The sequence below is a fragment of the Hyla sarda genome, chromosome 1 (genome assembly GCF_029499605.1).
Source record: "Hyla sarda isolate aHylSar1 chromosome 1, aHylSar1.hap1, whole genome shotgun sequence".
In the NCBI taxonomy this organism is placed as follows: Eukaryota; Metazoa; Chordata; class Amphibia; order Anura; family Hylidae; genus Hyla; species Hyla sarda.
Window position 1 is genome coordinate 110546559 of NC_079189.1, and position 121896 is coordinate 110668454.

The 121896-nt window shown below is 43.3% G+C and overlaps 2 protein-coding genes across 7 annotated transcripts; one reads left to right on the forward strand and one right to left on the reverse strand.

Annotated features, from left to right (window-relative positions):
- Positions 1-8006: 8006 nt before the first annotated feature.
- TRAPPC11 (trafficking protein particle complex subunit 11) lies at positions 8007-102282 on the reverse strand. Of its 2 annotated transcripts, none has more exons than XM_056560211.1 (30): positions 102209-102282; positions 87775-87986; positions 82068-82237; positions 72201-72271; positions 66459-66573; positions 64970-65069; positions 64418-64491; positions 62335-62431; positions 60624-60757; positions 60388-60535; positions 60038-60131; positions 48293-48372; positions 48136-48214; positions 40508-40562; positions 39416-39561; positions 31963-32024; positions 31740-31872; positions 31509-31639; positions 29123-29278; positions 26210-26397; positions 25979-26127; positions 22386-22507; positions 20556-20675; positions 20347-20412; positions 19574-19730; positions 18969-19080; positions 16117-16208; positions 14365-14498; positions 10169-10336; positions 8007-9271 (listed from the first exon to the last, which is right to left on the reverse strand). In XM_056560211.1, the coding sequence occupies exons 2-30, from the start codon at positions 87976-87978 to the stop codon at positions 9227-9229; spliced, it is 3402 nt and encodes a 1133-aa protein (XP_056416186.1). In that variant the 5' UTR covers positions 87979-87986; positions 102209-102282; the 3' UTR covers positions 8007-9226. The 2 variants fall into 2 exon arrangements, with proteins under 2 accessions (XP_056416186.1, XP_056416181.1); XM_056560206.1 differs by lacking the exon at positions 102209-102282 and adding an exon at positions 99757-99893.
- On the forward strand, positions 100136-112133 carry RWDD4 (RWD domain containing 4). Of its 5 annotated transcripts, none has more exons than XM_056560229.1 (7): positions 100136-100292; positions 103670-103750; positions 105952-106061; positions 106135-106285; positions 107137-107248; positions 109013-109062; positions 110973-112131. In XM_056560229.1, the coding sequence occupies exons 1-7, from the start codon at positions 100269-100271 to the stop codon at positions 111006-111008; spliced, it is 564 nt and encodes a 187-aa protein (XP_056416204.1). In that variant the 5' UTR covers positions 100136-100268; the 3' UTR covers positions 111009-112131. The 5 variants fall into 5 exon arrangements, with proteins under 5 accessions (XP_056416204.1, XP_056416233.1, XP_056416216.1 ...); XM_056560258.1 differs by lacking the exon at positions 110973-112131 and adding an exon at positions 110927-110947; XM_056560241.1 differs by lacking the exon at positions 100136-100292 and adding an exon at positions 101667-101847 and having other exon boundaries at positions 110973-112133.
- Positions 112134-121896: the final 9763 nt, after the last annotated feature.

Sequence of the window (121896 nt, forward strand, 5' to 3'; positions counted from 1 at the left end):
AGTACTATTCTTGCTGATATAAATACCATGGACCCTACTAGTGTCTGAGTTATAGCTACAAGTCTAAAGATAAATCCCCATGGTGCTGTTTATTTGGGGACACAAGACCAAGACTCACTGGCGGAGACTTATCAAAACCTGTGCAGAGGAAAGGCTGACCAGTTGCCCATAGCAACCAATCAGATTGCTTGTTTAACTTTGAAAAAGGCCTCTAAAAAATGAAAGAAGCGATCTGATTGGTTGCTATGGGCAACTGGTCAACTTTTCCTCTGCACAGATTTTGATAAATTTCCCCCATTATAATTATCTGAATGAGGCCTCAAGATGAAATTTGTTTTAGGCTAAGTTTCCACTTTTTTTTGTGTCCCCCCCCCCCCCTCCCAAAACCCCCCCACCAAAACAGCCCCCATGGCATTTTTTCATTGAAAAACGCTGTGGCCAGATGTTAGCTGTAAATCAATGATAAATCGCAAAATACTTTTTCCCTTTCTCCACTTTTCGTTTTTCAGTTTGGTATTTTTTTTAATCCTTTGACGTTTTTTCAATCAGTTTTTCGTGTTTTTCAGCTTCTTGGCGGTTTTGCAAAGTCACAGCATGTTGAGCCTATGGCGTCTTTTTCCCTGAAATCGTGGCATTTTTCTCCCATAGAAGTCACCAAGAAAAACAACATGTGGGTTTTAACTTTGGCGTTTTTGCAGGCGCTGTAGCGATCCAAAAAAAGTGACGGAGATAAGTTTTTTAATAAAATTTCGTAGGGTATCATTAAAAAATAAAAAAAGATACAGTAGTGATGAAAAAAATTGTATTTAACGGAATGTATCTTTTTTTTTATAACATTTTTTTTATTCATTTTTAAACAGGGATCAATTTATGAGTGCGGGCAGGGAACTAAAAATGTAGCCAACAAAAATAAAAATTTAGTGTGTGTTTTTCACTTTTTTTTTTTAAACATTTTTTAGGTAGTACTACTACTCCCAGCATGGAACAAATTGTACCATGATGGGAGTAGTTGTACCTGTACTAATTGACAGGTCGCCTCGGGTGTCACTTTTGACACCCGTTGCGGTCCTCCTGTATAATGTATAGATGCGGGCAGCCGCTCTTCTCTGGTCCCCTGCACCGACGTATTCATATTTCCCGCAGAGAGCTGTGATTGGCCAGATGGTTCCAGCCAATCACAACTCTCTACGGGAAATACAAATAGGTGTATATATACGTCAGTGCAGGGGACCAGAGAAGATCGGCCGGCCGCCCGCATCTATACATTATACAGGAGGATCAAAGCAGGTGTCAGAAGTGACACTCGCTGCGATCTGTCTGTTATTGCAGGTACTACAGCTCCCAGCAAGGAGCAGAGTGTGCTCCATGTTGGGAGCAGTAGTACCTGCAGTTAAGGACAGATCACAGCGGGTGTCACTCCTGACACCCGCTGCGATCATCCTTCATCCCTGAGATGTAGAGTGGCTTTCTCCTGCGCTCGCATCTCTGCTCTTTACTCCAGCTGGCCACTCACTTATTCATATTTATCCCTGAGAGCGGTGATTGGCTGCCACCATCCGGCCAATCCCCACTCTGGGTGGAAAATATGAATGGGTGATGTGAATTTCTATTCACATTACTGGCCGGCCCAGAGGATAGTGCAGAGATGCGAGCGCTGTATAGAGCAGCTCTGCATCTCTGCTATATTATGGATGATCGCATTGGATGTCAGGAGCGACTCCCAGGGCGATCTGTCTATTAGTACAGGAACTACTACTCCCATCACGGAACAGTGTGTTCCATGCTTGGAGTAGTAGTACTACCTTAAAAAAATATTTGAAAAAAAAAAAGTGAAACACACACACACACTATATTTTTATTATTGTCTGCTACATTTTAGCCGCACACAAATTGATTCCTGTTTTAAAATTAATAAAAATGTTGTTATAAATTTTTTTTTTTCTTCGTTAAATATATTTTTTTCCATCACTACTGCATCCTTTTTTTTTTTGGTATCCAACAAAGTTTGAAAAAAACGTCAAAGGGGCCAAAAATGCAATTTACACTCATAGGCAAAAAAAAACGCCAAAGACAGGAAAATGCTGTGGCGTTTTTTCTGGCGTTTTTTTTTATGCGTTTTCTTTTGGGCCAGAAAAAAACCAAGTGGAAACTTAACCTTAGGGTAGGGTCACAGGGAATGGATTTGCAATTTACTTTGTGCTGCAGATCCGCCAATGACAGACCTTACTGTGTCACTCCAGCTGTGCCTGCTCATAGCTGCAATCTGCTACTATAAGCAGGCACAGTGTTCTGCGAGTCGCCATGCGCATTTGCAGTGTGCTGGCACACATCTCGGCTGCTCTCGGTCTAGCTCAGGGAGTAGGGGGAGCGGCCATGACTTCTGTGAGTACACTGCGCTCTCGCGCGACGACTCACAGATCGCTGTGTGTCTGCTCGTAGCTGCAGATTGCAGCACGAGTAGGCAGGCACAGCTGGAGGCACACTGTAGGTCTGTTATTGGTAGATCCGCAGTGTAAAATATGCTGCAAATCCATTTCGTGACCCTACCCTTAGCATACATTCACATGTTTAGTATCCACTGCAGACTAGTGTTTAACTATTTACTTGTATGAATTTACCAGCATGAAATCCGCAGCAGATACGGTACGTTGACGTGTTGTATATCACATTTTAGGTTACATATTCAGTCTTTTCAAAAATATTATTTATCGTGTACAATAAGGAGATTTTTTTGTACTCACCATAAAATCTCTTTCATTGGGGGACACCGATACTATTGGGTATATGCTCTTGCCACTAGGAGTATATGCTCTTGCCACTAAGAGGCCCTGACACTAGGGGAAAAAAAGTTGGCTCCTCCCTGGCAGGATATACCCCCCCCTCCCCCACTGGAAGTGAGGTAATCAGTTGTGTCACAAAGCAGTAGGAGAAGCCAACAAAGAAGTATGTCCGAAGGACCCTAGAAAAGAATCCTGTAGAAAAAAAAAAACAAGAACCGGAAAAGAGGATCCGGACCAAAAGTGAAGAGATAGGTGGGTGCGGTGTCCCCCAATGAAGGCTAGGAGAAAGAGATTTTACGGTGAATACAAAAAATCTCCTTTTTTCTCGGTCGATCATCATTGGGGGACACCGATATTATTGGGACGTACAAAGGCAGTCCCCTAGGGTGGGAATAACAACCACCAGAGAAGGGGAGACAGTCCGGAAACTGACATGACCCTGGGCCAAGAGGCAACAGAGACCCAGTAACAGAGTCCGGAAGGTCCCACCGTCCATGGACTAGGATGCCAAAGAAGAGATCGTCCGTTGTAGAGACTCAAACATATGGTCCACATAGAGAGACAAGAAGGGCTGCCAGGAAGCCCAACGACCGTAACATCCTGGAAAGAGATAGAAAATCCGAATTCCAGAAGCACAGAATCGGACAGAGGGCCAGCCCAGCTGGAAAACAAAAATAGGAGGGGCCCGACAAGGGAACCCTAGCCTAGAGAACCAACCTGAGCAGAAGGCGAGCACAGTCAAGGTGGAGACCAGAACCTCTGAAAAAAAAAAAAAGGAAGAGAGACAGAAACCAGCTCTAGAAAGGCACGATGGAACAGCAGAGGAAGGCTATTGCCGAAACGCGTCCTGTTTCCTTGCGAACAATAAAATAATATTGGCTTGTAACCTGGTGAGTGCTGGGACTTCTTGTTCTACATGCTTCTGATCTTCTCCACGCGCACCACCAAAAAACACAGAAGTGCCGACTCTTTCTCCTACACCAGCTCTAGAAAGGCACGATGCATAAGATCAAAAATTTACCAAAATTGAAAAGCTGCAGGCTCCAAAACCAAAGTCCCAGGGGAAAGCCACGAGCACCCGGCTGGAAGCTGACAGAGTCTGACACAGTGCCAGAACAGCGGTAAAAAAAGTGACAAGGAATACATGGACCTCGGAGGAGGAGACGGAAGGTAACAAACGGCCAAAAAATAGATGCAAAAGCCAGCGTGGATGTAGTAAAGTGCCGTTTATTTCAGTAAGTCAGGAGACACAACAGTGAACAAGAAGTGACACGTTTGAAAAACGCGTCACTTCTTGTTCACTGTTGTGTCTCCTGACTTTTACTGAAATTAACGGGACTCTGCACTTTACTACATCCACGCTGGCTTTTGCTTCTATTTGCATTGGACTCTTGGTGCTGCCATACACCTGCCGTGCTGTGGATGGGACCTACCTGTGGTGAGCTGGCCTACCTATTCTATCTGTTCCAAATGGCCAAAAAACAAAACGGAACGCCCTGAGAAGGAGCATCCCAGAATACTGGCCGAAATGAGAACGGAGGTTCCAGAGTCTCCTAGAGGACTTACACCCGTAGGGTGAGCAAACCCAGACACCGCAAAGCGCTCCGGGAGACATACGTCTATGTCTGGACGAGAAAAAAGGTGTGGTACAGAAAGACCGCCCCACAAATGGGATCGCGGAGAAGTCTGAGCAGGAGCGTTACCATGCCCGAGACTGCAACCATCACTAAGGCCCTAAGAACCAGAAGGGCCAACCTAGACAATAAGGCCAGCCACAGCAGCCTAGGAGGTTGCCCAATACAAGGAGACTCCCCAGTACTCGCACAAGCCAGCGAAGAGGGAATGGGCACGGAAAACTAGCCTTGAACCACCAGTGGTCCGAGCCAACCAGAGTATTCCAAAGCAACATCCCGTCAGGATGGGAACAGAGAGGGAAACAAAGGGAACCCAGTTGGAACTCAGGATCTGGGTACATGAAGGTTACTCCAGAAGACTGTTGTGTCAGTGTAGAGCAACTGACACTGTCAAAGGGAAGGATGAACACACCCCTCCAGGGAGATTGCGGCAAGGAAGGAGAGCAATGGCAGGGCCCAAACAACAGATGGTGGCTAGACTTGCTGACGCTGAGCCCTTCATGATTGCATAAACTCCACCAACAGAGGAGAGTGCCATGGCTGCATGAGCAGCAGGAGAGAACCAAGAAATGGGGAGAGCCAGGCTGCAATAGTGGGCAGTAAGCACACAGGCATAGCTGGTACAAAGCTCTTCTAAGTGCTCTCAGCAAAAATAAGGGCCCAGTCAGGTACCCCACCTATCTAGGGGGAAAGAGAGAGATGACTCCATGTCGGCAGTAGAAGCGCTCAACAAAACAGTCCCCCAGTGGAGGGGAAAACAAGGGGTGGTGAGCGGAAACTCAGGTACTGACCATGCTGAGCTTCCCGATTGCCATACCTCCTGCAGAAGAAGATAGCTAAGTACAAAAGGTACTGTAGGAACAGGGCACGAACCCCTGCGGCAACGGGTCAATGTACTGGGAGAATGCGGGAACCCTGCGGCAATATAGCAAGGTATGGAGAAGCCATTTGTATCCCTGGAGGGATCTGAATCCTGGACACTGGTGATGGGTACGGAGAATGCAAGTAAGAAGCACACGCAATAACCTATAGCGTGTGGGAGAAACCCTTTGGGGTGAAACCCTGGTCCCTGTGAAAAAAGAGGAGGGGACCGACAGTGCGTCAACAGAGCCAATTTGATTGCTGACTAAGGCAGTTGAGCAGGCGACTGAGCCACCCTGCACTGGAATCCAGGAAAGATACCTGGAGGCGTAGGGGGGCGGTGGAACAGACTGTGTCGCCCTATCAGGCCCCATGCCAGAACAGATGTGTTCAACTGCAGCAGACTTGTTTAAGATAACAGAAAGACCCGAGTTACACCCCACCGAAAAGGAGGGGAGGTGGGCTCTATACGTGCAGATAGTCCGTAGCAAATGTAGGGACACAGACATGGTTACAGCATGATAGTAGTGGGGCACCAAGGCAGCAGCCACAAAGAAAACACAGACATCCAAAGTGCCAGCGGTATGGAAAACAAGCGCAGCACCTAACGGTGTGACATAACCATGCCCATAGCAGACCAACGTAGGGGAACAGAGAGTGCTGCTGTCGCTGCAAAGGTTCATGGAATCTGCAGGAAACGTCCACACCCCGTCTACTAATGTTGATACACACCAGGACTGCTTTCACAGACCTGGGGTGAAGGATGCATGTGGAGCAGGAAACTATGCAGAACCAGACCGAATTACAGTTATAAGGAAGAAAGAATATCCAATGAGTCACGTTTTCGGAAATTCACAAAGAAAGTGAGGCACCAGACTGCAGCTGCAGAAGGAAGGAGGGAGGTGACCTGGTGGATTAGAAATCCATGCAGGCAGTCTGGCTAATGGGCATAGGGACCATGGAACACACCAGGATACCGCATTCAGAACCACACACTGAAATTGGGTTATCAGCCATCAGCCGTGAGAGCGGCAGGCATGTGGAGAGGGACCTGGTAGAGTAGGGAACCTTGCGAACCATAATGTGGTGCATGGTATAGGGCCCATGGAACCACCTGGGTTCCACATCCAGAACCTCACCTTGGCAGTGGGTTACTGACCTTCTGCCATAGTGCGGGATGTATGGTAGGCGACCCGACGCAGTAGGAAACTATACAGACCACCATCTGGCTGACTGGCATAGGATCCTTGAATGTGCAGGATCACTGCTTCGAATCCCCCTACAGAAAGTAGGGTACTGGAGTGCGGCCGATCTGATGGGTGACCTGGTGGTGTAGGAGACTATGCAGACAAATGTCTGGCATCAGTCCCTAGCACCTGCAGGGACCCTGTCCCACACCAGCAGGGAGGTAGCGGAAACTCCAGCCCTGCACGGGGCAGACCTGTGATAGGAGACAGACAGCAGCAGAAACCGTGCAGACCACAGTCTAGCGCAACAAGGACACCTCCAGGCGCTGGCCGGTGATGATAATGGGACAACACCACTGATAGGGGAGCACTGTGCCCCTTTGTTGCATGCAGGAGGGCCGGGAGGCCTAGAAGCCATGGATAGTATTTCCACCATCCTGGAGATTGGGGGAGACGGAGGAGCCGTGGATTGTATCCCTGTTGCCCTGTATAGGGTCCATAGGACACGCCAGGTCACTTCTTCGGACATCTCACACTAGTAGTGGGGTACCGGATACATCACCATTTGATGAGGGCAGGCGGCGAAGAAACCATGCAGACCACTGTCTGGCTTACTGGTATAGGATCCACGCAGGGTTACTTCTTCGGACACCGCACACTAGTAGTGGGGCATGGGAACTCCAGCCGCAGATACATCACCATGTGATGAGTGACAGGTGGCGGAGGAGCCACGCGTAGACCGCTGTCTGGCTTACTGGCATAGGGTCCATAAAGTAGATACCGGGTCATTCCCAATAGTATCGGTGTCCCCCAATGAAGAGCAACTGAGAAATTTGTGTTAGCAGGTTGTTATTTGGCCATGACATACATTATGTTTATGCTTTGGAGTTGCTCGGTTATTTATTTGTTTTTGTCATGTTTATTGTATATTATATATAAATATAATTTATATAAGCATTGGAGATTATGAGCCATATTGATTTGTCCAGTGTGTAACGCATTTTGGAGGTCAGCAAAAAATGCACAATTTCTTTTTTCTGATCTCTATGCATTATCTATAATGCACTAGCATATCTCTATATCTTATGTACGCTCTAACACACATTATCACTAGTCACCTCAGGGCCCATACCAAGGCTCGGAGGTCCCTGCAGGAAAGGTTTAGGGAATTAAAGCTTAGCTTTATTTTAATAATGTGTTTTTAGAGTTGACAAAGAGGCCATATTTCCTGTAGGACACTTTTCATATATTAGAGTCAATGGTCATAAAATGAAAGTAAAGAACAAGCCCCACTCCAAATTATCTGCTGGTATCGCTAACAAAAACATTTAAAGGACAATTGAAAGAAAGGCTTTGTACCACAAGAAAACCCCTATTTTCTTTTCTGCAGACTGGCTGCAATGTAGCAAAGTATACAATACTGCCACCCATTGGTCACCGCAGGTAATCCTTGGTAATCCATAACATACAACTTGAACATTGAATTTAGTATCTACATGAAATGTGTGTTACTTATTTGATAGAGATACAAAAAATATAGGAAGTCAAATTTAGAGTTGGATGTTTATTAAGTCATATATGAAGATGCTAATTTGTGCAAAAATCTGCAACTTTTAAAAAAAGTGGCTGGGTCTTAGCTGGGATAGGTCAGGTCTCCTGCAGTCTGACATATGTAATATAATGTATGCCATAAAATGGTATATAATGTAGAGGAAACCTACATTAGCTTACAGCTGGCACAGATTGAGTTTGAGGTACAGGAAAAGATGCGTCAAATGTATTAGTACGTACAATCTTCTTACATTTTGTGCATGCTACTTTATAACCTTAATGTTTAGACTGCATATAAAAACACCATTCTTTAATGAATCATCACCATAATCTTTAATGTGATTCCAGTTAAAATGCTGATCACTAGTAGCTTATAGAGTTTAATATAACTTAATAGTAAATTAGACAATTGTCGAGGAAGCACACATGGTACTTTATTTACATACAATTTACAGTGGACAATGTGAACTAAACCAAGACTGAACCCCAGCTATAAATGAAAATGTTATCTGTAGAAAGGGTGAGGATGTTGACGTTGGTGAACCAGTACAACCACACATCTGCATAAGCCCTTACATGTAATGTGGTTGTCCTGAAATTCAATTTAGCCATTTCTTGATATAAACTCCCGAGTCACAGCATATACATTTTCTAACAATTTTTTAATGTATGACAGTATGTGTATAGGGTATCACTATAGTACATGTTATTTAATTTTATTTTATCTGATACAAGTAATGTACTGTAGATAATTAGCTAAATGTTTATATTTTTATTAGCAGAAGACTCTAGACGCATCAAGCAGGTAGGTAGCCACTATCACAGACTGACCAGCTGCCAAACATGGCATTAAAATAGTTGTTATCCGGGTCCAGAAAGTCCTCATATGAAATTTCAATGTATGTACATAATAATATAGAGGGCTACATTGGGTTTGTTTGTTACTTTAGTTAGGGCTGTTCCATATGAATACTCTATGCAGATATCCATAAGTCAATGCTGAACTACCTAGCAGTACTGACATACTGGAGTATTTAAGTCTGAACTGGAATGTACTGATAAGGCCTAAGCCTTCATTTGATGTCCTGGTATATCCTCCTGAGTATGTCAACACACTCAAAAAACACATTTTTTTTGTTTTAGGATAATACAAATACATTGAGGCAAGAATTTATATGTGGTTTGAGCAGATATAGATCGATCAATGGGATTCTCATGCAGCTTCAATAGAGTCATCATCCATGCGACGTCCTTGTGGCTGAAAAATAAAACAGTATAGCAAATGTATGAGTTTACCTGAAGCAGTTATAGGTTACATGAGCTGCTCACACAGTAAAAATGGATATTATGGAACTTAGCAATAATGAGGTAGGTTACCAGACATTCCAAAAGTAATGCAAAGAGATCCCTCTGTGTTAAAAGGAACCTATAGCCCTATCCAATCTACAGGCATCATGTTATTTTTGTCTAAGTAGTCAAGTGGGCGGTTCTACTTGGTGACTGATAGATCTCTTTGTATGCACACTTATATACAGATAGCTGTCAATCACTGTGTAGGATCCCCCCAGCACCACTTAGCTCAGAATGAGCAGAGATTTTCAAGAATTAAAGACAAGATATTCTGGAACTTTTCCCACAAAACCATATACATGTATCAGTCTGCTCATCTTCTCCTGCTCTATAGCATAATGCCTTTAGAATGGGCTGGATTTTAATGTGACAGTTTCCCTTTAAAAATTATACTGGCCATAGTGTAGCACGCAGAACAAACCAAGCTGCTGACTAAACTCTTGTACATTCATTGATGGCACAATTTATTGTTCTGCAGTAGATTATAAATACATTTACGTATCAAACACTAGAATGATAGTGTCTTAGATTTCTTGATAAAGCAATGTGGTCTTTCGTGGCACCTTCATTTGAGCTCACCAATTATACTACATGTGGGGGTTCAGATGGACCACAGATACTAGACACACTTCATTCAGTATTAAAAAATTATATTTTTATTGAAAGCTCACGCAGATTGCAAACTGACATAAGTAAAGGTGACTTGCGCCAGTGTAACAAATTAGAACACTATAGAAAGACTGATACAAGACAAGATATGGACTGAAGACTTGTGTAATACAGAACAGGAAATACAGGCACTCACCTTCACAAACACATGAGTAGGTAAGAAACGTTTCAGCATATGACTGGTGTAGTTTGGGAATCTAAGTACATTTATATTGAGAGATGGAAGCTGTTGGTATCCAGCCATCAATGGGTAAAAGTTATACAACATCTCTTGCTCAGTACCAGGTAGGATCTGCAATCGGATCTACAATATAAAAGAGTATGCATTTAGAGTAGTGCATGTATGTATGTATGTATGTATATATATATATGTATATATATATATATATATATATATATATATATATATATATATAAATGGATATAGGCAGCACACCAAAATAGGTGAAAAAAATCAAGTGCTTTATTGCAAGAAAAATTGACAACGTTTCAGCGATCTCTCACCACCATTTTCAAGTGATTTACAAGTGATACAAGCGGGTTTAAATACCTCCCGTAAGCCAGGAGGTGAGGTTTTACCAATCTGGTAGGGATAAGCGTACTTTGGGGCCCTATGGATTCCATAAGTCGCACCCAGATCCGTGCAGTACATAACAGAGGGCAAGTGTCCAGGTCCCTTGACTGTTCTCTAGCATGTGTGCGGGGTTACAATATTAGAATAAAATGATTCTTATTATACATTATATATTTAGTAATTGAGTGAAGTGCTTTGCCAGCAGTTCACTATATGACTTACTATTCATTTGCCCAGAAATAATATGGCGCTGGTGAACACTTATGTATACACTGAGCATGCGCTGAGAGCCACGGAGCTTGGCCGCGATGCGCATGTCAATGGTGTTCTGACAGGCCGGGACGTCTCTATGACTACTAGGGACGCCGTTACTATGATTGGTTGAACTCCGGTTACACCGGAAGTAGATCCCGGCGTCCCATGTGGGACTCGGGTTTGCGGATCATGGCGCGTTTGCTAAGAGGCCGGCTAAGCAAACGGGATTGCTTGATTGGGTAACGTTTTTTAACCCTTTATTCACTATTATGTTTACACGGTCACTGCTATAACTGTATGTACATATCACCATCCGATCCTACAAGTGATTGGCGATCGGAATACAGGGATGTATACACTTAACCCTACTGTATTGAATGCACTGAATTGATTATGTTTTCACTTATTGGTTTGTATATTTTATACTTTGTTTATAATATGTCAGATGTCACATGATATGCAAATGTTGATGATGTCACTTATCCGGGGAGGTATTTAACCCCGCTTGTATCACTTGTAAATCACTTGCAAATGGCGGTGAGAGATTGCTGAAACGTTGTCAATTTTCCTTGGAATAAAGCACTTGATTTTTTTCACATATTTTGGTGTGCTGCCTATATCCATTTATATTTAAAGAGGACCGGAGCACCGAGGTTCAAGGGCCTGCACCCAACCATCTGGATACAAGGAGGTGCTGCTTCATATGATAGTTGTTTATATATATATAAAATGCATAGGGTAGGGTAGATTCACACTACATTTGCAGTTTATGTTTGATGTATATATTGAAAATTTTTTCAGTTTTTATGTTTTATGCATCCGTAGACTCCAAAAAATGAGTATGTTGCATTTTTTCTTAAATGGGAGCCTATATGCGACAGATAATACTGTGCATCTATGATTTTACTCTCACATAACCCTAATTTGCTTCCTGCTTCCCTTCTCTTCAGCAATGTAGATGCATTTGTGGTCACAATGGGGGACATGTATCATTATGTGTCTATTGTAGACACAGTTCTACCCCTTTACACTCTTGTCTAATTTACATTCTTGCTCAGAATTTACTAAGGCTGTACACTCCTTTGATAAATCTTGTGCAAATATACAAACGCCCCCCCCCTCGCTCTACCTCACAGGAAAAGCGGACACAGGGATTTTGTCCTATTGCTGTGAGGTCAGGATTCCATTGAGGTTTTTTGTCCACCAGCAAAAATGCCAGAAAAACTGTCCCAGCTTTTTCCTGCGTTTTGTCAGTTTTTCTTGCATTTTTTTGCAGCGTTTTTGCTGGGGTTTGGAAACTTTTTGTTGTTTTATTTTTCTTCAAAATTTAGATACGTGAATGCGGAGGACTATGTCAGATTTGGTGGATTGCGACGATGAACAGCGTTTTTTTTTTATGTCAATAAAAGGGTTAACAAGGGCTGTGGGGGAGTGTTTTTTTAAATAACATTTTTTTTCAATGTGTTGTGGTTTTTATAATTGACTTTTTAGGCTTAGTAGTGGAAGCCATCTTGTAGACAGAATCCATTACTAAGCTGGGGCTTAGTGTTAGCACCCAAAATAGCTAGCGCTAACCCCCAATTATTACCCTGGTACCCACCGCCACAGGGGTTCCGGGAAGAGCTGGTACCAACAGGTCTGGAGCGTCAAAAATGGCGCTCCTGGGCCTGGGCTGTAACAGGCTGGCGTTATTTAGGCTGGGGAGGGCCAGTAGCAATGGTCCTTGCCCACCCTGGTAACATCAGGCTGTTGCTGCTTGGTTGGTATCTGGCTGATACTGAAAAAAGGTGGTACTGAATCTCACAGTGCTTCTCCAGCAACATGAGGGGTGGGGCGGCGGTGTTGTGGGATGGGGGTGCTGTCACAGACAATTTTTTCTTGCAGCTCCTCCAGCAAGACGAGGCTGAGGGGAGGGCGTGTATGTTGTCAGTGCAGCGCTGCATGCCGCCCCCCTCCAACATGGGGCGGGGGTGGTGCTATTAGGGATGCGGCTGAATAGCTAGGTGCGCCCCCTCAAGAGGCCGCTCTAGGCGATTGCCTAGTTTGCGTATAGACAGAGCTGGCCCTGGCTACCAGAAGCAGCAGTGAAGCGCTTCAATGCTGCCTCTGATGCAGACAGATCCTGCGCAATCCGCCGTCAACATATGCAATGCAGATCGCAGAAGATCTCCAGAATGATCTGCTGTGATTCGCCGGTGGTACATGCGTCTACATCGCGCTGCCACCGGCTTCTATATACACTGTAATAATTCATAATCCCGGGAGACGGGAGCTCTGATTGGTGGATAGCTATTGACCAATCAGAGCTCCCGTGTCCCGGCGGCGGGGATTATGAATTATGACAGTGTATATAGAAGCCGGTGACAGCGCAGTGTAGCGCTTGTACCGCCGGCTTTTACAGTTAATAAATGCAGATCGCAGTGGGCTCTGGAGAATGACCTGCTGCGATCTGCACCTCAGCCCCAAGACTACAACTCCCATCATGGGAAGAGTCTGTCCCATGATGGGAGTAGCAGTCCTTACTGTGCCAAATCCACTCTTTGGAAAATAGAATCGATGATTTAGAGCAGTGGTCTTCAACCTGCGGACCTCCAGATGATGCAAAACTACAACTCCCAGCATGCCCGCACAGCCATTGGCTGTCCGGGCATGCTGAGAGTTGTAGCTTTGCAACATCTGGAGGTCCGCAGGTTGAAGACCACTGATTTAGAGCATCTTGCTACGTTAAGTCCAAGATGGCTTATATTTGCGCAAAAAAAACCCAGCAATTGCGGCCAAATTTTTGGTGTAAAGGAAAAGTACGCAGTTAATAAATCCATGCGTACTAGATGTCACTCCAAGGTACCCCGATTCAGCCACATCTGGAGGACATGCTCTACCAAAATGTGCGCAGCAAAAAATGCGCAAAAAAAAAGGGCTTGCGCAAATTTTTGCCCCAAAAAATACACACAAAACAGGGGCTTCATTCACAGATGGCTAATTTGATATGCCTTAGGAGACTGAGCTGTATGTTTGTGACAGAAATCACAACATGGAGTGTCATACTAGCGACAGCGAGGAGACAAATGCGCAGGATGCAGCATTGAGAGAGGTAGGAAAGAGGGGGCAGGTATTAGAGGACATTTACACCATAGTTCATGTATACGCCAGCTGTATAAGGTTTTGTAGCATAAAACTGTGTAGAACTGTGAACAATACCTGTTGCCGTATGCATAGACCAGCATTGAGAAACTGTACTAAATAAAAATGTACAAAAACCAGTTCCTACCAACGTATACAATTTATTATAGTATTGTTGTCAATGATAACCATATAAAAATAACCTGTGTATATGGTTTCGTACGATTTTAACTCACAGTTTTTATATTCCTAAATCGTATGCACAAAGTGTTTGCAACCTTAAAGAGAACACCCACTGAGCTTTCAGCTTGCAGACCCATAAACAGATGGGTCAGAGAAAACGGGCATTTTAAGTAGCAGGTGTCATATACCAAGGTCCCTACCTGTTTGAGTCCAGAAAACATAAATGCGTCACTTGGCTCCACTGCAATTTCAATGTCCTGTACCAAATTGGTCTTATTCTGTAGATGATATTTGACTGGTAGAGATTCCCGTACCCTTCCAAAGGATGGCAGATCTGAACATGGTGAAATAACAAGCTCAGCTGTAATGGTAAACTCAAAAAATACATAATGTGTTCAGCTTCGTCTTCAAGAAGGTTTGTAATCACAAGACAGGTATCAATTTCTCTGAGGGTTTAACTCTTTCACACTGTGTATAAAAATTTAGTAGCAGAAGCTGAAGTACTGTAATATACAGTATGTGTGTGCTTTAACAACGGATCTTCATTTTCGTTATGTTTTTCCTGTTACTGTTATATCATTTAAAGATTAAAAAAAACTGTATAAGGGTGTGTTCACACATACAAGATCCTGCGCAGATTTGATGTGCAGGATTTGTAACTGCGCATCAAGTTTAAATTTAAATCTGCAGCAGCAAATCCTGCGCATTAAATCTGCATATGTGTGAACATACCTTAAAGAGTAGCTCCCACCATCTGTTTTTTGTTTTCTTCTGTCCCTACCTATTGTTAATCTATCCTTAACCCCCTGCATGCCTTTAAAAAAACGTTTTCTCTACTTACCAAGGGAGGCGCGACGTCACTGATGCCTGCTAGGCGCCGACTTCCGCCCTCACTTCAACTATGCTGCGCTCCTGTCGGGAGCGTGCATAGATCAGTGAATCGCAGGCTGCTCCGGGGTCTCCTCCTCCCTGTTTAGCAGTGCATGTGCTACCCAGGGAGGAGGAGTATAGGAGTAGCCTGCCTATAAATAACATAAATACACATGCCGAGACCCTGTAAAGTTGTAGTGGAGCTTTAGCGCGGCATTGATAATTAGTGTTCGCGCGCTGTCTCCACTTTACATGCCGGGGGCGGGGATGGGCTGCACGCAAATCTAAACCGCCAATGCGCGCAGCTCCGGCGTTCACTGCGCTCGCTCCCGCCTGTCTGATTGACAGGCAGGGAGTGAGCACAGCCTGAATGAATTATGACCGATTACCCTGCCGACATCGGTTCGAATTCAGGCGTGACCTCACGCCAGGCTGCAGCCGGCCACTAGGAGGGAGACCCCTAGTGGCCAGTTTTCAAATGTAAAATACACTATGTTAATTTAAAAAAAAATAATGAAACTATATTAGAGATATGTTGTAGTACATAAGTACTACAACATATCAAACAAAAAAGTTGGTGACAGTGCCCATTTAAACAGTATTATCTGCCACAAATACTCAGTAGACTACATATGTGCTTCTGTTTAGGAAAGCAGGGGAAACAAAGTATATGATGGCTTTCTGTGGAAATTATTTTAACACATTTTCTATGACTCTTATTTGTAATATTTGGTAAAAAATTTACAGACAACTATTGAAATTATCTGCAACTCAACTTCATTACTAACATTTAAGATTGATGAAAAAAAAAAAACTCTGTTCACATCACATTTGGAGTCTACATTTAGCGTACAGAGAGAATACTCCCAGTATATACCCTAGGCTTATTCTACAGGGCTCCATTCACTCAATGAAGTCCAAAAGAGTGTCCTTTTGTTCTCTATTGGAGATATACATTTGGGTACCTCCAGCCTTGTGCCTTCAATATAGGTTCCAAACATGATGTGAATAAAGGCAATGCACATGGAGAGAATGGTAAGAGATGAGGGGTGGGAAGGTATACATGAGAATCTCTGATTTACCTGCTCGGATGTGGAGTGGAATACTCTCTACCATGACATGGGGTAATATAACCACTGTGTTCACAACGGGTACAGTCTCTGCAGCTGAACTCCTTTCAGAAAGAAAAAAAAAAGATGAAAAAGATACCGGGGGATATTTATCAAAACTTGTCCAGAGGAAAAGTTGCTGAGTTGCCCATAGCAACCAATCAGATCGCTTCTTTCATTTTAAAACGGGTACTCCGGTGAAAACCTTTTTTCTTTTAAATCAACTGGTGGCAGAAAGTTAAACATATTTGTAAATTACTTCTATTAAAAAATCTTAATCCTTCCAGTACTTATTAGCTGCTGAATGCTACAGAGGAAATTCCTTACTTTTTGGAACACTGATGACATCACGAACACAGTGCTCTCTGCTGACATCTCTGTCCATTTTGGTTAGCACTGCTGCCTTGCAGTACTGGGGACTTGGGTTCAAATCCCACTAAGGACAACAATAAATAAAGCGGTATTATTATTATTATAATAACGTCAGCAGAGGGAACTGTGGTCGTGATGTCATCAGAGAGCATTCCAAAAAGAAAAGAATTTCCTCTGTAGTATTCAGCAGCTAAAAAGTACAGGAAGGATTAAGATTTTTTAATAGAAGTAATTTACAAATATGTTTAACTTTCTGCCACCAGTTGATTTAAAAGAAAAAAGGTTTTCACCGGAGTACCCCTTTAACAAGGCCTCTAGCAACCAATCAGATCGCTTCTTTCATTTTGCATAGAGGCAACTCAGCAACTTTTTCTCTGGACAGGTGTGGATAAATCTCTTCCATTATGTAGATAGAAGATCAGTGAGGCAAAATATAATATGTAGATAGAAGATCAGTGAGAAACAGCAAAATATAACTACAGTAAATACACATGTTTATTATCACATTACAGAACTACTGATCGAGAGCCATTTAATCCCTGAAGTTAGATTGTGATCTGCACTAGCTGTAGAGACTGACTAGAGCAGTGGTCTCCAACCCCCGGACCTCCAGATGTTGCAAAACTACAACTCCCAGCATGCCCGGACAGCCAACGGCTGTCCGGGCATGCTGGGAGTTGTAGTTTTGCAACATCTGGAGGTCCGCAGGTTGGAGACCACTGGACTAGAGTGATCACAATATGAGAACAAAGCTGTGCAATACGTGCTAAGTAATACAAGAAGATCTGTGAATCAGTCACATGACAGACCCCACTGATTAATAATGGGATCTATCAGGTTCAGCTCATATCTGAAAAATAGTCTATATTAAGGATATCAGTCAGCATGCCGGCAGAATGGTATTCTGATTTACATATTGTGGCAAATTAGTCCCAAGCCCTTTGGGGGAGATTTATCAAAACCTGTCCAGAGGAAAAGTTGCTGAGTTGCCCATAGCAACCAATCAGATCGCTTCTTTCATTTTTAACAAGGCCTCTGCAAACTGAAAGAAGGGATCTGATTGGTTGCTATGAGCAACTCAGCAACTTTTCCTCTGGACAGGTTTTGATACATCTCCCCTTTTGAGTTCAGTGGACTAAAGGTAATCTATGTATGGTCTATTTTCCAGTTTATACTGTCTTTTTGTGGGACTCAAAGCTTGTCTCAACTCAATGGACAAAAAATGGCATACCATTCTGACAGCATCTTGATTCAGCATCCCTGAATGTGTGCAAATTTTCAGATGTGGACATAGCTTAATACTGAGGTATCAACGACGCTATCTGTGATGAAGGCTCCGAAACCTCTGCAAATAAAGCCTAATTCATACAATAAAATTCAGAACACAGGACTACTGCATGGGTCCAGATCTTAATTTGTATAAACTGAACTATAGCAGATGGGAACAATGGGGGAGATTTATGAAAACCTGTCCAGAGGGAAAAGTTGCTGAGTTGCCCATAGCAACCAATCAGATTGCTTCTTTCATTTTTCAGAGGTCTTTTCAAAAATGAAAGAAGTGATCTGATTGGTTGCTATGGGTAACTGGGCAACTTTTCCTCTGGACAAGTTTTGATAAATCTCCCCCTAAGCCTAAAATAGAATAGTTATTTTACAATGAATAAGGAGTGAAAAATGGATGGGAAATCATATACATGGGTTTGAAATAAGCTTTAACTTAAAGGGGTTATCCAGGAAAAACTTTTTTTTATACATCAACTGGCTGCAGAAAGTTGAAAAGATTTGTAAATGACTTCTATTAAAAAATCTAAATCCTTTCAGTAATTATGAGCTGATGAAGTTGAGTTGTTCTTTTCTGTCGAAGTTCTCTCTGATGACACCTGTCTCGGGAACCGCGCAGTTTAGAAGAAAATCCCCATAGCAAACCTATTCTACACTGTGCAGTTCCCCAGACAAGCAGAGATGTCAGCAGAGAGCACTGTTGCCAGACAGAAAACAACAACTCAACTTCAGCAGCTGATAATTATTGAAAGGATTAAGATTTTTTAAAAGATGTAATTTACAAATCTGTTTAAATTTCTGGAGCCAGTTGATATGTAAAAAAAGTTTTTTCCTGGAATACCCCTTTAAAGAAGTTATCTGACAAATTAACTTATCCCCTCCATTCAATGTATATTAAGCCACAGAAAATACAGCAAAGTACAGCACTTGGCAATCTCTGGCTGTTCCATAGACTATGAATGGAGCATCAGCACACATGTTGATCTGCCGCTTCATTTAAAACAAGTCAGGGTGCCATTCTGGAAATGACAGGGGGCCCCCAATGGTTGAATCCCCTGTGGTCTCATACATATCCCCTATCCATGGGATAGGGTATAAGTTAATTGAAATCGGAGTACCCCATTAAACATGCAGTGAGATTTCAGTACGTTTTATTGTTATTCTTTTCTTACCTCTTCCAGGAAATAATATAGCTGCCAGTGGCGACACCGGTTTGAGGAATGGCTAAGGGTGGACACTGAAGACAATAGCATTCACTGGCACTCTCTCCAGTCTGTAACACAACTGGAATGAAACAAAGACAAATCCCTATGGTGATTGGGTATTATATCATTCATATGTTTTAAGTATCATTTTCATGTCAATCCCAAAAATTACTAAATATGTTATTTCATATGCATAAAAGTAAATATATGCTCTTATGGGTTTTCATGTATGTTGATAGAACCCTTATTTTCGCATAGGTCGATCTAACTCCTTTATGTTCCCTTTAAACAGGTTGCACTGGTTGTTTCTTTAAATTAATGCAAGATAACCAATGGGAAGGCTCTGCAGTGGTTATTATTGTAAAGGGACCCCTGTTTCTTTTTTCCACTGCAGCCGTGCATAGCACTACACGCCATCAAAACCAATGGGCATTCCACTTACTTCAATAGACAGGTACTCCAGATATAAAGCTGTACTTTGGGACCACCTTTTGGTTTGGCCAATAGAGACTGCCTACTGCAAACACTCTGATAGGGCATTGGGACTGTCTGGTTATTGAACATTAGCTCACCATTCTCCACATGTGACTCTAGCTGATCCACAGGGTTGATGAATGATGAGAGCTGTAGTTGGCTGGATAAGATGGTAAGAGCCCATGGAGACGCGCTTAAAATATCTGTCATTAATAAAAATGGAATATCGGTGTAGACCCGGTCTAAGTGCTCAAACTGCAAGGGAATAAAACTTCCTTTAGACAACAACAGAATGGGATGGGTTTAAAACAGTGCTATAAAGTTGACATCTAGTAAAAATAGGTTTATATTCCAGCATAACAGCACAAAAGCAACAATGTCACATAAAATGTACCACTAAATCCACCTAAAATTTTAAGCTTTTCTGACCATACCTAGATTTATTTTGTCTGGATATTTAGTTTTAGCAAGCAAAATATTTAAGTTAGGCTACAATGTAGATTTTAACTAGAATATTAGGGGGATTTTCCCAGACATATTTCTTATAAACTGTTGCATAACACTAAGATATGCTGTCCCTTTATGGTAGGTGGGGTTTGATCTCTGGGACCCCCCACCAATTGTGGTACAGTACTCCTTCACTGGTCCCCCCACTGTATAGAGAAGTGTACAACCAAGTGGCTGGGGCACAGCTGTAGAGGGAAAAACTCTAAAACAGCAGTACACCAGCATTGGGCGCTTTTCATTCTCATGAACGGTGGGGGTTCAGGGGTCAGACCGCCACCGATCATACATTAATGATATATATTTACCAAGACTAATATATATATACATCTAATGAGTGGTAACGTGGATTCACTATAATACAGACTTTTATAGACACAAACTTCACAGCAACATCGAAGGGATACACCGTCTCAATGGTTACAGTCTCATCCTGGAAGAGAAACAAACAGTAAATAAAACAATCCTTCTGAATGTAGTATAAATCACTAATACAGAATAGTTGGGGTCTCTAACCAGTAAAAAAAAAATCTTGGCACAAATTATAGTATAAGAAACAGAAGAGTATCAACTTACCCTGTGACATCTGCAAACAATCTCTCTGCCATCAACAGAGGCATCTATCAGGTATGAAGCATAAACCAGGAATACGCGGGTTCCGACAGTGCTACAGCGAATGTACAAGGGCATATCCAGCTACAGAGGTGGACACAACATTTATTACACTGTTATATATAGCAGTAACCTGTATATTACACTACAAGCAGGATAGCCTTTATAATGTAATGTCCTTATGCCAGTGTTTCCCAACCAGGATGCCTCCAGGTGTGGCAAAACTACAACTCCCAGCATGCCTGGACAGCCTTTGGCTGTCCAGGCATGCTGGGAGTTGTAGCTTTGCAACACCTGGGGGCACCCTGGTTGGGAAATACTGCCTTATGCATTAAAGGGGTTCTCCAGTGCTTAGACATCTTATCCCCTATCCAAAGGATAGGGGATAAGATGCCTGATCGCGGGAGTCCCGCAGCTGGGGATCTTGCATGCGGCACCCCGTTTGTAATCAGTCCCGAACACGCTCCGGGGACTGAATACAAACGGGGTGCCGCATGCAAGATCCCGGGGGTCCCCAGCGGTGGGACTCCCGCGATCAGGCATCTTATCCCCTATCCTTTGGATAGGGGATAAGATGTCTAAGCACCGGAGAACCCCTTTAAATGCAAACACAGAGGTTTAGTAAATGTTCCTAAATAAAACAATATAAACCACACAGAAATAACATTAGAACCACTTACCTAATATTTTGTAGTCCCTCTTGATGCACATATGCCTACTGTAGGACAGTGGTTAGGATGTGCACTCTGACCGGTCTGCAACCATGTAGCCCCATACAAAGCAAGCTGCCATACACTATCAGGTTCTGACACCTTTCTATCGTGAATACCAGAAAAGTTTTCAGCAATGTGTGCTAAAGTATCTCTTGTGGAATGGGAACAGTCAATTTAGCATTTACTGCCCAGGTACTTCAATAAGCTTTGAACACCCATGAACCTGTTACCGACTCCGCTGCTGTCCCCTCTATGAGTACACCACAAGACGTGCAGCTTTGATGCCAGTTGTCTAGCCATTACAATTCGGCCCCTGTCAAAGTTATTCAGATCCTTACGCTTATGGCTACTTTTCCTGCTGTTCAACTGCTTCCTGACTTATCTCACCCTTTCACAGGTAATATCACAAAATCAATTCTCCTGTCAACAGTTTTAATTTTTATGTATGATAGTAATTAATATTTTAAATGGAGACTACACTATTGATACCAGGCACAAAAGTGCAACCGACGCTAATAATATATATAAACCAGTGCCACCTTGTGGTGACTTCACAGAATCCTCTGAGCTAAACAATAAGGTTTGGAAATACAGTATAATGCTATAAATGTAAAAGATAAAATAATCATATTTATGTGTGTCAGTTTCACAGTTGCAGTAAATACCTCATATACATATAAAGCATATTGCAATAACCTGCAGATTAACTCATACACATCAGCTGGTTTACACTATTGCAAATATTTAGTATAGTTGTAAATATTTAGTATAGTTGTAAAACCGCTTTCATTTAGACGTACTGTGTAGATTTCCAGAAAATGTTCTTTAAGTAAACTTATAGATCATAGTAACCAAGCCATTTCTAAAAACATTTGCACTGTACACAGAAACCGCCAGGCTTCAGTTTTCTGCCCTTAATCCCAATATAAATATATAGCTGTTGTACTACATCAATATATACCCAGTAACAGCGATCCCTATTTGTTTTCCTGTAACAGAGCTGTCAGTTTAGTAGATTATTTCCTGCAAGGACACCCGCAGCACACTAACTCAGTATTCAATAGAAAAGTTAGACAAGCACCTTTTCTCCGGGTTGCAGGTTTCCTATGGGGATGTCAGTGAGTAGAGCTGGACTTGAGTCATCGCACATTTCTGTTCCCTGAAGCGTAACTAGAGTCTTCTGTGTGAGATTGGCATCCTGCCCTGTGAGAGACATTGTTTTCTTGGGTTATTGCACAATACATACCATGGCGTGGGGTCAGATAAGGTGACTGAAAGCAGCAGTAAAAAAGATTATCCTGCCAGGACTAAATTCCTTTAAGGGAAATCTGTCAGCTGTAGATCACACTTAGTCTCCTCCCTCAGCCGGATGTGCACAACTTAGTGCTGGAAGAAGAGCCCTGTATGTCAATCAAACAAGACCGAAAGGAGTGGGAAAGGGAAGTCCAGCACCCCTTTTTTGACCCATCAGCTCTGAGCTGACAGATTTTCCTGAACATTAGGACTGCCATCAATATGAAATCTAAGCATTAATAAATACACTTTATGCAAACATCATACTTAAGCCCGGTCTACAAAGTGTAGTGTTAAAGGAATTATCCCAAAAATAAAAATGATCCCCTATACATAGAATAGCTAAAAAGTATCTGATCTCTGGAAGTCCGACCACTTGGGAACACCAACAATCATGGGAATGGAGATCATACTTTAGCTAATTCCCTGTCTATAGGACTTCGGAATATTGCCGAGTTCAGACCTTTGCAATGCTTGGAATGTTCGAATTTGGGGGTCAAGCATGTACGCTGTTCAGAAGTGGTGGTCTAGCATGCATGCTGCCACTCCATTCATTTGGGGGGGCAATTGACTTCTGTTCTTGTGGTCTGTGGGGGTCCCTATGGTTGGATCCCCACTGATCAGTTATTTATTCCCTTATTTTTAATCTTGGGATAACACCTTTAACCCCTTAAGGACGCAGCCCATTTGGGCCTTAAGGACGCAGATAATTAAATTTTTACATTTTTGTTTTTTCCTCCTCTCCTTCAAAAAAATCATATCTCTTTTTTTTTTTCATCCACAGACTAGTATGAGGGCTTGTTTTTTGCGTGACCAGTTGTCCGTTGTAATGCCATCACTCACTTTACCATTAAATGTATGGCGCAACAAAAAAAATACTATTTGTGTGGTGAAATTAGAAAGAAAAGCACAATTTTGGAAGGTTTTGTTTTCACGCCGTACAATTTACGGTAAAAATGACATGTGTTCTTTATTCTTTGGGTCAATACAATTAAAATGATACCCATGATAACATACTTTTCTATTACTGTTGCGCTTAAAAAAAATCGCAAACTTTTTAACCAAATTAGTATGTTTAAAATCCCCCTATTTTGAAGAGCTATAACTTTTTATTTTTTCCGTATAAGCAGCGGTATGAGGGCTAATTTTTTGCGCCATGATCTGTACTTTTTATTGATACCATATTTGCTTATATAGAACTTTTAATCCATTTTTTATAAATTTTTTGGGGAATAAAATGTAAAAAAAAAAGCATCTATTTTGGATTTTTTTTTTACGTTCACGCCGTTCACCGTACGGTATCATTAACATTTTATTTTAATAGTTCAGATATGTACGCACGCGGCGATACCAAATATGTGCATAAAATATTTTTCTAACACTTTTTGGGGGTGAAATAGGGAAAATGGAACAATTTACGTTTTTATTGGGGGAGGGGGTTTTTCACATTTTTTTTACTTAATTTTTTTACTTTTATTTTTACACTTTAATAGTCCCCATAGGGGACAATTTATAGCAATCACTCGATTGCTAATACTGTTCAGTGCTATGTATAGGACACAGCACTGATCAGGGTTATTGGTCATCTTCTGCTCTGGTCTGCGGGAAGGCAGATCAGAGCAGAAGACGCAGGGAAGGCAGCGGAGCAAGGTGACCTCCGTCTGCCGCGCTGGATGATCGGATCGCCGCGGCAGCGCTGCGGGCGATCCGAACATCCATTTTAGTGACCGCGATGCTGCAGATGCCGTGATCTGTATTGATCACAGCATCTGAGGGGTTAATGCCGGACATCCGTGCGATCAGCAGCCGGGACCTGCCGCGCATGATCGGGGCATCACTCCGATGCTCGCGGTTATGCTTAGGACGTAAATGTACGTCCTGGCGCGTTAAGTACCAACTCACCAGGACGTACATTTACGGCGCTCATCGTTAAGGGGTTAAAGGCATTTTTAGAACCAGGGTTAGATACATACATACTTTTCCTTTATTTAGGCTGCATTCATATCTCCTTTTTGCAATATGGTTCCCATATCAGGTTTTTTGTAAAAAAAAGTATGTCTCAAAACCGGACGGAACCGTATACAACCGTCTACAACCGTATATACCTCTACACGGATGTCCGGTGGCATATGGTTTAATAAGTTTAAAAACAAAAAAACGATACGGTTTTATGTTTGTCCTTAATTAAATAAAGTTCTTCTTGTTCTATTTGTAGGAAGAACTTTCGGGGTTCACTGTGCATGTGCAAACTGCAAAACCGTATTGTGCAAACCGGATGAAACCGTACACACATACGGTACTGTATGGTTCCCCATTGACCACCATTTTAAAAATAAAAACGTACACGGGTTGTATCCGGCTTTTCACCCGGACATAAAACCGTAGTAGACTACGGTGTTGTGTACGGGAAAAAAACAGATAAAACCGTAAATGATGCAAAACATACACAACCGGATGCTATGTTTGGCATACGGTTTTCAATGATATGTCTATACATACGGTTTGCAATACGGTTCCATACGGTTTCACACTGAAGGAAGGAACTGTATTGCAAAAACGAGATGTGAATGCAGCCTTAGGATGCAATATTGGTTTAGGTTTAAAATAAAATAGTACATTAAATCTCCACTGTGTAAACATGACTTAAGCTATATGTCCCAAGAGCATAGTACACTAAAATTTGGAGGTTGTAGAAAATAAGGATGATTTTGTCTGTAGTTAGCAAGTATTTATGTTGGTATTCTGTTTGAATTATGTCAGGAAGGTAGATGTTTTACTTTAGTGTTTTTTCATCTGTATTGTCACATATTTCTTCCATGATGCAGACACAAAACTCCCTTACAGATACAGGATGATGCTTCAGCATTCAGTCGGTGCTCTTAGCTGGTCTTTGTCAAGCTTCTTTTATGGGTCACAATGTTGCTGCTGTTTTCATGTCTATGTCATCCAGACATGTCGGGTCTTATGTCCTGAGAGCTGCTGTGATCGGTAGTAATAGCTGGCTGAGGTGCACAGCCTAGCCTACTGAGGTGTGAAGCATGCTTTGCTGCGCACTTCACCTGGCTATTACTCACGACTGCCGTGGGTGTAAACTTAACTTTTGACTTGGCTGAACGACATGTCAAAAGTTTTGACAAATGACACTAATGCTTTAAGTTGTGCTTATTAAAAGTGTAAAAAATGTTCTGACGTTAACGTGGCGTTACCTTGACTTCATAAAGTGAATACAGTTGCTTCCGCAGCATGTGACTGAATTTTCAAAACAGCATTCAGATGTATGGAACAATAGCAGAAATGTCAGCAAAAAATCTGCCATGTGTGAACATACCGGTAACTGTCCTATCTTGGATATGAATTGATATAAGATAAGAAGATGAATACCTGGTTTAAGTCCAGCAGTAAGCTTTACATCTCTGATGACCGTGTCTTCCTGAGATTGTATGGTGATCATCAGGCAATACATCTCATTATTTAGCACAGGTGGCTCGTGACGCAGTTGCACGGAAACTTTAGGTACTCTGGAAATAATCCTGAAAAGCAAAGACATATTAATCTGAATGTCCTGCTTGTTAAGTAGTTTGCCCCACATATTCTATATCATTTGTCTCTTACATGGTGCTGGCCTGGATTATGATGCCATCCCAGTGCACTTCAGTATCAGGTAGCTTCGGTCTGCGTTTAAAGGAGCGAGCCGCCTGGATGGCTTCCTGAGCAGAGGCAGCATCTCCTCCACCACCCCTCCAGTTCAGGATGACACAGCGGCCTGTCTCACTGCCCAGTATTAGATCCACCGATGTTATCTGAAAAGTGGAAAATATACCAAACTTCTGTATTTATAAGGTTATTTCACAGCCATCTGACTTTTACCATTTATTTGTTAACTACATATAACATATCTATGTACATACACACATATTTACATCCACTAAAACACATCTTCCTTTAAATACTGTTAGGTCATCACCAGGGCCGCCATCAGGGGGGTACAGCCAGTAGAGCAGTAAGTGGCCCGGACCCCCAGGGAGGCCCGGACGGGCCGAAATGTTTTTTTTTTCAGTGAGTGACAAGGAGTTAAGAAGTGCCGTAGCTGAGGAGCAGCCAGGAAGACGCCCGACTAACTGGCTGGCCGGGAAGGTAACTGCAGCAGGCTGCCTTCAATGTACCAACCATTGCTTCTCGGTCCGGGGGCCTACTGCTCTGACCCATAGGCCTCGGACCAGAGGAGCAGTGGTCGGAGCACAGACGTACTGCCTCCAGCCACATACTGTGTATGGCTGGAGGCAGTGTGTCTGTGGGGGCACATGGGGCCTATAACTACTAATGGGGGCACAGGGGACCTATAACTACCTATGAGGGCACATTGGGCCTATAACTACCTATGGTGGCACAAAGGAGGCCTATAACTACCTATGAGGGCACATGGAGCCTATAACTACCTATGGGGGCACATGGAGCCTATAACTACCTATGGGGGCCCAAAGGGGGCCTATAATTACCTATGGGGGCCCAATTGGGCCTATAACTACCTATAGGGGCACAAAGGGGGCCTATAACTACCTATGGGGGCACAAAGGGGGTCTATAACTACCTATGGGGGCACAAAGGGGGCCTATAATTACCTATGGGGGCCCAATTGGGCCTATAACTACCTATAGGGGCACAAAGGGGGCCTATAACTACCTATGGGGGCACAAAGGGGGTCTATAACTACCTATGGGGGCACAAAGGGGGCCTATAACTACCTATGGCGACACAAAGGGGGCCTATAACTACCTATGGCGACACAAATGGGGTCTATAACTACCTATGGGGCACAAAGGGGGCAGGACACTGGGGGGGGGGGGGGGGGGGGGGCTGGCCTTGAGCTGTGTAAGGGGCCCCAAAAGTTCTAATGGCAGCCCTGGTCATCACTATCACTTATTTAGGAATACTGTGATACTCTGTAATGAGTACCTATTGATTTATATCTAAATAGGACCAAATTATCTGCTGGTACACTATAGTTTATCAATTTTATAAAATAGACACAAGATTTAACCCTTCTTAGAGTACATTCACACAGCATTTTTCCCTAGGGCAAAATATGCTGCATAATCCAAGGCAGATATTGTGAGGGTAGCCTTGGATTTCTGCAGTGTATTTTGACTCACAGTAAGACTAGGTTCACACTTTCGTAGGAGCTCCATTTGGGGAGCTACGGCACAGATTCTGTTTGGTGCCATAAAACGGAAACAAAGATTGTCTGTTAAACAACGGACACCAACGGATCCCGAAGATTTCCATTAACTTCAGTAGGGTCTGTCAGGTTTCTGTCTGGTGTTCGTTTATTTTGCAGGATTTGACCAAACATACTGTTACTGTATTTTAAAGTGTGTTTACTGTTAGCAGTATTTTTTGTCTGCTTAAATTCTGCTAAATAAATGGAACCTACTAAGTGGCTTCCCAAACAGAGCTCTGATACAAGTGTAAACTTAGTCTTAGAGAAATATTAAATTAAATAGGAGACAATTATGAGCCCTGCCTCTCTATTCAAAGTCTATGGTGCAGATAAAAACAGTGCTGTTCCCATTAGTTCCAGACTTTGAATGAAGTGGCATGGCACATGCACTAGCACTGCTCCTTTTAGTCTCCTCACAACCACAGTTAGGAGCAAAGGAAAGATCTCCTGCTCCAGAGATCGGTGAGGGTCCCAGAGATGGGCTCACCAGCAATCTTGTCCTTCCTTAGGTGATAAATGTTTATAGAGGGAAACCCACTTTGATCTAAATGAGAATATTAATCACGTTATTGGTCGTATATTTAATCTAGTTTTTTTTTATTGTAATATAGGCATAAAAGTAATGCATTTTTATCAATAGGCCAGCGCAAGATTAGGCTGGGTTCACACTACGATTTTCAAATATGGTAACCGTATACAGTTTTCCGCAAAAAAACGTATACGATCGTATCCGAAATCGTATGCATAGAGAATGCATTGTAAACTGTATTCCAAATGTTGTGTACGATTGCATCCGTTTTGCCTCGGATACGCTGTCGACCACGTTTTTGCCTTCGGCTGGAAAACCGTATGCAAACCGTATGCAGTTCTTTTAACATTGTTGTCTATGAGAACCGTACACGGAATTTCACAATACGGTTGCACACGGTTTTTCGAATCCGTTTTTGGAGTTGACAGGAATTTCAATAGAACAATAGTAACTTTATTAAATTGAAAACTAATTCCAACAAAATAGCAAAACCGTTGGCAAAAACGGATGCAAACGGATAGAACCGTACATACGTTTTGGAACCGTATACGGGGAAAAACCGTATTTGGAGTCATAAGGTTGTATACGGTTGCATAGGGTTTTTGCCATACGTTTTTTAGTGGAAAACCATATACAGTTACCGTATTTGAAAATCGTAGTGTGAACCCAGCCTTATACTGATTCTAATTAATAAGACGTTTGCTGTGAATGTATTATAGTGTGTAAATCTAATTCATATAGAGATACCTGTCAATAAAATGTTTCTGCTCCCACTCACCTCAATCTTCTTACCAACATCTTCCGTTTTGGCAACAAACTTGAATGTGAACTTTCTGGTCTTTCCAGGCACCAGACACATAGTTCCTTGTGCTGACTGCTCCAATATATCACTGGATTGGTACTGTTCTTCCACTACACAATACTGGTTGTATTCCTTGCAACAAAAAGGCAACATATAAGCATAGTATACTAAGACTGACAATATTTCCAATACCTATGTGTCCAGTTTGGTTGAACTGAAAACATTAGTGCGCTGCTTTACAGTGTAAATTCATAATGTATTAATGTATTCCCAACATACAAATCCTTTCCACTCCATTCAGATACAGAGCAAGGAAGCTGCATGGAACCCAGATCCCTGTGTGATGGCACTCAGTTGTGCCAGTTAGCACAATTTATAGTCAGCATTTGGGGTAAAGGCAACAGACCAGCCCAATGAAGATTAGTGGGGGATAAAAAGGGGTTCTTGCTTAAGACATTTAGGTCACATTTGATAGCATTGAGTTACTGCTCAAGGGTTTTAATATTCTTCATTTATCTTTACAGAGATTGATCAATTCTGTCCCATGCACGTACAGTTGATATGCCATAAATGCCTCTGGTAGGAAAGCCCTTAAAAGGTAATCTATCAAGAGGAAAATGCAGTCCAATGTTTACTCTAGTTCTTATAGAGGAGATTGATACATGGCCCTGTGGAAAAAGATTCAGCATAGCTTGTATTTTTTTTAAACTAAACTTCTACTCATTTTGAGTTTAGGTGTCCAGGGGGCAGTAATATTCAGTGATTGACAGTCTTCCCCTGTAAGTTTGCGTCCAAAGACTGTGGTCAGTCACTGAGTAGAACCTCTCCTAGACCGCTAAGCCCAGAAAAAGCAGAGATTTACATCAAATTACAGGTTTTGCTGAATATTTTCCCACAAAACCATATATTAGTCTGCTAAGTGTCTCCTGCTCTACTAACTGATGCCTGCAGAATGGTCTGCATTTTCAACATGTCACATTCCTTATAAATTCTCTGCAGGTAACTGTAATATATTATTACATTATTCTACATCTGCTGAGACTACACAGCTGGGCAGTGAACTTCAGGGATGTGGAATTCCTATCGCTCGATGCCTGAGACATGCAGTTCCGTGCGCCGGGCAGGTGACTTTTTCAGGCCCTTAGCCCTGCTTCGGGTAAGCAGGGCCGGACCTTAAAGCCCCCGACAAGCACGGCGTCACTCGGAAGGGTGTATGGAGCGGGCTCCGGACTCCTGCCTGCTCCGTACTCTGCAGCCCCCGGCTGTTTCCAGTAGCTGGGGGATGCTGCTAATAGGCTATTGACCCTTTAGATCGCCGCTGTCAAAGCTGCGACGTCTAAAAGGACATGTGAATGCTCCCTGGTGGGCTAGTGGGGTGGATCGTCCCCCCCCCCCCCCCACAGCACGATTGAGGGGGGGGTCGGTGGGTATCCACTATAGAGGTTGCCGGAGGGCTTACCTCTGTTCCATGGTGACCGTGGCTCTGTCATTGATAGAGCTTAGTCCAGCCAGGCTCTATCAATGGATCACAGAGCAGACAAATCAATGGAGTTCAATTCTCCTAAGGGACTAATAAAGTGTAAAAAAAATAAAATATGTTTTAATAAAAGCCCCTTCCATATTAAAAGTACAGATCACCCCCTTTTACTATATATAAACATGTAAAACATAATAAAAATAAATATATTTGGTATCGCTGTGTGCGCAATCGTACGATATATTAAAATATAACATTATGTATGGCGTACGGAAAATGATGTAAATGTAACAAAAAATACCAAACCAGAGAATTGCAATTTTTATAATATCCCAGAAAAAAAGTTAAAAGCGATGAAAAAGTCAGATCAATACCAAAATGGTACAGAACAAGGTACAAAAAAAACAGATTATGGCGCAAAAAATTTGCCCTCATACAGCCTCGTATGCGAAAAAAAATAAGCTACAGGGGTGAGAAAACGGCAATTAAATTTATTTTTATTAGTAAAACATGACGGAAACTATACAAATCTGGTATTGCTGTAATCAGGCCGGCCTGAAGTAATATGCTAGCTCAACCACAAGATAAATGGCGTAGAAAAGAAAACCATCAAATTTGCTAAATTATCTTTTACTATTTAAATTTCACTTCAACAATTTTTTTTTGTTTTTCTTTCGGAAAAAATGTTATGGAACAATTAAAAGGTATCATAATAGTAGTTAATTAAGACTATTTAAGGAAGAGGAGGAAAAAACAAGTGTAAAGCGAAAATTGCCAAGGACAAGTGGATCTTCATAAGCAAAGTAGATTTTGCTCCATTTTAGTCCCGTGGACAAGTAGTTTTTTTTATTTAATTTCCACACCCCTGGAACTTGGATATTTTACCTGGTTGCTAAATCCAACACAGAGTTTGGAGAAGCGGATAGGGTGAGGGCAATCTGTTTTTAAATAGACATACAGCTCCATTGGGGTATCAACATGAAAACTTGGTGCCAGGAACTTGGCCTTGCATTGTACTGCACGGGAAAAAAAAAGTTAATGTCAGAACACAAGTCCACAATAAACCATATACAATTATGTCACACAGTATACAGAAGTCTACACCATCACACATACCAAATGGAACAAAGTCTTGTACTTCAATGGTAAACATATTACTACCCGCCAAAGAAACTCTATCTGCCCACAAACGCTGAGCCAGTTTCACCATGGATGCGTCACAGTCTGGCTCTGGATCAGGACTCTCATTCTGCACAATATAGGAGAAAATATTAATATTGTCACTAAGACTATTAAGTCAACATACAAAATGAGCTCAATGTATAAAGTGTAAACTCACCATTAACACCATTATTAGGTTCTTTTCAATCCTAGATTTTTGATCATCTTTTAATGTTGATGCTGTTTGGAAAATGGTGCAAAAATATTTTAAAATAAACAATACCACTGTAGGTGTAACGTTTAAATAGCAGTAGACTATATAATGCTATAGAATAAGGTTCATATAAAGAGTCAATAAAGAGTCTTTGTAAAGCTCTATCACTGGGGTGATGGTAACATAAAAGCTATAACAACATTCTTTACCAAGGTAGACACATCTGCCTGAACAAATTGTCTTTGGAGCCTGGATACACAGCTCTACCATTTGAATAAAGCCAGAGTGCCCCCTAAATGACATGTCATTGACTTTAAAATGCTCTCAAATTACTGAAGAATAAACAGTCATTAAAGTGGTACTCCAGTGGAAAACATTTTTTTTAAAATTAACTGGTGCCACAAAAAAATCTTAATCCTTAATCCTTCCAGTTCTTATCAAGCCTAACCCCTAGAGTACATGTATGCCCCGAGTCCCGCAACGGCTATGAAGCAGGTGCAGGAATTGCGCTCCCTTCATAGACCATGGGTCCCGGTTGCTTTTAGCAGCCAAAGACGCGCCAGTAATGGCGGACATCTGCGATCGCGCTGATGTTTGCCATTAACCCCCGTGGCGGTACCGGCGGTTGATCTAATTGCCCGTGGCATAGCCGCAGGGATCAGATCAGCTAAGATGGCGGCCGGAGGTTCCCACACCTGCTTCCTGTTGCCATCATGGAGCGTTCTTCTCTGGCCTGCCATCGAGCAGACCAGAGAAGTAGATCACAGATAACACTGATCAGTGCTATGCCTATGCATACCCATGATCTGTATATGCAATCTAAAGATTGCAATATATAGTCCCCTGTGGAGACTATAGTGTTACAAAAAAAAAAAAAAAAAAAAGGAAAATAAAGTTTTCATTAAAGTGAATAAGCCCAATAAAAATTTAATTACCCTAATTTCCTCTTTAAAAATAAAAGTGTAAAAAATTTAACCCCTTAAGGACCAAGCGTTTTTTTGTTTTTGCACTTTAGTTTTTTCCTCCTTACCTTTTAAAAATCATAACTCTTTTAATTTTGCACCTAAAAATCCAAATGAGGGCTTATTTTTTGTGCCACCAATTCTACTTTGTAATGACATTAGTCATTTTACCCAAAAATCTACGGGAAACAGGGAAAAAAAATCATTGTGCGACAGAATTGAAGAAAAAAAACACCATTTTGTAAATTTTGGGAGTTTCTGTAAAAAAGACTCTTTATCTTTATTCTGTAGGTCGATACAATTAAAATGATTCCCTACTTATATGGGTTTGATTTAGTTGTACTTTTGCTACTACATACTACTACTACATGCTTCTACTAGTTGTACTTTTGTACTACATGCAAAAGGATAGGGGATAAGATGTCTGATCGCGGGGGGCCCGCTGCTGGGACCCCCAGTGATCTCCCTGCAGCACCTGCATTCTATGCGGGGACTGCTTCTCTAGTTTCGGAAACCTCCGGGACTGGGGACGTGATGTCCCATGACGCCCCCTCCATTCATGTCTATGGGAGGGGGCGTGACGTCACTTCCCCAGTCCCGGAAGTTTCCGAAACTAGAGAAGCAGTCCCCGCATAGAATGCAGGTGCTGCAGGGAGATCGAAGGGGGTCCCAGCAGCGGGCCCCCTGCGATCAGACATCTTATCCCCTATCCTTTGGATAGGGGATAAAATGTTTTGGCTGGAATACCCCTTTAATGCATTTAAAACTGTCCTCTTCTGACCCTTATAACTTTTTTTTTATTTTTCCACGTACGGGGTGGTATGAGGGCTCATTTTTTGCGCCGTGATCTGAAGTTTTAATCGATACCATTTTTGTTTTGATTGGACTTTTTGATCGCTTTTATTCCTTTTATTATGGTATGAAAAGTGACAAAAAATATGCTATTTTGGACTTAGGAAATTTTTTTGCGAGTACACCATTGACTGTGCGGTTTGATTTATGATATATTTTCACAGTTCGGACATTTAAGCATGCAGCAATTCCACATAAGTTTATTTTTATTATGTTTATATATTTTTTATATGGAATTTGGGAAAAGGGGGGTGTCACCATCCAGACCACCCATAAAGGTATCATTACAAAGAACAATTGGTCACGGAAAAAACAAGCCCTCATATGGGTATGTAGGGACAAAAATAAAAAAGTAATGGCTCTTACAAAAGGAGATTTTTCATACTCACCTTAAAATCTCTTTCTTGTAACCTTCATTGGGGAACACAGAGACCATGGGTATTCTGCTGCTGTCCACTAGGAGGCTGACACTAGGCAAAAAAAAAAAAAAGCCGTCTCCTCCCAGCAGGATATACCCGCCCACTAGCACTGAGCTAATCAGTTGTATCACAAAGCAGTAGGATAAGCCAAACAACAAAGAAGACATGTCCGAAGGACACCAGAAAGAAACAACAGGCAACAAACAACATGACCAGGAACCGTAAATGGGTGGGTGCTGTGTTCCCCAATGAAGGCTATGAGAAATAGATTTTACGGTGAGTACAAAAAAAAATCTCCTTTTCTCGGTCGCCTCATTGGGGAACACAGAGACCATGGGACGTACCAAAGCAGACCCTGGGGTGGCAAAAACAACCACCAGAGAAAGGAAGGCCAGTCCAGAGACTGAATAGATCTATCTGCAGAGGAATGTGGACGAGGCCCAGAGGAATCGGATCCAACAGCCGACCAAATGCGACGAGAAATGGTCACCCTGGATGCCCGCTGGGGAACGTCCTGGCAGGAGAGCGGAATTGACTTCCGACAAAAAGACAGAAAACGCAGGACTACCAAGGCCCGGCCAAATTGTGGAAGGCCAGCCTTAAAGGTAGGACTCAGGCTGCGGAGGGAAAGCGACCAGAAAAAACAGCTGAGCACCCTCAACAAGAAGGCAAGAACTCAGAAGGCAGAACCCAGAAGCCGCTGGGAAAGGATGAAGAGAAATCCAACACAAGACCCACGTCCAGACTCGGGTGCAAGGATGAGCAGGCCAGGAAGAAGGCTAGGGCATGGACCACAGTGCTGACCAAGCGACCGAGGCCCAGGCACCGAAGCCACAGTCCCAAGACACCCCGGGAGAAAAGAAAACTGAAAAAGTATGCCGGAAGGTGGGGAAAAAATGCATGACAGGAAGAACTATGCTTAGTCTAGGAAGCGCGTACTGGCCAGGCAGGGGTAATTAGGATGACCGAAAGGCCCTTGAGGGCCGCACAGCCCCGGAGGGAGGTGAAGGGACGCAAACCCGCCGTTGAGAAGGAAAGAGCTGTCCATCAACACCGGAGCAGCCACCATCAGAACCAGAGTTTCCCAGCTCCGGAAATAAAATGAGGGACTTCAAGAGTCCCATACCAGCTGATACTGAGCAAACCCAAGTCGGAGCGAAATGCCTTAGGTGAGGTGTTCCAGGCCGAGACAGGAGTAAGAGAGGTGGAGGGAGACCATCCCCCACAAGAATAGCCGAGAAAACGGGACAGGAAACCCACCAAGGTAAGGGACAAAAAACCCAGCCAAGGATTAAGTATCCGGAAAACCATCCAAAAGAACGAGACATGTAAGTCACCGGGAAGGTAGCCCAAAACAAGAAGGCCCTGAAAAGGTAGCATTATGAGGGAGAGGGTCCCGAACGAGTCTGAAACCACAAGGGAAATAGTCCTATACCCTAGAAGAGAAGAGCGGGCTGTGTAACAGGCTCCGCTACCACTGGAAGTACTGCGCCACCCAGCACTCGCAGACACAATGCCAAGAGGACAGACAAGTCCAAACAGGCACCGGATTCCAACAGTCGGAACTGACCGGATGACTCTGAGAGGAAACATCCCAGAAAAACCAAATGGATAGAGAGGAAGACAAAGGGGACAGTTAGGCACAGTCTCGATGTGGGAAGTCGTCCACCAGATTGACGTCCAAGCACCGAACAACCAACAGTCACCAAGCAGGAGGGTCCTTGGCCACATGGGGAGGGGGGGTTGGGGGATACAGTCCACCGGACTGTGCCCTACAGGTATGATGCCGCCGGCAACCCGGAGGATATGAGGGGTCCAGCACAGCCACATGTAATGGCGGCTGAGGAGCTGGACCTGCATGAATTTAATGGGACCCCCAGATGAGCATAGAGAAGGGAGAGGGAAAGGGGGGGGGGGGGGACATACTTACCCACGGACTCCATCTTCATATACTCACCCTGAAGTCTTCAGCCAGCTAAAGGCTGTGCTGCACCACACCAAGCTGCCATAGCAAAGTGGGCAGGAGCAAGTGGGGGACCCGGACCCAAGGTCCTTTCGCCAGGAGCTGGCCGTTGGCGGGAAGGGGTTAATGGCCCATACTCTTATGCACCGTGCCCCTTAGTCGCATTTAGGGTGATCGGGTAGCACCATGCTCCTGTCGACCCACCTAATAACGAGAAAAGAAAGGGAGAAAAAAAAAAACTAAATACAGGCCCTAACTAGAAAATAATAAAAAAGACCAGGTATGGGGAACTCCAGACCTGTGTCTGCCTCCTACTGACACTAAACAAAAAATTGATTAGCTCAGTGCTAGTGCCCAGTATATCCTGCTGGGATGACTTTTTTTTGTTTAGTGTCCTAATGGACAGCAGCATAATACCCATGGTCTCTATGTTCCCCAATGAGGCGACCGAGAAAGCAAGGAGGAAAAAGCGAAAATGCTAAATTGGAAATTTTCTGTGTCCCAAGGACAAATTGGGCTGTGTCCTTGAGGGATCAAAGTGGGGCCTGGCTTGGAATTTACTTAGGCAAGTCCAGCAGAAGAAGTGCAGTTGGCGTCAAGTACCAGCAGGATCACCACATCCCTCCTGGGATGGGCACATCTGAAGCAGGGGCAGTACGTAATGCTTGCTGTATTTTCCCACATTGGACCATAGTTTATTAGTGTACAGGGCGTGATGATTATTTTACTATTATTAGCATGTAGTTTTTAATTTCAGATTAATTAAATTCACAAATTTATTTAACAAAAATATTCTGATAATACTATTTCTCATTCGGCTCCATTGGGGGACACAGGAACCGTCGGTATATCTTGCTGCCACTAGGAAGCTGCCACTAGGCAATAACAAAAAGCTGACTCTGAGCTAATCAGTTTTAACTTCGTGTTAGTAGGAGGCAGACACAGGTCCGGAGCGCTGGTCTTCTTTTTTGTTGTTTCTCTAGTTTGTCATTGAGTATTATGTTTTTCTCTCCTTTGTTATTTTATCTAGGTTGGGGCGACAGGAGCATGGCACTGCCTGATCCCCCACTTGCAAGGAAAGGCACGGTACATAAAGTATGCACCGTTAACCACTTCTCGCCACCGACCAGTGCTAGGGTTGTGACCCCTCTTACCCCTGCTCGTACCACTTCAGCAGCCTGGCATTATGCAGAGAGGTAGTAGGCTGGTTGAAGATGTCAGAGGTAAGTATGTAAAGGGAGTATTTTTCTTGTAGGTATTTTTCTTCAGACTGTTCTCACGGCAGCATCGGTCCTGGGGGCGGAGGCCGCAGTCGGCAATTAATTTAGTCCATGGTTTGGACATGGCTCTGCGGCTGGAGGGTAGCTCCGCCCCTATTTTCGCTTGGCCCTGCGCTCTATTTTCGCTCGCCCCTGAAGTCTCTGCCAAAGTCGCTCTTCTCCCGACTGTGGTCTCGGGAAAGGAGCGACTTAGAAAGTCATCCGGAGGTGTTTGCGAATTTGCGAATGTTGGCGGACTCCGGACGTGGACCTCTTTGCATCCCGTCTAAACATGTTCGTGGCCAAATCAAGTGATCCTCTGATTCTGGCCGTGGACACGTTAGTCATTTCCTGGGCACAGTTCGCCCTTCCTTACCTCTTCCCCCCCCACTTCCCCTTCTGCCCAGGGAAGTGAGGAAACTCAAGGCGGAAGGCATCTCAGCAATTCTTGTGGATTGGCCCCGTTGCTCATGGTTCGTTTAGTAGCGGACGTCCCCATGCGGCTTCCGGACCCGTCCAGACCTTCTGTTTCAAGGTCCTCTCTGACACCCCAATTCACTGTCGTTGCGTTGACGGCATGGCAGTTGAAACCACGGTGCTAAGGGCTGTCCGGGTCATTCGCACCATGCTTCGAGTGTGTAAGCCATCCTCTGCCAGGATCTACAATCGCACCTGGTGTGCCTACTTTCGTTGGTGCGAGGCCCGGTCTTTGTCTACGATTGTTTTTTTTCCTTTTTCAAACCTGCTTTCCTTTCTGAAGGTGGGTCTGGAAACACGTCTGGCGTTCAGTTCCCTTAAAGGGCAGGTGTCGGCGCTTTACATCCTGTTTCAGCGCCCCTTAGCATCCGACCCTCATTCCGCACCTTCCTTCAAAGTGTGGCTCACGAGACTCCTTCATACAGGTCCCCCACACCTTGCAGGGTGTCCCATTTGAGCCCCTCAGAGAGGTAGCTCTCCGCTTCCTTTCTTGGAAGGTGTCCTTTCTCATCGCTGTTACCTCCATTTGGCGAGTGTCTGATATGGCGGCTCTCTCCTGCCACCCTCCTTTTATGGTCCTTCATCAGGAAGGCTGTGCTTCGGCCGTTGCCGTCCTTTCTCCCTAAGGTAGTCTCCTTTTTCCATCTGAATGAGGATATTGCCCTTCCCTCTTTCTGCCCGGCCCTTTCTCACCCTAAGGAGCACTCTCTCCAAGTTGGATGTGGTCAGGGCTCCTTTCCGGGTTACAGCACATTCCACCCATTCTGTTGGGGCCTTCTGGGCGGTCTTTAACAGGGCTTCAGCTCTACAGGTGTGTAAGGCGGCCACATGGTCATCCGTACACATGTTTATCAAATTCTACAAAGTGCACACTTCTGCTTCTGCTGACGCCGGGTTTGGGCGTAAAGTGTTGCAGGCGGCAGTGGTGTTGGTTTCCGCCTGATTTTTCTCTGGCTGTGTTCTGCTTCCCACCCCGGGGACTACTTTGGTACGTCCCATGGTTTCTGTGTTCCCCAATGGAGCAAAACGAGAAAAGTAGATTTTTTATACTTACTGTAATATCTCTTTCTCGGAGAATCCATTGGGGGACACAGCACTCATCCCATTGGTTATTAGTTTGTTGACCTGAAGGTCGGTTGCCAGTGGGTTTGTTCAGTTGTTTTTGTCTGGGCCTTACTCAGACTTCTGTTTTTTTTTTTTTGGTTCCCTCCTACAGCTTTGGGACTAAACTGATTAGCTCAGAGTCAGTGGGCAGGGTATATCCTGCCAGGAGGGGCCGACTTCTTTTTGTTATTGCCTAGTGTCAGCCTCCTAGTGTCAGCAAGATATACCCATGGTTCCTGTGTCCCCCAATGGATCCTCCGAGAAAGAGATTTTACAGTAAGTATAAAAAAAAATCTACTTTTTACAAAAAAACTATATAAAAAAAAGTGGGCAGGGCAATGCATTTTTGTTTTTTGCATCTCTAATTAAGACAATGCTTACCTCTTCCAAGTAGCTCTAGAGAGTAGGTGATGTAGTCTTTAAGTTGGGCCATGAGATAAGCACATTTTAGAGCTGTACTTAGTATTGAGGTGAGTAGGGTCCACCACCTCTCACTGCGGTAATCACACATGACATAATCGAGCAATCTGGGAAAAAAAATAAATATATATGTACTCAATGTTACACTCTATAATTGCAAGCGAATATAAGTATAAGACAGCGCCTATCGATGTATTGTCCGGGATAGAAAAAAATATTATAAGTGACTTGCTAAAGATTACTTTACTTAGGCTGGGTTCACATCAAGGTTCGTCCCCACGGTTATCTATCAGGTTTTTTATTCAAAACCAGACCAAACTGTATGAAACCATGTGCTTAAAAAAAAATGTATACAGTTGGAAAATGTGTGTGCGGTTGCATGCAGTTGCATATGGTTTTTAAAAATAAAATCAAATACGATTTTAACATTTATTTCATTGTTAAATTAAGTTCCTATTGTTCTAATAAAATTTTATTTTGGGATCGCTATGCGCATGTGCAAAGTAAAAAAAACATATAGTGAAAACCGGATTGAACCGTAGACACCTACGGTTCTCATTGACTTTCATGTTAAAACAACCGTATACTGCTACAATATGGTTTTTTACCCGGACACGAAACCATGGTAGACCACGGTTTTAAGTACAGGGAAAAAAGCAAAAAAAACTTATTGGAAGCAAAACTAACAGGATGCATCGTTGTGCATACGGTTTTCAATGCATTGTCTATGGATACGGTTTCTGATACGGTTGCATTTGGTTTCAAATATGAAACCGTATACATACATGGGGACAAACTGTGATGTGATCCCAGCCTTACACCAGTGTTTTCCATCCAGGGTGCCTTCAGTTGTATGCTGGGAGTTGTAGTTCTTCAAAGGCCCCCTGGTTGGAAAACAGCAATGAAGGAGAAATAGTACAATGTTATCAGACATTTCAGCTGTAGATGCAATTATTGTGTACTTATCTGCTAGCAGTATCATCCAAATAGCTTCCTTATTGTATACTACCGTGATATTATGCAAAAGATCCACTTTACAGGTTTAGAACTTACTTCAGGGCCTTAGTGTAGTCTTTAGCATAGTAATATTCTCCACCCATCTGTACCACTGTAAAAGAAAGAAAATAAATAAATAAATAAATCCTCATAGGTTCTACATTATCTGGCAGACACATGTGCCCAGTACATGAAAACTGGAGAACCATGCTTAATAAATGAAATCAGCATTATCATAAGGGGGGAAAGAACATGGCTGATTCACCAAGGATTAGATAGCCTACCCCTCTAATGTAACACAAACTGGGATGCAAAAAGTTGGGTCAAATAAGTAGTGGCAGCTAAATTAAAAGGTGCTGTAAAGTACCTGCTGGATCAGTTTGTTTTAGTTTTAAGAGAACCTGTCACACTGAATAAGCAGTCTAATCTGTCAGCATAACATTACAGGGCAGGAGCAGCTGGGCAGATTGATATATGGTCCTGGTCAGTAATTGACAGCTTTCTCTGTGTACATGCTCATGCAATGAATGAGACCGCACACTAGACACATAAGCTCAGAATTAACAGGAATTTTAGTTAATAGGTTAGAAGTTATACTTAGATTTTCTTTACGGTCAAATATCTGTTTTGAAGAAAAATTATTTAATAAAAAAAAAAAACAGTTGAATAAAAAAAAAAAAAGTTATACTGAATCTTTTTACACAAAACTATATATATCAGTCTGTTCATCTCCCTGCTTGATAACATGATGCTGATAAATTGGAACGCATTATCATGGTGACAGGTTCCCTTTAAAGCACACTTTCCTTAAAGTGTACCTCTCATGAAACAAACTTTTTATATATTAAAGATAAAGACCTTCTGAATAACTTTTTTATTGCTTTTATTTAAACATTTTTCCTCCTTTCATGTTTTTTTTTTTTACTTTAAAAACTTCTCCACTAGGGGTCTCCCTAGCAATCCTGTCAGCAAGCATTTTGGACTCAGTTAATGAGTCTGAAATCTGCTCTGTGCAGCTCCCAGCCTGTCAGTGAGATAGGCAGGAGGGAGGGGGAGCACTCAGCTCATACACAAGCAGGGAGCAAACAGAGAGCATACATTCCCTCTTCTCTTTTTCTCAGTTTCTCTCCCCTCTATCCACTTTCCACATGGCTAATTATATATGCACTGCTTATCTGCTCTCTCCAGGACCAGGACTTGCTGTTGCAATGACAACCTCCTCTGCATTGTGTGGTTGAATTGAGCTACTGGAGAGCATAGAAAAAAGGGTATTTTTAAGGGTTTTTAAAGCAAAATAAATAGGGATAGAGATAGTCAGGGACAGATGGGAAGGGGGATTAGGGAAAGTTTAGATGGTGATAGGTACTCTTTAAAGGGAATCCCATTTTATAAAGTGATGGCACCTCACTAGGAAGAAAGGGCCATAGCAATATAGCCCTTTCATTTTCAAAATGCCCCTTTATTAGATTAACCCCTTAAGGTTTATTTTTTTTGCACTTTCGTTTTATCCTCCTTACCTTTTAAAAATCATAACCCTTTCAATTTCCACCTAAAAATCCATATTTTGGCTTATTTTTTGCGTCACCAATTCTACTTTGCAGTGACATTAGTCATGTTACCCCAAAATTCACGGCGAAACGGAAAAAAAATCATTGTGCGACAAAATCGAAGAAAAAACGCCATTTTGTAAATTTTGGGGGCTTCCGTTTCTACGCAGTGCATATTTCGGTAAAAATGACACCTTATCATTATTCTGTAGGTCCATACGGTTAAGATGATACCCTACTTATATAGGTTTGATTTTGTCGTACTTCTGGAAAAAATCATAACTACATGCAGGAAAATTTATACGTTTAAAAATTTCATCTTCTGACCCCTATAACTTTTTTATTTTTCCACGTACAGGGCGGTATGAGGACTCATTTTTTGCGCCATGATCTGAAGTTTTTATCAGTACAATTTTTGTTTTGATCAGACTTTTTGATCACTTTTTATTCATTTTTTAACGGCATAAAAAGTGACCAAAAATACGCTTTTTTGGACTTTGGAATTTTTTTGCGCGTACGCCATTGACCGTGCGGTTTAATTAATTATATATTTTTATAGTTCGGACATTTACGCACGCGGCGATACCACATATGTTTATTTATACTGTTTTATTTTTTTTTTATGGGAAAAGGGGGTGATTCAAACTTTTATTAGGGAAGGGGTTAAATGACCTTTATTAACACTTTTTATTTGCAGTGTTATAGGTCCCATAGGGACCTATAACACTGCACACATTGATCTCTCATGCTGATCACTGGCGTGTATTAACACGCCTGTGATCAGTGTTTTCGGAGCTTGACTGCTCCTGCCTGGATCTCAGGCACGGAGCAGTCATTCGTCGATCGGGCCCTCCCGGTGTCCTGTATGCTGTTCGGGACGCCACGATTTCATACTCTCACTTCAGACGCGGCGGTCAGCTTTGATCGCCGCGTCTGAAGGGTTAATACAGGGCATCACCGCGATCGGTGATGTCCTGTATTAGCCGCGGGTCCCGGCCGTTGATAGCCGCCGAGACCGACCCCATATGACGCGGAGACACCGTGTGACCCCGCGGCATATCGCAGGAGCCGGCGGAGGACGTAAATATACGTCCTGCGACGTTAAGGAGTTAAAACTCCCCAGGATTAAAAAGCATTATCCATGATGCAGCAGCAGGATATGCTTAACCCCTTAAGGACACAGCGCATTTAGGCCAGAGGACAATTTTAAAGGGGTTATCCAGGAACTGAACAAACACAGCTAATTTCTTTCAAAAACAGCTCCCTGTCTGTCTCCTGGCTTCATTCACTTTATTGTAACTGGGCTGCCGAACCACACCCAACCTGGAGATAGACGGGGAGTGGTTTTTGAAAGAAATTAAAACTGTTTTTCTATTCCTGGATAAACTCTTTAATTTTAGCATTTTCATAGTTTTTTTCTCCTCACCTTCTAAGAGCCAGACCTCTTATTTTTTAATCTACAGACCTATATGAGGGCTTGTTTTTTGTGCTTCTAATTGTACTTTGCAATGACATCTTTCATTTTACCATAAAATGTACGGCACAGAGAAAAATATTATTTGTATGGGGGTGGGGAGTGGAAAAAAAACACAACTTTTCAACTTTTGGGGATTTCCCTTTAACAAGATGCACTTAATGGCAAAACTGACATGTTATGTGTGGGTCAATATGATTAGTATTCTTAAAATTTCTCTATTCTGAGTCCTACAACTTTTATTTTTCTGTATACGGGGCTTTATGTGGTCTGTAGTTTTTATCTGTACTATTTTTGTTTTGATGGGACATTTTGATTACTTATTAGTACTTTTTTTCTGCTACATGATCATATGATGTGACCAAAATGTTGCTATTCTGGCAACTGTGCCATTCACTGAGAAGGATTATAAACATTATATTTTAATAGTTCGTACATTTCCACATGTGCCGATACCAAATATGTTTATTTTTGAATTCTGTAATTTGTAAAATGAGGAAGGGGGGGTGGGAGCGATTAAATTGTTTTTGAACCCCTTATCAGCATTGATCATGGAATCTAAAAGAGTTAAATGGCAGACAAAATGTGATTTCTGATGTCCGCCATTAGTGGTGAGGTCCCAGCTGCTGATAACTGCTGGTACTTACCGCATATGAAGGGAGTGCAGCTACTGCGCTTGCTTCGTAGATTGTAAATGCTCCAGGGCATACATGTACATGTCCCTGTGTTCTCTAGGACTTAAGGGGGAGATTCATTTAAACTTGTGCAGAGGAAAAGTTGACCAGTTGCCCATGGCAACCTATCAGATCGCTTCTTTTATTTTTGAAAAGGCCTCTGAAAAATGAAAGAAGCAATCTGATTGGTTGCTATGAGCAACTGGTCAACTTTTTCTCAGCGAAGGTCTTGATGAATCTCCCCCCAAGTTTCAATCTCGTAGCACGAGACTTTCCTTCAGTCAGTTGAAATGCCAGAAGTCTTATAGATTTTCATGGGACTTCTGGCATTTCCACTCCTGACAAAGTCAGTCTGTGGCTATGAGATTGCCCAGGACGTTTAACCAGTTAACGACCAAGGACGTGTATACATGTCCTTGTGCCGTTAACAGGGTATGGGGCAGGCTCCCAACTCGAGCCCGCGCCATACCAGCCTGGCCCCCAGCTGATTCTTGTTGCTGGGGGCTGCCGTTAATAGCTCCCCTTCTGAGGTAGCCGGAAGGCTTACTTCTCATCCAAGAAAGAGATTTTACGGTAAGCATATGAAAAATCTACATTTTTAAATAAAATAAAACGATGGCTTTTTTTTCCAATTTTGCCCCACAAATATTTTTTTTCTGGTTACGCAGTAAATTTTATGGTGAAATGAATAATATCAATACAAAGTATACTTGGTGGCGCAAAAAATAAGCCCTCATTTGGGTCTGTAGGTTCAAAACTGAAAGCATTCTGATTTTTAGAAGGTGAGGTGGAAAATATGAAAGTGCAAAATTGAAAAAACCTGTGGTCCTTAATGGGTTATACAGATCCTGCCGATGCAGCATCTTGACAGTTATTCTTTAAAACGTATCACCTGTCCACAGGATATGTGGGGGTTGAATGGGGTCCCATGATGCTCTGGCTGTTAGACCCTTTGACCCAGATACTTTTCTCCTGTCCTGTCTCCAGCAATTTGTGCTTTGTTTTTTAAATAAACAAACTTTAAAGTGGCAGTTTTCTGGTACAAACATGCTGGGAGTTGTAGTTGGAGGTACACTGGTTGGGAAACTAGGGATGTCCCGATACAGATACTGGTATCAGTATCGGGAACAATACTGGACATTTGCACGAGTACTTGTGCAAATGGCCCCGCAATCAAAGTTGATCGCGGCATCTAAAAGTCCTGAAGTTAGCTCAGGGATGCTGATCGGGATCACCATGGTGTAATTGTGGTGTCCCGATCAGCTGTGAGGACGGCAGGAGGTCCCTTACCCTGCTCTGTGCGTCCGATCGTCACTCCTTTACTGCTGACAGCCATGGCAGGCATTAGTAAAGGAACGCCGATAACACTGATCACTGCTATGCTATGGCAGAGCATTGATCAGTGTATGCAATCTACAAATTGCATGTAATAGTCCCTATGGGGACTAAAAAAGTGAATTTTTTCTATTTTTTTTTTTTTTTATAATAAATGTGAATTAACTCCTTCCCAATAAAAAAAATTGAATCACCCCCTTTTCAAAAAAGTTTAAATAAAAAATATAATTTTTGTAACATAAAAAACAAACTATAAAAACACCCTATTTTCCCATTAAGGGTAAGTTCACATGGGCAGATCCACAGTGTATTTTATGCTGTGGATGTGCCGCTGAAGGACTGCTACATGCTGCCTTTAGATGTGCCTGCTCGGAGCGGCAATATGAGCAGACACACTGAAGGGATGTGCAAGTCTCCACACATGCGCAGTGTACTCGCACACATCGCAGCCGCTCCACCTGCTCTATGAGCTAGGCTGAAAGCAGCCTCGATGTGCGAGTACACTGCGCATGCACGCTGCGACTCGCACATCACAGTATGTCTCCTCGTAGCGGTGTATTGCCGCTCCGAGTAGGCACATCAAAGGCACCACGTAGCGGTCCTTCAGCGGCGGATCCGCAGCATAAAATATGCTGTAGATCTGTCCTTATAAACTTACCCTTAAGGAAAAAAAAATACCCTGTCACATGACATTGAAAAAAGTATCGGTAATTGGTATTGGCGAGTACTTAAGAAAAAGTATCGGTACTCGGTCTTCCCTATGGGAAACAATGACAAAAGTGGTATTTAACACACCTACTTTTTAAGGCTTTTCCCCCACAAAGTAAAATCAGATGTGTACCACATACACAGATGTAAAGGAGGACAAAATGTGATGTTTTAAATAAATTAGAGGAAAAGCAATTGGAGTAAAAACAGTCCTTCTAGGCTAGGGTATATGTTAGTGGAAATAGAGGGAGAGGAAAATTTTTTTTTTAAATAAAAGAGGAGATAATAGAAAGATAAGTACTAGTGAGACAGTCCAGTATTTAGAAAATTAAGTTTTATTAAGTAATTAAATGTATGTTGTGAGGTCTTTAAGCAGGGCCCTTTCTCTAGACGTATTACAATTTAAATGCATAAAGTACATAAAATACCAATTAGTGATCAATAAAATACATAGATAAAAAACTACTGGATACTGAATACAACAGTTCTGATGCACCTGATACAGTATAAATATTCTAGGTTTGGTTACTTTAGCTGATAAAGTTTGTACAGTTAGTAAGTTGCTGGCACGGACGGCACCGCACCAAATTCGCTGATCACTGCAACTTTTCAAATGTCTTTGTAATGATGTTTGGTAGCACTACTGTCGTTGTAAATGCAGGTTATACTTAGCTGCAGGTACAAACGGCGCTGCACCAGAGAACGTAGGTATATGCAGCTAGTATGAGTAATTGACAGCGCTGGATGTCCTCTGTTTGGTGCCCATTCAGTCTTGTTGGCGCATCATTACTGGTACAGGGGATTGTAATATATCCTGGGCTCAATAGTACGCTGGGGTCCTCTGTTTAGAATGTCCTCCTTACCGTGATGGCACAGGGACAGTAGAAGGTAATGAAAGTTTGGCACTTTGCACCTCTTACCGGCTATGCCGATCACAGGTAGCTGGCCAGCGGAGCAATGTCTGTATAAAATGTATTTCAAACTTGCTGCGGGTATTTCGTTGGATCTTCGGTATCAGTAGGTGCAATCATAGGTGGGTGCAGGCTACAAGCTAGATGCGTTTCGGGGAGCCATGTCCCCTTTTTCAATAGCAGTAGGTCTGTTTTTTTTTTTTTTCTCACTATTTCCACTAACATATACCCTAGCCTAGAAGGACTGTTTTTACTCCAATTTACTCTATATTTTTGGCACATCGGGTTATGTGCAACACAGTATCCTCGGCTAGGCTCTTATGTTTTATGTAGAGCTCCCACTCTTTTTAATTTTTAAGTAAATTAACCTACATCCCTGTATTGTGCTGTTCTTCCACATTGATCTGATTACTTCCTGGTTTCCACTGTAAACTGTAACCCTGCTGTTACCAAGCAACAGAGCACACACTTTCCCATAATCCCCCTTGCTGCATATACAGGAGAGACTAACTGCTTGTAATGACAGGACTGACAGGAGATTACAGTTGTTTAGAGCATTCTTAACCAATTCACTAGATGCCCCAAGACTGTAGTAACCTAAGGCAACAGGGCAAAACAAAGAAGGTGCATGGGGGATATATATTTCAGTATAACTTCCAAATGGCTGGATATATTTCAATGAAACTCGGTACACGTTATTTATATGTCAACTAAAAACAGAGTTAAATCAACCCTAACCCACCCACTTATATAAGGGTGGGGGGGGGGGGGATTTGTCTGAAGTCCCATGCAAGTCTATACTGGTGGACAGTAGAGGAGGAGGAGATATAAGGACGGATAGTATGAGGGGATATGAGGACGGGATTTGAAGATGGCATAGGAGGAGAGAGTACGTGTTGCTTTTCCTCTCCTAAACTGTTCATTTTCAGAAATTCTTGTACAATGAAAATATGTTTATTTTGCTATTTTTTCATAATGCATCAGTTTAGATATAACCTTTGATGGAAAACCCCTTTAAGCCTTAAAAAGAACTTACTCAAGTGGCTTTTCATTCGTGGACATTTGTACTTCTTGAACTGAGCTACAGCATTGCTGAGGAGGCTGATGATAAGTTCCTATTCAAGACAAGGGACAGAAGTTAAGTATTCGCTTCTTGCCAAAGCCTAGAAGAAGGAAACAAAAACATTTCTTACCGAGTGGATGACATCTTTCTCTTTAAGTTGTAGAGCAAGTATACCTGCCTTCTCCTTCTCTGGATCAGAAAGATCGAAACCTAGGAAATGAACAGAATATCCGTTTATGATGTGACCTACTACAGGCATCCTCACTAGTGCCAACAGAATCATCTGTGTCCATAGAATGTGACAATTTCATGTGTAACTGACAAAGCACATAGGGGAAGATTCATCAAGACCTGTACTGATAAAAAGTTGACAAGTTGACCAGTTGCCTATAGCAAATCACAGAACTAGGTTGGCATAAGCAAAACTGAGGTGTGCACCCTCAAAACAAAACCAAATCACAGATGGGGTACACAATGTATAAAACTTAACATTTATTAAAGTGCCTTTTAAAATGTAAAAACCCCACTAACAGATATACAAGATAAATAGCGTGAAAGACACAATTACAATCATCGGATATGCCAAGAGGCTGATAATGAGATAGCTCACTGAGGGGGTTAAGCAGCCACTACGCATGCAATCACGGTATGATCAATGAGAATATTAGGATAAATTATAAAATAGAGAAGGGGTAGTCAAAAGGGTCATGTACCACCCTAGTAGCCCTTTGTCTGTCCCAAGTAGTCCCTTATTGCACAGTTACCCTTAGATAGGCCCAACGTGTTTCCCCTACGCACAGAAGGTTCCTCGGGGCATAAGTAAACACAATGTGCAAAAACATACAATAAACAAAGAAGTGAACTTAACCAATCACAAAACAATACAAGAATAGGTTAACTAAGATAGTGTTCAACAGAAAACCACAGTCTGATAAAGTGAGTAGTAACCATTATTGACCTAAAGTGCCATTGTAGATGCACAATGCATCAAAAACCACAGACTATTGATACAGCTCAGTTTGCATTGGAGGTCAATAAGAAGGAAGACAGGGGCAGAGCCCTACCCCTGGTCAGTAATACTCACGGTACAGATGACGGCGGCAGGTGAGAGGCTGCACTCTGCAGTGGCAGAGTCACCAGCTTAGTGGCATAGAAACCTGAGCAAGGTTTTTATGCCACTAAGCTGGTGACTACTCACTTTATCAGACTGTGGTTTTCTGTTGAACATTATCTTAGTTAACCTGGTCTGGTATTGTTTTGTGATTGGTTTAGCTCACTTCTTTGTTTATTGTACATTTTTGCACATTGTGTTAACTTATGCCCGAGGAACCTTCTGTACGTAGGGGAAATGTGTTGGGCCTATCTAAGGGTAACTGATAATCTCAGTGTCTTTCACGCTAATCAAAGTGTCTTTCACGCTATTAATCTTGTAGGTGTGTTAGTGGGGTTTTTAAGTTTTAAAAGGCACTTTAATAAATGTTAAGTTTTATACATTGTGTACCCCAGCTGTGATTCAGTTGCCCATAGCAACCAATCAGATCACTTCTTTAAAAAAATAAAAGAAGTGATTTGATTGGTTGCTATGGGCAACTGGTCGACTTTTCCTCTGATAAATGCTCCCATAGTATCATCCAACTACACCCCTAAATTAGCATTTTACATCAGAAAAAATTATTCAACATCTTATGTTAAAATTATTTCAGTACAGTATGCAGAAAGTTATTTATGCATTAAAGGGGTACTCCAGAGACCACAACTTTTCCTCTATACACAGGATAGGGGATAAGTGTCAGGTCAAAGGGGGGGGGGTTGCGGGTTTGGGAGGTCATCCGAAAGCTGGGAAAACTCACAATCTCATGTACAGGGCTCGGCACTTGCACTGTTACCATACTCCAGAGTGCACTGGCCCCCACCCTTAGAGACGAGCAGGAGCAAGAGTCCACTTAGCCAATCACTGGCTGAGAAAGGACCCCGTCTCAGCCTGTGACAGGCTGAGCGAGCCCGTCCCACAAGCGTTCAATGGTAAGTTTAGTGAAAGCCTAATTAGGCTGTGTTTGTGAGAGGGGCGGATGTATCTCCACCCCCTGCACGGCCAGGCGGGACATAAGGGGTTGTGGGCGGGGGCAGGGGTATATAACGCCCCTGCCTCCTATGAGGAGGGCGTTCATGACATTTGCGGACGTCAGGCTGCTCATAGACGTCAGGCAGCCCTCTGCAGGTCACGCATGCTGTACAGCCGTAACCAGTGTTTTGAATCTCCCGCGGTTTGGAGCTCCGACGGTCGCTGAAGCGGGGCTAGTTGCTGACTGGCTTGGCGGGAGACTCGCTTTTAATATCCACGTGAAGGTTATGGAGCGGCTTAGGTGGTTGCAGCGGCTTTGAGGTCTGGGAGTCTTGAAGAGCAGTAGCGATCAGGTGAGATCGAGCCTTTGCAGCCTGCCAGCTCTGCCTGCGGCGCTGCGGGATCCGGGCTCACATGTGAGGGGAGTACAATCTCCCAGATTTCGTGATGTTATCCTCCTGCTGCCCGCTCATGCAGCGTGCAGGTGGCGCGTCTGCAACATCTGCAGTGTTATTTTGCTTGGCTGCCTGATTAGCGTTACTTACAGTATAAATGGGGGATAGAGTCTTATGCATAGTGCACTTGAAGGTACAGTTTATTGTGCTTATAGGCTGAGTGCATATAGTGCTCACGATTAGTGATACACTCAGGTCTGAGTCAAAGCTTTACTCATCATTCATAGGGTAATAGTATCACAATAATTACGGCCACAGTGTTTCTATACAGTTTATTTGGTCACAAGGTTATACAGTTTACAATCGTTACCCACAGTACTGTTTTCATGGTGGTAATGCAGCAAAAATGGTCATAAAATTTGATTCAGTTTACAGGAGCTGTGCATTTCATTCGCACCATACACCCATCACAGCACTGATACATACATTTATACCGTGCCTCAATTCATAGCATTATGCCAGAAATTATACTGTGATCTCAGTAAAAGCGGGTATAATCATGCTTTCAGTCAGCATTCATACTGGGCTTTCACTTATACTGTGCTTTTCTATAGCATATGGTGCATTGACTTATAGCATTCATATCATGCATCAAATCCAGAGTTTAAAAAAAATAAATAAAAAATAAAGAGGATATGTTTCTTAGCACTTGTTTCAGACACACTTTCCAGTAGTTGCATGGAAAGGTCCCCTCGTCTCTGTACAGCGCATGCACTCGTGGTAGGTACCATATGAGTTGGTACTACGCTTTCCCTCTTATTCACCTATAGCATTTTTCATTTCATTATGCTAGTAGTCACGATAGTAGTGGTTATGTTGTACATACGCTACTAGGTGGTCACTACTCATACACCGGTACCATTCACATTCTTTATACGCTAGTACAATCGACATATATATCAATGATTGTTTTATTTGTTGTAGCTACATGTGGGTGGATTGCTGCATACTCGTTCTTTCTGTTCTGTCATTCGGTACATATGCCAGTGTATGTGACCATAGTAGTTGTTATACTGTACATGTGCTAGTAGTTGTCCACTATTGCAACTGTCATTCTGTACACACGCCAGTAGTTGGTTTCTGCACATACGCTTGTTCATTTACTAATGGTTGTTTACTGTTGTGGTGTCATTATAGTAAATGTGCTAGTAGTTGTTATAATTGTACATACACTTATAGTTGGCATACGGTACATACGTTGGCATCAATTATACTGTACAACAGGTTAGTGGTTGATACCATAGTAGTTGGTATATGTACACACGCCTGTACATTCACGCTAGAAATTACACTGTACTTGCCGATACTATTGACACAGTACACACGTTGATAGTTCAAGGTACACACGCTCATATCATTAGTGCAGCAGATTTGCTTGGTGTCATACTGTACATGCTCGGGCAAGTTATACTGAACATACGTTACGCCATTCATACGGAACATGCGATCATACCTGTATTTCATTTAGCTTTGTACCATGTTACTATACATATGCTCACAACTATACTGTTCACAAGCTTATATTGCGATACTGTATATACTATATATACATTCGTAGTTGGTAACCAGATAGCTTGCTCTCCAATCTGGCTTCATAGGCTCGCAGCTTTCGATACATGCATTAGGTCTTGCACTATTTACGCTAGTAAATACACCATACTTGCTGATTCCATTGTCACTGTACACACGTTGATAGTTCTCAGGTACACAGGCTCATATCATCAGGACTGCAGATTCTCTTGGTGTCATATCGTCCACTATGCTATGGCAAGTTATACTATATATACGTTTCTGCCATTTTATATGGAACAGGCGGTTATAGCTGTAACTTCATGTAGCTTTATACTGTATTACTATACATATGCTTATAACTATACTGTTTACTAGCTTATAGCAGGTTATTGTACATACTATACACACGTGGGTTGTTTCGTAACTACATAACATTTCTCTCCAGTCCTGCTCCATAGGCTCATAGCATTCCGACACATGCATTAGGTCTCGCACTAATTCCGCTAGTAATTAGACTGTACTTGCCGATACTATTGACATAGTACACATACTGACACTTCTAAGGTACACACGCTCACATCATTAGTACTGCAGATTCGCTTGTTGTTATTTCATACTTTATGCTTGAGCAAGTTATACTGTACATACGTTGCGCCATTTACACGGAACATGTGACCATAGCTGTACTTCATTTAGCTTTATACTGCGTTACTATACATATGCTCACAACTATACTGTTAACATGGCTGACAAATGATGTTAAAAGAGCAATAAACAACAAAAAAATAGCCTTCAAAAAATTCAAATCTGATGGGTCAGCTATAACATTTTAACAGTACAAGGAGCTTAATAAAATCTGTAAAAATGTAATAAAAACAGCAAAAATTCAAAATGAGAGACAGGTGGCCAAAGAAAGCAAAACTAATCCTAATTTTTTTTTAGATATATAAATACAAAAAAAAACAAGGACAGAGCATGATAATGATAATGATAATGGGGAGGTTGTCACGGGCGATCAAGAGAAGGCGGAGCTACTAAATGGGTTCTTTAGTTCTGTATACACTATGGAAAAAGGAGCTGACATTGGCCAGGTCAGTGCTGGTAACACATCATGTAATGTACTGAACTGGCTTAACCCCTTAAGGACACAGCCCATTTTCACCTCTAGGACGCAGCCCTTTTTTGCACATCTGAACACTGTCACTTTAAACATTAATAACTCTGGAATGCTTTTACTTATCAATTTCATTCCGAGAATGTTTTTTCGTGACATATTCTACTTTAACATAGTGGTAAAATTTTGTGGTAACTTGCATCCATTCTTGGTGAAAAATCCCCAAATTTGATGAAAAAATTGAAAATTTAGCATTTTTCTAACTTTGAAGCTCTCTGCTTGTAAGGAAAATGGATATTCCAAATATTTTTTTTTTGGATTCACAAATACAATATGTCTACTTTATATTTTCATCATAACATTGACGTATTTTTACTTTTGGAAGACACCAGAGGGCTTCAAAGTTCAGCAGCAATTTTACAATTTTTTACAAAATTTTCAAACTCGCTATTTTTCATGGACCAGTTCAGGTTTGAAGTGGATTTGAAGGGTCTTCATATTAGAAATACCCCATAAATGACCCCATTACAAAAAGTGCACCCCCCAAAGTATTCAAAATGACATTCAGTAAGTGTTTTAACCCTTTAGGTGTTTCACAGGAAAAGCAGCAAAGTGAAGGAGAAAATTCAAAATCTTCTTTTTTTAAACTTGCATGTTCTTGGAGACCCAATTTTTTAATTTTTACAAGGGGTAAAAGGATAAAATTTATACTTGAATTTGTAGCCCAATTTCTCTCGAGTAAGCACATACCTCATATGTCTATGTAAATTACGTGTGGAGAAGAATGAATCGGAGCACTCACCCAGTAGAAGTATGCAAAATCTTCAGGCTTTATTCAATATTGGAGCAGGTAACAAACACAGTGCAGGAGAGAGGATTGGCGTGGGGGGTTGGGCAAACGGACCGTGTTCGCGAGAGATCGCGCTTCGTCAGGCCTGACGAAGCGCGATCTCGCACGAACACGGTCCGTTTGCCCAACCCCCCACGCCAATCCTCTCTCCTGCACTGTGTTTGTTACCTGCTCCAATATTGAATAAAGCCTGAAGATTTTGCATACTTCTACTGGGTGAGTGCTCCGATTCATTCTTCTCCACACGTTATTGCCAATGTTGTTTATCAGTTCGTGCAGCACCACCCTTAGCTTTACACGAGGAGTTCAGGATATTCACAGCTGTTGCAGTGGGCATTTAAATCAAGGAACTCCAGCGGTGCCAAGGTGCTTTCTCTCTCTTATGTTGCATGTCTATGTAAATTGTTCGGCAGGCGCAGTAGAGGGCTCAGAAGCGAAGGAGCGACAAGGGGATTTTGGAGAGTACGGTTTTCTGAAATGGTTTTTGGGGGGCATGTTGCATTTAGGAAGCCCCTATGGTGCCAAAACAGCAAAAAAAAAAACACATGACATACCATTTTGGAAACTAGACCCCTTGAGGAACGTAACAAGGAATTAAGTGAGCCTTAATACCCCACAGGTGTTTCATGACTTTTGCATATGTAAAAAAAAAATAAAAAATTTGAAGCCCAATTTCTCCCGATTCAGAAAACACCCAATATGGGGATGAAAAGTGCTCTACTGGCGCACTACAGGTCTCAGAAGATTGTGGGACAAATTGTTTGAAGGACTTATAAGGGATTACATACAGGAATACATAGGGGATAATAGTATTATAAGTGATAGCCAGCATGGGTTTACTAAGGATAGAAGTTGTCAAACCAATCTAATTTGCTTTTATGAAGAGGTGAGTAGAAGCCTTGACAGAGGAATGGCTGTGGATATAGTGTTTCTGGATTTTGCCAAAGCGTTTGATACTGTCCCTCACAGACGTCTGACAGGTAAGTTAAGGTCTTTGGGCTTGGAAACTTTAGTTGGTAACTGGATTGAACACTGGCTCATGGATCGTACCCAGAGAGTGGTGGTCAATGATTCGTACTCTGATTGGTCCCTGGTTATTAGTGGTGTACCCCAAGGTTCAGTACTGGGCCCGCTGTTGTTTAATTTATTTATCAATGATATAGAGGATGGCATTAACAGCTCTGTTTATATTTTTGCAGATGACACCAAGCTTTGTAGCACAGTACAGTCTATAGAGGATGTGCATACGTTACAAGATGACTTGGATAGACTAAGTGTCTGGGCATCCACTTGGCAAATGAGGTTCAATGTGGATAAATGTAAAGTTATGCATCTGGGTACTAATAACATGCATGCATCGTATGTCTTAGGGGGGATTAAACTGGCAGAGTCACTGGTAGAGAAGGATCTGGGTGTACTTGTAGATCACAGACTACAGAATAGCATGCAATGTCAGGCTGCTGTTTCCAAAGCCAGCAGGATATTGTCATGTATAAAAAGAGGCATGGACTCAAGGGACAGGGACATAATACTCCCCCTTTATAAAGCATTGGTACGGCCTCACCTGGCATATGCTGTTCAGTTTTGGTCGCCTGTTCATAAAAGGGACACTGCGGAGTTGGAAAGGGTGCAGAGACGCGCGACTAAACTAATATGGGGCATGGAACATCTTAGCTATGAGGAGCGATTAAAGGAGTTACAATTGTCTTGAGAAGAGACGTTTAAGGGGGGATATGATAAATGTATATAAGTATATAAATGGCCCATACAAAAAATATGGAGAAAAACTGTTCCAGGTTAAACCCCCCCCCAAAGGACGAGGGGGCACTCCCTCCGTCTGGAGAAGAAAAGGTTTAGTCTAAAGGGGCGACACACCTTCTTTACCGTGAGGAATTTATGGAACGGTCTACCTCAGGAACTGGTCACAGCAGGAACAATTAACAGCTTTAAAACAGGGTTAGATACATTCCTGGAACAAAATAAATTTAATGCTTATGCAGAATTATAAAAGTACATCCCTTCCCCTTATCCCCTTACACCATTCACTTCAATTCCCTGGTTGTACTTGATGGACGTATGTCTTTTTTCAACCATACTAACTATATATGTAACAAGCTATAGCGTCATGCTGTGCATACTATACATACGTTGTAGTTTTCGTAACTACATAGCATTTCTCTCATGTTATGCTTCATAGGCTCGCAGCTTTTATTTGCTTCATGCAGAAGGTCTAGCATTGATGGGATACAAATGGTCATAGCTTAATCATGTATTTTGATTATAGTTACTAGGTGCATGTGCGTAGCTTTCCTGGAAATCATGGGCACATGTTCACAGTTATACGGTACATACAGTCTCAGCCTTAAGTTTTGTTCGTATTGTTTAATTTAATATTCGCTCACGTCACTCACACGTACCTCATGCTCTTAGGTGCTTAGGCCATGTCTGTATAAGGCACATACGTCATAGCTTTCATACTGTTATTATTCCGTACATAACTACATTACATTCCGGCAGTCTCATTCATTGCGAGGATTGGATCAGCACACCACTCATACTTAGTTGACCTTGCATGTCACAGTTCATAGCTTGAGCATACACTACTTTGCTGTTAAAGTCAGCTTTCGTTTCCACAGCCGATAGGTTACACCAGATACTTGGGGTTGGGGTTGTTACTGACACGTCTCCAAAGATACATAGGCGGTAGTTTACCCTTCGTACCTGCCGCGTCTGAAAGGGGATGCACTGCTTAGTAGTTTTGTTACTGTCACGTCTTCAGAGCACAACATCACGACATATAGGTGGTTGCATACCCAGTATACCTGCCACGTCTGCAGGGGGATGCAATGCATAATTGTTCTCGCCAACACGTTTTTAGAACAAGAACTTATTGACACATAGGTGGTTGTTTTACTGGTAATGCCTGCCACGTCTGCAGGGGCAGTTTCACACAGGTTACCGTTACTGGCACAGCTTCAGAGCAATAACTTACAACACATATGTGGTTATTCCGTCACATCTGGTCATTCTTACGAACACATTTTCTGAGCAATATCATTTGACTCACAGGTGGTTGTTTACCCGTTATGCCTGCCACGCCAGCAGGGGGGCACCAGACAGGTTATTGTTCCTGACACGTCTTCAGAGCAATAACTTTCAATACACAGGTGGTTGTTTACCCGTTATGCCTGCCACGTCTGCAGGGGGAGGCACCACAGGTTGTTGTTACTTACACGTCTTCAGAGCAATAACTTTTCGACACTTAGGTGGTTGCTTACTGTCATGCCTGCAACGTCTGCAGGGGGGGGGGGGGGCACCACGCAGGTTATTGTTACTGACACGTTTTCAGAGCAATAACATTTCAACACATAGGTGGTTGTTCACCCGTTATGCCTGCCACGTCTGCAGGGGGGGCACCACGCAGGTTATTGTTACTGACACGTCCTCAGAGCAATAACATTTCAATGCACAGGTGGTTTACCCGTTATTTCTGCCACGCCTGGGGGGGGGGGGGAGGCACCACACAGGTTGTTGTTACTGACACGTTTTCAGAACAATAACATTTCAACAAATAGGTGGTTGTTTACCCGTTATCCCTGCCACGTCAATTCAGACCGATAGGTTAGGTTTAAATGTCTAACATAACAAGTAAGTATACCATGGGAATCACGAGCACGATTGTGTAGCCCCGATCACAAGTGAAAGCCTAATTAGGCTGTGTTTGTGAGAGGGGAGGATGTATCTCCACCCCCCTGCACGGCCAGGCGGGACATAAGGGGTTGTGGGCGGGGGCAGGGGTATATAACGCCCCTGCGTCCTATGAGGAGGGCGTTCATTACATTTCACACCCCTCCCAACTCTCCCTCTTTTTCTCCCTTTCATTTTAAATTCATCCATTATAGGGCATGCCCACTAAAGGCGTGGCCTCGGTCTCGGTCATTGGGCACAATTCAGACCGATATGTTAGGTTTAAATGTCTCACATAACAAGTAAGTATACCATGGTAATCACGTGCACGATTGTGTAGCCCTGATCACAAACATAAGAGCTCAGGCCCAGTACAGGAGATTACGAGAAATTCAGAAATTCAAGCAGTCGAACCTCCTGCGATTACACATCTGATAGGGGATAAGTTGTGCTCCCAGTGTGCCCCTTTAAAGCTAATCTTACAAACAAAACAACTTCATTTGTTGTGGCTATGTTCACACAAAAAAATTCCAAAGTCCTAAATATAAACAATATTTCAGATATATTAGGGTGTGTATATATGTAAATAATTAAACATAAATACGCAATTTATAGATCACCCAATAAGTATAAGGCTATATGAACTCCCAAATAACATATGCATGCACACAAAATGGAGTCATTTGCAAAATAAGTTTTTAAACACATATAAATCTTTATTAAACAAAGTAAAAAATAGGAAGGAATCCACCCAGAGGGGGAAAGAACAAGGAGTGTCGCTCAGGTTGCCATAAAAATGTCTATACAAGAATTCATACTGACGTCATAAATCACTGAAAGTACTGTGGAACTAGATCCAACAGTACACAGCATGGAACATAATACATTACCACAAAATAACACAACAGGCACCGGAGCGACAGCACCCCAACGCTGGCGTTTTGGCAAATGCTTTTGTCGAGGGGCATTTGCCGAAACGCCAGCATTGGGGTGGTGTCGCTCCGGTGCCTGTCATGTCATGGTGGTAATGTATTATGTTCCATGCTGTGTACTGTTGATTGTATATGCTACATGTTATTTCTACCTTGGGATCTAGTTCCACAGTACTTTCAGTGATTTATGACATCAGTATGAATTCTTGTATAGACATTTTTATGGCAACCTGAGCGACACTCATTGTTCTTTCCCCCTCTGGGTGGATTCCTTCCTATTTTTTTTTACTGTGTTTAATAGAGATTTATATGTGTTAAAAAAACTTCTTTTGCAAATAACTCCATTTTTTTTGTGCATGCAAAGTCCTAAATAGCGTATTTTTGGTCACTTTTAATACCAAAATAAAATGAATAAAAAGCGATCAAAAAGTCTGATAAAAATAAAAATGGTACCGATAAAAACTTCAGATCACGGTGCAAAAAATTAGTCCTCATAAATTCCTGTATGCGGAAAAATCTAAAAGTTGTAGGGGTCAGAAGAGGACGATTTTAAACATACAAATTTTGGTGCATGTAGTTAAAAAAATATTTAAGTAGTAAAATAAAGAAAAACCTATATAAATTGGGTATCATTGTAGCCGTATGGACCTACCCGTAGCTATATAAATTGGGTATCATTGTAACCCGTATGGAACTACGGATTTTTATTCCCATTCCTTTAAATGGCACAGCCAATGCAAAACTTATAGCACATTTTCTGGGAAACAATGAAGAGGATCCGCCTCCTGGCTGATCAGTAGAGGTATAGGTTATCAATAAACCTAAAAGGTTACTGTGATTTCAAAAACTGAGACACCACCGATCCCTAGATATAGCCAGGTGAAGAGTGTGGCAGTACGCCTCACTCTCTAGCTCTGTGCACATTGTAAGAGATGCGGCTCAACATAGTCTATGCAACCCTTCACCTGCAAAATAATGGATTAAGTACCAATATGGCAGGTAAAGCGCCACGCTATATCTAGGGATTGGTAGCGTTTCAGCCCAGAGACAGCAACTGATCAAAACTTTTGACACAACTGAATGACATGTTATTACATTTTTTTACTGACAGTAAAGCTTCAAGGCATCCTCATACTATAGTAGAATAGACAATTTGGGAAGTGGAGGTAGATATGTTGTTTTTACCACAGACTATACAGGTAACCATATATTATGTACAGTATCATAAGGAGATACAAATATTTTAAATACAATGTAACTCACTCAATATGCCTTGTCTCCAGGCCCGCTGACCATAGAAGTCCAACACACCATTGGGTGTCTCCAGAGGATCTGGACTGGGATAGGTTACTGAGGGCTAAACATGCAATACATCTTAAGACACTTCATCAGTGCAAAACAACGGTAAAATAAAGACAAAAGAAACACTAAGGTTCTACATCATGGTACAGTTTAAAAATTAAAAAAATCTTTGTCATGCAACACTGAACTATGCACCGACTATACTAGAACCAGTATAAAACACATAAGTAAATTGCTGGGATCACCTCTACTGGTGTATAATATACTGTACATCAATGAGGCTGATCTGGGAAAAGTAAATAAAGACTCACATCATGACTACACAGAAGGCCTGCTAGATGCTTGCGCTCCTGGGCATAATATGCAGCCTGCTGGTAGTAGAATCCAGGATTCTGGGTCTGAATAGCAGTCAGTCCAAGCTTAATAGCCTCATCAAATAAATCTCCAAAAGCTTGGAACCTGTACAACAAAAGAAAATATTACCACCATTAGACTACAAAGAATAAGCAAGCAGCCAACTATTGTTGCCATACAGAAGAGTACATACTGTTTAGACATCCAGGCTGCGTGTTCGAAGGACAATTCTGCACTGCCTATCTTTTTCTTACACAAATCTATGTGTTTTCTGAACTGTGCAATGGCATCTAGAGGTGTGTTGTGCTGGAAACACAAGCGGCAAATCTGTAGGAGAAAAGAAGAGATCAGAAATGTTAAAGGACTCTCAATAGAAAGTTATTAGAGAATATATAAGTTACCTTATAAAATGTTAATGTTTAAGTAGTGGGGCAATTCATAAAACAATGACCTATTCAGTGCAGCACGATTAGAATTTTTGCTAATTTTGCCAAAAATGCTAATTCACGTATTCATATATTGTAAGCTTTACTCGGCTTATCTGCTTGTCAGGAAAGCTGAGAGACATAGCCTGTCTATATTGCAGCTTTGACAGCCAGCTTTCCAACTTCTCCTAAATGGTAAATGTTACCTGTTATAGTGTAATACAGTGCTGTAATTCAGTGGTTCTACGTCCATGGTATTCCTGGGGTACGCAAAAAAAAAAAACTAAAAAACTAAAATGGTGGCAGCAGCTACCGGTCACTGCTTCTAAACTGGCTGCTGCCTATGCTGCCTGATCTTAAAATGGCAGAGGGCGTCACTTCATTTAAGAGAAGTGAGCAGTGGCTGCTGGTACTAGCTGATGTTGATTTAGTTGTTGTTGTCACCCTGGTTATATATATCTTAGAGCTGGGCAATTCATGAATAAAACAAAAACCATAATTCAATGGCATGGCATGCACAACTCTACAAAATTTGGCTGAAATCGGTGAAGCAGAAGGGGATGGCTACCACCTTCACCACCTTCAATAATGAACTGATCCAATAAACTGTCCCAACTGTCTGTCAGCTAACTGTGGACCAAACCAATGTACAGTTACTACCTACTATAATGGATCGATCTGACACAGCAGAACCTACATATCCATTCACAACAAATACATCTGAAACCTTTAAAATGGGACCTGTCAAAATTTACCCTGTATAAAACTGTTGGCAACATGTTATATTGGGTAAAATCTGTATTTTTACCATGGTAATGCCACGCAAGAAGTCCTAGGGGTGTGTGGCATCCTCACGTAGTCAGGGCACTCCAGGCTGTAACCAATTCTATTAGGTGTGACTGACAGCCCAGGCACTGCCGACATCAAGGCTCTGCTGCCTGAGGATATCTGGACCTGGTAAGAAAGCAGTTTTTGTTCCTAGATTATGTAACCAACAGTTCTATAAGGTAAAATCTGATGACAGGTGTCCATTAACAACAGGGTATAAATCAGTTGCTTACCATTGCACATGCATGCATGCGCACATACGTGGCATGCAAACACAGTGGCAGATGTCGCATGAAAGGGTTTCAAATTCACAGACATATTATTTACTCCAGGTTTTAGTTTTAAAAGATTGTGCAGCCTGTTACATTCATTGCGCCTGCACTGCCAGAGATACAGGCTCTGACCTTTCTCCACACTGACATTCTGGTAGCACAAGCGCAGGACTTCAGCAAGGCTCGGCCGTGTAAGATAAGCCAGGCCTGTCTGTCAATGAGTAGGATTTACAGCACAGAGCTGCTGCCGCCCTGTGGCACAGTGGAGATTTCAGACACTGGCCTTCCTTTTCTACAACACTACAAACTTGTAACATGGATGGATGCTAAATCAGACTTATTTGGATTGGCATATTTCCAGCTATATTTACAGGCTCACCTTATAGTTTATGAATCCAGCCATGGTCTTAATTTCCAGCATGTTTGTTTCATGAGCTCTCAGTTCATGCACCAAATTATAAGCCGTCCTGTAATTTCTAAAGATATTCAATAAGTAACAATAAATAAATGCTGATATCCATCTGACTAAACATTAACCCACAAAGTAAAGTACGATGAAACCTCTAAAAGACCAAGGTGTTGAGAGGACCATTACCTTATCCAGTTTTTGTGTGAGGGATTTTCAGTCTGATACAGTCATGGCCGTAAATGTTGTCACCTCTGAAATTTTTCAAGAAAATGAAGTATTTCTCACAGAAAAGGATTGCAGTTACACATGTTTTGCTATACACCTGTTTATTCCCTTTGTGTGTATTGGAACTAAACCAAAAAAAGGGAGGAATAAAAGCAAACTGGACATAATGTCACACCAAACTCCAAAAATGGCCTGGATAAAATGATTGCCACACTTAACTTAATATTTGGTTGCACACGCTTTGGAGAATTGCTTCCTATAACCATCAATAAGCTTCTTACCCCTCTCAGCCGGAATGTTGGACCACTCTTCCTTTGCAAACTGCTTCAGGTCTCTCTTATTGAAAGGGCGCCTATTCCCAACAGTAATTTTAAGATCTCTCCACAGGTGTTCAATGGGATTTAGATCTGGACTCATTGCTGCCACTTCAGAACTCTCGAGCACTTTGTTGCCGTCCATTTCTGGGTGCTTTTTGACATATGTTTGGGGTCATTGTCCTGCTGGAAGACCCAAGATCTCGGACACAAACCCAGCTTTCTGACACTGGGCTGTACAGTGTGACTCAAAATCTGTTGGTAATCCTCAGATTTCATGATGCTTTGCACACATTCAAGGCACCCAGTGCCAGAGGCAGCAAAACAACCCCAAAACATCATTGAACCTTCACCATATTTCACTGTAGGTACTGTGTTCTTTTCTTTGTAGGCCTCATTCCGTTTTTGGTAAACAGTAGAATGATGTGCTTTACCAAAAAGCTCTATTTTGGTCTAATGTTGACGGATAGTTCGCACTGACACTCCCTGAGCCTGCAGGACAGCTTATATATCTTTGGAACTTGTTTGGGGCTGCTTATCCACCACCCGGACTATCCTGCGTTGACACCTTTCATAAATTTTTCTCTTCTGTACACGCCCAGGGAGATTAGTTACAGTGCCATGGGTTGCAAACTTCTTGATAATGTTGCGCACTGTGGACAAAGGAAAATTTAGATCTCTCGAGAAGGACTTGTAACCTTGAGATTGTTGATATTTTTCCACAATTTTGGTTCTCAAGTCCTCAGACAGTTCTCTTGTCCATGCTTAGTGTGGCACACACAGAAACACAATGCAAAGACTAAGTGAACTTCTCTCCTTTTTATCTGCTTTCAGGTGTGATTTTTATATTGCCCACACCTGTTAATTGTGCCAGGTGAGTTTAAAGGAGTATCACATGCTTAAAACAATCTTATTTTTCCCCAATTTGCAATGGTGCCAATAATTTTGTTCAGCCCATTTTTGGAGTTTGGTGTGACATAATTTGCTTTTTTCCTCCCTTTTTGTTTTAGTTCCAATACACACAAAGAGAATAAACGTGTATAGCAAAACATGTGTTACTGCAATGCTTTTCTGTGAGAAATACTTGATTTTCTAGAAAAATTTTAGGGGTACCAACATTTACAACCATGACTGTATACAATATTCACAGTGGCAGTTATCTTTAAGAAGACCACCCCATAGTAGATCACACTTCAAAGCTATTTTGGGTGGTCTTCGCAAAGAGTATTCACTGTACTCAGATTAAATATGTTCTCCAAAACCAAACTAAAATATCATAAAGACTCCAGAAGAGAGATACATCACCCAAGTTAGTGTTTCCCAAGCAGGGTGCTTCCAGCTGTTGCAAAACTACAACTCACAGCATGCCTAACCAGCCTTTGGCTGTCCTGGCATGTTGGAAGTTTTAGTTTTGCAACAGTTGGAAGCACCCTGCTTGGGAAACACCAACCTGTGTAAAGCTCTACAAATATTATTTTACATAAATTGTATCTTAAAAGGCATCAGGTGCTTACTTTAAGGCATTCTGTGTATCTTGTTTCAGTTCACTGAAAAATGCTATCTTGAACTGATGTCTCACGAACAGCAGCTGTAACAGAAAAGAAATGTTGTATCCACGACATTTTAAAAGAAAATACTGATATGAGACCAACAAAAACTATTGCAAGGCATTAAAATGAAAACAATCAGAAAGACCACTAAAATGAAAAGTGTAAACATGAGGAGTCTCTGTATTTCTCATTTTTTGATTTTAGTGAACTCACAAATGCTGGACATGTCCCCTGGCCTAGTCAAAACCACGGAAATAAGGCATTTAATAGCTGTATACAATGTAAAACATTTTCTTTATTACATACGCTACACATTACAATGTACCTTATTCTGGTATATATCTCTATCTATATAGATCTATATCTATAGGCATCTATATCTATAAGCATCTTACCCCAATCTTTAAAAACAATGAACCTGACTTCTGCCAACAGTACAAGGGAAGAACCATAAGAAAATGTTGTGCTCTACTTTTTGGAGTGGTAATGGCCATTCTAAAATGTCTATACCCTTACCTGATGAGTGGTTTTATTTAAGAACTCCTTGTGGGATTTTATCCTCCTAATCTCGGTGTAGTAGTAGGTCTGGGCATGCTCATAAAAGGCATTCTCTAATCTAAAAGGAGGGAATGAAAGAAAACAGTCATTTCAGATCTCAAGAACTATATAACCTGCACACAAATAAGTGTTCAGTTCCATGTAAGTAAACAGGCTAAATAATCTTAGGTTATTACATATCTAGTACTTAGATCAGTGTTTCCCAACCAGGGTGTCTCCAGCTGTTAGTTATAGTTTGCTGGGAGTTATAGTTTTGCCACAGCTAGGGGCACCAGGTTGGGAAACACTGACTTAGATAAATAAAGGAACCCTGTCAGCAGTATGGTATCAATAGTATAACTCAACCCAGAAACCTAAGTTGTAACCTCTCCCGCACTGAATGCCAATTAATTCAGTGTCCTTTAAATGGGCACTGTCCGATCCAATAACTTTTGACATGTTGTAAAGCATGCAAAACCAATAGATTTTGCAATTGCTTTCATTCAAAAATTCTCAGTATTTAATACAGAAAAAGCCAGCCAAACAACTGACCCCCCCCCCCCCGCCTGCTTGGACACATACTAGTCCTGCTGTGTCCATGCGTCATCACCTATGTCATGGACACACTTCCTTGATTGACAGCTGTGAGCGCAGGGCTCAGAGCTGGAGGAAAAATCCTCCGACTGTCAGCTTGTGTCCCACTATCGGTACGCTCATAGCGGGAGGAAGCACACTGTCTTCCAGCTGTGAGCGCACTTTGCTCGGGCACACAAGTTGCTTCTGCAGGTAACATTTCTCTGCTTCTGTACCCCCGATCTCCACATTTGTGGATCGGGGGACAGAAGCGTTGCGTAGGAGATAACTGACATGTATCCGTGGCGGGGATACATCGCACTGCGCTGAGTGACAGGTTACTTTCACTTTGCCCATTCCGCCACTCACTGTCCGCCGCTCACATCTCTGACCATCCCCCCCGCAACTCGCTGTCCGCCTGCCTGCCGCTCACAGCTCCCCAAGGGTTAGCTATACTACAACACACAGCATGCCTTGACACTGTGGACATTCTGGGAATTGTAGTTTTGCTAATGCTAGGGGAGATGTAACCATGTGCCTGCTCACATCTCCTCTAGCATTAGCAAAACTACAACTCCCCGCATGCCCTGACAGTGAGGACATGCTAGGAGTTGTAGTTTTGCTACAGACAGCATATATCATGGTTACAGCAGTACAGGAGACACAATTGACACACTCCCTTTTAGAGTTTTTCATAGAGAAATAATATGCAAAGCACTACACTGAACAAACTACGACATGAACAAACAGACCATTTTACATACACAGCAATTTAGCATAATATAGTATAATACTGCCAGAGATGACTGAAAACCAGAAGATATGCCCAAATTTCCTGGTAAAAGGAGTACTGTTCATTATAAAAGCAATGTTTTCCCAGGAGGCAAGTTCATACCGGATTATGTAGCCCACCAAGTGATCTGTGTGTGGCAGCACAAACAGCGATTTCCCTGACAGGTCACAGGCATTGCATAGGGCAGCAGCTCTTTCAGAAGCAATGAGATCTTCACCTGCACATAAAGACAGAAAATGATAACCAGCCTGGATTTATGACAAACACCATACAGCCAACACAATTACAGAGGTTATCAAGGCTTGCATGCCAGTTTTCTGGTGTAAAGAAGTTGCACATTTTTGTGCAAGCCTTATTTTGCTCTACAATGTGTGACTTTTCTGTGTTATAGGCACTTTTGGGGAGATTTATCAAAACCTGTCCAGAGGAAAACTTGCTGAGTTGCCCACAGCAACCAATCAGATTGCTTCTTTCATTTTGCAGAGGCCTTGTTAAAGGGGTACTCCGGCCCTAAGACATCTTATCCCCTATCCAAAGGATAGGGGATAAGATGTCTGACCGCGGGGTCTCGCTGCTGGGGACCCCTGCAATCTTGCATTCGGCACCCACCTCTTTGAGTTGCACGCCGCGCTGTCAGCCCACAAACTGCCAGGTGCCGACCACGGGGCTGCAGTATCATGACGTCACGACTCCGCGCCCGTGTGACGTCACGCCCCGCTATGCAAGCCTATGGGAGGGGCGTGACGGCATGAAGCACAGAGGACAAACAATAGCAGATGACATGGCTCTCCAAATCCTATAATATATTTGGGTTTTTTATGAGCTGTAAGCCATATTCATCATAATTATGACAAATCACAGCTTGAACTATCTTGCTTTGCATGTAATCAGTCTCTCATATATTAGTTTTACCTTTTAAGTTGCATTATTGAAATAAACGAACTTTTGCACGATATTCAAATATTTCGAGTTTCACCTGTATATAATCATAGAGAAGTTCTTTGTATAATCACTAGCTGAGTACCCGGCGTTGCCCAGTTTTCCTACATAATTCTTGTGGGGGAGAAAATAAAGCAACAATGGAGAAAGCTTTTGTCCCCATATCCCATCTTCATATTTATTCTCATATCCTGACCCCATATCTCCTCCTCATATCCCAACCTCATATCCCATCCACATATCCTGTCCTCATATCCCATCCTTATATCCTGACCTCATATCCCTTTCTTATATTTTGTCCTCATATCCCCTCCTCATGTCCCTACCTTTTATTCCGTCCTTATATCCTTTCTCCATACCTCATCCTCATATTCCGTCCTCAGGTGGGGCTGAGTTGGGATTAAGATATTGTAAGCCAAAAATAGAAGGGGGCGTGGCATTGTGACAGTGATTTGCAAGCCAGACCAATGCACATAAAGTTGTGGTTAAAGGGTGGGCGTTGCATGCAGGGAGCCACACTTCTTTCCTTTTTAACAAGGTGTTGCAAAATGAAAGAAGCCATCTAAATGGTTGCTATGGGCAACTTTTCCTCTGCACAGGTTTTGATAAATTTTCCCCGCTGAGTGGAGTTTCCGTAGTAACTTAACGGAAGTCCCATATAACTTGTTTCAAATAATTTGTATACATTTTTAAGAATAACAATAAGAAAACACAATAAACATAAATTGGCATCTCTCTAAATAATATCAAAATGACCTCATATATATTTTAAGCAATGCAGATGAAAAAAGTTTTCATTTGTAGTCCTTTGGACTTGGAGAAGATCCGTTGACAGTTCTTTTAGTAGAGTCCATGCAGCTGAGAGCGGTTTGATAGATGTACAGGGTGGGCCATTAATATGGATAACCTTAATAAAATGGGAATGGTTGGTGATATTAACTTCCAGTTTGTGGCACATTAGTATATGTGAGGGGGGAAACTTTTCAATATGGGTGGTGACCGTGGCGGACATTTTGAAGTTGGCCATTTTGAATCCAACTTTAGTTTTTTCAATAGAAAGAGGGTCATGTGACACATCAAACTTATTGGGAATTTCACAACAAAAACAATGATGTGCTTGGTTTTAACATAACTTTATTCTTTCATGAGTTATTTACAAGTTTCTGACCACTTATGAAATGTGTTGAATGTGCTGCCCATTGGGTTGGATTGTCAATGCAACCCTCTTCTCCCACTCTTCACACACTGATAGCAACACCGCAGGAGAAATGCTAGCACAGGCTTCCAGTATGCGTAGTTTCAGGTGCTGCACATCTCGTATCTTCACAGCATAGACAATTGTCTTCAGATGACCCCAAAGATACAAGTCTAAGGGGTACAGATCGGGAGACCTTGGGGGCCATTCAACTGGCCCACGATGACCAATCCACTTTCCAGGAAACTGTTCATCGAGGAATGCTCGGACCTGACCCCCATAATGTGGTGGTGCACCATCTTGCTGGAAAAACTCAGGGAACGTGCCAGCTTCAGTGCATAAAGAGGGAAACACATCATCATGTAACAATTTCACATATCCAGTGGCCTTGAGGTTTCCATTGATGAAGAATGGCCCCACTATCTTTGTACCCCATATACCACACCATACCATCAATTTTTGTGTTCCAACAGTCTTGGAGGGATCTATCCAATGTGGGTTAGTGTCAGACCAATAGCAGTGGTTTTGTTTGTTAACTTCACCATTCACATAACCGTTTGCCTCATCACTGAACAAAATCTTCTATGTAAACTGAGGGTCCTGTTCCAATTTTTATTTTGCCCATTCTGCAGCACCTGAAACTACGGATACTGGAAGCCTGTGCTAGCATTTCTCCTGCGGTGTTGCTATTAGTATGTGAAGAGTGGGAGAAGAGGGTTGCATTGACAATCCAACACAATGGGCAGCACATTGAACACATTTTATAAGTGGTCAGAAACTTGTAAATAACTCATGAAAGAATAAAGTTACGTTAAAACCAAGCACATCATTGTTTTTCTTGTGAAATTCCCAATAAGTTTGATGTGTCACATGACCCTCTTCCTATTGAAAAAACAAAAGTTGGATTCAAAATGGCCAACTTCAAAATGGCCGCCATGGTCACCACCCATATTGAAAAGTTTCCTCACTCACATATACTAATGTGCCACAAACAGGAAGTTAATATCACCAACCATTCCCATTTTATTAAGGTGTATCCATATAAATGGCCCACCTTGTATAATGTATTAACGTAAAACAAGTGAGCATTAATAATGGCCAAATTAACAAGTAGACAATGGCAGTATGTACATAGGAAAACAAACAAAGATGTATATTATGCCAAGTATCAATATATTGGATTATTACTTATAACTTAAATCAGGACTTAGTTTATCGTTTAAACATAAAATAAAGTAAGGGGGTAGTTTAGGGTTTATTTAACTATCATATATTTTTATGTGACATATAAGTAACATGTGACCAAGTATTATCGAAATATCTCCAGCCATTTGGAAGTCATGCTGGAACATACATTTCCCATAGACTTGCATGGGACGTTAAAAAAAAAAAAAAAAAACCCTGACCCTCGCAAATGGGAGTAGGTTAGGGTTAAATAACTTTCTATATATTTAGTGGAAATATAAGTAACATGTGATCAAGTATTATCGAAATATCTCCAGCCATTTAGAAGTTATGCTGGATCATATATTTCCAATAGACTTGTATGGAACGTTAAACAAAAAACCGGATCCTCACAAATGGGGGTGAGTAAGGTTAATGCAGTAGCTGCAGGGACAGCATTTTTCTCCCAAAAATACACACATTTTTTTAACCAATGTATATTACAAATATACATATAATGGTATTATCTACATTGTATAAAAAGTTACACTTTAACATTTATATTTTTATAAATTGATGAAACCCTCTGGCTGCATGACAATCCCTTCCGCACCCTGCACTCGTACACAGGGGGTGAGTGGGTAACAGAGGGAGCTTCATCCCTCTGTCTACCCTAAGATCCTGTAGTCGGTATTGACCACAGCATCTGAGGGATGAAACAACTGGGATCAAAGTTAGCTGTACACACAGCCAGTACCTGCCACATATGGAATAGGCTCCAGTACCCATGCAATATCCTCCTTGTGCACATCCGCTTTGTATGTATGGCGAAAGTCACTAAAGGGTTAAACGAAATGGGAGGTCTGTTTTGTCAGAAAAGGCTAGAGAAATAAGGCTTGGTCAGCTTGGAAAGAGGAGGTCTTATTGGCAAGTTCATTTACATGTACAAATAAATGTTTGGTCAATACAAGGAACTAGCACATGACTTACCGTATATACTCGAGTATAAGCCGAGTTTTTCAGCACGATTTTTCGTACTGAAAACGCCCCCCTCGGCTTATACTCGAGTGAACTCTCTGCCTGTCAATCCCTTCTCAGTGGCCTTCAACCTGCGGACCTCCAGATGTTGCAAAACTACAACTCCCAGCATGCCCGGGCTGTCCATTTTCACCAGGGGGGGCTCTTCTCGCTTCGGGCCCGGCCCCGGACTAGTGACGTTGCCTTGACGACGACGCACAGGGACGTTAATGCGCAACGTACGTGTGCGTCGTCAAGGCAACGTCATTAGTCCGGGGCCGGGCCTGAAGCGTGGAGAAGAGGGCCCCTCCCCGGTGAAAATGGACAGCCCGCAATGACTAACCATCCCCACCGGATGGTCCCTGCAGCATAGATGGCCCGGACCAGCTCACCCTAACTTCCCGCTGAGAGGAGGAGAGTACAAAACAAAAAGGGGGGGGGGGCTGGATGAGGACGAAGGCCGCAGTGGTCTTCAACCTGCGGACCTCCAGAAGTTTCAAAACTACAACACCCAGCATGCCCGGACAGCCGATGGCTGTCCCGGCATGCTGGGAGTTGTAGTTTTGCAACATCCGGAGGTCCGCAGGTTGAAGACCACTGATGGAGGAATTGACAGGCGGTGATGATGATGAAGAGGGGGGATGATGACGGGGGTCTGGATGATGACTTGGGGGATGATGTATTTCCCACCCTAGGCTTATAGTGGAGTCAATAACTTTTCCTGGGTTTTTGGGGTAAAATTAGGGGCCTCGGCTTATATTCGGGTCGGCTTATACTCTAGTATATACAGTATACTTTCTTTCCAATAGCTGTGCAAAGAACCTTCTTTACAAGTGGAAGAAAGGTGCTTCAGACATCAATATGGATTCTTTACACAGTAGAATGCCTTGCCCCAACAACTAGTAATGGAAGGTAGTAGCCTACATGAGTATCTCATGACAAGAGACATTAAGGATTATACATAATTCAGCACTGATTGCTATAGATCTGAGAGAAGCTAAACTGGAAGGACATGTAGCCATGTATCTTTTTTAGCCTAAGTAACTACCGGTATGTAATGCAAGAAACAAGCAATCAAAATAACAGGATGGTAAAGATATAAACTCAATGTAACAGATCACAATGGGGGAGATTGATCAAAACCTGTGCAGAGGAAGAGTGGTGCAGTTGCCCATAGCAACCAATCAGATTGCTTCTATCATTTTCCACAGGCCTCTAAAGAGGCCTGTGGAAAATGAAAGAAGCAATCTGATTGGTTGCTATGGGCAACTGCACCACTCTTCCTCTGCACAGGTTTTGATAAATCTCCCCCAATATCTTTGCACACACAAACTTCAGTTGTGCTCAATACTTTGTATACCCTTGGAGAATTGGTAGTATGTGAACAATTTTTAGAGCAAACATGAGCAGGCAAAACACATTTCTTTCATATCTTATGGGATATATATTCAATTTTAAGTTATAATAGAATGGCACAATCATAAAACAAAACATGGCAAAGTCCATCACATGTTCTCTCTGTTTAGTACCTGGAGGTAAAGGGGTTTTCTTCTGAATAAGAACTACAGCCACCTTTGTGTTTCTTCCCTGCAAGCTCTGCCTGTAATACAGACATAGACCATTAGGTTAATATTTTCACTGTACAATGTGGTGCAGCATATACAAAGAATATATGGGATACAAGTAGATAAAACATTTTAACAATAAAAAAAAAAAAAAAAAAAAAAACACGGCCTAAGCTTCCTCTTACTTACAAAAAAATAAAACAGCACCACTCCTGTCCACAGGTTGTGCCTGGTATCGCAGCTTTGCTCCACTGAAGTGAAAGGGACTGAGCTGCAGTATTACCTACAACCTGTGGACAGAATTGGTGCTCTTTTTCTAAAAAAGAAACAGCATTTTTTTTCTTATCCTGGACAACCCCTTTAAAGGAACAGAGGAAGGCCGAAAACAGGAAGGCAAAATAAAGTAGTTGGCCATAGAGCCAAGTAAATGTTTATCTGAAGCAACACTAAAAAATGGGTACAGTTATCTATAGTATAAATAGGAAGGTGTGCATATTATTTTATACAGTGGGGCAAAAAAGTATTTAGTCAGCCACATATTGTGCAAGTTCTCCCACTTAACCTCTTAAGGACCAAGCCCATTTTCACCTTAAGGACCAGAGCATTTTTTGCACATCTGACCACTGTCACTTTAAGTATTAATGACTCTGGGATGCTTTTACTTATGAATTTGATTCAGAGATAGTTTTTCGTGACATATTCGACTTTAACATAGTGGTAAAATTTCGTCAATACTTACATCATTTCTTGGTGAAAAATTCCAAAATTTCTTGAAAAATTAGAAAATTTTGCATATTTATAACTTTGGAGCTCTCTGCTTGAAAGGAAAATAGACATTCCAAACAAATTATATATTGATTCACATATACAATATGTCTACTTTATGTGTGCATCATAAAGTTGACATGTTTTTACTTTTTGAAGACATTTGAGGGCTTCAAAGTATAGCAGCAATTTTCCGATTTTTCACATAAATTTCAAAATCTGAATTTCAGTTTTGAAGTGAATTTGAGGGACTTTACATTAGAAATACCTCATAATGGACTCCAGTATGAAAACTGCACCTCTAAACGTATTCAAAATGACATTCAGAAAGTTTGTTTACCATTTTGGTTTTTCACAGGAATAGCAGCAAAGTAAAGGCAAAAAAATCTAAATCTTTTTTTTTACACTAACATGTTCTTGTAGACCCATATTTTTTTTTTAAGTGGTAAAAGGAGAAAAAGCCCCCCATAATGTGTAACCCAATTTCTCTCGAAAAAGGAAATGCCTCATATGTGGATGTAAAGTGGTCTGTGGGTGCACATGAGGGCTCAGAAGAGAAGGAGCGACAATGGGATTTTGGAGGGAGAATTTTGCTGAAATGGTTTTTGGGGGGCATGTCCCATTTAGGAAGCCCCCATGATGCCAGAACAGCAAAAAACACCCCACATGGCAAGAAATTTAGTAAACTACACCCCTCAAGGAACGTAACAAGGGGTACAGTAAGCCTTAATACCCCACAGGTCACATTGTTTGACAAATTTTCAATAAAGTTGAAAATGTCCCCCAAAATTTGTAACCCCATTTCTCTCAAGTAAAGAAATATCTCATATGTGGATGTAAAGTGCTCTGTGGGTGTACTAGAGGGCTCAGAAGAGAAGGAGCGACAATGGGATTTTGGAGAGAGTATTTGGTTGAAATAGAAGTCTGGGGCCATGTGCGTTTACAAAGCCCCCATGGTGCCAGAACAGTGGACCCCCACGTGACCCCATTTCAGAAACTACACCCCTCATGGCACGTAACAAGGGGTGCAGTGAGCATTTACACCCCACTGATGTTTGACAGATCTTTGGAACAGTGGGCTGTGCAAATGAAAAATTACATTTTACATTTTCACAGACCACTGTTCCAAAAATCTGTCAGACACCTGTGGGGTGTAAATGCTCACTGCACCCCTTGTTACAATCCATGAGGGGTGTAGTTTCCGAAATGGGGTCACATGTGGGTGTTTGGTTGTTTTTTTGCGTTTATGTCAGAACCGATGTAACCAGCAGCCACCACTGTGCAAATCACCAGTTTAGGCCTCAAATGTACATAGTGCGCTCTCATTCCTGAGCCATGTTGTGCGCCCGCAGAGCACTTTACATCCACATATGGGGTATTTCCGTACTTGGGAGAAATTGTTTTCACAAATTTTGGGGGTCTTTTTTTCCCCTTTTACCTCTTATAAAAATGAAAAGTATGGGGCAACACCAGCATGTTAGTGTAAATTACATTTTAATCATAAGGGGAAAAGGGGAAAAAGCCCCCCAAAATTTGTAACGCAATTTTTCCCGAGTACGGAGATACCCCATGTGTGGCCTTAAACTGTTGCCTTGAAATACAACAGGGCTCTGAAGTGAGAGAGCACCATGCTCATTTGAGGCTTGAATTAGGGATTTTCATAGGGGTATACCCGGATGCAAGTGTAACACTTGCTCCCTCCACCAAAAATACTGTATGTCAGTTTTTCCCAAATAGGGTGCCTCTAGCTGTAGCAAAACTCCCACCATGCCTGGACAGTCAATGGCTGTCCGGCAATACGGGAATACGGGAAATTGTTATTTTGCAACAGCTGGAGGCTCCATTTTGGAAACACTGCCGTACAAGACGTTTTCAATTTTTACTGGGGGGGGGGACAGTGTAAAGGAGTGTATATGTGGGAGTTTGAGCTAAAGTGGAAAATTTGCCGCATTCGGGAAACTTGCTGTAAACCAGGGGCGGGGCAGGTGAACGTACCCTGTACATTCACTTGGGGTGGGGGGGGGGGGGGGACAAACCTTTAGCTGTTGCAAAACTACACCTCCAAGCATGCACTTATGCAACAGCTAAGGGCACACTGGTTGCAAAACACTAAGTTAGGTAACAGACTACCGCTGTGTTTCCGCACCAGTGTCTGTTTCCTAACTCAGTGTTTCCCAACCCGTGTGCCTCCAGCTGTTGCAAAACTACAACTCCCAGCATGCACTGAGAGCCGAAGGGCATGTTGGGAGTTGTAGTTATGCAACAACTGGAGGAGAACAGTTTGGAGACCACTGTGAAGTGGTGTCCAAACTGTAGCCCTCCAGATGTTGCAAAACTTCAACTACAAGCATGCCCAGACTGGCAAGGCATGCTGGGAGTTGTGGTTCAGCAACATCTGAAGGGCCAGATGTTGCCGAACTACAACTCCCAGCATGCCTGGACAGTCTCAGCATGCTTTGAATTGTAGTTTTACAACATCTGCAGCGCTACAATTTTGACACCCCTGTATAGTGGTCTCCAAACTGTGCCCTTCCAGATGGTGCAAAACTACAACTCCCAGCATGCCGAGACTGTCCAGGCATGATAGGAGTTGTAGTTCTGCAACATCTGAAGGGCTAGATTTACAGAACTACAACTCCCAGCATACCTGGACTGACTGGGCATGCTGAGAGTTGTAGTTTTGCAACCTCTGGAAGGGCACAGTTTAGAGACCACTGCACACTGGTCTCCAAACTGTGGCCCTCCAGATGTTGCAAAAGTACAACTACCAGCATGCTCAGACAGCCAAAGGCTGTCTGAGCATGCTGGGAGTTGTAGTTTTGAAACTCCTAGAAGCAGCAGTGAAGATCACTTTACAGCGATCTTCACTGCTGTCTCTGCCGCCGCCTCCACTTGCCTGCCGCCGATCCTCAGGTATCTGCCAACGGTCCCCACCCTGCCACGCTGGCCCCCGCAACTGTCGCTGCCATCTTCCCCCGCTCTGCCCAGACTTCCAGGGGCAGGAAGAGCGGGGGATCTCAACTTTCACCCCCCGCCCCTGCCCTGCGATTTGCCGGTCACTCCTGACCGGCCAATCGCAGGGGATATGAGGAGGTGGCACCCCTGCCACCTCCCTCCTATCCTTTAGGATGATCATCCCTATTTTCCGGGCGATCGGGTCACCAGAGACCCAATCAGAAAAGCCGCTATTCACTGGTCAGAATTGACCGGCGAATCATAGCGATTGCCGACAAGGGGGCTCTCAGGACCCCCCTAAGCGATGTCCTGGGATGGCTGCTTATAGACATCATCAGTCATTCCGTTCCAATCACCGCCCTGTGTGTGGCGGTGAACGGAATTCCCACGGGCCTACAGGTACGCCCTTGGTCCTTAAGTACCAGGACATCAGGGCGTACCTGTACGCCCTTAGTACTTACGGGGTTAAAAAGACGAGAGGGGCCTGCAATTTTCATCATAGGTATACCTCAACTATGAGATACATAATGAGAAAATAAAAATCCATAAAATCACATGGTCTGGTTTTTAAAGAAGTTATTTGCAAATTATGGTGGAAAATAAGTATTTGGTCAATAACTTCATCTCAATACTTTGTTATATACCGTTTGATGGCAATGACAGGTCAAACGTTTTCTGTAAGTCTTCAAACACAGTTGCTGGTTAGAGATGAGCGAATCGAAGCAGACGAAGCCGAATTCTTTACGAATTTCATGAAATATTCGATTTGCAACAAATGCGAATATCGCTGAAATTCTATTGTGCAAATCGCTTAATTAAACTCCATTTTACAGCGTTCCAGGCTCCAGGACACCTATAATGGTGGATCCAGATGTCACTACATAGGGCAGGGGATGCTGGGAAGGCAAGGCGGGAAAGAAGATAGGTGGGATGACCCTGAATCACATGTAGGATGCAGCCTATCAGCATTCAGTCACCCCTGTGATATCACAGCCCTACATAATCGGCAGCCATTTTGCAGCTGCTCATTTCATGCCATACACTGCAGAGGGATAGGACGGACTGCGTGTCTCTGTGTGTTACACAGACACGCTGAATTGATCATACCACAGCGTTCCATTTCCAACTGCTAGTCACATCAGCGTTGTGGACAGAGAGCAGTGCTTGTTATCACTGAAAATTTCAAAAAGCTGCCTCAAATTCATCAACCTTAGCAGAGGTGGCATGAATGATTTTTCAGCCAGGGAAAAGTAATCACTGACTGTTGTTTTATGAAAATACGTTTTCCAAGTGTACTGTAGAGCATGTTTTTGCCTGCTTTGCCTTACTATTTTGTACCTGTTAATCTGTCAAGGGTCTACATACTGTGAAAGGACAGACAAAAGTAATCACCGGCTGGTGTTCTAGACAAATACTGTTTTAAGCGTAGTGAAGCGTATTGTACTCTCCTCATATACGCACTGAGTATGTCAGGCAGAGAAGTGCCAGGATGTGCACAGAGGAGTGGCAGAGGCTTAAATCCTTCAGGCAGAGGTCGCAGTAGACTAGGGGCGAGTGGCGGCAGGAGTCGCAGCGAGAGGCCTGAGCTCCCGTTATCAACTAGCGGTCGTGTCAAGACCAGCAACCCATCTTCCGTCGTCAAATGGTTAACACGGTCATCCACTTCATCACAAGTGACATCTGACACCCCCAGTCAACAGTCGGTGGGTTCCTCAGACACAACCCTCAGTTGGCATGGCCCGGGAGCAGTCCCTGTCCTCCCATTGCCTCTGTCCTATGCTGTTCCCTCCCCCACAGAATTATCTTATGCTGTGGGTTCAGCTCCACTATTTAGTGAGGACAATCTAATAGAGGACCCCTATATGGTCTCCTCATGCTGCCGACACCTCCACGCTGTGTCAATCAGCCACTATATGGTCTCCTCATTCTTCAGCCTCATCCAAGCTGTGTCATTCAGCCACTATATGTTCTCCTCATGCTGCCAACACCTCCATGCTGTGTCATTCAGCCACTATATGGTCTCCTCATGCTGCCAACACCTCCATGCTGTGTCATTCAGCCACTATATGGTCTCCTCATGCTTCAGCTTCATCCAAGCTGTGTCATTCAGACACTATATGGTCTCCTCATGCTGCCAACACCTCCACGCTGTGTCAACCAGCCACTACATGACTCCTCAGGCTTCAGCCTCATTCAAGCTGTGTCATCCAGTCACTATATGGTCTCCTCATGCTGCCACCACCTCCACGTTGTGTCATTCAACCACTATATGGTCTCCTCATGCTGCCAACACCGCCACGCTGTGTCAAGCAGCCACTATATGGTCTCCTCATGCTTAAGCCTCATCCAAGCTGTGTCATTCAGCCACTATATGGTCTCCTCATGCTGCCAACACCTCCTCGCTGTGTCAGACACTATATGGTCTCCTCATGCTGCGAACACCTCCACGCTGTGTCATTCAGCCACTATATGGTCTCCTCATGCCAGGGCTGTGGAGTCGGAGGAAATTTTGGGTACCTGGAGTTGGAGTCGGCAAACAATGCACCGACTCCGACTCCTACTAAATTTAGATTGGAATAAAAAAAAAAAAAAAGCAAGTTTAAATGTCCCAATTCACAAAAAGTTATAATTAATGACTTCTCTACTGTAAGAATAAAGATCAATGCATGCAGTGCCTCACGTAACCGCAAAACGAACACCTTAAGTGACCGTAGAGAAGCATGCTTTTCATGTGCTTTACTATATGGCACGCACAATTAGGAGCGGCAATACTTATACTTTCCATAGTGTTGTGTTCTGCTATTACAGGGAACCTATGGGTAACCTAGCCTCTCACTAATAAGGGATTAAGTAAATATGATTTTTGCAGGACTAGAGACACTTTTATAAGAGAAGGGAATGGAGGGTCAATAGTTCAAGACTGAAGTTGTAAACCATTGGAAAAAGGATATAAAAACTTGTAAACTCGATTGTTAGCTTAAAGGGGTACTCTACCCCTAAACATCTTATCCCCTATCCAAAGGATAGGGGATAAGATGTCAGATCGCCGGGGTCCCGCTGCTGGGGACCCCCGGGATCGCCACTCCGGCACCGCACTATCATTACTGCACAGAGCGAGTTTGCTCTGTGCGTAATGACAGGCGATACAGGGGCCGGAGCATAGTTACATCATGGCTCCGCCCCCTCAATACAAGTCTATGGGAGGGGGCGTGGCGGTCGTCACGCCCCCTGCCATAGACTTGCATTAAGGGGGTGGGTCGTGATGTCACGAGGGGCGGAGCCATGACATAACGATGCTCCGGCCCCTGTATCGCCCGTCAATACGCACAGAGTGATCACCCCCAGCAGCGGGACCCCGGCGATCTGACATCTTATCTCCTATCCTTTGGATAGGGGATAAAATGTTTAGGGGCGGAGTACCCCTTTAAACATAACTATGGGATTCTACTAGGGAAATCATGTTTTATAATAAATGCCCCTTCCTGGATCCTCCCACTGCCCTATCTTCAGCAGCATATCAGCACACAAACTGTTCAATACAGTAGACTGTTGGCTTCCCAGCCAGTAGTCCTGTGGTAATGACATGTATGTTGCCTTTCTTTCCTTCAAGGAATGTATAAAATACATTTGCATATTAATACAGAGGAGTTGGAGTCGGAACATTTATCTACCGACACCACAGCCCTGCCTCATGCTGCCAAAACCTCCACGCTGTGTCATTCAGCCACTATATGGTCACCTCATGCTTCAGCCTCATCCAAGCTGTGTCATTCAGCCACTATAGTGTCTCCTCATGCTGCCAACACCTCCAGGCTGTGTCACTCAGCCACTATATGGTCTCCTCATACTAAGGCCACCTCCAGGCTCTGTCATTGTGCCGCTCTGTGGCAGTAATTCTAAAAGCAATGCAGGTAATCTGCATGTTATTCTGAATAACAGTATTATTTCACTACCCCAGCACACTCCATATGCATGTTAGAACACAGCAAAGTGTTCTACACCTCTATTGAGTCTCTCTGTAGGCCAGAAATAGCCGTTTTTAATATAGATTCGCTGTGAATAAATTCGGATCAAAATTTATTTTTTTGAAAAATTCGGCAAATCGTCCGAATCGAATTTTTCAAAAGTTTGCTCATCTTTATTGCTGGTATTTTGGCCCATTTGCTCCATGCAGATCTCCTCTAGAGCAGTGATGTTTTGGGGCTGTAGCTGGGCAACACAGACTTTCAACTCCCTACAAAGGTTTTCTATGGGGTTGAGTTCTGGAGAATGGCTAGGCCACTCCAGGACCTTAAAATTCTTCTTACGAATGCTTCTTTGTCCGGGCGGTGTGTTTGGGATCATTTGGCATCATCTTCAATGCCCTTATTGATGGAAGGAAGTTTTCACTCGAAATCTCACGATACATGGCTCCATTCATTCTTTCCTTTACACGGATCAGTCGTCCTGGTTCCTTAGCAGAAAAACAGCCCCAAAGCATAACAGGGAACATTTATCAAAATCTGTGCAGAGGAAGAGTGGTGCAGTTGTCCATAGCAACCAATCAGATTCCTTCTTTCATTTTTCACAGGATGCTTTAAAAATGAAAGAAGCGATGTGATTGGTTGCTATGGGCAACTGGTCAACTTTTCCTCTGGACAGGTTTTGATAAATCTCCCCCAATGTTTCCACCCCCATGCTTCAAAGTAGGTATGGTGTTCTTTGGATACAACTCAGCATTCTTTCTCCTCCAAACACGAGTTGAGTTTTTAACAAAAAGTTTAACTTTGGTTTCATCTGACCATATGACATTCTCCCAATACTCTTCTGGATCATCCAAATTCTCTCTAGCAAACTTCAGACGGGCCAGGACATGTACTGGCTTAAGCAGGGGGACACGTCTGGCACTGCATGATTTGAGTCCCTGGAGGCGTAGTGTGTTACTGATAGTAGCCTTTGTTACTTTGGTCCCAGCTCTCTGCAGGTCATTCACTAGGTCCCCCTGTGTGGTTCTAGGATTTTTGCTCACCGTTTTTGTGATAATTTTGACACCACGGGGTGAGATCTTGCATGGAGCCCCAGATCTAGGGAGATTATTAATGGTATGTATGTCTTCCATTTTCTAATAATTGCTCCCACAGTTGATTTCTTCACACCAAGCTGCTTGCCTATTGCAGATTCAGTCTTCCCAGCCTGGTGCAGGTCTACAATTTGGTTTCTGATGTCCTTCGACAGCTCTTTGGCCTTGGCCATAGTGGAGTTTGGAATGTGACTGTTTGAGGTTGTGGACAGGTGTCTTTTATACTGATAAGTTCAAACAGGTGCCATTAATACAGGTAATGAGTGGAGGACAGAGGAGACTCTTAAAGATGAAGTTACAGGTCTGTAAGAGCCAGAAATCTTGCATACCAAATACCACCATAATTTGCTAATAAATTCTTAAAAATTCAGACAATGTGATTTTTTTTTTTCTCATTATGTCTCATAGTTGATGTAGACCTATGATGAAAATTACAGGCCTCATCTTTTTAAGTGGGAGAACTTGCACAATTGGTGGCTGAGAAAACTTTTTTGCCCCACTGTACGTGCTACATTTTCTTACAGCAATTTCAATAAGAATCTATAACCCTTTAACCCTTTCCAGTATATAGGTTACTCAGAGTTATGATTCGTCATGCAATGGCTATCATGAAACATGCCTATATACGGTAAATATTAGAGATATAAAACAACTATCTGCAAAAATGTTTAGAGTGTTAGTTCAATTTGTAAATGTCAATGTTTAGCATGCTCCGTGTTGGCTATTACCGATGATTGCTGCAGGGCTCCAGAATAAACAATGTACATTTTTGACGTTAAAAGTTATTACAAATGACACCGAGTCTTTCAGATGGCAGCTAAAATGGCCAATGTGTCAACAAACGATGGTGGTGAGCAATGTTGTGTGAATTACATCCTCCACTCACCCTTCTATCTCTGGGTAGTGAATCCCAATAGACTTGAATGTCATCAGATTACATATAGAATTTATCAATGCTTTCACCATAATTTTTTTTTTTTTTTATGGCAGAAAACTTTTATGCAAGCCTTGATAAATCCTCCTTAATGTGTATAGATTTACATAATCTTTACCTCACAATTTCCACTCTGGTGGCACATTCTGACTGCTTCTCTTTCCACTGAGCCTCATCCCAGTCAAGCTCATAAAACACCACAACCAGAGCTGGCACCAGGTTAAGATGTTTATTCATCCAGCCGGTCTTAAGGATTCCTTTAGGGATGTACCATTCATACGATGTTCTCTGAAGAAAACAAAATATATTTGTGATTGTATTAAATTGTAGCCTTACATTATATAGTTAAATCACTAACTTTGAAAAGTGCTTAGGCTATGTTCAAATGGCCGTTGTCCCCCCGTCTAGATTTTCTCCGTTATTGCCTCCTAAACGGACCCTACTATAAATGGATGCAAACTGATGCAAAGGGATGCTATTAAGTGGCATCCGTTTGCATCAGTTTTTCATCCGTTAGTATCAGCCATCTACAGACTCCTGCAGCTGGGACTACTACTACTCCCATCATGGAACAGGTTTCTTTTCATGATGGGAGTAGCAGTTCCCCGGCTGCGGGAGTCTGCAGGTGGCTGGGAAGCTAGATTAGTGCTTGAACTACTACCACCATCATGGAACAAAGTCTGTCACATGTTGGGGGTAGTAGTACAGGGGCTGAGGGATTGATCGCACCGAGTCTCACTTCTGAGATCCGATGCGATCAGAAGTTAATTAACCAGGGGAGCAGGCGGCATGCTCCACTCCCCTGCAATGTAGATTGTGTGTGTTTTACTTTCATTTTCAAATACCCCGCCGGGAGCCCTGAATAGCCAGCACCGAGAGGCCATTCAGGGCTCCCGGTGGATTTTTTTTAAAGTCATTAGTGAGGATTGTAATGTTGCACTACACTGGCGGACGGGGAAGCATTGCGCTGTGCTGCCCTGATGCGCTGTAGGACCATATGTATAGAAGCGCTAAAGGGGGCAAGATCAATAGGTAGCGCAATGTGGGGCAATATTCATAGTTAGCACAGTGGGGGGGGTCTGACATATAGCACTATATGTCTGGCCCCCCGCTGCGCTAGCTATGTATATTGTCCCCCCGCTGCGCTAGCTGTATATTTTGCCTCCAGCAGCGCTTACATATGTCCCCCCCCCAAGTGAGCGCATACATATGTCCCTCGCAGGCGCATTTGTGAAGTATACTATCAGCAGTGCATCATGCTGCTGGCTGGGGAAGGCAGCGCAATGCTGCCCGCTTCCCGGCTGGCAGATTTTAACCAGGGGAGCGGGTGGCATGCTCCACAGCCCTGTGATGTAGATCGTGGGTGTGTTTTACTTTCATTTTCAAATACCCCACCGGGAGCCCTGAATGGCCGGCACAGCTCAGGGCTCCTGGTGGGGTTTTTTAAGTCAATAGTGAGGATTGTAATGTTGCACTACACTGGCGGCTAGGGAAGCATTGCGCTGTGTTACCCGGCTGCCCTGATGCACTGCAGGAGGGCAAAATCTATAGGTAGCGCAGTGGGAGGCAATATACATAGCTAGAGCAGTGATATATATCTGTCCCCTGCAGCGCTTCTATACACATAGATCGCTCGCAGCCCTATCTGTGAAAAGTATGATAGCATACTTTTACACCATTTATAATATTGTGCACTATACAAAGTACACAAATTTGTATCACATTAATATTGCACTTTTCCATGCACTTTAGGTGTGCAGTTTGCATATACTATAAATAATATTTTCCTTTATACATATATTTGGGTTTAGACATGATGGGCAATTCCCAATTTGTTATAATAAATTTATACATTGATTATGTACTATATATTACGATATATTACTGTCTAAAGGATTTGTTCTTATTATCATATATTTATACCATTACATTTAGGGATGCAACGATTAATTGACGTTATTGATGAAATTCGATAATGGATTCGTTGTAGACGAATCCCGTTATCGAATAATCGGCCATTCGTTGTCCGGGTTCCGGCTGTGATAACACTGTTGCGGGCGCGCGGTCAGATGCTAGTCCGCACCACCGCAGCCTCTGTTAAGTTAGTCTAGTCCCTGTCCCACCCTCCGCTACCCACTGCTCACCAAGCACATGTGCAGCTGCTTCTCTGAACTCCTCCCCTCCCCCACCGATTGTGGACGCTCTAAACTTATGGAGCCTCAGACTGCCGTGGAGGACTCCGTACTACTGCCGCCGGTAGGACAGTTTCCTGCAGTTTAATGCGCCCTGCCCTTGTTACTGCCGCATTGCTTTTTGACACACAAATGGGGGGGGGGGCATCTGCAGAGCATTGCACCCTAGTGTCATCTACAGACACTAGGATGCAATGCTCTGCACATAACCCCATGTGTATAGTAGTGTAAGTGTGTACTACATGCACACTGCTATACACATGGTAGTATGTGCAGAGCATTGCATCCTAGTGTCTGTACTACAGACACAGGGGTGCAATGCTCTGCATACACCCCTATGTGTATAGCAGTGTATGCAGAGCATTGCACCCGTGTCTGTAGTACAGACACTAGGATGCAATGCTCTGCATATACTACCATGTGTATAGCAGTGTGCATGTAGTACACACTTACACTACTATACACATGGGGGTATGTGCAGAGCATTGCACCCTTGTGTCTGTACTACAGACACAAGGGTGCAATGCTCTGCATATACCCCTATGTGTATATAGGTAAGCAGTGCACACTGCTTTACCCGTGGTTGTTTGTGCAGAGTATTCCACCCTTGTGTCTGTAGTACAGACACAAGGGTGCAATGCTCTGCACATACCCCCATGGGTAAAACAGTGTGTATGTAGTACATATACACTGCTATACACATGGGGGGGTGCAGAGCATTGCATCCTAGTGTCGGTACTATAGACATGGGTCAGCTGCAATGTTCTGCAGTCTGCAAATACCCCCACGTGTATAGGAGTGCTATAGAAAAAGCGTAAATATATAACATTATAGGTACGCACGCATACTACTATGTATGTTATGTCGGAGATGTTATATTTCCTTTATTTTTATTTATTTCTGTTTTCCTTTTGGTTTGGTTAAACAACTGCTTCCTATAGTCTTCCTATATGCAGGAAACAACTGTTCGCTGTTTTTGTTGTCATAAAATAAAACTATTGAAAGAAAAAGCGTAAAGTAAAAACAAATTAAATGTAAATAAACCGCCCCCAATAAAAATTAGCTCCACCTTTTCCTATTACTATACTAAAATAGTAAAAAAATACATTTAAATTTACATATCTAATACTGCCGCATGGCTAATTGTCTGAACTATTAAAATTAAATGTTAGTAAATCATTAACATTTTATTTTAATAGTTCAGATAGTTACCCATGCAGCAATATCAAATTTACGCTGGTTTCTGTACAGGAACATTAATAATGACAGCAACCGGCGTAAAATTAAAGAACAAAAAAAAAATGTAAAAAATTGCTGCTGTTTGGTCACATCACATGCTAGAATACTTTTAATATGGCCATTGTACATAATTCTTCAAGTAGAATCAGCTGGACCCCTTATTTTGGCATTTTGACGTTTTTTTCCGATTAATCAATAAAATAATCGACAACGAATCGATTATTAAAATAATCGTTAGCTGCAGCCCTAATTACATTACTGTGTATTGTTCTTATACTATAAGAAATTGCATACTCTTCTAAGCTTGCTGCACTACCTTTTCCTCTTTATCACTCTGTTTCACAATTTCTCTTTTCTTCACATGCATTCTTTATGCACTATTCTGTGATCGATTGGTCCTGATCTACAATTGCAGGAGACATCTGCATTTGCATTATACTCTTACATCCAATAGAGGGCGCCCTGTATATAACCTCTGGTCTATACTAATCTTGGCCCAATAGAGGGGGCTGGTAATACTTTCAATAGGATTCCTCTGTGCGCATGTCTCGGTGTGTGGGAGTCACGTGAGCGCCGCTGCCTAGCAACGGCGTTCGCGTGTTCGCATCCCCGGACATGACGAAAGACTGGGATACTGTGAAGTCGCGGTGAGTTCTCTCGTCGGCTGCTTCCGGGTGACACACTCACTGCGCTCCCCATGGCAGAATCAACCAGGTATTCAGCTGCAGCACATTTTGTATTAGTGTTATGATTGGGCACTCTAGAATATAAATACCCACCACCCCCATATGCTAACCACTCCCAGAAGAAGGACAGAGTTCCGAAACGGACATAGGGGTGGACGTCTCCGTATCACACTCTTTGCTTGTATATGTAGGTATAGGTGTTTGCTGCTATTTTGTCATTGTTTTGTAACAGGTCTAGGCACTTTGCCATGTAACTACAGTGGTCCCTCAACATACGATTGTTATCCGTTCCAAACGGACCATCGTTTTTTGAAACCATCGTATGTTGAGGGATCCGTGCAATGTAAAGTATAGGACAGTGGTCTACAACCTGCGGACCTCCAGATGTTGCAAAACTACAACACCCAGCATGCCCGGACAGCCGTTGGCTGTCCGGGCATGCTGGGTGTTGTAGTTTTGCAACATCTGGAGGTCCGCAAGTTGTAGACCAGTGTTAAAGTGAGAAAGTTGTACTCACCTGTCCCCGCCGCTCCGGACCATTACCGCTCGTCACCGCTGCCCGGGATGTCGCCGTCCATCGCTGTCGCCGCGTCCCCGAGGTGTCCCCGACGCTCCGGCAAGGCCTCTGCTTCCCCGGAAACCGCACTCTCCGTCGCCGCCATCACGTCGCTCCCATTGGATGATGGGACGGCGTGCGCAACGACGTGATGACGTCGATGGAGAGCGCCGCCGATGCAGGGGATCCCGAAGAGGATGCGCCGGAGCCCCGAGGACAGGTGAGTGACCATCACCGGAGCTCATGGTGGTAGCTGAAGCAGTCAGCGCTGCCGGATAGCCGTTTATGCGATGGCCCCGACATAAAAAAGCATCGTATGTTGATGCTTCCTTCAACATGTGATGGCCTCTGAGAGGCCATCGCATGTTGAAATGATGGTATGTCGGGGCCATCGTATGTCGAGGGGTCACTGTACTATGCACTTTATTCAGATTTAGCACTTGTTGTGAACCCTTATGCTGCTACCTATGTTTCCATACCCTTTTATGGGATGGCTATTATACCTCTCATACCATGTCAGTGTGTTCCATGAGATGTCCTTTTGTCAGACGCCTTCTCAATTTTTAAATGTTGTATTTTAATCAATAAAATTTGTTTACATCACATTAGGTCTGCTTCCACCATTTTTGTGGAGGTTGTGTGACAGGTAATAAGTGAAGAGAAACTTTCCATCCTCTGTCCACTTTGTCTCCACTCCCCCAACAGAGACAGACATTATGTGACACTTTGTTCTGACTTGTAAAACATGCCCCTTTCTGACATCATACTGGCAAGTCCCACCCACTTTATAGCATTGACCAAACAAGCCACCCCACCGCTCCATCAAGTCATGCCCCTTCTGACATCATACAGCAAGCCACGCCCCCTTTCCACAGGTCTTGGCAGTAAGGACTGCTGGGAAATGTAGTTGGAGCAGAGACAAAATGGAGCAGTAGGCAGAGGACGACACTGAATCAGAGAGCAGTGAATGGTACCATAAATAAGCTAGGGGGACTTTGTAAGCACATTCCACACCATGTGAAGTTTTTTTTTTTTTTTTTTTCTTTTAGGTCCTCGGATAGCCCCTTAAACTTTTAGAAGACCCAAATGTAGTAGGTAGTGTAATGCGTTATATTACTCAGTAAAAATTCAGAAAATACATGAACATTATACCTTTGTTCTACATTTTGGATATTCATGGTCTCCAGGAAGCACTTTAAAGGAGATGGGTACACGGTCTGCTCGCCTATTTGCACAAAAGGCATCCCAGATGGCACGATGAACAGCATTATATGTCACATCTAATCCAGTAAGGGTCACAAAGGCCATAGGACGACAGCATAATTCCACTGGAAAATCCCATTGTGTGGGGCTCATTTCTAAACCTGAGGCATAAAGAAAGCAAATTATATTTGTAGTATTTATAGAAAATACAAACCACATATTAAGGGATTTTGATGATCATACAATTGTTTCTACACAACATAAATGGTAAATAGTAGAGACACTGCTCACCAAAAGATAGGCACACAGATCAGACTGGGTTCACGGCTACACGCAGCTTGGTCAAGGTTTACCACTCAATATACTTTTGTTAAGGGAAAAAAAAAACATTTCTGTCCAGTCACAACAGACCATATCATGAACCAGTGAACTTACCAACAGATCTTGGTCAGGGCCCAGCTATACACATAAAATAACATATGGGGGGCACCCTAATTTTCCCTCAGCATGCGTAGTCAGGCATAACCGTCTTGTTTGGTTCTTATTCCCTTATTCTTCAAGAGATAAGCAGCTGACAGAGGCAACTGACACCACTTATCCCATCTTCCTATGGTAGTAAATATACATGCTCAGCTGAACCAAGAGTTTATTTTTTATGGGATGACAGCTGGACAACAGAGAGGGCAGTTGTATTGCTCCGGACTCCCCCCTCTATGACCCAGAAAGAGCTGCTGCAAACTGTGGCCCCCACTCTGACAGACCTAGACAATGTTATTGAATCAACTATTTTTTCCCTGCAGCTGCTGACCACCGCTGGACACCTGGGGATGACTGCTGGGGGTTTAAGCCCTGAAACCCCCTTTAAAAGGGATACTTTCTGCTCCAAAAGCTATCCCCCACCTATAGGATAGGGTATAGCAAGCCAGCTGCTAAGAGTGGAGTAAAATTGTATCCCTGAAGGAGTGCACCGTGCATGCACGGCCAGCGCTCCATTCCTTCTCTATGGGGCCTCCAGACATTGACATCTCTGTCCATTTTAAGAACTGTCCAGAGTAGGAGAAAATCCCCATAGCAAACATATGCTGCTCTGGACAGTTCCTAAAATGGACAGAGATGGCAGCAGAGAGCACTGTGTTCCAAAAAGAAAATAATTTCCTCTGTAGTATTAAGCAGCTAATAAGTACTTGAAGGATTAAGATTTTTTTATAGAAGTAATTTACAAATCTGTTTAACTTTCTTGCACCAGTTGATTAAAAAATAAAAAAATAATAAAAAAAAAGTTTTCCACCGGAGTACTCCTTTAATACATTAGGGCAGTGGTTTTCAAAGAACCTCCCATTGTAATACTACCTATCCAAGCATGCCCGGTCTCCTGTGATCATAACCTTACAAACGGATCTGACTAGACTGACAGCTCTTAGGCTGCGTTCACACGGCCGTCTCCCGTCAAAAATAAAAATGGACTTTAAAAGAACGGACAATAACGGATGAAAATGAATGTTATTCAATTCTAAAAAAAAAAATTTTTGTTCTGAGCATGCTTTAAAGTAAAAACGGATCAAAAAACAGAAAAACGGATGACATTAAAGGCTCATCCATTTTCCATAGACTTTAATGTTAAAGGGGTATTCCAGGAATTTTTTTTATTTGACTATGCTACAGGGGTTGTAAAGTTAGTGTAGTTCATAATATAGTGTCTCTACCTGTGTGTGACAGTTTTCTCACAATTCTTCTGTGATTTTCACCACAATATTTATTTTTACCAGCATACAAAATGACTGTTGTCTCAGATTTTTCCCAGCTTGCAATGTGGCCGAAACTTGACTCACTAGTCAGCTGATGACAGGGAGCCTGTCTGCTTCAATGGGTGGAGGGATCAATCTGCAACTAATGCAACAGCTGTAGGCACCCTGATTGAAAACCACAGGTCTGCAGCTCATTTGTGTTTCAATGGGTGGGGTGGCTGATGTGTGGGAAGGAGGAAAAAGGAATTGTGGGATTTGTAGTAAAAAAAAAAAAAAAATGAAAAGTCAAACAGGAAATACCAGTTCACAAAAAGCTAGCCACAGTATTATGGTAATCTCATGACATAGCCATTTAGCCCCAAGACAAGCGCAGCTCCTTCCTAAGCATGTCCATTACTGTCTGCCAGGTACGTACTAAAATCACCTTATGGATAACCCCTTTAAATTTACTGTATCCGTTTTTTTCCTTCCGTTTTTTTGATGGAAGAAAAAATACTGTATGTGAAATGAGTGCAGATGGGTACAAATTGATGTGAGAGGATTGTAAAAATTGGGATTTTTTTTTTAATCGTTTTTTAATTTACAGCCTGCAAGAACGGAACCGAAGCGGGGGTAAAAAACGGGGACAGATGGCCGTGTGAACACACTATTACTGGTAAGTGTAGCCTTGCACAGATGTGATGGGGGTAGAGCTAGCAGCACTGGTACTACACACGAGATATGATATATTTATGTATATTGCGCCAACAGATTCCGCAACACTTTTGGAGGTACAAACAAAGGCAAGTATCAGACATTACAATATTACACAGAGAAAGTGCTCTATTCAATGGTCCAGCCATGTTTTATAAATAGTAGAGGTTAGAATGGTAGACAGAGATGAGAGAAGAGATGTAGGGGGGTGCAGCACTGTGTAGAGCTTTGTGGGTGAGAATGAGGATTTTGTACTGTATTCTGGACTGAATAGGTAAGGGCTTGTTCACAACTGACGTCTGACTCCGTTAAAGGGGTTATCCAGGAAAAAACTTTTTTTAATACATCAACTGGCTCCAGAAAGTTAAACAGATTTGTAAATTAAACAAAGAAGCAAAAAGTGAACTCGGCTCTGCTGTATCTGTACACGGGCTACAAAAAGGACACGGGATCACGGTTTCTGCTGGACGAACTCGGGTGGTGCTCAGACTATATGCAAAGTTCAATGAAACTTGATAGTAGAAAGAAGAAAACAATCGGCAACTCACCACGCTGGTTCACGTGAGATCCTTCTTTATTGCGGCATACTCACAAATAAATGCAGGGGAGAGACAGACATGACGGGGGGTACAACAGGTAGGCAACGGAACCGTTTCACACGGTGGACGTGCTTCTTCTGTCTGAATTGACATGCGATTTTCTCCGATTGCCGACATGGGGGGGGGGGGGGGGGGGGGTCTCAGGACCCCCCTGGGCGATGTGCCGGGATGCCTGCTGAATGATTTCAGCAGGCATCCCGATTCGGTCCCCAACCGGCTAGCGGCGGGGACCGGAATCCATACGCCCTCTGTCCTTAAGGACTCGAGATGCAGGGCGTATGCATACGCCCTGTGTCCTGAACAGGTTAAAAAAATGAAGTTTTCTATGTTTTATTTGTGCTTAAAGCACAAATAAAGCAAGAGCACATTTTCCCCATCTCATACACAGACTTTGGACCGAGGTCCAAACACAGGAAGTGCAGCCTGGAATGATGAGGGGGGGTGTCCAGCCTCATCCAATCATAGCTCCTCTCACACTTAACTGCCATATGTTGTTGGTTGGACACACCCCCCTCAGCACTCCAGGCTGCACTTGTGCTTGGGCTTCGGTCCTAAATCTGTGTATGAGATGGGGGGAAAATGTGTTCTTAATCTTTTTTAACCCCTTGGGGATGGAGCCCATTATGACCCTAAGGACGGGAGCATTTTTTGCAAATCTGACCACTGTCCATTTAAGCATTAATAACTCTGGGATGCTTTTACTTATAAATTTGATTCCGAGATTGTTTTTTCATGACATATTCTACTTTAGGTTAGTGGTAAATTTTCGTCGATACTTGCATCATTTCTTGGTGAAACATTAAAAAATTTGATTAAAAATTAGAAATTTTTGCATTTTTCTAACTTTGAAGCTTTCTGCTTGTAAGGAAAATGGATATTCCAAATAAATGAAATATTGATTCACATATGCAATATGTCTACTTTATGTTTCCATCATAAAATTGACTTTTTTTTACTTTTTGAGGACACCAGAGGGCTTCAAAGTTCAGCAGCAATTTTCAAATTTTTCGCAAAATTTTCAAAATCGGAATTTTTCAGGGACCAGTTCAGGTTTGAAGTGGATTTGAAGGGTCTTCTGGTTAGAAATACCCCACAAATTACCCCATTATAAAAACTGCACCCCCCAAAGTATTCAAAATGACATTCAGTAAGTTTGTTAACTCTTTAGGTGTTTCACAGGAATAGCAGCAAAGTGAAGGAGAAAATTCAAAATCTTCATTTTTTACACTCGCATGTTCTTGTAGACCAAGTTTTTACAAGGGGTAAAAGGAAAAATATCCTCTCAAAATTTGTAACCCATTTTTTCTCGAGTAAGAAAATACCTCATATGTGTATGTCAAGTGTTCGGCGGGCGCAGTAGAGGGCTCAGAAGGGAAGGAGCAACAATGGGATTTTGGAGAGTGAGTTTTTCTGAAATGGTTTTTGGGGGGCATGTCCCATTTAGGAAGCCCCTATGGTGCCAGGACAGCAAACCCCCCCCCCCCCCACATCGCACACTATTATGGAAACTACACCCCTCAAGGAACGTAACAAGGGGTACGGTGAGCCTTAACACCCCACAGGTGTTTGACAACTTTATGTTAAAGTCAGATGTGTAAATGAAAAAAAAAAAATTTTTTCACTAAAATGCTGGTTTTTCCCCAAATTTTACTTTTTTACAAGGGGTAATAGGAGAAAATGCCCCCCAAAATTTGTAACCCCATTTCTTCTGAGTATGGAAATACCCCATGTTTGGACGTCAAGTGCACTGCGAGCGAACTACAATGCTCAGAAGAGAAGGAGCGCCATTGAGCTTTTAGAGAGATAATTTGTTTGGAATGGAAGTCGGGGGCCATGTGCATTTACAAAGCCCCCCGTGATGCCAGAACAGTGGACCCCTCCCCCCAACTGTGACCCCATTTTGGAAACTACACCCCTCACGGAATTTAATAAGGGGTGCAGTGAGTATTTACAGCCATCTGGCGTTTGACAGATCTTTGGAACAGTGGGCTGTGCAAATGAAGAATTACATTTTTCATTTTCACTGACCACTGTTCCAAAAATCTGTCAGACCCTTGTGGGGCGTAAATGTTCACTGTACCCCTTGTTACATTCCGTGAGGGGTATAGTTTTCAAAATGGTGTCACATGTGGGTATTTTTTTTTTTTTTTGTCAGAACCGCTGTAAAATCAGCCACCCCTGTGCAAATCACCAATTTAAGCCTCAAATGTACATGGTGCACTCTCCCTTCTGGGCCTTGTTGTGCGCCCCCAGAGCACTTTGCGCCCACATATGGGGTATCTCCTTACTCAGGAGGAATTGCGTTACAAATTTTGGGGGTCTTTTTTTTCCTTTTACCTCTTGTGAAAATAAAAAGTAAAGGGCAACACCAGCACGTTAGTGTAAAAAAATTTTTTTTTACACTAACAGGCTGGTGTAGACCCTCACTTTTCCTTTTCATAAGGGGTAAAAGAAGAAAAAGCCCCCAAAATTTGTAACGCAATTTCTCCCGAGTACGGCGATACCCCATATGTGGCCCTAAACTGTTTCCTTGAATACGACAGGGCTCCGAAGTGAGAGAGCGCCATGCGCATTTGAGGACTAAATTAGGGATTGCATAGGGGTGAACATAGGGGTATTCTACGCCAGTGATTCCCAAACAGGGTGCCTCCAGCTGTTGCTAAACTCCTAGCATGCCTAGACAGTCAGTGGCTGTCCAGAAATGCGTGGAGTTGTTGTTTTGCAACAGCTGGAGGCTCCGTTTTGGAAACACTGCCGTACAATACGTTTTTCATTTTTATTGGGGGGGGGGGGCAGTGTAAGGGGGTGTATATGTTGTGTTTTACACTTTATTAGGTGTTAGTGTAGTGTAGTGTTTTTAGGGTACATTCGCACTGGCGGGTTACGGTGAGTTTCCCACTAGGAATTTGCGCTGCGGCGAAAAATTTGCCGCAGCTCATACTTGAAGCAGGAAACTTACTGTAAACCCGCCTATGTGAATGTACCCTGTACGGGCACATGGGGGGCAAACCTCCAGCTGTTTCAAAACTACAACTCCCAGCATGTACTGACAGACTGTGCATGCTGGGAGTTGTAGTTTTGCAACAGCTGGAGGCACACTGGTTGGAAAACCTTCAGTTAGGTTCTGTTACCTAACTCAGTATTTTCCAACCAGTGTGCCTCCAGCTGTTGCAAAACTACAATTCCCAGCATGTACTGATGACAGAAGGGCATACTGGGAGATGTAGTTATGCAATAGTTGGAGGTAAGCAACTACAACTCCCAGCATGCCAAGACAGCTGTTTGGGCATGCTGCGATTTGCAGTTTTGCAACATCTGGAGTGCTACAATTTAGAGACCACTGAACGGTGATCTCCAAACTGTGGACCTCCAGATGTTGCAAAACTACAACTCCTAGCATTCCCAGACAGCAAACAGCTGTGTGGGCATGCTAGGAGTTGTAGTTTTGAAAGATCTAGAGGGCAGTATAGAGATCACTGTGCAGTGGTCTCTAAACTGTAGGCCTCCAGCTGTTACAAAACTACAAATTACAAATAGTTTTGCAACATCTGGAGGGCTACAGTCTAGAGACCACTATAGTGGTCTCAGACTGTAGCCCTCTAGATGTTGCTAGGCAACTCACCGGCTTCCGTCGCATCCAGGGAGCTGTCCTCTTCTGCCGCACGCCGACCGCAGATCTCCGTCGCCGCCCACCGATCACCGTCGCTCCGCAGCCTTCAGACGGGTAAGTGGACATCGGCGCCCGGTCCTCTTCATTTTCCCGTTCTGCCTGGCCTATTGTGGGTGGGCAGGACGGGGAAAACGAAAGTTAACCCCCCCCCCCCCCGCCTCCGATCGGCTATTGGTGGTCGCGTCTAGAGGAGGGCTGGCACCCCTGCCACCTCACTCCTATCACTTCAGGGGGATCGTGGGTGTCTTAGACAACTGCGATCCCCCTTATATTCCGGGTCACCATAGACCCGTAATGAAATGGAATCGGCTATCAGCAGATATCACCAGATATCAGCAGTCACCCCGGTCGGGGACCGAAATTCCCAGGGGCGTATGGATAAGCCCTTCGTCCTTAAAGGGTAGCTCCCACCATCCTATTTTTTTTTTTTTTCTAGCCCGTTTACCCCCCCCCCCCGCTATGGCACTAGCCCGTTCCCTCCTCCCCCCCCCCCCGCCCCGCATACCCCGTTCCCTCATTACACTTGCAGTTACTGCAGAGTCTGGCAGCAGGCGTGCAGGGACAGCGGCGGCAACGAGGCGGCGGAGGCGATGTGCGGGAGGAGTGGCCTCCCAGCCAGTGGCCGGGGAGCCAATGCGCTGGCTCCCGCCTGTCTGATTGACAGGCAGGGAGCGAGTGCAGTCTAACTGAAAAAGGACTGATTGCCACTCCAAAATCAGTCCTTTTTCAGTGGCCGGTTTTTAAATGTAAATTAAACCTTTTTAATGAAAAAAAAAATAAATAAAAGTATATTAGAGATATGTTGTAGTACATAAGTACTACAACATATCAAAAAATAAAGTTGGTGACAGTGCCTATTTAAGTACCAGGACGCAAGGGCGTATGCATACGCCCTTTGTCCCCAACAGGTTAAGCACAAAAAAAACATAGAAAATATTATTATTTTTAAACAAAGTATATTAGAAATTAGGGATCGACCGATTATCGGTATGGCCGATATTATCTGCCGATAATCACGATTTTGGGCATTATCGGTATCGGCAATTACCTTGCCGATAAGCTGATAATGCCCCGCCCCCCGCACCGCCCCCACTGCGACTGCCCCCCACCGCCGTACCGCGACCCACCGCACCGCGTCGCACCCCCCACCGTGATGCTGGGCGGTATAACGGTATGGATTTTTGCCCATACAGCTATACCGGTCGGGTCCCTCCCCCACCCTCTGAGTCAATAAAAAAAAAAATGTAACTTACCCGTAATGGGGGGGTGGTCCGGGACATCCATCGTTCCTGTAGTGTCCGGGGGCGTTCCGGGTGAACCGGTCCGGGATGTCCTTCTTCTCCGGCGGTCATCTTCTCCACTCCGGGCAGGCTCCGGCCTAGTAGCTGCATAGACGCCGCTACGCCGTGACGTCAGGTGCGTCGCTGCGCACGGGCATCTATGCAGCGTACTAGGCCGGAGCCTGCCCGGAGTGGAGAAGATGACCCCCGGAGAAGAAGGACAGCCCGGACCGGTTCACCCTTCACCCGGAATGCCGCCGGACACTACAGGAAGGATGGATGGCCCGAACCACCCTGACAGGTAGGGGGAGAGAAGCGGGTGGTGGCAGCGGCGGCCTATGGCACCCCAAAAGCCACTGCAGTGTATTGATTTAAAGCGCCCGCTTTAAATCAATGATCTGCAGCGGTGTCGCGGGGGGTTAAATAGCCGATAATTTATACCGTAATATCGGCCCTAACCTCCACCGATTATCGGCCCTAAAAAAACGATATCGGTCGATCCCTATTAGAAATATTTTTTTATTTACCATAAGGAGTGCAATAGCAATAATTAGTTTTAATGAGAGTGCCCATTAAGTCATGTCTGTTATTAAAATCTGTTCAAGCCTTTTGCAAATGAATGTAAAAGGATCCCACTTATGTTAACTGAATGGAACTGTTTTACAATCCTTTGTCATCTGTTTGCACTTGTTTGGTTTCTATTGCATTTTTTTATAAATTTTTTTTACAGGAAAAAAAGATGGTGCATGGAGTATTTTTATCCCCCCATCAGAAAAAGGAAGAGAAACGGATATAATAAATGTAATATTAAAGTCTATGGAAAACAAATGAGCCTTTAATGTCATCCGTTTGAATCTGTTTTTGATCCCTTATTACTTCTGAGTAGGGATGTCCCGATACCGAAAGTAGTATCGGTATCGGGGCCGATACCAGGTATTTGCCTGGTATAGTGGGACTCGTCTAATGTCCCCGATACCAAATCCGATACCTTGTGGAGTGCTCCGCTCCGCTGCCCTGTTCTGCCATCGGCTTCACTGCCGCTGCCCCGTTCTGCCGTCCACATCATGGAGTCTTATGGAGGAGCATGTGACAAACACGTTACTCCACTGCGCCCAGCGTAACACTACGGAGGAAGCAGAGTGACATGTAGGTCACATGCTCCTCCATAAGACGACATGATGCGGACGGCAGAACAGGGCAGCAGCAGTGATGAGTAGGGGGCTACAGAGCGGTGACACCGGACAGGTGCAAGTGAGAAACTACAAGGGTGACCCTGCTATCTACAAGGGGGGGGTCCTGCTGGCTACAAGGGGGGGATCCTGCTGGCTACAAGGGGGGGGTCCTGCTGGCTACAAGGGGGGGGGGGTCCTGATATCTACCAGGGGGGGGGGTCCTGATATCTACAAGGGAGGGGGGGGGGGGGGGGAGTCCTACTATCTGCAAGGGGGAGGCCTGCTATCTACAGGGGGAGGCCTGCTATCTACAGGGAGAAGGTCCTGCTATCTACAGGGGGAAGGTCTGCTATCTACAAAGGGGAGGTCTGCTATCTACAGGGGGAAGGTCTGCTATCTACAAAGGAGAGGTCTGCTATCTACAAGGGGGGGGGTTCCTGCTATCTACAAGGGGGGAGGCCTGCTATCTACAGGAGGAAGGTCTGCTATCTACAAGGGGGAGGTCCTGCTATCTACAGAGGGAAGGTCTGTTATCTACAAGGGGGAGGTCTGCTATCTACAAGGGGGAGGTCCTGCTATCTACAGGGGGGAGGTCCTGCTATCTACAAGGGGGGAGGCCCTGCTATCTACAAGGGGGGGGGTCCTGCTATCTACAAGGGGGGTGGGTCCTGCTATCTACAAGGGTGGGTGGGTCCTGCTATCTACAGGGTGGGTGGGTCCTGCTATCTAAAGGGGGGGTGGGTCCTGCTATCTAAAGGGGGGGTGGTTCCTGCTATCTACAAGGGGGGGGGGTCCTGCTATCTACAAGGGGGGTGGGTCCTGCTATCTACAAGGGGGGGTCCTGCTATCTACAAGGGGGGGGTCCTGCTATCTACAAGGGGGGGTCCTGCTATCTACAAGGGGGGGTCCTGCTGTCTACAAGGGGGGGTGTCCTGCTGTCTACAAGGGGGGGGGGGTCCTGCTGTCTACAAGGGGGGGGGGTCCTGCTGTCTACAAGGGGGGGGGGGTCCTGCTGTCTACAAGGGGGGTCCTGCTATCTACAAGGGGGGGGTCCTGCTATCTACAAGGGGGGGAGGGGTCGGCTGGCTACAATGGGGGGGGCTGCGGTCTACAGGAGTGCTGCTACTAATGTCTAAAGAACCAACAAATCATACGGTAAGCAGCGCCAGAAACAGAGTCACCCTGGTGTCAGATTCCCTTTAAAATAAAAGTACTCATACTTGGTATCGGCGAGTACTAGAATTAAAGTATCGGTACTCGTACTCGGTCTAAAAAAATTGTTATTGAGACATCCCTAGTGATAATGCAGTACATGTACATCTGATATGCGATAATACAGTACATGTACATCTGATATGCGATGATACAGTACATGTACAGCTGATATGCGATAATACAGTATATGTACAGCTGATATGTGATAATACAGTACATGTACAGCTGATATGTGATAATACAGTACATGTACAGCTGATATGTGATAATACAGTACATGTACAGCTGATATGTGATAATACAGTACATGTACATCTGATGTGAGATAATACAGTACATGTACAGCTGATATGTGATAATACAGTACATGTACATCTGATAATACAGTACATGTACATCTGATAATACAGTACATGTACATCTGATATATGATAATACAGTACATGTACAGCTGATATGTGATAATACAGTACATGTACATCTGATATGTGATAATACAGTACATGTACATCTGATATGTGATAATACAGTACATGTACAGCTGATATGTGATAATACAGTACATGTACAGCTGATATGCGATAATACAGTACATGTACAGCTGATATGCGATAATACAGTACATGTACAGCTGATATGCGATAATACAGTACATGTACAGCTGATATGCGATAATACAGTACATGTACAGCTGATATGCGATAATACAGTACATGTACAGCTGATATGCGATAATACAGTACATGTACAGCTGATATGCGATAATACAGTACATGTACATCTGATATGCGATAATACAGTACATGTACATCTGATATATGATAATACAGTACATGTACATCTGATATGTGATAATACAGTACATGTACAGCTGATATATGATAATACAGTACATGTACAGCTGATATATGATAATACAGTACATGTACAGCTGATATATGATAATACAGTACATGTACAGCTGATATGTGATAATACAGTACATGTACATCTGATATGTGATAATACAGTACATGTACATCTGATATATGATAATACAGTACATGTACATCTGATATGTGATAATACAGTACATGTACAGCTGATATATGATAATACAGTACATGTACAGCTGATATGTGATAATACAGTACATGTACAGCTGATATATGATAATACAGTACATGTACAGCTGATATGTGATAATACAGTACATGTACATCTGATATGTGATAATACAGTACATGTACATCTGATATGTGATAATACAGTACATGTACATCTGATATGTGATAATACAGTACATGTACAGCTGATATGTGATAATACAGTGTATATATACAGCTGATATGTGATAATACAGTACATGTACAGCTGATATGTGATAATACAGTACATGTACATCTGATATGTGATAATACAGTACATGTACATCTGATATGTGATAATACAGTACATGTACAGCTGATATGTGATAATACAGTGTATATATACAGCTGATATGTGATAATACAGTACATGTACTGCTGACCTAGCGCACTATATGATATACAGACATAGGGGAGTGGTCCCGGTTACCGGATGAGTTGGGGGCTGCAGTCAGACAGGCGGGGTCCTCAGTACATGTCACGTCTCTGGGCTTCAGGTCCTCAGGATACGACCACCGGGATACACCACAACGTCACTTGTCACCCCCGGAACACACACCTGTCTCTACTCTGTCAGCTGATCCAGCCGCACAGCCTGCTGGGGTCTTCCGCTGTTGCCATGTTTATTTTGGGCATATAATTCCAAGATTTAATAAAGCTTTTCCTTTAACGCGTTGTTTCTAAAGCGGAAACAACTCGATTTGTTCACATGTGATGTCTCTATAAGAAATTCATTGCTTATGTTGTACAAGACTCGACCTCTGAATACGTTTCCCTCAACCAAAATGTCCGCGTACTCTATACCACAGAGAGTCGCCAATTGATGAGGTGTTAGCTTGACGCATGCGCAGTGCGGCTCCCGTGAGTTGTGGGAGCAGTGGCTGTGAGTGTGGCTCATGTGAGCCTGTGTAGGGGAGCGGCAGCCCGTACACAAGTGACAGCATGGCCGCCAACGAGGACCAGGAGGTGAGACCCACTATCTGCTTAGCCTTATACTGAGCGCTATATCAGGGAGCTGTATACACTGTCTGTATATCCTTAGACTGAGCACTATATCAGGGAGCTGTATACACTATCTGCTTAGCCTTATACTGAGCACTATATCAGGGAGCTGTATACACGGTCTGCTTAGCCTTATACTGAGCACTATATCAGGGAGCTGTATACACTTGTCTGTATATCCTTATACTGAGCACTATATCAGGGAGCTGTATACACTATCTGCTTAGCCTTATACTGAGCACTATATCAGGGAGCTGTATACACTGTCTGTATATCCTTATACTGAGCACTATATCAGTCAGCTGTATACACTGTATATCCTTATACTGAGCACTGTATCAGTCAGCTGTATACACTGTCTGTATATCCTTATACTGAGCACTGTATCAGTCAGCTGTATACACTGTCTGTATATCCTTAGACTGAGTGTTATATCAGGGAGCTGCACTGGGCTGTATTCTTGGTAATAGGGCAGCTGCCAACATGGCAATGTCACTAGGCTGCAGGAATCATCTACTGTAATGTTTCCCAACTTATGTGCCTCCAGCTGTTGCAAAACTCCAACTCCAAGCATGCTGTCTGGGCATGCTAAGAGTTTTAGTTTTGCAACAGCTGGAGGCACACTGGTTTAAAAACAGATCTTCTGCCTGAAGGTTTGCTGACAGATGTCCAATCAGCCCCAGCTTGGAGCTCACTAGCTTTTACAAAACTACAATTCCCACCATGATGGGAGTTGTAGTTTGGCAACAGCTGGGGAACAGTGGATAACAGCCAGAGGCTGGGAAAACCTGCTGATAACAGAATACTGTAGTAGACACTTGTTATACTGGTGATGAAGTGCAGAAGGTGTTAACATGCTTATGCTAGACACATCTCTTGTAATGCCCCCATGGTTGTTGACCTGCTGTGCCACTTACCGGTTTGGTGTTGGGCCAAACTTGGGAGCAGAGTGTAAGTATTCCCTGGTTTTCAGCCTCTTCTGGATCCAGAAGCTGGACTTAAGCTACAGGTGCACAACCTGGTACATGCTGGCGGACTCCAACTTCCGGCATTACACCTTTCTTTGCAGTTTTCATAGCTTTATATCCATAAAAAAAAGTTTTATATTCTGTGTCCAAAAGGTGCGGCCCAGGGTCTTCAACATCATGCCTGCTCCCCCTGAAGACGGACACAGGGATCACTGCCAACGCCAGCCATGTGTAGTTAGCTCTCTGCTGTTCTTGGCTCTCCGGGACTGGCGCCAGCACGCACATTGAGGAGCTGATGCTAGAGACAGGGCCCGAGCTCTCTGTCTCTTGCTACTATGGCGCTTGGTCAGCCAGAGAGGTTTACAATCACTTGCAGACTCACCGTGCATATACTGTGATATACATTGACAGCACATGCGCAGGCTAGCTACACAGAACCACCGACAAGCCAGCCCTGTATGTTGATTGTCAGGAGAAGCGGGCACACCTCTCTGACATCTCAGCACAGAATATAAAGCATTTTTTATGGATATAAAGCAACGAAAGCAAAGGTATGCCTGGCATAAGTTTAACACCTTCAGTGCAGGGTCACTAGTTTAACAAGCATTACATACGTGACAGATGCCCTCTAAAGGTACGTTCACATGTACAGGATCCTGCGCAGATTTGATGCGGAGGATTTGTAATTGCCGATTAGAAGCTGCGCTCAGTCATTTAGTTTACATTGAAATCTGCATCAAATCCTGCGCATCAAATCTGTGGACCTGTGAACATGCCCCAAAGCAGTATTCCCATCTCAAGATAGCTAAACTTGTAGGGTACCTCAAGTGAAATAATCTGGCATTTACACTTATTTAGCAAGTTTTATTAATATATTACACACACCAGTCCGCTTATCGCCCGATTATTTACCTCTATCGATCCAGTATATGCCCCCCCAGGCTGACCCGGTGTGTGTACATATACTGGATAGACGGTGGTCTGTAACCTAGGCAACCAACTGTCAACAAGGGGAGGACAGGAGCAGAAATATCAATAGATATACAATTGCAAAAAGTATTTAACTTGATGTACCCAACAAGTTTAAAGGAAAACTGTCAGATAAGTCACCCGCACAAACCAGTGGTACTGCCTGGATCCGACACTCTGTTCATTTGATATCTTTCTGAAAATGCAAATTAGCAGCAAGTGGCACGGGCGGGGGTACGATCCAGCCTTCAGGCACTGTGACGTCAGCGCGGTTTCTTCAACGCTCGGCCTGGCAATCATTATTCACTGACTCTCCCCCTCCTTTCTGCTCTGTAATCACGTTTATTGAGCATGTGCCCCTTCATGGCTACACCCGGAAGTGGCCTCCGCGAGGTTATGAAGCCATTTATGAAGCCGTGCTGAGGCCGCTTCGGGATGTAGCTGGTAAGTGACACATGCACAGTAAATGGCACGTGCGGACAGTAAAGAGCGGGGAGAAGGGGGAGAGGCAGAAGGAGGCAGTGAATAATGATTAGCCAAGCCGAGCGCTGAAGAAACAGCGCTGACATCACAGTGCCCGATGGATCCCAACCCCGCCCGTGCCACTTGCTGCTAATTTGCATATTCAGAAAGTAGAAGATATCAAACGAACAGAGCGACAGGTACGGGCATTGTAAGCATTGTTTTTCTCAGCCTCACCCACACTACCAGGCAGTACCACTGGTTTGTGTGGGTGACTTTTCTGACAGTTTTCCTTTAACTGTGTTAGTGCATTTAGTGTGTGTGTGTATGTATGTATGTGTGTGTGTGTGTGTGTGTGTGTGTGTGTATATATATATATATATATATACACACTGTACTCTCCTCATCATCAATTAGTTCTAGCAATAAAGCCAAAGGTCCAATGAATATTACAGTCGTTTCCATTGTGCTGTAATAGCAGGAGGGGGTCTGGGAATTGGCATCCCAAATAATGTTTTGTATTAGTGGTTCTGGTGCTCATGTTTAGATGAGATCTCCATACTTACATTTGCTTGACTGTCTTTATCTTTTGAACAAGCTCCTAGGACCATTTATTCAAGATATAGACCCTGTACCTATAGTCACCTTCAACAAACATTGCATAGAGTAATAGTAGAACCAAAAGTAAAAAATGTATGTAATATATCTTAAAAAAGAATAATGTCTCCCTTCTTATCAGGCTGTTTTCCTGCTCCCCTGCTAAATTGAAAATAGGATACAGAAAACAGTTTAGTAAAGAAAGAGCCAGAACTATGTTAAATGCGCAGCATAAAATCTTAAGCATCAAGTATGCACAGGATACTTTAGGTGTGAATACACCCATAACATAGTAATGTTTAACATAATCAGCCTTTTTTTTATTGCCATGCTGTTATTTTTCAGATGGAGCTAGAAGCTCTTCGGTCCATCTATGAAGGAGATGAAGGCTTTAAAGAGCTCGGACCTACAGAATTCCAGTATCGGGTAATGTGATTTTTAGTAGGGATCGACCGATATTGATTTTTTTTAGAGCCGGTACCAATGACCTGTCAACTTTCAGGCCGATAGCCGATAACTTACACCGATATTCCGTGCATTAAAATTTTTGGGCATTTTATAGCAGGGCCATGCACACTGAGGACGAGCAGGGCCATGCACACTGAGGACGAGCAGGGCCATGCACACTGAGGACGAGCAGGGCCATGCACACTGAGGACGAGCAGGGCCATGCACGCTGAGGACGAGCAGGGCCATGCACGCTGAGGACGAGCAGGGCCATGCACGCTGAGGACGAGCAGGGCCATGCACGCTGAGGACGAGCAGGGCCATGCACACTGAGGACGAGCAGGGCCATGCACACTGAGGACGAGCAGGGCCATGCACACTGAGGACGAGCAGGGCCATGCACACTGAGGGCGAGCAGGGCCATGCACACTGAGGGCGAGCAGGGCCATGCACACTGAGGGCGAGCAGGGCCATGCACACTGAGGGCGAGCAGGGCCATGCACACTGAGGGCGAGCAGGGCCATGCACACTGAGGGCGAGCAGGGCCATGCACACTGAGGACGAGCAGGGCCATGCACACTGAGGGCGAGCAGGGCCATGCACACTGAGGGCGAGCAGGGCCATGCACACTGAGGGCGAGCAGGGCCATGCACACTGAGGGCGAGCAGGGCCATGCACACTGAGGGCGAGCAGGGCCATGCACACTGAGGGCGAGCAGGGCCATGCACACTGAGGGCGAGCAGGGCCATGCACACTGAGGGCGAGCAGGGCCATGCACACTGAGGGCGAGCAGGGCCATGCACACTGAGGGCGAGCAGGGCCATGCACACTGAGGGCGAGCAGGGCCATGCACACTGAGGGCGAGCAGGGCCATGCACACTGAGGGCGAGCAGGGCCATGCACACTGAGGGCGAGCAGGGCCATGCACACTGAGGGTGAGCAGGGCCATGCACACTGAGGGCGAGCAGGGCCATGCACACTGAGGGCACATACCTCAGTGTGCAGGGCCCTGCACGAGAGAGAGGGCGAGCAGGGCCCTGCACGAGAGAGAGGGTGGCGGGCGCACTGATCGGTGGCACAGTGAACTTTGACGTGGCGCTGCTACGCTTAGACGTGAGGTCACCCCCACTGTGATGTGACCTCACGTCTAAGCGCAGCAGCACCACGCTGGTGTTCAAAGCACCTCTCCCACAGAGCTGCCATGGCTGTGTTGGAGATGCAAAAAAGCAGCCAGCAGCACCGTTCTCCTGGCCCGGGTGTCGCGGGCAAGACGCATTATCTGCATTATCAGCAAGGTTAGATGCCGATACCGATAACTAACAAAATCGTGAGTATCGGCCAATCCCATAATCGGTCTATCCCTAATTTTTAGGTTACTTGCATGCTGTTATTTCATTTACTTCTGGCTTGATATTGAAATTATTTCTCATGAAAACAAAACCTTTTTTACAAGCTGTATGGAAAGAAATATGGATTCAGGCTGTGACTCACAGTTTACATCTCAGACCTAAAAAAGCAGGGCTTGACAGATACCAGGTCGCCATGGTGACTAAACATTTTGTATTGGCATAGGTTCTTGTCAGAACCTTTTTCAATAGAGGTTGTCCATCTTTAAAAAAAAAAAACAACAAAATGTTTCTTACCTCCACTTCCGTGCTCAGGTGCACAAAGTGTGACTGCTGAAGCTTCTGATTGGCTGCTGTGGTCACGTGGTATCCACTGCTCATGTAACACTGGATGTAACACTGAAAGACATCCGCTGCTGAAGACCAGAGTGCCAGCAGAAAAGGTAATCAGCGTGGTAACGGAGGTGAAGGTAAGTAAAACAGTTTGTTTTTTATTTTTAAAAGATGAGAGGAAACTAATGACTGTGACACAGGGAGGGATGAAGGGACACTAATGACAGTGACAGGGGGCGAGATAAGGGGACACTAGTGTCGGTGACGTAGGGTGAGATGAGGGGACACTAATGATGGTGATACGGCGAGATGAGGGGACATAAATGACAGTGACACACGGCAAGATGAGGGGACACGAATGACGGTGACACAGAGCGAGGTGTATTTTGACTGCCCCCCTAGATTCTTAACAAATTTGTCAAGCCCTACTAGAAAGTAAAAAAAAAAAAAAAAAATCAGAACTGAAAAGTTTTTACATCCTTCTCCTTTAATATCTTACAGGTTGCTGATGCTGGAGACCCTAAAGCCTTTCTTGTTGAAATATCATGGCCAGAGACCTATCCTGAAACCGCCCCTAACATATCTATGAATGCCTTTTTTAATAATCATATGTAAGTGCTATATTGTACAGTCCTGCTATTGTAGTGTTATTGTTCTGTTTATACATTTGTATGTCTTATTTAGCTCTCAAGCTGTGAAACAGGGCATCATAAAGAAGTTACAAGAGCAGGTGGAAGCAAACCTTGGTACATCGATGACGTACACCTTATTTGAATATGCCAAAGACAATAAGGAAGAATTAATGGAGACCCATCAACCTTTCACAAACAGCATAGTAAGTATTTTAAACTTCGCCCTTGTTTAATGTGATGGAAAATGACAACAGAAAATAAGACTAGGATAGAAAAAAGTATGTTAAATGTAGAATATGTAAATGTTTGTTCAAGTTGTCATATCCTGATTTTATTGGGAACCACAAAATGAAAAACCAATGTGGGGGCAGTGTCATGCTGTTTGCAATGTTCGGCAGAGAAACCTTGGCTACACGTACTACTTAAACATTGTTACAGACCAAGTACACACCCTCAAACTCCCTTGATCTTAATCTGATCAAAAATCTGTTGAATAAGCCGAGCTTGACTTAAAGGGAGTATGTCATCACTTTCATGCTGCCTGATCCATGAGTCATTGTCATTTGGGTAGTCCCTGGCAGCTTCTTTCTACACATCGGCCTTGAATAATAGATTTCTTCCTGTGTGGGTATAAGGAAAGATCAATTAGTCTAGGTCTGCTACTACTACTAACTGCGGGTTGAGTCCATATGCTTTCTGATACTATCCAATCAGTGCTCATAGTTTCAGACAGAGTCACCTCTTTTACGACTCTCCATAGTAATATTAAAACATAAATATTAAATATTTAGTAAGTATAAGGAATTAGTTAATACATTTCAGGAGAGCCAACAGATCCTCTTTTAAATCCCATAAGGTCATAATTGCCCTTTTTTTTTAACAAATGCCATAGCATTTTAGCATTTGGGATAAATAGATTTAATGGACTAGGTGTTATTTATGTATTATTAAACTTATTGTTGTCCACATACATGGTTTTTGTTTTGCTTTCTTTTCTTTACTTATTTTGTCCACAAAATATTTTTTTTTTACTTGAATTTCTTTGTTTTTCTAGACATTAGGAAGTGACAACACAGTAGAAACAAGCATAATTCAGTCTAATAAGAAAAAAGACAAGAAGGAGCAGTTGACGAAAGCACAAAAGAGAAAACTAGCAGATAAAACAGGTGTGTTATAAAGGAGACCAACATAGATTCACTGGGACCTCAGGTTTCTATGATGTGACAGGGAAATAATTGATTAGATTTTTTTTTTTATCTTCCTCAAAGCCATTTCTCTATTGGTCTGACACAATTGGGGAAACTTACTCTAGTTTTGTCTGGGAAAAGGTAGGAGATTCAGATATGGGATCTCTCCTGCACCTTTTCCAAGGGAAGGTTGTAGACTTTGTGGCCCTTGACCAAATTAAAATTGGCGCCCATGGATCACAGGACCAAAGATCACAATGTTATGCTCCTTCAATTGTGCTGCATCTCAGCTGATGTGAGGGATCATTTCATCCAGGATGGATTTCGGGCTTCAGAAATTTGGAGGTCACTACATGACCTCATTCACTTACATTAGCTAAGATTCAGCACAATTCAGTGACCACAACACAGCGATCTTTGACCATGTGGCCCATAAAGTCATGTAGTCTTAGCCTAATGGTGTCACCTTTTTGCCCACTCACACTAAGTGATCTTCTTAGTGGCACCTATCAGTAATAGTGCCAGTTATATTCCTCACACAGTAATGTTTTGTTATACACAATAGACAACGCTCAGCTACTGATCACACAACTATGTGTATACGGCCTAAAATCCTAATGAAGAGAAATGCATTTAATGCCGTAACACAAACTTATAAACGCCTTTGCATTATGGTCATGTTACAGCAGATCTGACCTGATCAGACACAGTCAGAAAATACAGAACCATTACATCTGGTGACTACAGGTGACTTCTCTGACTGAGGGTGTTTTCTTTCATTTTCTGTTTCATCCAACCCAGAAAACACGATGATGTCTCCTGATGACTGCAGATTATACCAAGACATCTGTGGCCCCTCATCTACAGCCATTTCGTGCCTGCAGCTGCCCCATATGTTCCCATTACCATACCTACAGCATTGTCCAATACTCCCAGATACCGTGTATCACATATAACCGAGCCTAAGCACGGGACATAAATCCCAGACTGAATTCTGCAGATGCTTGGATTCTCAGAGCTGCAGATGTTATGGCAGTGCTCTGCTCATTACTGGCCACATCAGCTTTTCATCTCAGTCAGTGATTGGCAGAGCAGCGATATGACGAAGCATCTGCAGCTTGGGGAAACAAAGTGTCAGGGGAGACCGGGCAAACTGATACTGGACACACAGGGTACCGAGAGAGATAATTATATATTTATTTTATTTTATTACACAGCCTGAGCACATGTCTCAAAAAATTCTGGATAAACCCTTTAAAGTTCTATTCACAATATTCAAAGTCATCCTCTATAGGGGATAATGTAAGTATCTGATCCAACCACTAGCACCCCCACCGATCATGTAAATGTAGATGCAATGTAAACGTGTCTGTGCCGCTCGATGCAGCCCAAATGGCTATAGGGCCACACTTGCATTACTGCCATCTGCCACAATTTGAACAAAATCGCAGCATTTTACTGCAAAATCACTGCAAAATGCAGTAATGTGTCTGTGATTGCAGTTGACACCTCCCCTGCCTGTACCCCCCAAAAGTTGCAAAAGGTGAAAGCAGGTAGATGAAGTTTTATTTTTACTAAGCAAGCCTGTGTATCCTCTTGCAGCTAGATATACCTGTCTATCTGCTTGGTTATGGTACAAGGGCTTTCTCCCTTTTTTGTATGCCTTAAATGTATTAAGATGTCCTGAAGATTGCTTGTCTTTTTGCTTGTCTTACACAGAAGTAATTTATTTATTCATTTTAGACCACAGGGGGGAGCTACCACGTGGATGGAACTGGGTTGATGTCATTAAGGTAACACTTCTTTACCTAGTGATATGTAAAATGTAGTCTTACTTTCTGTTTTTAATGATTTTTTTTCTACTGTCTTTTTTTATTTTATTTATTTTTTTATTCTATCTGGTCTGTTACCGACCCGGCGGGCTCTGGGGTTTACATGTTTCCAGCATGTAAGTATCAAGTCCATTTAAAATCAATAATTGTATACCCAGTACTTCAATATTAATTAAATTAAATCTTATAGTGAAATAAAAGATGGCGGTACAAAAGTCTGGCTGGAAAGTTAGGACTTTAAAGGTGACCGTGTAGGCTGTTTCCTTTTGGATTTTTGAAAGGGAACCTGTTATCAGATTTTACTATAAATAACGTATGACAACGCTTAGGGAGCAGAGCGGTGACACGGACTGTCATTCACGCTGAGGGGCATTATTATAGCCCAAGCAGACAGGACAAGAAAACGATGGCTCCAGCCTAGGGGACGACTTTTGGGTCGGCAGGAGCACCTTTCAAACTGCATATCTTTACCATCACTGCTAGCAGGAATGTCTCCTGGGCATGGTAAGATTTTACCATATATACAACACGTTGTATATTGTAAAATGTGGTGACAGGTTCCTTTACTCCATAAAATGTAAAATGTCTACCACTGAGCTCAATTTCACAGTGTGTATATATAGATATAATCTATATGGAGTTATTTATTTTTCATTGATGCTAAAATACAGCCTATTCCAGAGAGGTATCTTTACCATCATTCATCTCGTAGTCTAGCTCTAGCTCCCCACCAGTCAGCTGTTCATTATGGGGGTGGGGGGAATGCTGTGAGTTGGACCCTGCAGATCTAATACTGATGGCATATACAAACCTTCAAACGAAATCTGTCACCATTGTCACCTTTACTAACCTGCTGTTACAGAGTAATAGTGAGGGTGATGCTGATTCCAACACTATTCACCTTTATTCCCACATGGGTTATACCTGAAAAAACAAAAATGTAAATGAAGTGCTTTGGTGCAATCTTCTGCCCACCCATCTCCTATCACATAATTATTCTCATCACAGGTCATTCAGCCACATTCTCCTCTGTACTGCACTGTTGAGCTCTGGCCCCACATGTACTGGTCGCATGATTTGTGACATCATCACAGGTCCTACACCTCCAGCATATAACACATATATAGCTGGTCCTGGTTGGGCAGTCACTGCTGTTGTTTGTGGAGATCTCTGCTTGTCAGTGACTGCGCCACTAGAACCTGCTCTATATCTGCTAGAATAGATGCTGGTGGTGTAGGACAATCATGTGGCAAGTACATGTGCGGTCATGAATTTTTATGAAGGGGCTGTTGCGCAGGGCCAAGCCAGGCTGGAAGAAAGATGCTCCAAGGGGCTGGAAATGATCCCTATGCCCCAAAGCACTTAATTTGCGTATTTGGATTTTTGGGCATTACTGGGGAATGGTGCTACATAGGAGAAAAGTGAACAGCATTGGAATCAGCATCACACTATTGCCCTGTACCAGGAGGTTGATGCTGGTGTTAGACTCCCTTTAAATGTACATGACCTGGTTTATGAATATAACCAGGGCAAGCAGGTATATGGAAGCAAAAAAAATGCTGGGTACGTTTAGCTGTGAAGCCTGAAGAATTGTAAAATGCAGCTTTGACCTCTAATTCAAGCTGTAGATTGGGATTAGTACAAATTAAGTAATGCTATGTAGAATTCATGTTTACTGAAAAGTTAGGTATCATTCTGTGTGTAAAATAGAATAAATGTAGACTTATGAATGTATGAATAGTATATTAAAGCAAAAGCTAAAAAAGCGTCATCAAACAACCCCAGCAAAAAATTTTTTTTTTCTTTTTTCAAAACTATTTTTAAGGATTAAAAGGTAATATTCCCAACCAGTATTTTATCTCCTGTTACAGCTGTCTAAAACTGGCGGCTCCGCTGAGGATGACTAGGAATCACGAAGAGTCTTTTTAATAACTAACCGGACTGCAGTTCATCATCTAGATGTTTTTTTTTCTTATTTTACTTTGGTAATTTATTAAAAAGCCACATTTTATAAGAGGAGCCCATTTTGTAGGCTTCCTGTTTAATAAAGATGTGCTGTGTTCTTGTAATTTGACTTGTATTCTTTTCAGGCGTGTGTATGTTAGTGAACAGACGTATAGTAGTTTGTGAAAAAGATTAAGGATAAAAAAGTGATTCTAAAAGGGTTGTGTACGGAAGACACATGAATTTCAAAACGTTGTTAAATAAAGCCCCTTGTATCTCAATCTCCTCTCCCCAAAATCCCATTCTTTCTGTTTTCTTGTCTTAAAAGGGTTTTCCCATCTTGCACACTTATCCCTTATTCAGCCCCAGGGGTTGAATTCCCACGATCAAATAGTTATCCCCTATCTTGAGAACAGGGACTCAAGTCTTTCATTACAATAGAGTAGCGGGTCAGGCATGCACACTGCTCTTCCCTTCATTCTCTGTGGCTGTAGAGACATCCAAACCATGTACTTGACTATCTCCGGCAGCTCCCAGAGTGGTAATGGAGCGGTGCTAAGCTTGTGCAACCGGCCACTCCATTCTAACAGAAGACTTGGGTCCCCATTCTGTGGATAAAGGATAACTTTGTAAGATGGGAAAACCCATTTCAATATCACTTTAGATGAAGGACAATCATTATAAAGGTTTATACAACACCGGTACAACCCCCTTTTCTGTAAAGTATGATACATTAGAAGGTCCATGATAGGAACAGTATTTACATTAAAATTTCAGTTTTGGTAAAGAAAGTAGTGTGTCTTGTAACGAACATATCTAAAAATAATGCTTGCATGAATGAATGACTCTAAAGATAAATATATGAGAAAGGAGACTATGTGAAATGCTGAAGATGGGAGCCAAGGAAATAGTATCTCAAATTAGAAACAGAAACACCCTAAAGTAGGTGGGACAATGACTTTTATAACTTTCAGTGTGTGTTTGCATCCTGTAAAAAAAAATCATTAAGATTAAAGATATTAATTATGTTAGCATTAATCTGCAAAGTTTTTCATCATACAGAAGCTGGGGATAGAATATCCCTTTTAAATAAACTGATGCTATCTGCCTTTTATAATGAGTCTTCTCTGTATTTTAACCGTAGATCCACTGTACCCTCATGCTGCAACATCTCTCCTCTGTGACCTCAGGGTCGCTCATTGTTTGACACATACAGCTGCCTGGCAGCGGTGAGCTGTGTAAAGACCCCCTAAATGGGGATTGTGGTACAAGTTTGTTGGGTCTGGGAGTTGGATTCTTAACCTGCCAGACTCGCTGTGTGTACACTGCAGTCCCCATTCACAGAGCATGTGTGGGATCTCCACAAGGTTCACTGCTGGCAGGTGAGCTGGGTGTGGCAATCAATCAGAAAGTGGTCAGGATGTCACAAGGAAAAGGCATTGTGGCCTCTTTGACACTCTGGGCGTCACGTGAAACTTTTGTGTCCTTCCAGTCCTTAGTCTAGCTCGCAGGACCACCACAGGACTTCAGTATTCCAGCACAGATGGCATGATGATGTCATGGCAGTGTCCTATCCTGGACTGCTGAATTCACAGGTCAGAAAAGACCTTTGCTGCTGCTTATATTAATAGCAAGATCTAGTGATACAAACTCCCTTTCTCGGTCGCTCTTCATTGTGGCACACCTTACTGATGGGTATATGCTCTTGCCACTAGGAGGCGCTGACACTAGGAAAAAAAAAGTCTGCTGCTCCCTGGCAGGATATACCCGCACCCGTTTTTTTCTTATTTTCTAGAAAGGGCTGTTTAGTCAGATTCTTTACTCTCTTTTGTTTCCCTTTTTCAGGTGGGGGTTCAAGAGCATGGCGCAACCTGTTCCCCCATATGCGGCTAAGGAACACGGGTCATAAAAGTATGCACCATTAACCCCTTCCTGCCAACAGCCAGTGCCTGGGGTCGCACCTATGGTCCGCGTCTCCCTATCTTCCCTGCTCGTCGTGTCTGTCGCAGCATGACGTGATGCCGTAGACTAAAAAAGCTGGCTGAAGACATCTCTAGGTGAGTATGGCGTCTGAGGTGAGTATACATAGTCCCCCCCTTGTCGAACGATCGGGTCCAGGCAGTGAAGGGTTAACACTGGCCATTTTATTCATGCAGCTTTGGCTGCATCAGCTGTGCTCTGCAAGTCTGGGTAAGGGGTTACTAGGGAGCTGCGCCAACAGCAGGCAGCTCCTAAACTTTCACTTTCTCCCAACAAGTTGTGTCCGCGGATGCGTCTCGCGGCTGACTCTCTTTTCCTCACCTCTGCGCTGGGGGATCATGGTGGCACGGGCTGCCGCGGATAGCTCCGCCCTTCTTCCCTGCATTTCTCGTTCAAGCCGAGAGGTCAAGCAGCTCCTTCTCCCCGACTTGCGCGCTGCTGGGGGCAGGTTCGGTGAGATTGGCTCTCACAGCGGCATTAACTCCGCCCCCCTCTCCCTACCTCAGATATATGCGGTGGCTAAGCAGACTCTTCTAAGCGTGCTGCACCTGCCACCGCCGCTCTGGGGACTGCTCGGGGTTAAGATGACTGCCACCATGGTGTAAGTGTCCTTGCTCTTCTGTTCTTCCCTGTTGAAGCAGGAAGAGAGAATTTAAGAATAAAAAAAAAAAAGGAACTCAGTACATTGCTGTAGTTTGGCGCTCTCTTGTGGGCAATATTGCACACTACCATCTATTGCAAGGGTCCTTTCCTATTGTCCGTATTAGGGGCTGCCTAATTGTTTCAGTGACCCTAGGGGGTGACCTGCTATATATTGAATACATGAGCCACTCAGGGTATACCTCTGAGGATTCATGATCCCTTAGGAACTGATGGGGATATATTCAGACAGTCTGTTCTCCGCTTCCACTGAGGTCCATACTATGTGCAAGCTCTTTGCGTTCCTTGTAGATACCCCGGTTTCTTTTGAGGTTCCTCATCTGTCATCCTGCCGGCCTCCCATCGTGGGGGCAGGTTCTTGGCATGTCATACTCTGATTCCTTTTTCCACAGGCTACCGCATCTGGTGCTCCGACTCTTCTCATCCGGCGCTAGGTCTCCAGGGGAATATCCCTGCGTGAGCATGGTTTGGACCTGATATCACTATGCCAAACAGTGGTCTCGCCGGTCACTCATCTCACGGCTGCTGCCTGTCCAACATCACATGGTTGACGTATCTGCGGCTGGTTTTGGCCCCATACAAGTAAGCCAGACAGTGGTCTACATGGTTGCCTATACCGCCTGTCATACATCAAACGACTGATGTATCTGCGGCTGAACTTCCGGTACCTCACTACTGAGTGAGGTACAGACAAGAGAAATCGTTGTCCACTATGGACCCCTACCAGTAGGCCAGACGTTGGTCTGCATGGTCTCCTACACTGCCGGTCATACCTCAAACGGCTGATGTATCTGTGGCCTGCATGGTTTCCTCTGCCGCCTGTTGCACGGCTGATGTATCTGTGAATGGAGTTCCGATACCCCACTACTGGGTGCAGTATACGAAGAACTGACCAAGTGTGTCCTACGGACCCTATGCCTCGTTGTCTACTATGGGCCCATATCAGTAAGCCGGACAGGGGTCTGCATGGTTGCCTACGCCGCCTGTCATACATCAAACAGATGATGTTCCAGCTGGAGTTCCAGTACCTCACTACTGTGCGAAGTGCCGACGAGAGGACTAGTTGTTTAGTCTATAGACTCATACAAGTAAGACAGAGAGTGACCTGCATGGTTTCCTACGCCAACTGTCACACACCACATGGCTGGTGTATCTGTGACTGGCCTCAGGTATCTGCCTACTGTACGAGGTTTCCGACGGAATTACTCGCTGTCCACTATGGATCCATACCAGTAAGCCAAAATGCGGTCTGTGTTGTTTACTATGCTGCCTGTCACACATCTCACGGCTGTTGTATCGGCTACTGGAGTTCTGGTACCCCACTGTTGTGCGCTGTATACGTAGAACTGACCCAGCGGGTCCCACGGTCACTATGCGGGATGTCGGGCACGCATTCCACGGCTCCTCTGCCTCTCTATATTTCTAAGGGGGCAGAGTTTCTCGGCCTCCCCGCCCTCCCACCTATGCAAGGGGCACAGTTATCGCCTGTCTGACTGTTCCCTTTTCACCAAAAGCCTGGGGCTGTTAGTGTTCAGCCAGATTGTTGTCTAAACTGTTTCAGCCGCCATCGGTCTTTGACCTCTGGGCTGCCGCGGATATAGCCAGGTTTCCCGTACCCCACGCCTGGGTGAGGGACCTGCTGTAAGATTCCTACAGGTATGCGGGATTGCTACCAGTCGGACAATCCTTAGTCTGTTGGGTTTTCTACACCACCAGGTCGCCTGTTGGATAGGCTGCACTCTAGTCCCCCGCTTTCTGTGGGAGGTTGAATTGAGTGATCAGGAATCCTTTACCTGCCGGCCAGATGGTTTTCCGCATGGCTTACTACTATGTCGGGTCACCTACCATACACTTTCACCCTGTGGACAGTAGTTCAGGTTACCCACTGCCATGATGTAGTTTTCGAGTCAGTCACCCCATGTTGCACCACATACTAGTTTAAAGGGTTACCTATGTGACCAGGTCCCTCTCTGCATGCCTGCTTCTCTGTCTGCAGGCTGGTATCTCACTCCACTGTGTGTTTCCGTATGCGGGACCCGACATGGCCACGGTCCCTTTGCCATATAGCCAGACTGTGTCTGCCTCTGCCTGGTGTTCTAATCTCCCTGGTTACCTCTCCCGTTTCTGCTGCTGCCATAGCTGCAGTCCGGTGCCTCTCTTCCAGGTGCAGTTCCGCAGAGTGTGTATCTGTGGGTTCTTGGGACCTTTTCTCCCTGTCTGTCACAGTGTGTCTGCATTTTCCAGCTCCACATTCATTCTTTGTCTCCTGAGTCTGCGTCTGCAGCCTTGGTGTCTGGCACCATAGGAGTTGGGGTGTGGGCTTTCTTTCTGCAGGTCACAGGGATTTTCTCAGCAACAGCAGCATCACTCTGTTCTCCTTTCTTAGGTTGCACTGTTGATCTGCTAGAGGCATACCTTTCTTCCTGCTGGTCCCTTGCGTGTCTGCAGTTTTATTTTGTGTCCGCAGTCTTAGTACCCCACCGCTGTCTTTGTTCCTACGTGTGGGGAGCCAACCTTCCTTTTGTTCAGTGGGGTGTACCTCGGGGCTTCCGAGCTTTTGTTTCCGCAGTTCTGCGGCGGTTGAGCACCTCTTTTCTGCCATGGGGCCTGCTGGGGCAACAGTCAGTACAGCCCCTCCCTATGCCTCCAGGTGTGTGTTCCGGGGTGGCTCCGGCACCTACTCGTCACTGTCTGGAATGGCTCTTCACACGTCTTGTACTTTTTGCCCAGCTCCAGTGTACTGGATGCCGATCCCTCTTGGGACACAAGGTGGCTCCTCCAGACAGCGATGGGTTGCCGTTGGGGCCTGGGGGGTTCCATCCTACCAGTCCTTATTCCATGACTGTAGGGCGGCATACCTCCTGTGCCTGGTGCGTTTTTCCAATCCCCTTTCTGTATGGGGTACGGGGATCGGGCTGCTTGGCATGGGTCGGTACTTGAATTTTCCTCTTGTCCACCTTTGTTTTCCCTCTTCTGGAGGGACTATTTTGTTGATTCTTTTCTGCTTGTTGCCGTCTCGCTGTTCCTACTGTATAGGGGAAGTATCAGGCGAGGCCCTTGGTTTTTGCTGACTGCATTCCACAGGGCCTTTTTCCTGCCTAGGCTTGTGGGCTTCCTGTCCACTATCGCAGCTTGGCTTTCTCCTCTGTTGGAGAAGTTTGTACACTCTACCTGGAAAGGGTGTGTTCTTCCTTCCCTTTTTGTCTGTGTCAGTTGTACTGCACTGACAGGCTGGAGCCTTCCTGTGCCCAGACCCTGAGATTCCCAGCTGGGTTCTCATTTATTTCTCCCTCCGTTCCCATTCTGGCGGTATGTCTCTATTTAGTGTGCTCTGGTCTGCTCAGACCACCTGGTCTAGAACTGGTTGGTCTCCTTGGCTTGGAATCTGTCCTAGGATGCTGTGGCGTGCCTTCCTTTTTGGCGGCTCTTCCGGTCCCTCAGGCCTGGGTGATGGTTCAGGTCTTGGGCATCTGTAGTGTTCTGGCCATGACTCTTCTGCGATCCCATTGGTCAGGGCGGTCTTTCGGTTCTGCACTCCTCTACTTCTTCATGGAAGTTTTGTCGTCCGGAGAGTTTTTTTTTTTTTTTTTTTTTTTTGCAGAAGTCTGCTTTTCTTACTCTTCAGGAGGTTTGTCACTCCTTTCTTCCTTCGGGGTCCAGGTCCTCCCGAGTTGGAGGGTGTTCAAGTTATCCACATTACCCCAGTATGGCTTTTTCGCCTTTTGGGTGCTCATGGCGGGCCCCTGGGACAATGGTTTTTGGGTCTGCAGCTGCTTCGGTCTTGCTCTCATGCACCGACCCTTTCTAGTACAGCATCCCATTTTTCCTGGGATTCCTTGTCTCCCTATATGACCCAGGTGCCTTGGGTCTCTACAGAGGATGGCCCTTTTCCTTTTTGTGTCCTAGTCAGTCTCCTAGGACGGGGTATCTGTCGGGAGTTCCATTTTTGGGCCTAGTGTGTCTCCACCTGGGGTGCTCGTCTGCAGGACTTGTGGACACGAGAGTTTAGTCTTGGGACTGATTCCTCTCTCTGGTGGTTGTTTCTCCAACCCTAGGGGACTGCTTTGGTACGTCCCATCAGTAAGGTGTCCCCCTATGAAGAGCGACCGAGAAAAGGAATTTTTTTTTTTTTTTTTGTACTCACCGTAAAATCTTTCTCGTAGCTTTCATTGGGGGACACCGCACCCACCCATTTCTTCATCTTTTTTCCGGACTATTCCTTGTGGTTCTTGGGTTGTTTCTCCAGGATTGTTTTCTAGGGTACTTCGGACATATGTCTTGGCTTCTCCTTCTCCTTTGTGACAAAACTGATAACTTCACTGCAGGTGGGCAGGTATATCCAGCCAGGGAGGAGCAGACTTATTTTCCTAGTGTCAGCACCTCCTAGTGGCAAGAGCATATACCCATCAGTAAGGTGTCCCCCAATAAAAGCTACAAGAAAGAGATTTTACTGTGAGTACAAAAAATCTCCTTTTGTGCGCCCCCCTCACGAAGCGGCCTGACGAAGCGTCTAGGGGCGCGATACGGTCCGTCGCCTGATGTCTCTGAACTCCCCCGGATCCATCTGCCGCCTCCCTGCTTGGGACCGACCCGGTCTATGGATTAGTTTCATAGGCCTGTCTGACAACTACATTGGTGAGCGCTCCGTTTTCTTTCCTTTTTGTGTTGTGCATTCAGTCATTACTATAGCGTGTAGCACTACCAGGATTTTTCACACTATGACACCTGTATTGCTCACATGTGCAATTCATTACTGGACTATTAGAGTCATAGCAGGGCCGGCTTTTCAAGCTCATTTTTCTCCTAGTGTTTCATGCATTTTTTTTTCTCTACTTTGTGGGTACTATTACTATCTGGCCCAGACCATCAGGAAAATTGATTAACTACAGTCTGAGAAAATGTCACCTGTGAAATTTTGGATCTAGCTGTAGTGTATTCACTTATATGGTCTACAGAGTGTCTCTGAAATTATGGTAATATTGGTCATTTTCTATATTTAATTGTTGAGTAATTATGTGGAACTAGTTTTGGATTAAAGTCAAAGTTTCAGGGAAATTTTCAAGTGAATTGGATTTGCTAAGAATGGATTCATTTCTGTTGAGCAAATGTCTACAAATATAATAGTAATGAATCAGTCATTTTCAAAAACTTTTGAAGTCACACAGACATTTCAAAAGTTTTGTTTGAAAAACAAACGAGGCAAAAAAAATTTTTTTTATTTAGTTTTTTACAAAAACATGCATTTTAGGTGTCGCCCTATTTGTAATGACTTGTACTATAAAACGGTTTTATTTATACCCTATGGTGAACATTGTATAAAAACAAACACAAAAAATGCCAGAATTGCTTATTTTGCTCACCTTGCATTCAAGAAAAGTTTAATAAAAATGATCAAAAGGTAGAACATGTATTTCAAAAATGGTACTGATTAAAAATAAAAAGTTATAGCTGAATTATGGAAACACAAATACACTGCATTGGGTATTGCCTTAATTTTACCAATCCTCAACATAAAGATAAGATGTCATTTATCCAGCACAGTGGGTTTTTAAAATAAGGTCATATAAGGGGTCATTACTCCCCCTCCCATAGACATCAATGGAGGGGGCATGGTGTGACATCACGAGGGGGTGGGGCCGTGACGTCGCTGCCGCTGCTCCAAGCTTCTGATCCGGAAGTTTAGAAGCTCGGGCACTGGAGTACCCCTTTAAGTAATTTGTTCAGCTGCTCTCTCTTAAATGGTGCTTCCTAACAGCACAGACTGGACTGCCTACATGATAAACTGATGTGCCACTGTAAAACCGGCTTCCCTAGCTGTGTAGTGGGCCTTCTCCTTTGATGTCCTATGACAGGTACAGTCGAATGTTTGGTTTGTTCTTTGTTTTAGTTACATAATCTATTGTTTTGCTAACACTTCTGACTTTAAAGCTTTTTGTACACTCTCTTTTAGGATGTTCTGTTTTGATTGCCTTAATTTATAACATAACTTAATAATAGTTTAGCAATACTTAGTGATTTAATAAACAGACACCGATCCATCTGCACAATGACAAATCTCAGGACTAAACCTCAGGCAGGTCTGTGACACTCTGCTGGCTGAACCTCTAGTAAATACGTGTCAAATTATATCTGACGTGTGAACTTAACTTAGGGACTACATCGGGGAACTTTGTTAAAACATGTTTCTAAACATTGCAAACAATAGCTACATCTAAAAGGAATGTCTATTAGACAAAATGATCATATAAATGTCATACTGTATTTAAAGGCTTATGTAAAGACATAGATGTACAAACATAATGTAGTTACTGCTGCTAAAATGTTGTCAGTATGATGTCCTTCTTATTAAGTGAAAAAAGACCCAACAATTACATTCACTGCACACACATATCTTTCCTAATGCAATGTTTTAGTTTTTTTTTTTGGCTGAGCAAGGGTTAAACAGGGTAGATGACCACTCAGGACACATCTGTCTCAACTGTCTTACAGAATCCATAATAATATGTCCTTATGTAATCTATATGGGAGTTCACACACCTTTATGTATTACTGTAGTGGAAGAAGTGACTGTTAGATGACAGCTTTTCTGTTTACTTTTTTTTTTCCTATATCAGCCACAGGGCGAAAAGACACAGCGTGATGATAGATGACCTCTGTATTTTAGAGACCATGGGGGAATTTATCAAGAGTGGTGAAGGTGAATGTCTTTTTACACTTTTAATTTGGGTGGTGGAAACCTGTGAATGTGCGCCAAATTTATTAAATGGTGCACGGCATGTCCTAAATATGGTGCTGGTACATATTTATTATCTCAGTATTCCACTTTGAATGGTGCCTCCTCTGTGGCTTTTTCTGGGACAATTTAAAAACCCTATACACAGTCAGTTTTGTAAGCCATGTCAGGGTTGGTATAGATTTTATTTCAAGACAGGAGGCATTTGCATTATGCATTAATCCTCTTTACATGCTCCAGCAGCAAAGTATTACAATAGTAACATAAAGAAAAAACATTATAGAATGTTCAGGCGTATACAAACATGCTGTCCATCTCAATAGCCAATCAGGATGGATATAGTAAAGTCTACATAAGGTGGTGATGCTGTAACTCCGCCTCTTTCTTTGCTTCTCCGCAGTAAGATAAGTATATATATTGTGCTCTCTGTGATTTTGTTTAATTATACATCTCAAGGAAAGACACGCTGGTTTGCTTAACTGATGTAATCTTTACTGAGATATAATGAAAGTGCGGTAAAACTGTAAAACAAACATATGAAAGACAAATATAAGCATGGCTATTCAAGTGCCTTACATTATGCATAGCTAATACATAGATAGGGTCTAACATGTGCTCACTTACTACACACTGAAAACACATTATCTATCTACAAATGCCTAGCATCTCTCTACACAGGCTAACTAACAATTCCTTACTCACAGGCTTTGGTATTTATCAGATTTGCAGGCTGTATTAGCTTTAAGAAGTCCTGTGGATCTGGTCACTGTGGTGGCTGGAGCTGGAATGAATGAGACATGCCGGATCTAGCCCTATGCTTTAGAGAGAAGGCCCGCCTCTAGGCTTCAAGAAAATGGAGGGTCTTAAAGGAACAGACCCTGCTGAGTGCCAAGCATGTAAAATACATTGCGAAGGCAGCACACTCCCCACCTGGCATACTTTTTGTTATGCCACTAACCCTTGGACAGGAGTAAAACTACTTCAGAAATTGGCCTTGCATACACTTTGGGAATGCCCTCTCTAACAATCCTAACTTCAACCTTTCTAACTCTAGCACCACTACTAGGATCAGTCCTCACAATGAGTCCAATAGGCCACTCGTTCCTGTGGGCCTGAGAGTCTTTCAGTAAGACAATGTCTCCAACTTGTAAATTGGGTTTGTCATCTTGCCATTTCTTGCGTGGCTGGAATATTATCAGGTATTCCTGTCTCCACCTCTTCCAGAAAATGTCCGCAAGACTTTGAACTTGTTTCCATTGCTTGGTGTACAAGTCTTTGAGTGAATTGTGTTGAGAAATCTCTTCCTTTTTCAGAAGGCCTTGGATTTCTTCTTTAAAGACTTCCTGTTGGACGCATCTGATGATCGTGACCTTGGCTTGTTCAAGGTGGTCATTGCTACGCTGATCAGTATTGATAGCTCTGCAGGAGGATCTGGCTAGACAGATAAGTTTTCCGATTGCACGGGTCAGCGACTTCCA

Excerpts from the sequence above, each read along its gene's own strand:
- TRAPPC11 (XM_056560211.1), bottom strand. The coding sequence starts at position 87,978 with ATGAGCCCCACACAATGGGATTTTCCAGTGGAATTATGCTGTCGTCCT. Across the intron at positions 82,238-87,774 it reads ATCCAAAATGTAGAACAAAG|AGAACATCGTATGAATGGTA; the intron begins GTATAATGTTCA and ends TGTTTTCTTCAG. Across the intron at positions 62,432-64,417 it reads GATACACAGAATGCCTTAAA|AAATTACAGGACGGCTTATA; the intron begins GTAAGCACCTGA and ends GAATATCTTTAG.
- RWDD4 (XM_056560229.1), top strand. The coding sequence starts at position 100,269 with ATGGCCGCCAACGAGGACCAGGAG. Across the intron at positions 103,751-105,951 it reads CTACAGAATTCCAGTATCGG|GTTGCTGATGCTGGAGACCC; the intron begins GTAATGTGATTT and ends AATATCTTACAG. Across the intron at positions 109,063-110,972 it reads ACTGGGTTGATGTCATTAAG|CTGTCTAAAACTGGCGGCTC; the intron begins GTAACACTTCTT and ends CTCCTGTTACAG.